We start from the raw sequence: 144,179 nt of genomic DNA, 5'->3' as shown, positions 1-144,179 counted from the left end.
GGCGTGTGGTCAACAGCAATATTTTCGCTGGAGCAGCGCTCAATATGGTCGACCAAAGGAAGAGCGAAAGACTTCGCTTCCACTGGGCCAGAACAACTACTCATTGAGCTATCACGAAAAAAAAAATCACATACAAATCTTGTAATTGAACATCTATTAGCGGGGACAGCGGTTTGACTAAGAAGTGTTGCGCTTGCTACACAGTATGAGACACGCAGGGACACAGCCCACCGGACCATCGAATGCTGCACGCGGCTGCCCGATGCGCACCCGTCTCACAGACTACACGACACTGCAAAAAGCTACAGCACAATGTACAGTTGCGCGATTTGTTTGCGAAATGAAGGTGTTCGACCTCGAAACCCTAGAAAAATCAATGGCAATCCACAGAGAAATAATGTAAATAGTTTGCTGTGAAAGCTTTTCTACGTACAAGTTTCGTTTTGTTTACGAGGGGGTGGTTGTGTCATGACGCACAAGATGGTCACGTGGTAGCAGAGCATCGTGACGCGTTGGCACTCTCTTTGGCTCTCTCGGTCCTCTCCTATGCAGCCGCTCATTGCGCTGCTAGCCGTATGGAGAAAAAGAGAAAAAGAAATGCACTTGCTGAAAAGCAGAGAGGTCGGCTTGAGCTTGTCAGTGCACTCAACCTGCACCACTTTTTAAGCTGCGCGTCCCCTCAGACGAATTCTAATGATTTGCGGGGGTTACGTTGGCGCTACTGTTTCCTGAGTGTAACGAGAAGAAAATGTCTCTTTCAGCTCTTGACATGATCATCAACCTGGTCACAATGTATGAAGACCACTACCCGGAAATGCTCAAAAAGGCTTACGTCATAAATGGTAAGCTGTTTCACTGACCCTTACGTATTCCATTCAGGGAACTGTTCGGGGATGTTAGAATTCCAGCCCGTTCATTTGCGGGTTTTGAGATGCAACAGTTGGTCTCAGAATGTAAGACCCCGTGGCAACTTCACAGAAATACTGCAAGATGTTCCCCCACGAGGATGTTCTCTTTCCCAACGTTTAATGAGTCGGTCCTGTCAATGCTGCTGTGTTCGTAATATGCTCTAGCTTGTTTCTTCGTTGTATGCTCTCCGCCGAGAGCATCGTCTTTTTTTGGGACACTAAATGGAAACACTAAAGCCGTTGTCAAATAAAGTATTCACTAAAAACTCAATTTCTGTTAATTTGTCGCAAGGAGGTCGGTAAAAGAAAATATGTTCAAAGTTTCTGTATTATTAATGTTACAATGAAATCCCAGCGCCCTGTACATCACTATTACGTCACATCTTTCAACCTATTGTCTCGTATTCGGGCCGCGCGGGCGCGGCAAATTCTTCTCGAAAGTTGCTAAGCTTTTATTGATTGGCTCCTGTAAAACATATTGTATCCCACCTTTATCGATAAACAATGAACTAGACCCGAGTAAACGCCGTCAAAATCTGTGACGTCGCGGTGGGCTGGTGCGGGAACGTCATGGCGGCGTTGACGCGCGTCTTTCGTGTTTGCGTCTCTGTCGGCTCGCTCAACGTCCTCCCACAGTAACGCCCGTATTCCCTGACGGTCCTCCACTCAACCGAGTCGGGCACAGTGCCGCCCCTTGACTGAAATAGACACTACGCTTCTCATGAATTGCCGGGAACCACCGAAGAATATCACTGACAAATTCTGCCAAAGAGGGGCGCTGCCGCTTAGTTCCTCGAGTCGAGGTGGAGAGCTGAACGCAGGAGCATTCTAAAATAGAGGGTTAAGCCTAGCCATCTTGCTATCTACAATGCGTCATTTTCTAATACAGCCCAGCTTTATTTTCTCTTTCGGGTCTAGTTTGGTTTCCTTTATATTATCAATTTGGAAAACCGTGTTTTTTCTCTCTCTCTAAATTTCAATAGCAATGGCTTCGCAACCACTTCATCGCAATCGCATCACCAGTTGGCACATGTTTAAACAACAGATGGTTAAATTCTGAACGAAATGAACCGAGAGCTAACGATGAGCAAGAGACGAACTAACGAATGCCACATCTCTAACCGCCTCCTACGTTATGTCTGTTTCAGCGCCCAAGATCTATCCTATCATATACAACATGGTGAAGCCATTCCTGAGCGAAGAGACAGCGAAGAAGATACACGTGTTCGGCAAAGGTAAAGCGAACCCACTGAGAGTTCAGCTGTGCACACAACAAAACATTTGCTGCCCTTAGAGTACTGGCGTGTGACTATGTCTGATGTCTTACAGCTTCAGCTCAGGAGCCCCTACTAAATACATACGAACTGAGAAGTCATTTTTCTCAGCATGCACTGCGCCGATTTTGATGAAGATTTAGGTGAAGCTTTATATAATGATGATTTGTAATTTAAGAGTACATAAAATCTAGCAGCCGTATAAGGGGAATATTCAATTTATTTAATCAATATGCTTAAACATTCTTGAGACCATCAAAATGAAAAAAATACTAAAGTATGAAGTTTACAACTTTGCGTAAGTCAGCCAGAAAAAAAAACGATACTACAATTTTTTAAAGATGCCCTCAACCACACTTCTTTGAAGCCTCAAGAACACCTCGCAATGAGTCTGGTAGCTGCCAGGAATATATTGCCGAAATAATTTAAAAAAAGAAGAAAGATCTAGTACGAGCGTAGGTATACTACGAGCGCGGTATTTACCTTTCCCACTCTCCCTCAACGTCTTCCGTTCCGAAGGAATGGTGCAGTGCCGGCGGCGGTAGGGTGCCGATTCACCACTTACGGCGTTACGGCAAGGGGAGGGGGAGGCGCTGTGTTGACGGCATACGCAGCGCACGCAGCTATACGCCTGTCTACGCACAACTGTATGTGCGCGGCAAGGCTGCACAGTGGGCGATCGTGCGCTCCAGCCATGGGCGTGCGATGCGTGGTGCGCACCGGCTTTGTCCTGCACGGATAATGGGCAGGTCCGAATTCGGCACATTGTAGCGCTCGATACGAAGTTCAATGCGATGCTCAATACGAAGCACGTCTTAGCCAGGAGTGGCCGGGACTAAGCGCGCCCTGGCGTGCGTCCCTTGTAGCGGATGACCGCTATTCGTGGCCAGGCGCGGCAGGCATAGTGTGTGCGTGTGCCTGTGTGTGTGTGTGGGGAGGGGGGTGAAGCGGGGGCTTAAGCTTGACGTAGATTGAGACAAACTGAGTGTTCCCGACTGAGTCGAAATTAGCGTGAGCAGACGATCGTCGGCTCATCCTTCTCGATTGATGTGATGCGAAGGGTGAGGAGAAGGCTTCTGTGGAAACAAGGGTGTTTGAAAAAAGGCGACTTCGCGCTCCGCTTTGCGAGCCCGATGCTACCGCGCACGAGTGCAAGATTTGGCTGAGATGTTCAAAGCAGCGTATACGCAATCTGCGGAACGTGTGTGTCGTTTTTCTTCGCCAAGCTCAAGGTGTCGTTCACGATAACTTTAAACTTCACCTAATGATATACAGGGTGTCCCAACTATCATGCACCAAGATTTTAAAATGTAATAATGCCACGTAGGTGGACACAACCAAGGCAACGTTGTTTGCCGTCGCGTGGAGATACTCAATTTATTTATGGTTTTGCATCCTGTCTGATTGCATAATTGCTCTTACTTAATTAATAAACTGCTCAAATATTATAATTAGATGAAAAGTGTCAATGAGGAAATTGTAGAGTGACATGAGAAACTCCCGATACAGCTTTCTGTTTCTCAATAATTGCTATATGTGTTTCCGAGCTTGAAAGAAGCCCGCGAATAGACACAAAGTGCCTCGAGCGGCCAGTCGCGTGGCAATTCTGGCAACAGATTCTTCAACCAGGTCCACAACATAACATATAGTACTGTTTTAACACTGTCTAGCCATTTCTATATTTTCACACAAATGAAGTGTTCTATTTCATGTTGGCGGAGAGGCTACACGACATCGAGCTCTAGCTAGGCTTTTTGTTAGAGAACGCAGTTGAAAAATGTGTACTGTTTTGACCACCTGTGCGCACCGAAATGTCTAACGCGTGAGTTTAATAGCAGTGGCGGTCAAAAGCTTGTTTCATGCAATTTTGGTGTCGTTTGTGGCAGCTATAATCATCTTGACTCGTCCCAAAAAGTATCTCAAGAAGGAAGTTTTATTTGTCTGCATCAACAATTTGGTCTCATATACCTTATATAAAGAAGAGCGCAAACCACGTAGCACAAACAAAGCGTCCTCAAGGATGCGAAGATGTTTATTGTGCGTGTTGTGTTCTTTAACGGAGGAAAATTACGTCGGTTGCCAATCGAATCGTGCAAGAATGTTCGCTGGATATTTTAAATTCCAATAAGATTTGACTGCTAAGAATAGACTGACGAAACGCTGTTCTTAGGGGTGTAAACCTGCAAAACTATGCCATCGAAGGCACGGCTTGCACTTTTGAATTATAAACAGCTGTGCCTACGTAATTAAACCAGCAGAAAACGACGTTGCGAAAAGAAAAGAAAAAGGCTGGGAAGATTACGCAGATCCAACGCACACGTTGGAATCTATTTGAAGCGAAACTTAGGTGGAGCGGTTATTTACTTACTGTACAACTAACAGCGATGCCTACAGTGTACGTCTGCTTTCATCCTATGCAGTGTGCAACCCGATGCAATGTTTATGCTTATCCACCACGAAGGTCACAACTTCCGAGTCGTACAATACGTACGTTTATGGTTTACCCGGCCACAAGCTATGCTGAAATGTAAACGCCCAAATCAGGCAGGTGCATAGTGTGGGACGTCGACTCAGCGATGTCACTAGGACGAAGGCGATGGTGAGACGCTTGTCAAGGGAAAGTTGGTGATGACGGGTGCAGTATTTACAGTGAAGTACGAGGCGCAGCTAGCTGCATTTAAGTATTCTGTACCCCTTGTGACAAATTCGTCGCACGCCTATTCTAGAGGATTAGCCAAGGACGGGCGCAGGACCAGTGCACCACGCGTACTGAATGGCTAAATCAAGGAAAATGGGGTAACTCGAGGAATCCGTCGAATTTAAATAGCTATTCCATTAAGAGGTCACTGTGCTTTACAGATATCTGTCTACATGAGGGGCACTGCAAGCTCACGTTTTATGTACGCATATTCTTTTTATTATGCAAAACACAAGTGAAGTAATCGGCGCAACTTTGTCCGTTAGCATACAGGAATTATAAAAGCGATTCTGCTGGTACTTGACGTCAGGTGTGTGTAACCTACGCATAACAATCCAACAAACAATTACACACCGAGATACCGAGAGGACCAAGAAGCACATAGCAGTCACACCAAACCCGGGTGGGTATAGGCAAAAAAAGCGTCGCTTCAATATCGAAGGACCACGGAATTACGTAGCAGAAACTTTTTGTGACTCATAACTTGTAGTTTACGTTGTCTTAATAGCTTTGTAATATTTTAGCGCGATAGCATTAGATGTGGACTACACACACGCTTTCTAGGTATCCGGGTGTGCGACAAAAAATGTGAGCCGATCCTGAAGGCAAGCGCAGTCTAACACAGCGTTTCAGAGCACTGACTGTCACGAGGGAAGAATGTAATAGACTGGCCCTCGACGCAGAAGCTAAAGGTTTCAAGGAGCCACTTTGGCACAAGAGAAGCGTGCGCGTGAGCATGGCTTAGGGCCTAGAGCAGCTGGGCTGCTCTGCTGGCAAACAGAGATTCGATTCCGTCCACCAGTCACGCATTTCTTTGTAGCATTAGAGGCACACTCGACCCAATTTGTAAGTTAAGGAATCCGGCACTGTTGCGCATGTGCGAGAGCGTCACAGTGTTCACGAAACCCGCGAGCTTGCAAGACGCGTTTCGATTGGGCGAAATGAGAGAGAGAGAGAAAAAAAAAAGAAAACGCCCGTGTGTTAGGTGCACGTCAAAGAACCCCAGGTGGTCAAAATTATTGTGGAGTCCCCCACTACGGCGTGCCTCATGAACACATCGTGGTTCTAGCACGTAAAATACCAGAATATAGACAGCCGTCTTCTGCGCGCAGGCACGCGCCTATACGAGAACGAAGTTGTTGAACACACAGTTACGACGACAGCGAAACGCACGGCCGTATGTAACAACAGCCTTACAGTTTTACAGCGACAGAGACGCATACGCGATAAAGGGCACAAGCAAACATCGGGCTGCTATATTCGTCGCCCTTAGCTGGTGTACCTGCGCATCTATAAAGATTGCAAGGCAGAGAAAACGGATAAATGAAATGTACGTACTGTCTCTGTAGCTTTAGCTAATGTTTTCCGTCGACTACCCACTCCGTGCTCACCGTCGTGGCCGAAGTAGTAGCCATGCATGCGGCTACAGTGGCCTTGGTAAACGAGCGAGCAAACTTCGTTCAGAAGGGCTAAATGGCGGCGCCCCCGGATAAGGTGTTCAAACAGTCTATATCGAAAATGTTATTCCCTTCCTTCTTCAGAAAGCGAAATCGCATGAGATGTGAACTCGTAACGTTCCTGGAAGCGAAGCGTCAGTTTCAATACCACACGCTTTCTATACCACTCAACCTGGAAAATGTTGCCGGGAATGAGGGACGCTTAGTAGAGCTCTATTTTTGTGGCATTTACGTGCAATAGCAGATAAACAAATGCACATAGTGGAATTTCCTACGTGGCATATTGCTTTTAACCAAAGCTACGTAATTGCATGGGAGAACACTCACAATGCGAAATTCTACCAGATGCTGCAGTTGCTTAACCGAATTATATTAGGAAAGAAAGTGTGCACATTGTCAATGGGCGCTACAGTCAAAAAATCTCGTTCTCATAAGGTTGCTCTGAACAACCACAGTCACTCCACGGTGGTATTCTGTAAGAGTGCACCTAGTGGACTTACTATCCGTTTCAACCACCGCTTATTGGCTCGGGCCGCTCCTCTTCAACTCGCTCGCACACAACTCCATCGAATCAGTACATCAACAGCGTCCGAAATGGACAATCCGCTAGGTTGAATCTTACAGAATACCCCACCACGACTGGGAGCTGTATCTTTGAAGGCGATAGCTTCCTTTGGAACATTTCATATTAGCAGAGTTGAAAAGCACATATCCTGGCCCTTGAATATTGTGCCTGGTGGCACACATCGGGAAGATGAAGGAAATCAACCCACTACATACAATGGCATACAATAAGCAATAATAATAATAATAATAATAATAATAATAATAATAATAATAATAATAATAATAATAATAATAATTTAGAGGACGCTTAAGCTTCGCCTTTAAGAGTGGAACGCGGTAGCATTCAAAGACCCCTGACTAATTTTCATGCTTCCTGACAACTGCAGCGTATGTAACCGTAACGTTTACCAGAACGACAGAAAGCTGAGCTAGTTGGTAAGGATTCATTCTGCAAAAAAGAGTTGAGGCGTGCAGACAGGACATAAGAGTAGAGAAGTACACAACACGAACGCCGCCACGTTTACGAGGAAACGCTGGCGGCGAGCGCTATGCACGAAGGTAAGCTTTCTCCTAGAAACGCGGCCTCTCGCGTGGGTCGATCTCCTGTTATTACAGAGAAAGCTTTACTAAGCGCGTCGAGCCGAGTTTCGCCGTCGCCAGCAATTTGGCCTTCATTTGACCGCAGCTGCGCCGTAGCCTTGACGTGACTCGCCGCGCGAAGCTCCCCCGCTGCCACCGCCGGCTTGGCGCATGCGCTCTCTGCGGCTGGGTCGCCGCCTGACCACGTGACTCGCCGCGCGCCTGGCGAAGAGGAGCGCCGCGCTCGCCTAGCCTGTGCGAGCTTGGCCATGGATGAGAGCGAGGCTCATAGCGCATGGCTTTGAGCCGTCGTCGCCAAGCGGCGTCTGACCACACCCACGGATATCGCCCGGGGTGCTGCTTCACAGGAGAGACGTATCACCGGCGTCTCACAGGTGTCTCATCGTCGAGATCAATGTAGTGACCGCGTTCGCGCCCTGTCCGTTTGTGCTTCGACGATGTGGGAGGCTGCTTTGGCCAGCTCGGAGCCGGATGTCCAGGTACGGCTAACGATCTGGGCAGCGGAAGTCGCCGCCAGGCATGATCTGGTGGCCACGACCGGCGGCCTGAATGCCACCCACGGAACGGCGGCATCATAATTTTCTTTTCTTTTTTTGGCCTTCACTAAATAAAGTTTGTACCACCACCTGCGCATGTTCGGGGCGTCTCTTTGCATGTCTAGCACTTGCGCTTTACCTGTGGCACCTGTGGTACCTGTGGCGTCGCACCGTCGAATGGTGCGTGTCTACCCAAGCCTAATCGCAGTCATGTCTAGCCACCGACCTAGGCACAGCCGTCAAACATGGCTTAACGATGATTGCATACCTAAGTATAATAATTACAGCTAAATGAAAGGGTAACTAAGTGAAACCACGGGCGCTATAACGTAAAGTTATGCAAAACATTTCTATTCAAATTCTGCAATCAGCCCTTCACAATTGGTCGAAAAAATTTAGGGCCAGCCCCCAGTTCACCTGTCTGTCACGCGATGTCACGAAAACCGCGGAAACGCCTCTTCTGATATGATATCTGCACACTGATTACGCATGGTTAGGCCAAGAAAAGAAGCATTATTATTTCTGATTAGATGCTTTTTTTTTTGCCATTAGCCATCTGCTACTGGTCAAACGTTTTCGGGCTGCGCCCACTTCACCTGTCTGTCACCTGACGTCCTATAGTGACCTCCTACAAACGAAGAGAGCTTTTGATTGGGCTACTAAGACAATGCTGCGGCTCACCGTCAGGTGCATGCGTCGGTAGTTGCGTAAGTTTGACGTTAGATGATTGGAATAAAACAAGCTTGGAATAGTTTTACGCTATAGTGCCCCAAGACTTAACCAGGCTAAACCAAGCTTTCGCTTTACATATGGTTAGCTTAGATATATATATGCCGCAGCCAGTTTTTTTTTTTCGCACTTTTAACATTTCAGTCTGAGAAGAGCTAACATAAAATATATGCGCTGTGTGCTTTTTTTTCTCATTACATTTGATTGTGGGCTGCCGCTCTCAAAATTCCGAGGAATAACTTTGTCAAGAATGAAGGCCAAGGTATAAGCAACTTCGGTGGTATAAGAGTGGTTCGGTATGCGTGGTTCGGAATTTGGTTCAAAATTCTTTTTGCCGGAGCGATGTCCAACTCTGTACGCCAGACGCCATCGGCGACTTTTCTGCGACACGGGGCCCTTAACGGTTAAAAAATAAGCGCAACCGCCTACCTTCCCACTTATTGTAGTGAACATTTGCACACGCTATTCAATGTTGCAGCACACTTCCAACCAGAAGTGTTTCAAGGTGCATGCGACGCATTGTAAACATCATTACTTTGATCAGTAGCTTTTCTGCCGATGTACTACCTTGGCGTACACGATTGTGCACACAGCGCCTGAAAGGGTTGTAGCGACAAGCTTTCTCCCGCTCTCTCACCCGTATTCGTGGTCGGTGGTTGGTGATCGTACTTTTCACCGCCGATGCAACGGTGCCAATGCAAAAGGCAGGTGATCTCGCGCAACCGAGCTGCGGGGCGTGTCCATCGCCGAACGCCAACGGTAAATATATCAAATTTAAATAACGTTTGGTGCGAACGTATAGTTCTCACAAACTGATTAGTTGTGCATATGGCACTGTGCTGGCATATCAGCCCCTTTGCTGGTACTTGCACTCAATGCGCATATACCCTTCGTATACATATCCGCAAATGCATTTGTCGCGATACAGGCCGACATAGCAGTCGACAGCAGCTGCAGTAACGAAAAACACGGGGACGTAGGCAAAGAAAGCTTCGCTATACAAAGAAGCGAACATCAACCCGTTCGCTATCGGCGAGCTGCTGCATTCGATCCCCTATCTCGGGGACGACCACCCAAAGTCACAAGATGCCGAGAGCAGCTTGAGTTTGCGAACAAGCGAACCACTAAAGCGACGTTGCGGTATATAGCGGATGGAACACAGTTAGTGAACGTACCACTATTTCGAAGCGAAGCTCCTCGGTATAACTGAATATCCCTGGATAAGCGTGTGAGCAACTGTGACGCGAGAGGGATACAATACGTAAATGCATTTGGATATGCGTCGTACTGCTCTGCGCCAAACGCCTCGCCTCACCATTTTTCCTTCGACAGTCATATCTTGCACCGCCTTCTTCCTCGTCCCGTGACTAAGTAGACGTCTCACACGGCGCATCCGCCTGACCTTGGTGTTTGCGTTTCGGCATAACTTGTGAGCAGTGTAATGCATAAGCATGAGCACTGTATGAAATTATAGTTGAGACTGTATGCTTTGTAAACGTTGCGTGAGATTACATGCTCCATAGAATGAAAATAAACACAATTGTACGCACAGCCGCTAGCTTTATCTATCTGAATTTTCCGCTTCACATAGATTATATGACGCGCATTGAATGCGCTTATTTTCTCGTTTCTGTCTTTTTTTTTTCTTTACGAGAACGAGCGCGCAGTGGGCCTCACCGCTATTTCAGAGGAGCCGTTCGTTGTCGGATGAACCATTTATTGAGCACCCGTCTGTTCTGATCTCGCGCCAAGGTTTACTTCCATTGGCACGTTCCGCTTACTACACGCGGCAGCATACGAAAGCGGGTCAGTGTGGACGCGCCCGCGCAACTGAGTTTCGTAAATCCTTGTACAAGCGCGTTTAACACCGCTACGATAGGCACTCAGTAACTAGCGGATGGCGACTGCCGATAAGCCAAAGCGCACCGGTCTTGACCTAGTCTTCCTATCGCACTCGCGCGGTCAGTTACGTTACGCTGGGAGATCGGCTTTTTCAGGGACAACTTCGAAACGACAGGTCGGAGAGGCATCGCTTGCATAGGGCGTGCGTCTCGCTAACGCTCGTTCACGCGAGACTGCATAATTATGAGGCCTTACTTTTCCAAACTCTGTTTACGTTCAGGGACAAATGGATTCACGCGCGATAACCGACCGGTGCCCGCGTGCGGTTGCACTTTCCCACAACGAGTTTCGGAATGGGAAAACTGCGGAGAGGCTCAAATACTTCTCGGCCTATAGGCATGCAGCCTGGAGCTTGGAACTTCACTGCTACAAGCGCGACACTCCAATGCACTGTGCGCCCATCCTTTGTATGGTGCACGATTACGTTATGAAATCAGCGTAGTCTTTTCACGATCATTGTAAGCCCACTTTTGAAATATTGCTTTGAAGTAGGGATATTCTTTTTTTTTTTTTTGCTATTTGAGCATTCCACAAAAGTCACGAGGACGTCGACTGGCGCCACGTAAAGTAACAGCTCACCGGTTGGTGTTTCCACACGACACTACTGTTTATGCAATAGAGGTTGTGACACAGAAGAGCTCATTTCGTACTTTAACGAAATGCTTCTCAAAGTTTCAGCCATCCAGCGTGTAGGTCGACAAGGAGTGGCATTGTGCAGGTTTAGGTTCGTTTCAATTAAAAAGGCACCAAACCGGGTGCGGAAAACTTCTCTTGTTGGAGTCATAAATGAAAACATCCTCTGTATTTAAGGTTTATAGTTTGTTTAGTATTTACGGTTTGTTTTAAGGTTTAAGGTTTGCGCATTATGTGGTTTAGATGTTAATGAGTGTTTGCAATCAGCGCACGACTGAACTGATGTTGCGCAATTATAACTTGGTCAGCTTAAGTACAAGGTATGCATGGCTCAGCGCCATCCTTCGTTTTTTATGCTTATTTAACGGGGATCGACGTGCAAAACGCCGCGTCATGCAAAGCATGTTGCCGCAATTGCCTCGCACTGCATTTAGCTCACTCTGTGAATAAACGAGCATCTAATGAATACCGTGTCTTTGGAACTCGTTCCCATTCACCCTGTGATTATACTGCGCAAGTACTGTCTTTAGGAACAACTGTGCTCAGACATATACTCCAAGACCATCTGTGCACATGTCAAAAGCCACCTCGTAATCTTGATGTCGAAAAGAATGTTGCTCTAGGTTTTTCGTGTTCAGCGTCATCTGTTTAGTCTTCTAAGAAAGCAACTGAAAAGTTCGCTTGGGTTCTTCGTTGTTGATGTCACTCTCCTTCCGCCGCCTTCTGCACGCAGACAAGTGGAAAGAGGCCCTTCTTCAGGACATCGCTCCCGAAGAGCTCCCTGCGCACTGGGGCGGCACCATGACGGGACCAGATGGGGACCCGAGGTGTACGCACATCGTAAGTGTTGCAGTAGGTTGAACGCGTGTAGCCAGTTTATGACGTTGCAATCCACAGAACGACGTGGCATGGAATGACTGTGAAGCCATCCGCTTGCTCCGTTGGCGTCTCGTGGCAGTTAGCTGTCAAAAAAAGCAAAGGAAAACCAAGGAACTGACCCTTACGCAAGGGAGAGAGGAAGAGAGAAACTTTAGTTGGATTATGGTGGGTTACCTTGAAAAAAAAATTATTAGCACTACATGTGCCCTTACATGTGTATCTGGATATACCTGGTTGTTATAAATACCTGGCTATCCTTCCCTTAGGACGGAGAGCGTAGTTTAGGGCGCCATTGGCCCGCGCCCCTCTAGGGCCGCATTGGATCAGACAATGCCCCATTGTAGTTCGAGTCTATACTAGCTTGCCCGGAGACGACCACATTTATTTTTTTTTTTTTTTTGCTAACTGCCTACTTGGGCAAAACCAGTGGATTCTTATGGGAACATGCTGAATGAGCTTGAAAGTCGACAGTTCCATCGTCGGCACTGTAGAAAACTTCTTAAACGTTATCGCTGTCTGTGAAACTCCGTCGAGCAAAGAAACTTCAGAATCGTCGCTGCAGGGAAAAAGCGGCTAAACATTTCACTTGAAAATTTTGTGCACGTACGCGGAATGCCATCTATGCGCTAAAGAAGAAATAAAATTTTTTTTTTCCACTTTCGGATGCGCTTATTTCAGATCGTTAATATGTAAGTCGTCTCTCGCTGCAGGCTGGCTCGTGGTGGCGCCATATAGCTGCGATTCACTGTGGCGCCCGGTGCCGTGGTAGAATGGATGCACGAAGGGCTTGGAAAGTTTCTCCTGAGGAATCGGAGACGCGTTTATGGCGGGATAACTGTTAGTGCCACCTTTCGTACATATCCCCTATGATTCACCACTGCCACAAAGTTGGCATTTCATTTTGCGAGACTAGATCGCTTTTTGACTCATTCGTAGAGCATCGCCTGAATGGATCCACTTTTCCTTGTATTTCCCGGCAATTGTCAGCATTGGCTTGGCAAATAATATTGATTAAGGTAACCTGTCAATCATTCGATTCAATTTGTTCTACAGTGTCGTTCATTTATTTGAACTTGTTTTGCTTCGTTTCCTGTACTAGCTAACTCCCTATATGCGATTACGTAAACGCTCCCATAGTGTCTTCGGTTCGGAAGATATTAGCAAATAATTAATTAAATAGTATACACTTCGTGTCTACAACAAGGAGCGCACCGTGGCCTCTTTGCCTCGAACCTTGCTTCACTAAGTTTGATTTTCGGCTGTAATAGTGTCGCCGATACAGTGATACGACACCTGGAAGTCGGTGCCTGTTTCATCTCTAATTGACCTTCTGTCCTCTGTAGTGCTGATTCGGTGTGACCCAAGCTACTGCTTTTATGGCGTCCAAATTAATAAAAAACCTCCATACGACGTCCCTCGGAACCCACGATGAAGTTTAAGCAGGTTAACCTCGGCAATAAAATTATTTATTCTTGTATTATCACTTTAAACTTGTCTCGCACGACTAACGTGGCACTACCGGATAACGTTAAATGACTAATAAATATGCCACTGTATTGTATAGGTTATCGACGAACTCTTCATCCGCATCCTCCGACCGGTGTCTCTGCAAGTGCAACCGAAGAGTGCTTACGTAATTCCTCCGCGACTCGCACACGCCCTCAACGCAGGTGGGAGCGGGTGGCCCGGTGCCATGCTCCTGCTACACGGCGCCTTCGAGGCGCCTCTCCTCGGACCAGAACCTGAAGATGTGCGTGATCGAGAAGAAGTCCGCCGTGCCCCTCACGGTGGAGGTGACCGAGGCCGGCTCCATCCTGCGCTGGGAGTTCCAGACCGAGAACTACGACATCGGCTTCGGCGTCTTCTTCGTGCCCCACTCGAACGGCACCGTGAACGGCGCGGGCGGTGACGGTGGCGACATGCAGGAGCTGGTCGCCATGCAGCGAGTCAACTGCCACCTGGTGCCCGAGGACGGGATGCTCGTCTGCAGCGCGCCCGGAAAATGTGAGCACTCGAGCAGCACTACTATAGAGCGGCCGAAGAAGCATTCGCGCGCTCGGTATATGACGAATAAAATTGTACGCTGTCCTTGAAAGGCTTTAGATAGCGCGCGGGCTATGTCGTTGCATTCCAGTCGTTGCGCATGTGGGCCGACAGGGGGAGAAAATTTTTATTTATCGGAAGGCAGAGGCACATTTCTTTAGTCTAGATACTTTGTTTGATGGGGTGTTCAGACCAATTACAGATATAATACCGAATTATATATATGAACGAGAAGAAATGGGGTTAACCGAGGGGCCCGATTTTTTATTGATCATATTGTCACGTGGTCGTGACAATATGATCGCTGGGGCTGCACGCTGGGGCTGCCACTGGGGTGGACTTGGTGGCGATCTTCCTAGTCGTCTCAGGCAAAAGTCCGTGCTCCGGGGGCAGTCCTCGCAGCCTGCGGCTACCTCGCTGGTTCTTGGCGACGTTGGTGTCTTCCGCGTGAGGGCTTGGGTCACGGCTTTGTGGGGGCGTCCGGTACATGAACGCGAAGCACCTCCACCAGATGTCACGTGGTCGTGACGTCAAAGAACACAGTAGCAATACTGTGAACGACAAAACTAAGTTTTATTGGGCGAACCTGTGCCCACAAAACAGGCTACACTTATAGCACAACAATATGGGCGAACACGCTCGGCGATCGTCGAAAATCTGATCAGCGGGTCATGCGCGTCGGCTTTTATAGAGCAGTCGTCGAATATTCCAGACTAATCGTTCGGACACGCGTGCCTTCCACAAATTTCCACACCATTCGCGTCAGGCGATGAAATCAGATAACATAAGGTTCGGCGACACAGACAGCGGATAGAAGCATCGATAACTTTCCAGAAACTTCGGATACATGCAGGCGCGTCCCACGCTGTGCGATTACATTTGTTAGGCGGCGAAAATTGGCCGCCCGATAAAGATAAGTACACGTGTCAATATCATAAGAAGCCAACAAACACTGACACCAAGGACAACATATATATATATATATATATATAAGGGGAAATTACTTGTGCTTAATAAATGAAATAAAGAAGTGATAAATATAGTGGAAATTAAAGTAGATGAAAAACAACTTGCCGCAGGTGGGAACCCAACCCACAACCTTCGCATTTCGCGTGCGATGCTCTACCAATTGAGCTACCGCGGCGCTGTTTTCTAATCCACTTTCTTGGGTATTTGTGTCTCCTAGTAGAACCCTGGGAGTGTTAGCCAGCGCCACCACTCACAGACCTTGGCGGCGGACGTGGCACGTCCTTTTTGCCGCAGGTGTCACGAGAACGGGATCTTTTTGGGTGAAGGCAACTGGTCAGTAAACCCACATATGCTACCTGAAGGCGTCAATGTAGCCGGATTCGAGACCCTCGTTATGTAATGAACGAGAAGATATATAGATAGATAGATATAGATAGATACGAGAATATATATATATATATTCCTTTTCCCCAAAGTTTTGTTTAGGTGACGGGCAGAAACAAAGGTCACGCACAATCGTTTGAAGCAAAGTGTCCAATGCTAAATCTTATTACAGTGAAAAAGAAATACGATATTGCGGTTTGCGCCGAATATCGCAGCTTCTTTTCTAAAGCTATGCTTTCCTGCGCGAAAGCTTTATCAAGGTTTCTTCGCCTGCCATTCGTTGAAAATAGGGTTGTCTATTTTCAACGGCGTCTTTTTCCATCTCTTATGAACCATTAACGCGCATTATTATGAACCAGTAACGCGCATTATAGCAGCAATACGTAAGTCATCGCCACTAGAATAATGAGCCTCTCCACAATCTTCCAGGTCAATCTCTTCAACGCTCTCTCTCCTCAACGAAAGTGGTGCCTTTTACAGGGAAGCTGTACACGGCTAGCCGATTCGTCCGTCTGTCACCTGTACGCCGAAAACTCCTCGGGCGCAACCTCATGCCCATGTGCGAACAAAAGAAAGAAAGAGAGACGCGCGATTGGCTGCGCCAATAGTGACTTCGTTGCTCTTCGTCGCAGCCGAGCGCGCACACAGCACTTTCTCTCCGGCTACGAAATGGGTAGGCCACACGTAACATGTACTCCTGAGCAGCAGGCAGCTTTCGATCAGCAACACCGCGAGCAGAACCAGGAACGAGCGCGTCTATACCGTGCCGATGCTGCAGTCCGGGCTCAAGAACAGGCTCGTGCAGCCGAGCGCAAGAAGCAACTGTGTACCGATGATTCGGCAGCCTATCAAGCCGTCGTTTAATGAACAGTCGGGCTTAACCCAGTGATCAACACTGGGGCCGCACGTTTCAGCTTCGCTAGTTAACCATCTGCATGAAGTGTTTGGGTGGGGATTTTCGTTCCTGACCTTCTAACGTACCCCTACCACGCATAGGTAGTAAAAGTGGCAAGCTGACTGGAAAGTCCTTCCGCCTCCGTTAAGCTGTCTTCATCCTCACAGGGATTACTTCTTGCCCAGACACAAAGGAATTCAAGAAATATAGACAACGCGAACGCAGAAGACCAGCGATTGATGCCACGGCATCGCAAATGCCTGATAGATTTGATTTTCATGACTGTAGCATCCCCGCATCGCGTGGTGGTTACATTGCTCCTGTTTCATGGTCTAAGGGGTAGTTTAGTTGCCAGTGCAGCCGAATTTCCAAAAAGAAGCTTCCCGTTTGACCGAAGCTTGTTAGGATTGTGGTGTTAATTTGGTGCTCTCGTTCCTTTTATTCAGGATTTCCGCATAAGCAAGTTTCGTTTATGTGGAGTGCACTATTTGGAATGTGATCAACCACAGATAAACACGAAGGTATTTCGGGTTATTAGCGAATGTGTGATAAGAAGTCTACAAACTCTCTATTATTAATTTGTAGATGATGTATATATTTCGCATAGTTGATTTATGGAGAGTATAGATAATGTAACAAGTGGTGTTTATCACGACCCCTCTCGGTACGCCGCATGGTGGAGCGAGCGACCATGCGGCTCATTCCTTGCTTCATTCATTCATTCATTCATTCATTTATTCATTTATTCTTCCTTTCTTTCTTTCTCTCTTTCTTTCTTTCTCTCTTTCTTTCCATCTGTCCCTCCATACAAGGAAGCCTTCACAAGGCTCCCCAACTTTGCCCAGTGGGCGCGGGAGGCAACGGAATGGGGGTCAGTTCTGGTATGGCCTCCAAGCAACCGAGACCGAAATGCAGAAGCCTAGGCATTTACTGCAACGTGCACATCGAAGAAGACATGAAGTTAATGGTTTTCGCTGCCTTTTTGGGTCGACCCGCTCTTGAATGCGTTTGCTATCAGGATGCTTTTCGCTATATCTTTTATATGGAAACGAACGTGGTGAAACCGTAAGAGCGCCGCCAAACTAACCGGCACGAAGTCTTGATACCGCTATAGCTCTGGTGAACTGGTCGCTCAATGTCTCCCGTTCTTGCCTTCGCAGATGTGCTGAAGTTCGACAACAGCTTCAGCTGGTACCGGAGCAAGAAGCTTCTCTACCACTACCAGGTGCTCCCGCCAACGCCAGCGTAATCGACGGCGGCCCCGACGGCTATCTGCCAACGGCGTCACACGTTTCTCCTTTCGTTTTGTTCTTTCTCTTATTCGTGGTTTTTTGTGCTTTCGTCAGCTGACACCGGAAACCGATGTTCCGTAACTCCATCCAGCAGTAATAATAAGGCAACAGGAGGCGAAGAAGGCAGGCTGTGAATATGAGCTTTAAGAATTTGTATAAGTTCTAGGTACGTATATAGGACGCTTGCAGTCGTCGTCTTACAGCACGATAATAAATAAAAAGTAGCGTCTAAAGCTACGGAGCTTCTAGAGAGCACGGGTACACGAAATTTTGACCTGTGTAGTTAGCGTTTCGCGCATACAACGACGTAACTCAGAGGAAGTTCATTAGGAAGAGGAGAGTGTAAGCTATAACAGGGTCTTTCCGGTTAGATGTAGAAGTTCAGTTTACTGTCTAGCGTTTGCTTGCATCAACACGTTCCTTAGCGTCAAATTTCACATGCGTCGGAAACGCGTTTCAAGCCTAATTTTGTAAGCAGTTTGCCCTTTCCCGTCACACAGCACACATCTACAAATGCAACAACTGCAATGACCCTGGCGAGTGGTGAAACAGCTCGAGATACCCTTATCACTGCTGCAGTACAGCTGGAGTTATCTTCCAAACATTCTGGCGTTACAGTTCTTGAGAGCTCTTCATACGCAGGAGCCGCAGATACGCTATATTTTCACATTTGGAATTACATTTCATTTTGATTGATGGTGCGCCGAATAACCCACTTCAATTGTTTTGGCAGAAGGTGAACGCTTCTCTTTTTTTCTTTTGCGTGTCGACCAACGGCGAATCTCGGGGGTCGATTTGGAGCAATTTGGCATTGCTCTGCTGGACAAATGATATGCTCGTTTGGTCGTTTAGTCGAACGACCTGTTGTTTTGACGTTTTGCTGATAGATACCAAATAGCGTTCTTCCGATCCAGCAGAATGCGATGTTGGGCTGGTTGGTTTATACTGGAAATGTTGGTTCTGGAGCAGCAAAGCAAAGTGGAAAGGCGAAGGTACCGAATGATGTTCCTTCTGTCCCTTCTTTCCACTTGGTTTTGCTGCGCCAGAATTCACGTTTCGCCCAACCTGCCGACAAAACTTCCGATACTGAGCCTTTATTTACACAAACAAGCGCTGATCATCATGTGCGAAGCAAAAAGAAAAAAAAATGCTCTGAGTCGACCCGCTGGATGTACCGCAACGTTTCAACTGTGTTATGACTTCCCACATTTAGAATTCTCTTGGCGTGACATATGCGTTCTGAACAACGTTTCTCCCTAGATGCAAACCCTGAGTGGTCGTACTGTTGCAACTTCCTAGTGCGTGAGTAACATTCCAAGTTGATAAAACCCATGCGCGAACAGTCCGATAATCCATTCCGACGAGCTTTTTTCGAGTCGTGACCCATAGATGTCATAATGCTGTTGTGTTATCGTTGCTGTTCATTGTACACGTACGCCTACTACTTCTTTGGAAAAGTTCACCCTTCTTGAACGACTTCCACTTGTTTGCCGAGAGCAAAAAATCGTGTGACTTCATGTTGAAACCAGCATAAGTTGCGTGACAGCCCGACAACCTGCCTAGTGTTATAGAATGGTTTTGCAGTGAGCCGCGAAAGCTCACTGAGTCCATATATAGAGAGAAAGAAGCGTTGCATGAATCACGGTCTCTAAGTAGTCACTGCTGCGCACCAGGGGGCGAGTTTGGGCTTCCTGAGTTCGGTGGCCGCATCATCGGTTGGGAAGTGAGAACGGAAACTCGCGTGTTTTTCTTTTTTTTTTTCAGTTTCCGAGGAGCTTAGGGAAAAAAACGACACAGGGGACTGAAATTAATTCGTTGTTCTCCATTAAGTCGAGACTCATAGGCAGTCTGTTGAGTTCAATTCTATGCTGTGCTAGCCCAGCCGCTTGTAAGTGCGTTCCTTTCCACAAACGTATTACGGAGACCAACAATAATTTAGAGGTCCAGAAACGGAAAGGAAGAAAAAAGGAAATTTCCCACGCATATCAATAAAGAGGCGAATACTGCAGATGCTACCAGTTCAAACATTCGCGCAGCGGAGGATTCAGTGCAAGCAGGCCTGAATGAAGAAGAAGAAACCTCCGATAGCCTTTCAAGATAAAAAAAAAAACACTCGTGAAGTGGCCATGTTATTACGCATAACAACCGTCGTTAACACTAATTGTAGAGACCGGATCGGGCCATCAAATACTATCAGGTGCTCATAGGATGTTTCGGTTCTATAGTGTGGGCTGTTGGAGGGCGCTTGATGCATTAAATGTGTGACAGATTAGGACAAAAGGATCTGTTGATGTAAGCCTAACGAGACGATCACGCTGTAGTCTAGGTGGTTCTGACAAAAAACGTCAGCGAACCTCCCAAGTGCTTGGTATGCGTCAGGAGCCTGCGGTGAGTTAATGGGCAGACGGGCATACAAGCATCACGCCAGCGCACGTTTTGTCGAAGTCAAGTTCTTGTTTACTGGCAGGAGAAAGGCTACAATTCCAGTAACGTGGAAAGTTTAGAGAGATTAAAATCAATATTAAGCCTAAATAGTTAGACCTAGTGAACATATCACGTCGACGCCGCCATTGCTCTTCATACGCAGTGGTTGACGTTTCGTTTTGAGGTCGTTCACATTCATTTACGTTTCGTCAGATTCTGCCGCTACAACATTCGCTTCGACACAATTGCATCGAAGCACAGCTTTTAACAACAGAGGTTGAGCATATCGCTGGAGTTCTTATGTTTAAATGTATAGCAGGCTGACGGAGTGGAAATTTGTAGGGTCATGTAGATTGACTCGTCTGCTGTATGACCACCGGTCAACGAAAAGCTGTCTCATATGGTGCCTTCGAAACCACTTCTTCATTTCGTTACGGAACAAGAAGACGTTCCTCGTCATGATTCATAGATCAATCGGTAGATAAATAAATACATAAATGAAGAAGCAATTCCCCTCTTTACTAAAGGGATGACGTTTTCACTTCATGCAAGGTACCAAACACCCAAATTTACATGTTCTCAACAAAATTGTACCATATATTACTTCGGTCAGTAGCCAGAAACGACTTCTAATATTTAGCTGACTTCGGTTTTCTCAATCTGTATATTATTTAAGCGTATGACGACGTCATTCTGGCAGTATAACTTGAAGCAAGCATAAAAACAGAGAAGAATCGGGGAGAGGGAGCATTAGACGTGTCCATTTAATGTGTAGTTGTTCAGCTCAGAGACAAAACAAAATCCGATAATATTCAAGGCTTATGAGTCGTGAATGCCAATGAAGTGATGTCCAATTGAACGCCGCTGAGCGATCCTTCGAGTTATGAACTTGCTCCCTGGCAGGCGAGCGCGTTGAGGCGCTTATCACGTTTTCATTTGGCCTTAGCGAGGCGCAGTTGGAACGCAGGCGGGAGCTCGCGCCGCCGAGGAGCGCGCGGATAACACAGGCTTCCGAGAGGGAGAGCGAGGGTGACGTGGCGTCGCGGCGGTGCCCTCTCCCCTCGCGAAACACCTGGCGTGCTAGTGCCGCAGAAGGCGTTCTCTTCCATCCGCTCGGCTCCGTCGAGGCCCGAGCCAGCAAGCGCGAGCCAGCGTCACGAGACGCGCTCGCGATGTGGCGTCGCAGCCAATGGTCTTTTCCGTTCGATCGGCCATTTGACGCTTTCGCATCAATGAAGGATAGCCACGTCAACCGAGGCAAAGCACAGATGGCTTAAACGACACAGGCAAAACTGCGGTGCTCTACCAAGGTCCTTACCTGTAGATCGACTCACCGCGCGCAAGTCGCGCTCTACCGTCATACGAGGCACGGTCCCGTGGGCGATACGGCAACGATGTGAAGCTTCTGTGTGTTTCAACGTGGTGAGATAGCATCTCGTGCGTCCTGACATTCTTTTCGTTTCTTTCTATCCTCGCAGAATTGAAGGTCGCCCTTCGGGCTCGCGCTGAATGCGATCAGGACGTAATTGCCCGAAAGCGATAGCCACTTGTTGATGCAGTCAACCGCTCGCGCCGACAAGAGCGTGTGGCCTTTTCACGCTTAATGCCTGACAGTGAATACTCAAACTACTCGTGCTTGTGTGTGCATGAGTTCGTGTAGCCATGCACGAATGCATGCGTGCGCAGTGTATCGAGTGTGCAGCAGAATGTTCGCTACAAGAAGTAGCCAGTTTGTGAATGCGAACAGCTCGACCACCTTGGCTTTCTGTCATTGAGTCGTCCGACTTCTTTCTGCAACCTTCGGATTTGTTCAAACGTCCCGGTTTCAAAACCTTCGTGTATTCTTCGCTGAAGCAACGTTAAGCGCGATCATTCTATAACGTGTGCTATTTTCTTTTCGAAGTCTTGCTTATTTCTTTTAGAAGTCATCTAGGCACCTCGCCGGAAAACTCACTGAAGTTGTCTTTAATATGTGTACATATTTTTTTTTCAATTAATAAACATCTTTGCCCCCTCTCTCTCTCTCTTCGAAATCTTATAGCAGAGTATGCTCCTTTGTCAGTTTCGCAAGGATTGTCGCAGTGGTGGCAGAGGTGCGAAGAATTTCCCAATCACCCACCACTTTATAGTCTTTATCTCGCCCTAACTGTAATGTCGATCTCTAACTTTCCACGTTCTCTCCTTTCCTTTCTTTTTATTTTTTAATGACTCTGTACATTCCTTAAACTCGGCGTATGGAGTTAACATAAGATGACCATTTCTTTGTTCAGTTGAACGCGCATGTTTTAAGAATTCGAACATTTAGTTTATCTTGAAAGATCGCCTTTCATTCCACGCATTTCTACTGCCTACTTTTGTGGTGAGCTAATGCAGTAGCTTTCTGCAGCTTTCACTACACCGCAACCTTGAAACTGTAGCTGGTGTACTTCGAGAAAAAGTATGCATCTGTCTAAAAATTATCAGGATGGTTGAACGTGGATCTATACCTCATACATTATCGTGTATTTGGTTTTCGTCTCTGGCATTACAATGATATTTGGTGTCACAGTTTTTTCTGAACGTTCTGAATGTACAACGCCGCGCGTAGCGACAACATTTATTGTGTTTGAGTATGTTTGTCAATGTAATCCAATGCCAAGATTATCATCTAACACTATAGAAGTACTGCATAAGCACTGAACTTAACCTCATGACCACACTGAACGAGAACCCCGCATACCGGTCTCATCAACCTACATCTGAAGAAGGCAAAAGAACTTCAGCTATAGTAAACTGAAAATGTTGTGAGTCCCCTGAGTAAAAGACGTTATTTGTGTGTATGTCCCAACATTGGAATCAGTTCTAAGCCCGCAGTAATATATCATGCACGACATGAATTAACAAAATGCTACTTTGCGAATTTGCCCATTCATGAAATATTATCTATTATCTTGTTCGTTGATTTTCATGCTTTTGCATGAAAATCAACGTACCGAGCTCTTGTTAACAATACGCCAAGGCATTTTCCCAATGTGGGCGTGTCGTAATAATTGGGAAGGCAGCTTTCCCGCTTTGGATGAGAGTGACGTTTCGTGGTTGGACTTTTTTCAAGATCACGAATGTGTTGCCAGCCTTGTCGTAAACGTTCGAAGGCCGCTTCACCTGACCGCTGTCGTTTCAATGCTGTGCTGGAGGACTTGCGATTAGCACTGCCGTTACACTGACGGTGTGAAAATGTAGAAAGGATAGTTCTTGCTTTCTTGTCTATGGTAGCACCACATGTTTAACTGAAACCCAAGTACACGGTCCGTCAACAGTTTCGGTCAGTTTTGGAGCGGCTTTTAAGGTTTTGACGGCAATCTGTCTGGGCACTATGCGTTAGCGTGGGCTCACCGACGTCTGATAACCAGGCATCTTTCCTTAACTCCCACTCCTTCCTTTTGCCTCTTAGTACTGTGCTCCCTGTACATTTCCTGCTTGGTGTTCCTCTTTGAACTATTTGCTTTGAAATGTTATGTAAATGTTTCGTCTGGTGTTTGAGAGCTGCGAGATGTTTGCTCACAGTTCTTGACGCTGTTTTCTTCGATGTGTAAGATATGGTAATGTGCAGTTCAATGATGTCACGTCTATTTCTTCGTGACATTGACTCCAGTGATGCTTTGACTACGTCGGTTCCTGTAATGTGATATAACCGCTTATGCATGTAGAAGTAGCCCCAACGGAAAGAATTGCGGTGGGCGTGTTTAGTCGAGAGGGCGTTGGCAAGGAACCGGCATTGTGCTAATGTTAATGCTAAAGATCTGCAGCCTAGTGGGTACATTTCTGCACTGAGCCTTAAAACCGGCTGCCGGTTTGAAGGAATGGACGCGACACTTAGTGCTATGGGCGAGGTAGACGGTAATGTAACGTCTTCTATACTGGTTCACCTTGAATTAGAATTGAAGCAAAGTGAAAGCAAAAGTAATCTGTACAAATGACGTCATTCAAGACTAGCTAATCGACGGCAAACGTGTCTAAAGCTAGGGTCAACGTAAGCTTCCCCACACGCCAAAGGCTGCTACCTAACTAATAAAGCAAGCAGGAAAATGTCCACATATGCTTCTTTTTACTATCCAAGTCATTTGCTGGGTTTAATTGACGAGCTCGAGAAAGCAAGTCGAGAAAGTCCCGCTTGTGAAACAATACCTCAAGTTTGCACATCCTAATAAATGAGAAGGCAGAGATGACTCGTCAGTTGTCCGACGCCGGAAGAGTGCCTCGTCCCTCAAGAGAGCTTGAGTTTGCACTTGGCAGACTCCCTATGTGTGCGACGAACCAAAAACGTGCGCGGATTTCCTTCTGGGCGCACTGGTGACTGTGCTGGGCGCACTCTCGGCTTTTCACGTCACGAATTCGACGGGATCCCGCGAGCAAGTTTTGAAGCCTTGTTATAGAATGGCTGACATGTGATACATACCTGCGGTGATCAACCTCGCGCTGTATAGTTGCAATACTCCGGGGTTCTTGGTTTACGAAGGAAACAGAAAGAGGTGCAAGCGTATACGCATAGATTTTTTTTGTCACTCTAGCATAGTAGATGCATCGCCGAATGGCCAGGCCTGTGCGCTCGACGTCGTCTCGTTATGACGTCGAAAAGCTTTGTAGTGTGAGCGTCGGGGGAATGCTTGTGCGTCATCCCTGTCGACACCGGTACAGATGTACGACGAACGCACTGCTGTATTTTTGAGTCGTTGTGCGAACACTGTGCTTATGAAAATAAAATGAGTGTGTTGGTAAGACCGGCGTAGGTGTTGTCCCTTTATTTGCCCACCTTCGCTGGATTTACAGCTGAATCTCTGGTTGACCTATAGATAGCTCATCGGTGAACAGCTGACACCGGATAAGTTATAGCACATTAACAGAAACACGAGGTATAGAGACGCATAGACAACAGTCAAATACACATACGAACATGGAAACCCACACAGGCACGTATGTACACAGACGCAAACATATTCACATGTTCAACACAGAAACAAGCGTGCTCAGGTGTACGTAAAAAGGAGCGCCGGTGCGCATGTGTTCCACTTTGTGTCTTTGTTCTTTCAAAAAAAAAAAGAACAATTGTACAATGATTCCCCGCCAGCAAACACGTTGGCAGAATGAAGATATATTTCGAGTAATACCAAAGCTTTGCAGACCTATGTAAACAAAGCCTCCAAGGGCCACTAAATACAGCAGGTCAATCTAAATGGGCCAGTGATACAGGGCATAAACTTGACTATCCCTGTGACAGTCGTTCAAGATGTGAAATCCTATGCACTACTCTAATGCGTTTAGTATAAACGTGCTGAGGTATTTTTACAACGGCGTTTAATACTTTTCCCCCTCTCCCACATTGATGTATCTGCTTTATTACCTGCTGTCGCTCACTTACCTTTCAAAACACCAGAATTGTTAATGGTATGAATTGTTGTTAAATCCGATTTTCATGAGAGCACCTTGTTTTTTTTTTATATTCTACAGCGTCCTGAAACTATATTTGTGAGCTCAGGATCTTTTCGACGAACCTATTAAGACAACAAAAATCGCATATTTTTTTGTCAGGCAACATGGTTACGCATTAACACTTTACAGGCTAAATAAAACCGGCGCTGATAAGCAAATTACGAAAAAAATTATTATATTTATTTTTTTACTTATTTATTCTGACAACAATTATATTGACACTCCAAGTTGACGTCGCGCGGCGAGGCGCGGCGTCCACGCAAGACAATTAATAATATATTAATTAATTAGTAATTAACTATCTAGTTAACTTACTACTTAATTAATTGTTGCGCTCGTTTATTTACCATGCGCTGCGGACTTTCCGATACAAGCAGCTATTCAGGAGGCACACTCTCTTTAGAATGTTTGAAACAATAAAACAATTGGAGGACGATGAACGTTGTAGAAGACTTTTGGCACTATTGGAAATCGAAAATTCACGTTTCATTTTTTTCTTCCTCTTTCTGAAGAAACTTCTATGGTTTCCCCTGCACTTGTCTTACACTTAGATGACTGGCAACTGTCCATTGCCCCCGTGGCTTAACCTTCAACCACCAGCCACCGCCGACGGCGCGTGACGTCACCCTACTAACCTTTTAAAACTAACCCGCCGAGGATGAAGAGGCGGCCATTGACAAAGATAGGTCCACCTATCAAAACATTGGCCAGCCTTTCTGAGGTACTTTATGCCTGTTTTTTGTAACTTTCATTCCACATTGGTGGCTGTCTATGCGTCAAGGTTATTCTATTAACATAAACAACCATGTTTATTCGTGTGAAACTCTCGTTTAAATGCAGGCATCCGTGTAGACAGGCATCCGCGTACACAGGCATCTGCGTACCCAAACTTCGGGAAAGGCCGACCGGTGCTTAGACAATCATGACCGTCCTTCGAATTCTAAGTGACTGGCGTTCATCACTCTTTGGAAACAACTACTAGTGACGTTAGTAGAAGATCCCGATCACGCGAGCAGCAGCCTTTCTTCTTTTCTTTTTTCTTTACCTCTACTCGCAATCGCCATTTTCTTTCCGTAGCGACCACGCAGCTCCATTTATCCCCTCTCATTGACTTACTAATTGTATTCGCGATTGCACCATGAGGTTGACGCAGGTGCACGAGGTCTTGCAATGAATGAACGAAGGCTTTACCTCGACGAAGCCAGACAAACATCAGCGAGCGAAGCAGCCCTCAGTCGTGCTTGTACAGACGTGAGACGTGCTCGGATGCGGACGCACGTGCGTAGATCTCCTCGAGCACCGAAAGACTGGAAGGTCGCCACGATTTCATCGAAATTAGGCAACTGGACTAAGCAAACCGAACGATTCCTCTCGACCGCTGCGCCTAGAAGTCCGCCTAATTCTTTGGTAGCTTGCGCTGTTGCCCAAGAATTATGCAGTGACACCAAGTAGCCAGGACGATGGCTTTTTCCAGATATCTTCAGTTACCCCTGTCTTGGGCTAGCTGATTCCAACTTGCGACTGCGAATTTCCTAATTTCACCACACCACCTAGTTTTCCGCCGTCCTCGACTGCGCTTCCCTTCTCTTGGCACCCGTTCTGTAACTCTAATGGTCCACCCGTCATCTACCCTACTCATTGCATGACCTGCCCAGTCCCATTTTCCTTTCCTGATGTCAACAAGAATGTCGGCTTTCGTAGTTTGCTCCCTGGTTCACACCGCTCTCTTCCAGCTTCCTAACGATACGTCTAACGTTTTTCTTTCCATCGCTCTTTGCACTGTCCTTAACTTGTTCTCCAGCTTCTTTGTTAATCTCCAAGTTTCTGCGGCATATTTTAACACCGGTACAATGTAATGATTGCGTGCTTTCTTTTCGACGACAGTGGCAAGCTTCCATTCAATACTTCGTTTAACAGTATGCAATCCAACCAATTTTTATTTTTCGGTAAGTTTCCGTCTCATGATCAGGATAGCCTATGAGTATTCGACCTAGATAAAAGTACTTCTGCACAGACTCTAAAAGCTGACGGGCGATAATGAATTTTTTGTTCCCTTGCCAGTCTACTGAACAATATTTTTGTAGTCTGCATATTAATATTCAACCCTACTTTTACGCTTTGTCCTCAGTCATTTGCTGCATTTATTCCCCAGTTTTGCTGAACAGGACAACGTCGTCTGGAAACCCAAGGCTGTTGAGATATTCGCCGTGTATGCTCCCTCCTAAGCTTGCAAAATACTTATTTTAAGCATGCAGCGCATAGCATTGGAGATAGTGTGTCTCCTTGCCTCACCCCTTTCCTTATAGGTAATTTTCCACTTCTCTTGGAGAGCGCGAAGGTAGCTGTGAGATCTTTGTAGATATTTCCCAAGATATTCACGTATGCTACCAATAGTTACAATGCGCCCAAGGTGAATAAGGGCCGTTTCAAAGCAAACAGTTCCGCAGAATATTTGGTGCTGTACAAGAAGTTGGACTTTGCCACCTCCCCATTAGGTACTGGTTAGGAACAGATTATGTCGCATAATATTATAGGCACATACTCGAACTCGGAATCAGAGCTGTGGGCTAAAGCTGAAAAAAAAGGAAAACAGAAACGTACTTGCAACAACTGCGAGGAAGGAACATGCAGTACAGTCTAGCCCAATTATAGCTAAGACCATCTTCCAGCGGGATCAGATCACTGTGATCTGATCCCGCTGATCTAATAGGGGTGTGGGCATCCTCGGTGCACACAAAGAAAGATCGCATAGAGAGATAGCTATGTATCCATGTAAACGTCCGACCACTGAGACCTACCTCTTCCAGAGCACCAAGGATGGCTTCATGTGTAACGTTGACGTACGCCCCTTTGACGTCGAGTAACAAAGAAGCGCAGAGACGTCTACACCGTTTTTCGTGCTGAACGTAGGTGGCCAGGTCGACGACGTTATCGATCCATGAGCGGCCACGTCGGAAGCCTGCCATGGAATCTGGGTAGACGTTGTGGCATTCCAAGTACCACTCCAGGCGTCCCAGGATCATCTTCTCCATGATTTTGCCCACACAAATCGCACATACAATCCGGCGATATGATGAAAGATCCAGCGGAGGCTTGCCAGGCTTGAGTAGCGGAACTACGCGACTAGTCTACCAGCTCGGAGGAAGTGTGCCGGTTAGCCAGGATTCATTATACATTTCAAGCAGAACATTCCTCGCCCGCTCACCCAGATGACACAGAGCTCTGTAAGATATTGCGTCAGGTCCTGATTCCTGAATACGCATGTCTGCACAAAGCTAGCGCTACATTGAGTTCATGGATGGAAAGTGGTAGATCCATGCGGGGGTTACGGGGTAGCGGGAAGCGGATGGAGTGTGGTAAGTTGTCGGAAGCTGTGAGTTGCCCGGATAATTTGGCACAGAAGTCTTCGGCGACATCACCCTTATGAAAATGGATTTAGAGTTCCTTTAGAACTCCTAATGAGTTCCTATGGAGTCAAAAGGGACTCTATAGGAACTCGCGATCTATAGAGTCGTCTGCATAGAATCTCTATAAGAAGTCTATAGAAACCTTTCTATAGAAACAAGTCATTTCACACACAATAGATGTGCAATAGAGGGTGTATTGACGTCCTATGTACTGAATTCTATAAAGTAATTTTTATAGAATGTCTTTAAAACTTCTAACGCGACCTGTCTATAGAATGGCTCTCCATTCGTTCTCTTTAAATGTTCTATAGAGAGTGTATTGATATCATATGTACTAAATTCTATAAAATAATGTCTATAGAAAGTTTTTAACACTTCTAATGCGGCTTTTCTATAGACTGACTCTCCATTCCCGCTCTATAAGCAGTCTATAGAGGGTTTATTGTCATCATATGTACAATATTCTATAAAATAATGTCTATAGAAAGTTTTTAACACTTCTAATGCGGCTTGTCTATAGACCGACTCTCCATTCACCCTCCATAAATGTTCTATAGAGGTCGTATTGACATTTTATGTACCAAATTCTATAGAAAAATTTTTATTGAACGTTTTCACAAACGTTCTATAGAGGTCGTATTAACATCTTATGTGCCAAATTCTACAGAAAGAAATGTTTATAGAACCTTTTCAGAACTTCTAATGCGGCCTGTCTATAGAATGGCTCTACATCCACCATAATAATTCTATAGAGGTCGTGTTGACATCTTATGCACCAAATTCTATAGAAAAATTTATAGAACGTTTTCGGAACTTCTAATGCGGCCTGTCTCTAGACTGGCTCTCCATTCCCGTTCTAAAGATGTGCCATCATATGGCATATGTACTGAGTTCTATAAAGGAACGTTTATAGGACATTAAAGAAGCTAAAGTGCGGCCTGTCTAAGAACGGCTCTATATTTTCACTCTATAAACAGTACCCAGTATCCAGTGCATCGCCGGATTATGGGTCCAGTGCCGCGCGCGATATCTGGTCGCTGTTGGCAGATGGTCAGAGCCTTGAATGGATACCGCTCTACGGGTGGTGTCCTAAGCCCTCGCATCATCATCCATAAGCGCGACAGGGGCGTATGAGGGTATAGCGATTCACAGAAAGCAGTCTAGTGTTGTGACTCCAGTTTATCTAACCGGCACTCGATCTTCTTTTGTAGGCGTCTAGCAGCCCGTAGATCGTCCATTGGCTTCGTGCGTCGGTATCTGCGCTCTGCACGTCGCCGGATTGCTCGAAGTCGCCTTAATTCTATACCAAATTCAGCGAATTTCGGAGAGTACATTAGAGTACTCTATTGTCTTCCACTGTGTTCTTCTTTGTGTCTTCCAAATTATCTTGTAAATCACCCTAACAGAGATCTTCCATAACAGACTGGAATTTGTGCCAGTAGATTATTTGGATTGTACCATTTGAGTTGAAAGAGGAAAGTCCTCTGATCTTAACATACAAGTGAATATGGCACTCCCGTGCGTTTCGATGTCTGTAAACGATTCAGTACTCTTGACGAGACTTCGTGAGACGAAGGCCAAGTCAAGACAGCGCCTGTATGTGGAGCTGCGTAGAAATGTAGGACTGCCGTCATTTAAAACCCAGTGTTCGCTGTCGGAGGTAAAAGGTGGCAAATCTCCGCCTTTCGCATTGATTTTCGTACCTCCCCAGAGTTTATGGTGAGCGTTGAAGTCCCCGATAAGAATCCATGGACCAGAAAATGTTGACAGGATGTCTCATAATCTCTTGCAATCAAATTTATTTGATGGCGATAGGTAGGCACCCACAACAGTAACGGTAAATCTTTTCTTCCGTACTGTTGAGCATATACGTATTGGTTATCGTCATGAGGTGGTAAAGGGTGAGGAATGTAAGCGAGGTCTTAGCGAATAAACACCATAACATTGTGCTTTCACCAATAGTTGGTGACATAAATGATTGATAACCAGATAGCCTCACTGAGTTCGATAATTTCGGCTCGCAGATGATGGTGATGGGAGACTTGGCGTGCACGAATCGTCGGAAATCGCCGATGCGCTATGGGAGTCTCCAGGCACTCCACTGGAAAATTGCTGCTTTTCGGACCTCCTCGCGAAAAGACAGTTGCTGGTGAGCCATGGTTTGCTCAAGGGCTGCCAGCACCGGACTTAGTGTATCCAGTACTGGCAGTGGACTTCTGGCTGACGTCGTGGTTGACGTTGTTCAGCAACACGCCAGCGGCACTCATTAAGGATCGCAGCAGCGATACCACATGCTGATCTGCACGTCCTTCCTCATCCGATGTAGCAGCTTCATCTACTGGAAGCGGGACCTGCTGTTGCTCTTCTATAGGTCGTCTACTTCGAAGTGATGGCCATTCATTTGAAAAGAGGCGTTTCGGAGTTCTCTGGCGTCCAGCGTCAGTGTTCGCTGCGCTTGGAACTGCAGATGACGTCGTTACTTGAATAGGTAACGCATTTTTCGAAGCAGTCGCACTGCTACTTGAGGACTGTCTGGAATGCGAAACTGTCCTGCGTTGTAGCTGCGCTTATTGAGTGTCGGTTCGGAGAAACCCAAAGCACTGTCAAGCTCTGCCGGACTACTTGGCGCAGTAACACGTGTGCAGAAGTTCCGCCCCTGTAGCTTACCCTTGAATGTGTCAACAGGTTGTCCGCGAGTGTAGTTAAAGAATGAAGATTCGCATGACAGGACACGACTCCACTTGAACAAGGAACCACCGGTACAATCGTAAGATTCATTCATTGGGCTCTTTATGACAGCAGCTGTTGCAGATGGCTCTGGATGAATTTCGGGCCCCTCGAAATGTTGCCACCGCTGCAGGAGGTTGAACCCGCGACCTCAGCAGCAGAACGCCGCAGCCACTGAGCCGCCGCGACAATTTCTACCATAAGATGCGAGCATCTCTGTATTCGCCTAATAATTAAAATAACGAACATATCCTGATACGAATAACTTATCTTACGAGTAAAAAGGATTATATTTTAAATATCCCTGTCAAACGTTGCAGAGAACACATGAATAACACTCACTATGCCGTATTGGAAGTCTAAATAATATAACATGCTGTTAGAGCATGAGATTCGTTTTGCTCATTCGGATTTGAGACCAACAAAGCGTCCGTACAGATACTAGTGGACATCGCTGCACACTGATACAGTATGTAGTGTTAAATTAATCAATTTCGTCTATGACCAGTCACAGTCTCCCTCGCGTAGCTTTCAGCGGTGAACGAGCGCGCGACGCCGGATAAAAATCCTGCGCGCACTTGCCAGGCGCCGAACAAGAGCAAATGCGTGTTAGCTGAACGATAGCGCAACACTAGTCCATGAGCAGGATTGCTCGAAAAGGCGGACATTGCTAGCACGAGATATCTAAATGCGTAACCGACGAATAATTAAAGAAAAGCATCCCATATTAAGGGTTTAACTAATTTCTTTACTATACACACTGTAATTTACGATTTGTAACAGGTGAGCTCGCAAGCCTTATCCACTCAGAACGAACTCTCGGGATGGCGCCAGTTTCGAGATAATGATTCCCAAAACGTACGTAGAAATGAATCGGTGTTGGAGTTATTTTTGTGGTTGGGTGCATAAAGCAGAGAGTTGCTAAAGAAGAGTGAGGGAAACGACGGTGCATTTTGAACGCACGCTTTGAGGTGCATATATATCGAAACCGGTGTCACTTTCAGAGTTTGTTCCAAGTGGATGCACTTGGCGAGCTCCGAGGCTACGATTTGTGAGCTTTAATATGTGCCGTAAAAAAAATAGCTAGAAAGCAAATTAAGAAGACTTTGTTAATGAGTTATGCATTTGATACATTGTGCTAGTAGTATCCGACTTTTCGAGCAATTCACATAAAGATTGGGATTGTGCCCTGTGCCACACAAAACGCTATAAAGTTCTGTTTGGTCGATAATTTTTGTACTAGTTCGTACACTTGCGCTGCAACTGAAGTTCTCAAACATGCGACCAAAATAGAATGAATTTTGTAGTTTCATACCATAACTGAGTCATATTTCTGCCATCCCTTATACTCATTTTCAGTCTTATAACTACTTTGCCCTCTTTTATTTATTTTTTTTTTGCCGTATGTTCTTTCAGATGATTTTTTAGTTGATGCGATATTTCTCACCGCCTAGGCTTTGATGGCTTTTTATAAACTGTAAAATAAATAGATCAATTGCATTAAATTTGCATTGATCACTTAGGCATCATTCGATACTTAGCGGTGATTTATTATTCACATTCGTTATGTACGCTTGAGAATTATTCCGTAATATTTATCGAATTCGGCGCGCTTGATCGAATTTCAAGCGTAGGAGAGCCTGGCTTGCTGACATATGTTGCGCATCTGCTTTTAGTGCGCTTATTCTTGCTGCTGTCGCTACGACACACTTAGCGTAGCCGATCTGTGAGTAACATTCAATGGCACCTGAGTAGACCGGGCAGACGGCGTAGACGTGAATCCCAGCCCCTCTTTGCATTATCAGCCTACCGCTGACGCAGGCGAGGCGTTTCAGTAGCGAATTTGTTCCGGACGAGCGTAGAAAGAAAAGAAGGTCAATAAAAGACAAGTGAGCCTAGGATCAAGGTAAGTTTATCTCCACCGGCGAAGTTCGTCCCTCGAAGCTCACGGCCGGTTTGCGCAATGCGGGCGGCGAGTAAGAGCAAGCGCAATCTGGCCTTCCGCATCGGCGACCGCGGGAGAGCCCTGTTCCGTCAAGGACAGCGGAAGCAGCGCGGCGCGTCTGGCCACTGTGGGTGAAACAAAAACGGGAACCCGTCCCAAGCCTGCAAGTATTCTGCACCGCCGCTTCGCCTGACGAGCAGACGACCGGCGGAACAAAGCAGACCGAGGCAGTGCCGTCGTATCGTTCTGCGCCTGGCATACAACACTATACTTCCCGGCTCTCGAGAACAACGCGAGTTCAGTGGTGGTTTGCCTTTGAATGCAAGCAAGCCCTTGCCGCTGCTTTGAAACGAGCGGCGGTGTGATCGTTGGTGCGTTGGTGTTTCGGTACAGTTAGCGATCTGTTCGCGCTGCGTGGCTAGCCGGGTGCCTTTGGAGTACGGACGCACAGAACAGACGTTTGACGGAGGTACCTCTTTACGCGGTGGGGGAAAAGAAAAGGAAAATGAGCGGCCACCTCGGAGACCTGAGCCCAACACAAGAGGCAGCACTCCGAAGCGTAAGTTATTATAATTCAGTTCTTCTTGGATCGTCGCGTGCAAGAGGCTGGTCGGAAGGAACAATTTTCCCACCAGTTTCGCTTAGGAAAGTGCGCTTTCTCTGCTCGAACAGTGATGTGATTCTTGCCCATAATCCACGTAAGCGTTTCCTTCAGACAGGGTCGAGAAGTGGTTGTAACCGAAATTAGTCTTTAAAGTCTCCCTTTGGCGTTCTCAAAATTATTCCGGAGTCTCCCAGCACAGCGTGCCTCATAATCAGATGTTGGTTTCTGCACGTAAACCTCCAGAATGTAATATTTGAGGTGTCCCTTTTCTCGAGAAAGGTAGGGTGTGAGGGGAGGCGCTCGCGCGTACGTTGACTGCGTGTTTGTGTATGTGTGCAGGAGAAGAGGTGTGGATATGCATTTGCTGATCACCACAAAAAAATGGCGCCGCCTCCTTCCCCCGCGCCCCTAATCTCTCTGACTTTAAGCCCTGTTCATGCCTCGCAAAACGGAAATTTGCTTTGACCGCCTTTTAAAAGATTTCCTTGGGCACAGCAAACTAATTACTTGAGTTTATTTGCAGAAGCTTGCAAACTCTACTGACAACGAGTGTTTGCTTTCAGGAATACTTGACCAATAGAATTATTTTGTGCACTTACAATAGTGTTTTTATCGCTCAGTGCACATGAACCTTTATTGGCTAACGCGGGTTCACATGGGATTCTTCTTATTAGCTTTACTTTGTGTCTTGTTTGCATTTAGGATTTCTTTTTTCTTCGTTTGTTGCCTTACTAGGTTCTCGTGTCTCTGGTATTCCCTAACGTGTTACAGGGCGGGATGCGCAGCCTCAACTTCTTAACTGTATCTCGGAATAGCTGTAATATTGCCTACCTTCTTGATTGTTCTACCTTTGTTAAGCGACAAGCAACGAGTGACTGGTCATCCTCCGGCAACGACAACACGCAACGCGAGATTGACTATTGTTGTACAGCGGTGTAACGCGAGCGTTGACTGCATCTCTCGTGGCCCGTTCCAGGGCACTTTAAATTTCGGCGCGCACTCTGCAAAGTGTCTACGCCATACGTATAGGCGTCGAAGAGTACTCGACCCTTTCCGTCCCGATTCGCCGCTTCAGCTTAAACCGCACTGACCATTCTTGCCGCGAGTTAAGCTAGCATTTCAAATGCAATGAAACGATATTACGCTAACAAAATGCTCTTGGCAGTCGGCGTTATTCCGGTGGCGTCATCGGCGTTACATCTGCTTCAGCCGCTCGTTGCCGCTTCGAGGGAGCGCGCCGCAGTAATTAGAAGCAAATGTATGCGGCACTCACGCGGTGGTTGGAAATGTTCCCGTTTGGTCAGAGACGCGGAAGATCGAAAACGGCCTCGTCTTCAGTCAGGAGACGAGGTCCCTTCTGCTCGAGTCACACACATTCACTCGTGCTCGAGTTCAGTTGTGACCTCACATTATACTGCACCTGAACGTGTCGCGCGGTTTTCTTACCGGCAGAAAATTGCTCTTTTTTTCAATCGGCATTTGCAATGCGAATATACTGGCCACGGTTGTTGGCAAGGCCCCAGTTACTCCTAAGCCGCGCTGGCCGGATTGATTTCAAAGTCATGAAAGCGGAACGGCGTCGATAGGCTTTGACGTAGTGGAGGTAACAGAGGCTCGAGGAACAGATTAGGCAGATTCCAAGGCAAGGACGTGAGCGCAGTTACTCTGAAAATGAACAGAGCGAATTTTGGGGGGCTGAGCGATTACAGCTTGCGCGCATAGTGGAGAGTGCGACAAGTAAGTTCGCACGTCTTCAGACAGGCCCAGGAATGTTTCTTTTTTTTTTCGTTTTAGCTTTAGTCGATCGTATCAAGGCAAAAATAGCGTGAGAAGCAGAAGGTAGAGAAGATACGCGCGTGCTCGTAATATCGACCGTGACATAAAAGAAAAAGTTCGTGACAAGCAATTATTTTGTTCTAATCGATTTTCTCGTATTACCTCACGGTTCGCATTGAAGGACATATTCTGAAATGAATGAATTGGCGACAGCTGCATCAGTCTTTCCTTAGAAGTACTATTTCAGATGGTGAGGTGTGTCGAAACGGCGTTAGACACTTACAGCCGCTTCACAGCGATAGTCGGTATAGGTTCGCTCTCTTAATAGTTTCAGTGTCCGTCTGTGTCCATTGCCGAAATCCAAGAATGCTCTTACATATTATAAAAAGTAAGGGAGCCACGAGGTTTCTAACTCCAGGCTCTAAGACTGTCACTCGAAGATTCTACCGATCAGCCAGTCCACCCACGCTACAGCATAGACACTTGCGCCTAAACAATACTGTCCGACCTCTTGAGCGTTCTGTAACGTGAATGGCTTTACGCCGCCCTCTGCCGCTTATCTATGAACAGGCGCCGAGATGAAGCGATGAAGTAATTTGAGCTAAGCCAGTGATAACAAGCGAAATGTACTATAGGAAAGAACCCAGAGAGTCCGATAGCGCACTGACGTAAAGTTGTCTTCTCGGAAGAAGATTTCTCGCTCGCATCTGCAAACGTTTATTTCAATCGATACCACCGGAAACTCTGGAATGGAGAACCAGCGCCGGCCGGGAGGCGCTATACGGCCAGTTTGACTGGGAAACTAAAATACGTTTCCGCCGTCCGGTCGAGGATGGCCGCTAAAATGGCGCGATATCTCGAACGACAACGGGCACGCGCCCGTGTCAACTCTTGGTTTAGCCCGACGCGTTCCAGTCACGCGCTGAATATGTGGTAGTAGTGGGCGCCGTGAGGATCGAGTGCGTTCATATGCATTCTAAAATTCTAGCACGCCGTTTCCCAGTCGTGTCAGGAGCTGGACGCACGCACGCACTCCGAGATGGGCGGCGAAATTGGTCGCGCGAAATCGCCGCACGTGCTACTGAAAATTTCTTCCTCCGCTCGCTATAGGCTGTGAGGTTATGGCGCTGCTGCTGGCGGGCGAAGTTTCAGCGCTGGTTTTCAATACGTGCTCACTGCTTGCTCATAACATTGGAGCGTTGTGAGCGAATCGAAACTGCAACTTTTTTTTTTTTTTTTTTGCTTTCAAGTGCAGCGAAGCTGGAATAAAGCTCTATTTGAGCACGCGGCGCTTTCCTGCCGCGTCAGCCAATCACGGCCACTCGCGTTTGTAACGGCTGTCCGGTGGGAGCGGATTGCATAAAAAAAGAGAAAGAATAAAGAAAGAATGTTGTCTACCGTGCATTGGTTCTGTGTTAAAGAACCTTTTCGTGGCCAGATTTACTTCAGAGCCCTCCTGTGCAACGCGTCTCGTGTAAGAAGATCGTGGTTCTGGCGTGTGTAAAACCCTAGTATGGTAATTAATCTCCATCGTTCGCGCGTTATGCAACTGTGAACGAAACAGCGTACGTATAGTGTTATTGACAAGCGGTAAAAGAGCATATCGATCAAAATGTCAACTAACATCACCTCTACAAGGCACCGAGCTGTAGGAAAAAGGCATAAAAGAATACTGTCGCCGTCACATGAGACGACAAAGAACAAAAAAAAAAAAGAAGGAAAAGCGGCTTTAAGGAAAATGGAGACCAAGGTAATACAAGACGCAAAGCTGAATCAATAGAAGTCGCACGGTCAAAAGAAAAAAAAAGAAAGAACCATATAATTTGCCGCAGAAGGTGCCGGCCTTAATCAGCAATACGTGAAATTTGATTTCGAGAGCCTTTTCCGGTGATTCATTCCTACAAGAAGCGAATAGCGTAATTCGTCAGTCCGGGTGTTCCTCGAACGCGTGATCTTGCCGAGGACAAGAAACAAGAAGCAAAGCCTCACGGAACGACTTTTTTTTTTTTTCGTTTCGTTCGCCTCGCTCGGTTAGGAAATAAGCCGCGGCAGGACCTGGTGAACAGGCTCCACCTCAAAGCGACGTCGCGGGCCAGAGCTTGACGTCTCTCCCTTTTACCATCTATGATCGAATTCGTGATAACGCTTCTCTTCGAGCGCCGACCGAAGCTCCGTTATCAATACGCGCCCGCAGTTCTTCACCGGAGTGTGATACCAAGGTGAATAAATGTGTACGAGCTTGGCGGACTTGTCAATGCTGCGTATTCCTGTGGCATCGCGAAGGAGGACATCAGCCGCGGACTGTCTTGTTTAACGACTTGTTTGTCGAGTCCGCCGGCAAACTTTCGCGAGATCCCGAGTACATTGAAAACGGTGAAATCGTTCTGCTGAACGCCCGGTGTACCGAATTTGACGAAGTATGTTGTGCTTAAAAGAAAACGGTGAAAATCTACCGAATTTACGCAGCAGATTTTTTTTTTTATATACCATGGGTTTGCCTTCACAAGTGTTCTTGAACATCGCAAACACTTAGAACATAAAACTGAAATGTCAAGTTTATAACTGTAACTCGGCAAAGAAAGAAAGAAACAGTTCTGTAAACTAGACCTACGGAGGTGGTTAAACCGGACCACGGTGGCCGCATTTCGATGCGGGCGAAATACGAAAACAACTGTGTGTACTTAGATTTAGGCGCACGTTAAAGAACCCCAGATGGTCCAAATTTCCGGAGTCCCCCACTACGGCGTGCCTCGTAATCAAATAGTGGTTCTGGCACGTAAAACCCCATAATTTAACAAATTTGATTTAAGGCCGTTGTGAAGTTTCCGGCTAATTTGTTAGCTAGGCTTTTGCGAAACCCTCGCCAACGGTGTAACAGTCTTATACGTAAGGTGTGAACTGGTATCGTATAACATTTGTACGCTCCAGATGCTTCAACAGAAGCAGTTTTCGATAGTCCATTGCTGCTTTCTAGAACTGAGTTCTGAATTGTTGAACTTTGCGAAACAGTTGTTTCTACTTATTTTTAAAAATTTTTTATTGTTACCAATCTCCATCAATTTTTGTGCAAAAGAAAAAAAAGGGGGGTTACCGCCTTAAATGACAATTCTGCTTCCTGCAGTCTGTAGAAATGAATTTTTTTTTCTCCTAAATGCAAAAAAATTCATTCTAATCTCTTCGTCGCTTGTCTGATGATAGTATTTCTATGTTTCATAGGAACCTACCTGAACAGGAAGATAACAGTAGACCCAAAGCTAAAGGTTCCTCTTAACGCCGTATGTCTTATCCTACGCGTTCGCGAGACGACGAAAAAAAAATTATAAAAGATGGACTTTCGTGTATAGCTAATCGGGAAAATTCGGAAGCAATGACTCATGGCTAAATATAGTTTCTGGTTGCGAATAATAAGCTGTCGACCATTGGTGACGCACGCCCGTGTATAGGCTTTCAATCTGTAATATCTCAACTGATGATCTGCTCGTCTCGCTCTTCGCGTGCCTTTGGCCTTGAGCAGGATGTCTGGGCACACATTTTCCCGAAGAAGCATGTTTCCAGGTATCACTGGGCATCGGCTACTTATATAACTGTTTATGAAAACACGCATACACTTGACAGGAAAGGGAAAGCGTGAGGAGCAGGCTGGTACAAAATTGGAAGCAAGCACGTTAGACACGCTGAGTCAGTACTGCTGACGAACCCGTGAGCGCTTTTCGGTAGAAGCCTTTCTTTCGCTCACAGAGAATGTCAGTGCATGACTGTCTCAGCATTTGTCCGAAAGACGAACTGCGTGCCAGATGAGACTGCTTCAGCAAAGCGTTTCGCCGCGCTCTTCTGTACACAGTACGCATTTTAACTAGCATACCGTAGACTGCTGTGGCGTAGCCACGAAGGGCATTTTTTTTTCTCCGGAAGGGGGAGGGGGCTGAGCAGGCGGCATCGTGACACAGCGGAATTTCGGTGGTGGCCACCTACCCGTTGGGCCCCCTCCCTGGCTAGACCCCTGGTAGCAGTATGCTATGTTTCGGAGGGCTGCGTTCAGTCTCCTCGCAAACTATTTCTCTCTTACAAGGGCGTTCACATAGTTGTCGTTGTGGCTGTTGTTTAATTGGTAATGAATGGAACAGTGTGCTAAACGAGAGCAGCGTATCCCAAGACACAGATATATAACAAAAAATTGAGGCTGCCCGTTATGCCATTTAACAAGCCCACACATACCGCAAACAGGAAAATGTCTTAATAACGCTAGTCGTTGGGCTAGTTGGTGTGTGCTCCTTACAACGAAAACGGCGCAAAACACACCAAGAAAGAGGCGGGCGAAAGGGCGTCCTCTCGCCTGTCTATGTTCGTCGTTGTAAGACGAAAATGCCTGCTAAATATACGAGAAAAAGAAACGTAAATGTAAGCACGACAATAAATAAGCGTAAGCAGAGCGCGTGAATAATTAAAAACTGTAGTAAAGGAGGAGGCGTTGGAAGAACTGGGAACTGCTGTGAGTGCGCCTCGACGTCGAAGCGCCCGTGCGGTGAAGTGCCCCGATTTCAACGATCTTGTCGCTTTCGCGTTTTCCGTGTGATTGCGGCTCCGTCGAAAGACAGGCGCAGGGTCTCGCTAACCCGAGCGATCGCTCTCGCGGGAGTACTTTCACTGCTGTGTGACTTTGCGTTTGGCGCGACGGATCTCACGAGTGATGGGCATCCTGCCAATTCACTCCAGAAGAATACGCGATGTCAGGATAACGCGGAGGAAAAAAAAAATGTTTTCTTTTTCTCTCTTGTCCGATCCACTTATCCAGCTTAGTGAGTCGATGCGCTATAAAAAGTGATATAGAAGCGATTTCCGCGAAATGGATAAATCTAAAATATCGCCCAGAAGTGGTAAGGCATAAGAGCAGACACTTCGCGATGTTGTTTGGAGTGTCTCACAGGGAAGGATAAAAGTGACGCGAGCGATGAGAGAAAAAGAAGACGAAAAGAAAAACCCAGTACTGCGCCCGCAAGGAGAGAGAGAGAGAGAGAAACACGAGGCGGGAAAGGCAACAAGGTTAACCGGAAGAGATTCCGATTCGCTACCCTGCACTGGGGGTAGGGTAAGGGGAAACTAAAAATGGAAAGAATAGCGGGAAGGTAAAGCAAAGGCACGAAAAAAAATAGACAAATCTGCATACGCACGGTAAATGTGTACAATGTAGCATAGATATGAAAGGGAAGCCAATCTATGGCAATTTTCACTCGTCGCTGAATTCGCTTCGTCCAAGGAGCCTATGCTTTCAAAGAGGCACTGCAGGTTCAGTGAATTTGCTGCATGTCCTACGGCATGTGGGTAAATCACGGAAGTGCTTGAAACGTCGCTCTGCTAACGCGGCCGCTAATGTTGCTGGACGCGTTCTCAGACGAGAGCGCCACGAGTTATTAAACACAAGGGCAGCGAATTCAGAAATCTTGCGCAATATTCGAGGGAGACAGTTTCCTTTTTATTTTCATTATTTTGTCTTTCTTCCTGTCTGACTGTTCTTTTTTTTTATTTGCATAACCGTTCATTATTTCACTGTGCCACTTACGCGTTCTTGTTGGATGGCTACTGCTTCGCGTGAGTTCTCAAGTGATCAAGGGCAAAAGAAATAAAAAAAAGTGACCCTAATTTTCTTCTAGGCGGGGCTTATTTGCTGTTCGGAACAAAGAAATTGCATGAAAGTGCGTATAATACGTATTCTCTCTTGATGAAGGGGCGTAGTGCATGCAGGCAGAAAGGGGCCCGGTGCCGGCTGCAGCAATCCGGTGAATGCGTAACAACTGTGTGTCCGCAATTCACCGCGAACAACTGTCACTCTTAGCTTTTCTTTTTCTTTTCTTTTTATCTCTAACTGTACTCTCACGCGGCGCTCAGTAGGGGACCACTGGATAGGTAGGGCGATGAATTGAGGGGACCAAAGCGAGGTAAAAACGTTCGCATGTACCACACAGCCGCAAACGATACAACAGTAACACTTGTTGCTTGGCTACTCGGTTCATAATGCATAGGAAGAAGACAATGCGCATAACAGACAAGGACAAAAGGGCACACTGCTGTCTGTTTTCTCGTAAATGCGACAGCGAGCTACTGCTCGTTGCATCGATAAAGGAAGCGCTTGTCTCGGTTGATCAATCGTGTTCGACCGCCGCCCGCGTTCCATATAGAAGCCGTGTGCTTACTACGTATACTTTGCTTAAATGTCGCTGAGTTTGATTGAATACGGCAGGGGGACATGCTATCAGTGAAGTTGAAACTCTGACATCTGGCATTTTCCGTAGGGCAGGTGCATGGGAAAAAAATGCGTTGTGTAGAAGAGACACCCAGAATTGTTAGAGCAAACACATGCTGTGGGTAAACGCGGACTGCATGAAAGTTTACCATATCGAAGGTTGTTGCTTATTAAGTGAGGCAAGTATGGGAAAACATGTCATCGAAGGGCCGGCTATCCAACAGGCCTAGAAAGGAACCCCGCGGACTAAGAAATGTGAAGACAAAAGTAAACAAGCGAAAAACATGGGCGGAAACAAAAATATATCGGCAATATAAAATGCCGTATTAAATCGAGCGCAGCCTGTCGTGATTCACTCCATGAAGGATCATAGAGCATGATGTATCGGCAACACGGGGACAGTTCAGGGAGAGTGCACGTTGCCAGAACGTCTGTGCAAGCGGCGCACGAAGAACAAGACATGGAATAACCTTGCTTTCGGGGCACAGTGAAGGGCATCAATAACCGATGAATGTTAGCAAGTGAGAGCACTTTCCTATGAAAACAGTGAAACTTGAAAAAAAGGAAGTGCGAATGTATAAACTGCAGTTGTATAAAATGTGATTGCGACTGATACAGAAACTCGACCTTCAGTTTTTTTTTTATTTATGACGTTATGTCGAAGCGATTGTCGTGAGCGTCATGAGTCTTCTAGGCGACGTCAACGTACGCTCAGACCGGTAGCGGAAAGCGAATTTCACAGAACGGACGCGCCTTACGAGGGCTGCAGGCTTAAGAGACCGTTTATAGTGTCCCTGTGCATCCTCCCTCACGCACTCGGTGCTCACTCTCTCCCTTTTTTCCTCTTTCTATTGCCCTTTCCCCTACCCCCAGTGTAGGGTAGCAAACCGGGTGCTCGTCTGGTTGACCTCCCTGCCTTTCCTGTCCTTGCTCTCTCTCTCTCTCTCTCTCTCTCTCTCTGTCGGCGCAACTAGTAGAAACGATGTTCTTGAAGTCAAACGTGGACATATATATATATATATATATATATATATATATATATATATATATATATATATATATATATATATATATATATATATGTATATTTGAAATACTGCCACCTGTGTTGACGAATACGCTACATGTCAATACTACAAACTGCGACGAACGTAAAACATATGACGTAAGCAACGGCCGCTGCACATTCCACAAGCGAAGACATGTACTTAAAAAAATTACGGTGTTTTAAGTGGCCATATCCACGATCCAATCTCGAGGCATGCCGTACAGTGGAGGAAGAGGAGGAAAAAACGTTTATTTTTGAAATGGTATCCCGGGGCAAGCGCCGGTTCTACTATGGATGGGAGGTCTCCTCATTCCAGGAACCTCCTGGCCTTCGCTGCCTCCTTTGCCCTGGCGACGAGGCGTCGTTGTTGTTCCACGTCCTCGGAGACGATCTTGGCCTCCCACATTTCGACGAGGTCATCGCTTTCTTGTCTGGCGTTACAGTCTTTCGCTGAGGACGATGCGTCTGTGTCCAGATGTCTATTGAAGGACACCAAAATAATTTCGGTCACCTGTTCTTCTAACCCGCCGTGGTTGCTCAGTGGCTATGGTGTTGGGCTGCTGAGCACGAGATCGCGGATCGAATTTCGGCCACGGCAGCCGCATTTCGATGGGGACGAAATGCAAAAACACCCGTGTACTTAGATTTAGCTGCGCGTTAAAGAACCCCAGGTGGTCGAAATTTCCGGAGTCCTCCACTACGGCGTGCCTCATAATCAGAAAGTGGTTTTGGCACGCAAAACCCCATAATTTAATTTCAATTAACCTGTTGTTTTGAAACGTGCCCCTGCATCAAAGTACACGAGCTTTTTGAATGCGGTCGCCGCCGCCGGGATCGAATATACGACCTTCATCTCAGTATAGCGCAACACCACATATGGCCACTGCGCTTCTGCGGTGGGTAGAAGTGGTGGAAAGAGAAGGCCCTGTTTAGCCCATGTGCCTCTCCGTAACGTTTTTCTCGAAGAAAACTCGAATTGAAATGAATTCCTTGACTAACAGTCGGGGCTGCTTTCACCTATATTTTTCTCTTTTTCTGCCGTATTAGATCAATTTTTTACTGCCTTCTTACACAAACGAACAGAAAAAAAAAAGAAAAGATATATATGTCTGCCGTATTTCAAAAGCGCCGTCACAGATGCACACGTGCATGCAGTGTAGGATTCCTCAAGGCGTGCCTCGAGAAGCGTGCGTTTGGTTATTTCTAAGGAGCCTGGGTTTCTCCATTTCCCAAGGCAGGAGCTTTGCACGCTTATCGCCCGTTCTCAGATGTCCACGCGAAATGAGCCTCTGCACGCATGGCGAAAGAGCCAAGTCTATAGGCTGGAGTTTCCTGTTTCGCCAGTGCAGGGGCGCTGCGCGTAAGGAAATTCGATGCGCGGAGCAACGAAACGGAGAGCGCAGAGAAGCTCACAAAGATAAAACGGTAACAGATAAAATAACGCCGAACACGAATGCCATAGGAAAAAAGCACGATGTACGAGCGTACCCTGGACACGTGTGCCGTTTGTCATCACGTGACCGCTTTACGCGGGTTGCGCTTTCGCTGCCGGTTTGTGCCATAACTTGCACGAAAGCGACCCGCCGCGGTTGCTCAGTGGCTATGGTGCTGGGCTGCTTAGCACGAGGTCGCGGGATCGAATCCCGGCCACGGCGGCCGCATTTCGTTGGGGGCGAAATGCGAAAACACCCGTGTGCTTAGATTTAGGTGCACGTTAAAGAACCCCAGGTGGTCAAAATTTCCGGAGTCCTCCACTACGGCGTGCCTCATAATCCGAAAGTGGTTTTGGCACGTAAAACCCCAAATATTATTATTATTATTGCACGAAAGCGTGCTGTTCGCACATTTCGTGTGTAGCTACGAATAAACTAACAAACTTGCTTCAGTTAAATTCATGGTCGGAAGCGGGGTAAGAAAAGAACCGCTGTTTGTTCCGAGGAAATTCGAGCACCGTGAAACAATCGCTTTTGTCGTTGTAGACTGCTTGGTGTCCAAGAGGTTCGTTGAAGAGCGGCACACATCCAGTATCGCGTACTCAGTGACCCAAGTTGGTCCTATGGTTGGTTTCGAGCCCAGTTCCCTCTGCACGGCAGCCCGATACTCAGCACGTTAGACCCATGTTGGCGTGAAAGGGGTTAGGCAGGAACAAGCAGGCTAACATAGATGCCCGAAATTGGGTGAAGTTCCCAAAGAACACTCATCGCACTAAAACCCTTATGCGCCGTAACTCCCATTTCCCACAATCCAACATGTAATACGAGAACATACGGGCTTTCATATACGATCCTAAAAGTTTCGTATGGGATGGGCAGTGACCACAGAATCATAGAGATCGTTGTCCAAAACGGAGTAAACATCAAACGGGAGAGAAAAATCCTAAAATCTATCAACTGGCAGTCCTTCCGAACCAATGGAGCGGATTGTGGGGCGATCACCGACATAGTTGAATGGACCAATGGCATCAAGCGGGCGTGCAAAGAGGCTGAGGAGGAAGTAGAATTAGATGAGGAACAAAACTGGGTTGATAGCCACATGAGACAGCTGTGGCAGAAAAAAAACGAAGCAGAAACCGAGCTAGCCCAAAAAAGGGGCAACCGTAACCTGAGAAGAAGAATAGCAGCTCTCAACAAGGAAATTGAGAGCCATGCCCAAACCCTAAATAGACAACACTGGAACGACATCTGCGATAGACTAGACGGTCAATTAAGCTCCGTCACCACCTGGAAACTATTGAGACACCTCTTAGACCCAGACAACACCAAAGCTGAGACCAGGAGACAAATGCAACGACTAACCCACAATTTCCAGGGGTCGGAGGAGGATATGATAAACCAGATTAAAGACAGGTACATAGGAGAAACAAACACCGAAACATTGCCCGACTACAGTGGCGAAAACAACGAAGAGCTGGACCAACCAATCACCTTAAGAGAGGTCCAAGCTGCCTTAAACAGGCTCAGCGGAAAAACCGCGGCTGGCCCAGATGGGGTCACCAATAAGATGCTTCGAAACCTCGATGACCACTCCCTCCAGCAACTGACAGCATTCTTTCAAAAGTGTTGGGAACGGGGGGAGATACCCGGGGAGTGGAAGACAGCAAATCTAGTCCTCATCCCCAAATCAGGAAAGGAACTCAAACTTGAGAACCTTAGGCCAATCTCGTTAACCTCCTGTGTAGCCAAGCTCATGGAACACGTCATACAGACTAGGCTCAACGATTACTTGGAAAGTAAGGAACTCTACCCAGACAGCATGATTGGTTTCAGACAACAACTGTCCACAACTGACGTCATGCTACAACTCAAAGAACAAGTATTGGAACGGAAGACTAGCGACTCGAGAGTCATAGTCGGACTGGACGTCAGCAAAGCATTTGACAACGTCAAACACAGAGCGATCCTGTCGCACCTCAGTCACCTAAATGTTGGAAGCAAGCTATACAACTATATCAAAAGCTTCCTCACGGACCGAACGGTGAACATAGAAATCGGGGGCACAATAAGAAAAAACATTAAGCTAGGCAACAAGGGAACACCGCAGGGATCAGTGCTCTCCCCTACCCTGTTCAATATTGCAATGATCGGGCTGCCAGAACGACTCAGAAAGATAGAAGGCCTCTGCCACACACTCTATGCTGACGACCTCACCCTTTGGGTCGACAGAGGGGGGAGCGATGGCCAAATAGAAGGCACCCTACAAAGGGCAATATGGGAAACGGAATGCTATCTGAGACCCATAGGGCTAAAATGCTCGCCGGAAAAATCGGAGATGCTCATCATGGGCAAGCAGCAGGTCAATATCCAGCTCCTGGTCAACAACACCCCGGTACCAAGGGTGGACAAGATCAGGATACTGGGTATGTGGATACAACAAAATGGGAGAAACACCGAAACAATTAACCGACTAGACGCCACGACCACCCAAACATGCAGGCTTCTCAGGAGGATAGCAAACAAAAACGCGGGGATGAAAGAGGCAAACCTACTTAGGCTCGTCCATTCTTTCATCATTAGCAGAATCACCTACGCTATCCCGTACTTAAAAACAACTAAAGCAGAGAGAGACAAGGTAGACATTCTCATCAGGAAAGGTGTCAAAACAGCACTTGGTTTACCAGCATGCACATCAACCGAGATGATTCTGAACCTAGGAGTGTCGAACACCCTAGAGGAAATGTGCGAGGCGAAACTCACGGCACAATATATCAGACTAACTGGCAGCAAAACGGGCCGATCCATCCTCAGAAGCCTGGGCTATCAAAACCCAGAATCACGTGATAGGATAACCGTCATCCCCAAAGAAATTGCTAACAAGTTAAGAATAACCCCTATCCCAAGAAACATGCACCCCATACACAACAAGGAACGCAGGAGAAGCAGGGTCCAAAGACTCCAAGGCTCCCTCCTCCAAGCACAAGGGGTAGTGTACACCGATGCGGCAGAATACCCAGAAGGGCATTATGCTGCAGTAGTAGTGAGCGACAAAGGCGAGCTAGTCTCTAGCTGTAGCGTACGACACTCTTCACCAGATGAGGCAGAGATGGCGGCGATTGCCCTGGCAATCACACACCCATCAACTAGAATAGTCATCACCGATTCTAAAACTGCAATCAAAGCCTATGACAAAGGTAAGGTTTCCAAAGAGGCCGGCAAAATTCTGCAAGCAGGCAAGGAGAACGTACCTAACGACCTAATTAGGATAATATGGGCACCCGCTCATAGTGGACTCACAGGGAACGAGATCGCCAATGAGGTCGCCCGAGGACTCACACACCGGGCCCCAGCGCAGGCAGATTACTTCCTGTCCAAAAAGCGAGAGTTAACCACATACAGAGAAATTCTAGAACACTACAGAATGGGGAGGAGAACTCTGCCTCCCCCCCATAGATCTCTCACAAAGCAGGAAGAGGTAATATGGCGAAAACTGCAGACAGGTACCTTCCCAAACCCGTATATTCTGCACAAATGGCATCCTGAGGTGCACTCTCCAAAATGTAAAAACTGTGAAGGCACAGCAACGCTAAATCACATGCTTTGGGCTTGCCCAGCACTAAACGGCCTACATGGAAACAGAGAGTCATGGGAATCCTCCCTCCATAGCCAGGAAGAGCAAGCCCAAAAACAGGCCATCCGTCAAGCCCAGGCCGCCGCCGGAAGCCAACTGATTCCGGCCGACGTCTAGGGGGGAGGTAGACGGTGATAGGGAGAGCTGCGTCTCACCCGATCACCCATACTCTCTGACGGGTGTAAATAAAGTGCTATCTCTCTCTCTCTCTCTCTCGTATGGGATTATTGGAGATGGGGCTTCTGGGCTTTTTTTTTTCGGTCGGTTTCGCAGGGATAAATAGAGAAGTTAGTAAATTGCATAACTTCTGGGGGTTTTCTATGAAAAAATCATTGCGTATGTTTCAAAACTATCAGTCGCTCATATATTGGTAATTTTGATTTTACTAATATGCTAAGTGTTGCGCTTTTCTCCTTCCCTGCCTGGTGTCAACGTGCTCCTAGCTACCGCTACTATCTGCCCCCCTTCCGTTCTCCGACTTATTTTTCCCTCCTCCCGTGTTTTTTCTTTATTTTCTTTTTTTTACTTACCTCCTTGCCCTACATACATCGGACTCCGCCTTCCTTTTGCCTTGCATCGTTGCCAATAAGGCAGCTGTAAATCTACCAAAGCCCGAGAAGAAAGTCGATCACTGTCGCAACTGTCCCTTTCTCGTTGATGTATCTGAGAACGACCGGGCACCCTGTCTGCTGTCTTCGCTCTCAGCGCCGAACTGCCATTTTCATGTAAACCCTGATGATCGGTCCAAGGGTCGAAACTATTGAAATTAAATACTTGTTCTCTTTACATTGTAGCATCGCTCAGGCTCTTTACATTTGAAACGTAGCCTGAAAAACTTCTCCTTATGTATATATATATATATATATATATATATATATATATATATATATATAGAGAGAGAGAGACAGACAGAGAGAGAGAGAGAACGAACATATATAAAAAGAATAGTCTCATGCCAAGCCTTTCGCTCGGCTAACCTCTTTTGTTATCATTAAGCTTTCTGTCACAATAGCACGCGCAAATCTTCGGACCTACTGGTTGGCATCTATGGCGTTTCGATACGTTCATAGAACACGCAAGTTCCCTGCACGATGGGTACGCTGCGCGGAACGAAAAACTTCAACATACAATTCGGTCACCTGCTCCACGTATATAACATAAAAAGAGAGAATACCGAAAGAAACTACGTTGGCGCTAACTATCCGAACTGTCGCCGTTGTATTTAAGCGTTTAATCTATGGAACTTACGAGCGCATTAAGGCCTTGAGATCTTTAAACAGAACTGCGAATTGTGCAGACTGACATCCTTCGAGCGTATGTTGTTCCATTCCGTTTACCGCCTGCTCGACTGCGTCCATGTCTGTTGCAGAAAGCCACTCCGGGACAAAGAGCAAAACCTGTTCGTTTCATGCTTGGCGTCACGAAGGGTGTAGAAAACTTAGAAGCGATGCTTTCCGCACGGTGTCTCGTCGCATGGCGGTGATTTGCTTCGCGGATTCGGGCGGACGCCAGCCCCCCCGCTCACGCGAAGCTTAGTTCTCCTGCAACCGTCGTTGTCGCGAGACGGGAAAAACAGTTTTGCGGTCCTCCTCGCGTAGCTCCTAATACCCCGCGGTCAACGAAGGTGTCGAGAAAATGTCAAGGTCAGGATTGAGTGAGGATGAGACGAGAAAAGCACGCCTTTTCCTGTTGTCTCCTCGTCTCAGGCGAAAGCATTAGTATACTTTGGAAGCAAAAGTCAGAGGGCTACGGCATCACGACAACACTCCCTTTTCTCTTTCTTTCTTTCTTTCTTCCTTTCTTTCTTTCTTTCTTTTGTTAAAGTATGCTATGAAATAGTGGTTCCTTTTTTGAGATGTCAGACACTCTTCTGCTTTAATGGTTGACAATGAGAAAGGAAGTACTCAGCGAAGAATAAATGACGAGCGGCATTCAAAAAGTGTTTAAGGAGGAACTCGCGCAGACACTTCGCGAACGCGTACGTTCACAAAAGAAGCCGTGAAGCAGTTACTGCGTCATAACGCAAGTTCAGGTCAGCAACTGTGAGTAAAAAAACTAAAGAAAATGAAAGACGTGGTTAGCAAAAGTCGAACATCTTCACAAATGACATTTCAGTGAACGCGTGGATAGATAACTGTTTGTGAGGGTGCTGTACAGCTATCTTTGAAGTGACGCACTAATTCCTTGTAGTACGGACTGAACTTGAACTCGACTGTTGTTTGGGCCTCCTATCGTCCATGTTGTTACGTGGGGGACGCTTGTGTCATCGAGGTTAAAGGCTGCGAATCGTGTACGGCGCTTGTGTAGTGGGGCGGACGGGTATTAGATACCGAATGAACTCTCCATCGCGACATCGTCATCTTTAGTGCCGTTTTGTTTATCTATTATTGCGGTAGCAATTATATGCACACTCGAAGGGAATTTTCGCCGTCGGCGTCACCATGAGGTTCCGTATATATATATATATATATATATATATATATATATGTGTGTGTGTGTGTGTGTGTGTGTGTGTGTGTGTGTGTGTGTGTGTGTATACGTAGTATACGTATGTTATTTGCATGCCATGCTATATGGCATGGGGCTTATGAGGGTTATACTGCCACACCTATCTATTACTAAAGTCGCTCATACCAAGTCTTACATTATTGACAAAATTATTCCTCAGAATTTCGAGAATGGCAGCCGATAAGCAAATGCCATGAAACGAAGCACCGACAACGCATGCCTTTTATCTTCGATCTTCTCACAATTAAACATTAAAGGTGCCAAATATTAGCAGAGCTCCAACCTTAAATGGTGAAATGGCGGACAGTAAAGTTTAATGGCGCGCCTAGCTCGCTTTTTTTACTTAGCTTACATCAATTCATAAAGCCACTACATGCTGCGCGTCTTGCGCATCGTGCGTTATTGGAACATGTTGCTATTGCATACATTGCTTCCCCCTTGTGGCAAAACTGTGATAGTATTGATTAATATAAAACATAAAAAATGGAGTATCTGAGGTACTATCGACCTCAACCCTTCTACAGCAACCGATCTGTAACAGAACAGAAATAAAAATAAGATGTAACCTGTACGTACTGCTTGACTCGACAAACAATAGCGCTTACACGCTACTCGTCGCACTACCACCACATGAGAAATGAACATGAAGAAAAATATTTCTAGAATCATGGGCTCTCCGTATAGCTACGAATGGGGCAGACGTAAATGTGCATGCTTGATCCGCTATGTGTTCCCCATTTGTATGTGAAAGCTGTTTAAGAACGGAGAAATTGCTAGTAGGTCTGAAAAACTCGTAGAAATTAAGTACGAGATGGAAAAAAGAACTTTCATAAGGAGAGTCAATACTTCACGCCTCTAAATGTTTCACGTCAGCAAAAAGTCGCCCGGTAACATTTTCTACTGGCGTCGATGTTCACGGTGAGTGCTGATTTCTCAACGCATGCGCACGGAATTTGCTCGCGCAAGGGTTTGACCGCGCATTCGCATAATGCGATGGAGCGTTCCGCAACCGCAATGAGTAGCCCCGAAGGGCCGGCCCTTAGCGACAAAGTGCGTGGTAACGTGTCGAGTATCGCGATATGTCAAAACAGCCGATCGTCCGCGACGGTCGCAACAACGAAAGAAAGATAAAGATGAAGATTTCGTTGGCGTTCTGCCTCTCGAAAGTGCACACTTGTTACCCTGTACGCATGACAAGTTTATTATTAGCCGCGCTTGTCTCGGGCCGCCCACAGGGCGAAGCACGAGTCTGCGTCGCATGGCGCCACGCACGGGAGGAAAGTCGCGAGTATTGACGAAAGGCTAGCTTAAGCGCAAGGACGGCGAAGAAAATACTTCTCTCAAAAAAAGGAGTCGAGCCCACTTATGATTTTTTTTGGGGGGGGGGGGGGGGGTGCGTATTACGGTCCTCGCTGCTCGCCGAATGCATGCGTAAGGGGTGGAACGTATCTAATGGTCTTCGGAAGCTGGCACGCGCCGAGAGAATCCGGCAACACTTTCTGACGCAAGAATATTTCCGTGCCCCCCAAGGCCACACGTGCTGCTATACGTAATCACTTCCCCTCGTTTTCTTTGTTCTTTCTTTTTTAAGGAAAACCTTTCTTTGCGAACCTAGCCGAATAGGCCAACCAATCACTATGGCGCGCGCGCCACTGGGTTTCTTGCAGCACTACCAGGTGGCGCTCGCTTCCGCATCAAGCGGAACGTCAAGCGGAAAGTCAGAGAGGCTGAAATAATCCCATGTGTGGCAGCAATTGAAAGGAAACCTGCCATGAGTAACTACTTAAGAGGGAAAACAAAACGAAATCAGGAAAGAAAACAACTTACGATAACTCAAAGGGAAGCTCATTACTTTTCGAAGGGAGATCTGGATGCCTTAGAACACGCACTTATAAAGCGAAATATAAGAAGGAAGAAGAAGCGTGTGCTTGCTACGGTAAAGCTAGCGAAACGATGGAGCATGTTTTATTATAATGTGAATACGTCTGCCAAGCGGTCGATTTAGGCACCACTGGCCTGCTTGAAGCCCTCGGGTTCAGCGAGAGCAGGGGAAAAGTAAACGTGTCCACAATTGATATTAGTAAGAGGCGATTGGAAGATTGGTCGAAGAAAAGTAGGCAAACGACAAAAAACGGAGACGTGCAAAAGCAAAGTTCACAATAGGGGGCCAGAAAATTTGGTTGTGGGAGTTAAACGTGTTTCTTTTTTTCTTTAACCTAGGTAGGACATTAGGCAGTGTAACAGCACGAGCTTGTTGGCGCAATCCACCGCCCCGTTCGAAAGGGGACGCTCTTAACATCCATCCATCCATCCGTGGCAGTGGCAGCGCCGGCCGTGTGGGGAGAGGAGGAACAAATGAGCCAGAAATCTCACATTCGCGAATCTTTCGTCGCACGGTAATGAAATAGTAAACGCTTTTTGCAGATATAACGGGTTCGAATTGCACTGCGTACGTATGCGCATGCTGCCTCTATAACAACGCTGCGTTCAAGGCGTCCGTCGTACTCACTAGTAGTCAGCAGCTCCGCTTAACGAAAGCCTCGGTATAATTTGTGTGTGTGCGCATGTGCGTGCGTATGTGTGCGTGCGGGTGTGCACTCGTGTTCCGACTCTTTATGCACTCACACAAAGCTTCGCTGTATGTAGATTCCAACTTGTTGGATCTGCAGCATTTTTTCTCTCTATTTCTCAATCATTGCTATATTCCGCAAAAGCATACGCAAGCCTCTCTCTCTCTCTCTTAAATAAGTGCTGTATTCCGCAAACACTGTGGATAGGTTTCCAGAGCCAACGTCTCAAAGGTTTGTTAAGCAACTGACTTTATCGCTGGCGCACGTTTAACTTGCCGAGGAAGATGTCAAGAATAAAATAATATATTAACCGTAGTGGAATTCTCAAGTGCCGACCGAAGCGGCGATAGTTGGCCGGACGACGGCGACGTTCGAGTCGACCACCGACTACTACGATAAGAGAGACGGCGACGGACGTCGAAGGGCGATCGCGCAGGACTCGGCTCTAGTTACCCTCCCGACACTTTCGACTTCTCTCCCTGTCATCCGGTATTGTACGAATAAATTGAGTCTAGCTGTTTAACGTAGCACAATGTTGATACACGTTTACAACATGCTCATTTAGCCTAAACTACAGCTTTAATAACTTCAATATGTCCACTTGGATCAGTTTCAATAGGATGTTTTCGCATCGGCGAAAGTGTTGACGCAGCGTCTGTGGATCTGTAAACTGAAGCAGCAACATATGCTATTACCCACGTTGGTGTAACGGATCCTACCAACTGTTGCAGAATCACTTACTTGAATATTGTGTTGCCGGCATGAAGCCCAGTGTTGCATCCCGTTTATGTTTTCGATACGTAGTACTGATGGTCGTGCCAGCATTTGGCGACCTTGTCTTGATCGAGCTCCTAAAGGGCCCCTCACAGGTCTTGCCATTTCGAACTGGCAAGCGCAGTACTTGCAATGCACGCTAACGATCGTGCCTGCGAAATATCACACCGCTACGCGCCGCGGAAGAAGCTGCAATTGCAAACCGAACGCACCGCGCACTTCTCCTCGCGGGCGCCGAGCTCCAAGGCCGAAGAGTCAACGCACATCGCGCAAATGCGCCTACGTACGTGGCAGTGTTGCGTGACGTCACTCACAGTGACACGTGACTTCAGGAATTATTCGAGGCAACATCAGTTATTGGTTTGATCTGTTGATAGGTACAGGTTGAATTTCAGAGCAAGAATAAAACATTCAGGTCGAATGTTTGCGTGTTCTTTGTTTTATTTCGTACTGTATAGCAAGAGAAACGTCATTTCCGTTTCGTCTGCTTGTTCCGGTGTCGTGCAGTCGCGCGCGCAGAGAGCGACATTGTCATTCTCTACCGTGTTCGAGTGCGCGATCATGCCCTATGAACCGCTTGTGTCTGCCTCGGTGCTCGTGTGGCACTGACTTGTGCCACTAGTCAGGTGTTGTGCACAGCGCGCAACGTCGTGCGCAGCGCGAAACGACACAAACGCTACAGCTCGACCGTGGGATCGACAGTGGAAGGGCGCCGCACAGCGAAAAAAAGAAAGCGAGAAAAGAAAAAGAAATAGAAGGCGGAGCCCGGGTCGTGGTGTCATATGATCCTCTAGCTTTGGCATGGGAGAAGGCAGGGAAGGAACTTCACTTGCTGAGGCTCATCATCATCATCAGCCTAGTTTCGCCCACTGCAGGGCAAAGGCCTCTCCCATACTTCTCCAACTACCCCGGTCATGGACTAATTGTGGCCATGTTGTCCCTGCAAACATCTTAATTTCATCCGCCCACCTAACTTTCTGCCGCCCCCTGCTACGCTTCCCTTCCCTTGGAATCCAGTCCGTAACCCTTAATGACCATCGGTTATCTTCCCTCCTCATTACATGTCCTGCCCATGCCCATTTCTTTTTCTTGATTTCAACTAAGATGTCGTTTACCCGCGTTTGTTGCCTCACCCAATCTGCTCTTTTCTTATCCCTTAACGTTACACCCATCATTCTTCTTTCCATAGCTCGTTGCGTCGTCCTCAATTTCAGCAGAACCCTTTTCGTAAGCCTCCAGGTTTCTGCCCCATATGTGAGTACTGGTAACACACAGCTGTTATACACTTTCCTTTTGAGGGATAGTGGCAACCTGCTGTTCATGATTTGAGAATGCCTGCCAAACGCACCCCAGCCCATTCTTATTCTTCTGGTTATTTCAGTCTCATGATCCGGATCCGTGGTCACTACCTGCCCTAAGTAGATGTATTCCCTTACCACTTCCAGTGCCTCGCTACCTATCGTAAGCTGCTGTTCTCTTCCGAGACTGTTAAACAATACTTTAGTTTTCTGCAAATTAATTTTCAGACCCACCCTTCTGCTTTGCCTCTCCAGGTCAGTGAGCATGCATTGCAATTGGTCTCCTGAGTTACTAAGCAAGGCAATATCATCAGCGAATCGCAAGTTGCTAAGGTATTCTCCATCAACTTTTATCCCCAATTCTTCCCACTCCAGGCCTCTGAATACATCCTGTAAACATGCTGTGAATAGCATTGGAGATATCGTATCTCCCTGTCTGACGCCTTTCTTTATAGGGATTTTGTTGCTTTCTTTGTGGAGGACTACGGTGGCTGTGGAGCCGCTATAGATATCTTCCAGTATTTTTACATATGGCTCATCTACACCCTGATTCCGTAATTCCTCCATGACTGCTGAGGTTTCGACTGAATCAAACGCTTTCTCGTAATCAATGAAAGCTATATATAAGGGTTGGTTATATTCTGCACATTTCTCTATCACTTGATTGACAGTGTGAATATGGTCTATTGTTGAGTAGCCTTTACGGAATCCTGCCTGGTCCTTTGGTTGACAGAAGTCTAAGGTGTTCCTGATTCTATTTGCGATTACCTTAGTAAATACTTTGTAGGCAACGGACCGTAAGCTGATCGGTCTATAATTTTTCAAGTCTTTGGCGTCCCCTTTCTTATAGATTAGGATTATGTTAGCGTTCTTCCAAGGTTCCGGTACGCTCGAGGTTATGAGGCATTGCGTATACAGGGTGGCCAGTTTCTCTAGAACAATCTGACCACCATCCTTCAACAAATCTGCTGTTACCTGATCCTCCCCAGCTGCCTTCCCCCTTTGCATAGCTCCTAAGGCTTTCTTTACTTCTTCAGGCGTTCCTTGGGGGATTTGAAATTTCTTTAGACTATTCTCTCTTCCATTATCGTCGTGGGTGCCGCTGGTACTGTATAAATCTCTATAGAACTCCTCAGCCACTTGAACTATCTCATCCATATTGGTAACGATATTGCCGGCTTTGTCTCTTAACGCACACGTCTGATTCTTGCCTATTCCTAGTTTCTTCTTCACTGTTTTTAGGCTTCCTCCGTTCCTGAGAGCCTGTTCAATTCTATCCATATTATAGTTTCTGATGTCCGCTGTCTTACGCTTGTTGATTAACTTAGAAAGTTCTGCCAGTTCTATTCTAGCTGTAGGGTTAGAGGCTTTCATACATTGGCGTTTCTTGATCAGATCTTTCGTCTCCTGCGATAGCTTACTGGTTTCCTGTATAACGGCGTTACCACCGACTTCTATTGCGCACTCCTTAATGATGCCCATGAGATTGTCGTGCATTGCTGCAACACTAAGGTCCTCTTCCTGAGTTAAAGCCGAGTACCTGTTCGGTAGCTTGATCCGGAATTCCTCTAGTTTCCCTCTTACCGCTAACTCATTGATTGGCTTCTTGTGTACCGGTTTCTTCCGTTCTCTCCTCAAGTCTAGGCTAATTCGAGTTCTTACCATTCTATGGTCACTGCAGCGTACCTTGCCGAGCACGTCTACATTTTGTATGATGCCAGGGTTCGCGCAGAGTATGAAGTCGATTTCATTTCTAGTCTCACCATTCGGGCTCCTCCACGTCCACTTTCGACTAACCCGCTTGCGGAAAAAGGTGTTCATTATCCGCATATTATTCTGTTCGGCAAACTCTACTAATAATTCTCCTCTGCTATTCCTAGAGCCTATGCCATATTCCCCCACTGACTTGTCTCCAGCCTGCTTCTTTCCTACCCTGGCATTGAAGTCGCCCATCAGTATAGTGTATTTTGTTTTGACTTTACCCATCGCCAATTCCACGTCTTCATAAAAGCTTTCGACTTCCTGGTCATCATGACTGCATGTAGGGGCATAGACTTGTACCACCTTCAATTTGTACCTCTTATTAAGCTTCACAACAAGACCTGCCACCCTCTCGTTAATGCTATAGAATTCCTGTATGTTACCAGCTATTTCCTTATTAATCAGGAATCCGACTCCTAGTTCTCGTCTCTCTGCTAAGCCCCGGTAACACAGTACATGCCCGCTTTTTAGCACTGTATATGCTTCTTTTGTCCTCCTAACCTCACTGAGCCCTATTATATCCCATTTACTACCCTCTAATTCCTCCAATAACACTGCTAGACTCACCTCGCTAGATAGCGTTCTAACGTTAAACGTTGCCAGGTTCAGATTCCAATGGCGGCCTGGAAAGAGTGTCTTTGTTGGCGGTGAAGCTCGCCTCCTGAAATCGTGGGTTCGTCGCACAGAAATATCTCTGGTATTAACGAACCAACCAAAAAAAGAATTCTTGCGGTAGAACGCTCCCTATAGAGGGCATGTGACAGCTTCTAGCGTATAACCAAACTTTGCTATCAGGCCTGGTGAGGGGCAATTTATTGGTTACATTCACGTTGGCCTCGTGCTTCAAAACGGCGTAAAAAAGATTACATCTGTCATTATATATTTTTTTAAGCTAGTGTAATTTAACCCAGAAAATCGACGCGAAAACAAAGGGGTGCTAGCTTAATCTGTAAAGCACCGCAGGCGTAATACGCAGGTTCTGGGTTCGGCTGCCACCGGCCACTAGTTGTCTTTCGACCGCTTTCGTTTCCATTTCCCGCAGTATTTATGCTCCGTTTTTGCCAAATATATATTTCTGCACCGATTTGAAGGCACGTCGAGTTAGCCACAAAATTTTACCCCAACACTAAACCTGAGGGAAAAAAAAAAGTTGAATATGCGCGCAGCCTCACTACGCAGCCTACTATTCGCATTTTCAGCCTCTACCAATATATGTGAACAAAATTGTGATATTTTCTTTTACGGAATATTGTTACATGCTGCTTGGAAATTAAACGTTTTCTCAGATCCCGCACTCCGTAAACTTTTGCAAAGTTGGCAACGCCCAGACCGAACATTATGTTTTCACGGATTTTATCCTATGTCCTGTGAGCTAACCAGCGAGCCTTCTTGCTACGGGCGATGCCTAGGTCAGTCGACAGCGTTTTTCAAAAATTGCGAAGCGCTTTAGACAGTTTCATAACAGTGCGTCTCAATTCGTAACAATGATAGTTCTCCATTAGAAAAGGTAGAGGTAAAATGTGTCCTTTTCCCTCAAAAAAAAAAAATTAAATAAATAGTAAGCGCACTCTCGGGTGAAATCCATCAGTGGATGTTAAAGTTCTTTCCATTCGCTAGTGTTTCGCTAATCGGGGGCAAATGAAATGCTGGAGAATGCTCTCACGGTACGTGCAAGCACTTCGCGCACAGATGTTGGTGACACTATATAGCTGCGCCTGTGATAAGCCGTCACTCAGGCCACCGTCAGAGACACGCTGGCGATATCGCACTGCAACGCTCTCCACGCACACGACTGTCGAGTTGCCGCATTGACGCGCAGATAGGGAGCGCTATTTAAAGCGTTGCATCGGTCTAGAGCTCTCGAGTGTCTCAAAAGACCTCACGGATATGAGCGGACCGTCGTTGAAGAATCAATAAAAGCAGCAAGTTATATATTGAAAAACCTCCTGCGCCTAAACTTAGCCCTAGAGAGAAGTTGTGAATTTCAGCAGCTATGTTCCGTGGGCACCCGCAGTTCTACAAGGTAGGCCGAGTTGGAACGTAACGAGGAAATGGCGATAGATTTATTAGTTACTAGTTCGCAGAAGTGCGGTTAATTATTTATGTAGTTTTTCTTAACGTCCGGTTAGTCACTCGAGAAGCCGCAGCGAGCGTCTCTCGAAAAAATTTTGGCGACCAGCGTTTCTTCCTTTTTCTTCCTTTTCTTCTTTTTTTTTTGCTGCGCACCTAATACTAAGTAAACAAATGTTTACTAAGTAAAGAAGTAAACAAATGGGGCCTCCGCGTTTCGGGGATCGAAGTCGGACGCTCTCAGACGCCAGCGAGGCAAGAAGGTATGTCGTAACTGCAATCTCTGATTTTCTCTCGATATCATTCTACCGGACGAATCACGATACGGCTATGGTTGTCGCTCTTACGGCTTGGACATTTGGTAAAAACGAAGATAATCAACATTGGTCACCATTTGAAGGAGGACGAATTCAAGCACTGAAGAATGATCACACGTATATTTCTCCTGGTCAAGCCTGCCTGGGAAATAAATGGTGCCTTTACCGTAGGAAATGCTGTAAAATACTATAAACTTAAAAAAATATATATTGTTAGTGCAAAGTGTGGGGTCACGAAGGACAGATGAAATGGCATTTTCGTTTTCTTGACAACGCGCATTTAATTTCGTTGTCTCGAAAAAACGAGCCAAAATGGCACCGAAATTCACGGTAGCTAATGTATATATACAAAATGGGCACGGCCATCTTTCCTGCTCCATTTCACTTGACCGACAGATGAAAAAATTATATTAGTGCCAAGAGGTATATATGTATATATATATATATATATATATATCATTTTTTTTTACTGGTTTCATCTACTGCCCTAAAAACGCCATACTTTCATTGTGGCAGGAGCAATCTACCTATTCTAAAGGTGTTTATTTGGCAGAGCTCGGGAGCAGCGCAACGTCGACGGGCAGGGCAGTCACAGCTTCCAAGCACGAGAGCCGTTGCTGAGCAGGAGCGCTGGACCCACTAGCGTTTAGAGCCAGTAGCGCTGAACCCACTAGCGTCTCTCTTCGCTACAATCACCCCCCGGGAGCGATAAGGGAGCCGTCCGGCGACCTAACAGCTCGTCACGATGAGCGGGTCGTAGTAAGGCTTTAAACGGTCGACATGGACAATGTCTCGTCCACGGCGGCGCATGTCTTCAGATGGCTCAACTGGTTCGATGACATAGTTTACAGGAGATGCGCGTTCGAGAACACGATAAGGGCCTTCATACTTAGGGACCAGTTTTGATGAGAGGCCAGGGGCAGTTAAAGGGACTGAGAGTCACACGAGCGCTCCCGGATCGAAGGTGACCGTGGCAGTGGTGTCACCGCGAGTGCTCCTCCGGCGCTCTTGATCATCGGAAGTAAAGGCCCGTGCGAGGTCGCGGCACGCTTCTGCATGTCGGACCGTGTCAGAAATACGGACGTACTCGGATGCATCCGGCCGGTACGGAAGAATGGTGTCGATGGTGTGCGAAGGGTGTCGACCATACAGCAAGAAATAGGGGGAAAATCCAGTGGTGCTCTGCGTAGCGGTATTATACGCGTAGGTGACGAATGGCAGAATGGCGTCCCAGTTCGTGTGGTCGGAGGCAATGTACATTGAAAGCATGTCGCCGAGCGTACGGTTGAAGCTTTCTGTGAGGCCATTCGTTGGAGGGTGGTACGCCGTAGTCGTACGATGAACAACGTGGCACTCTTTGAGAATCGCTTCAACTACCTCCGACAGGAAGACGCGTCCGCGATCGCTGAGCAATTCTTGGGGTGGACCATGCCGCAGGATGAATCGGCGAAGCAGGAATGATGCAACATCGCGCGCTGTAGCTGCTGGGAGAGCGGCGGTTTCAGCGTATCGGGTAAGGTGATCTACTGCCACAATGGCCCAGCGGTTACCAGCCGACGTCAGGGGAAGTGGTCCATACAAATCGATGCCAACGCGCCCGAACGGTTGGGTAGGGCAGGGTAGAGGCTGCAGGCCAGCTGGCGAGAGGTGGGGTGGAGATTTTCGGCGCTGGCAGTCGGGGCATGAACGAACAAACTTTTGAATGTAGTTGTACATTCCTCGCCAGTAGTAGCGTCGTCGGAGGCGCTGGTAGGTTTTGAAAAGTCCCGAATGCGCACACTGTGGATCAGAGTGGAACGATGCGCAGATTTCAGAACGCAGGGTTCGAGGTACAACTAATAACCACTGGCGGCCGTCAGAGGTGTAATTGCGTCGATGAAGCAGGTCGTCGCGAATGGCGAAATGCCGAGCTTGACGGCGCAGTGCACGAGTGGGTGGCTGCGATGACGGATCAGCAAGGCAGTCTATGATGGAGGCAATCCAGGGGTCCTTGCGCTGCTCAGAAGCGATGGTCCCAATGTCGACGGAAGAAACGTCAAGCTGGGATATTGCGCAGCAGGCATTGTCGTCTGGCAAGGGAGAACGTGAGAGGGCGTCAGCATCAGCATGCTGGCGTCCGTTGCGGTACAGTACGCGGATATCGTAATCCTGTAAGCGAAGCGCCCAGCGTGCGAGACGGCCTGAGGGATCCTTCAATGACGACAGCCAGCATAGTGCATGGTGGTCCGTGACGACATCAAATTGGCGACCATACAAATAGGGCCGGAACTTGGTAAGCGCCCAGATGATCGCCAGACATTCTTTTTCCGGGACGGTGTAATTGGTCTCGGCTTTAGTAAGCATACGGCTGGCATATGCCACAACATATTCAGGAAACCCTTCTGTGCGCTGTGCTAAGACAGCGCCGAGGCCAACACCGCTGGCATCTGTGTGTACCTCAATAGGTGCCGTTGGATCATAGTGGCGCAAAATGGGAGGAGACGTCAGCAAACGACGGAGCTTAGTGAACGCCTCGTCGCACTCGGACGACCACGAATGGAGAGGTCCGTTGCTGCCAAGGAGCTTCGTCAGGGGTGATATGACGGCGGCGAAATTGCGAATGAAGCGCCTGAAGTAGGAACACAAACCTACAAAACTGCGCAGTTCTTTGACGGACGTCGGTTTAGGAAATTCAGCTACGGCACGAAGTTTGGCTGGATCGGGGAGGATTCCATCCTTCGAGACGACATAACCTAGTATCATGAGCTGCCGCGCTGCAAATCGGCACTTCTTTAGGTTCAGTTGAAGGCCAGCGTTCGCTAAGCAAGTCAAAACATGCCGTAGGCGTTGAAGGTGCGTGGTGAAGTCAGAGGCAAAAACAACAACGTCGTCGAGATAACATAAGCACGTGTGCCACTTCAAACCGCGGAGGACTGTGTCCATCATGCGTTCAAAAGTTGCTGGCGCATTACAAAGTCCAAACGGCATGACGTTAAATTCGTATAAGCCGTCGGGTGTGACAAAGGCTGTCTTCGGCCTATCGACGTCAGCCATGGGTACTTGCCAATAGCCGGAGCGTAAATCTAGAGATGAAAAGAATTCTGCTCCTTGTAGGCTATCGATGGCGTCATCAATTCGCGGCAGCGGGTATACATCTTTGCGAGTGATCTTGTTCAGGCGGCGATAGTCTACACAGAACCGTACCGAGCCGTCTTTTTTCGTAACAAGGACGACAGGGGATGCCCATGGACTGTTCGAGGGTCGGATCACTTCGCGGCGAAGCATATCGTCCACTTGCTCATTAATCACACGACGTTCCGGGGCCGAGACGCGATATGGTCGTTGCCGCAATGGCGGTTGGGAGCCAGTGTCAATATGGTGCGTGACAGCAGACGCCCGGCCCAAGGAAGGTTGCTCGACATCAAAAGAAGAACGAAATTCTTCGAAGATGCGCAGAAGCTGCGAACGCTGAGGTGGGGTGAGGCCATCGGCAATAGATGAATCGAACACACCTGTGGGCAAAGGGTCGGACGTCGCGAGAGAACCGAGCGTGTTGTAACAGGCGCAGGACGTGTCTTCGGGAACATCCGTAATTTGTACGGCGTCGATCACTTCCACGTGGCCAAGACATTTGCCTTGAAGCAGCATCACAGGGTATGAGAAGGGGTTATAGACAAAAATAGCTGTGGAGCCCTGTTTGACGTTCACAGTCGCAAAAGGCAGCAGCAGACGTTTTCGAGTGTAAAAGCGGCCTGATGGAGAAAGTAGTACGATGGCGTCAGAGAGGCTGCTGCAATGCATTGATACAATCACTGACGAGTTGGGAGGAACGTTGGTGTCGTGTCTGACGAGTAGTTTGTTTGCAAAAGAAGCATTATCGGCAAGCGTCATATCTGAGATCGGCGACAGTTCTAGTTCGGCCCGTGCGCAATGAATGACGGCATCGTGGCGGGCGAGAAAGTCCCACCCCAGGATAACTTCGTGGGAGCACGAGGAAATCACAATAAATTCGACGGCGTATACAACGTCCTCGATGAGAACACGAGCGGTGCACGCCGCAATCGGGTGAATACGCTGTGCACCTGCTGTGCGGAGGGCGAATCCAGCAATGGGCGTCGTAACCTTTCGAAGGAAGCGACAAAGCTTTGCGTCCATAACTGATACAGCGGCTCCGGTATCCACGAGGGCATATGTGCGCACACCGTCAACTAACACGTCTATCACATTGGTCGGGCTACGTTGAGGACTTCCGCGTTTCGACGGCGTCGCAGCCCGTGCCTCATGGACTGCGACAATTAGTTTTCCTCATCCCGAGCTTCGGGACGAGGCCGCATCGGTGATGGGGAGCGTCGGCGTGGAGAAGTTGAGCGGCGGATGTTGGCGGACCGGCGGAATGGTGGTGACGCAGCCCGAGGTTCGTCGTCGTAATAAGGGCGCGGAGAACCCGCCATAGAACGTGGCCCATAAGGTGTAGCGCTAGGTGACTGCACGCGACTACAGTAGCGTGCGACGTGGCCTGCATAGCCGCACGCAAAACATATTGGTCGATTGTCCGCTGTACGCCACCGAGTCGTTGCGGCAGGTCCCATCCATGTGGAAGGACGCGTTGGACGTGGCGCCTGGTGAAGTGATTGCATAGCAGGCTGTTGTCGGGGCATAGCGAGGACTTCGGCGTACGTGAGAGGTCCCCGTTGAGGGAGTTGTTGAGGCTGGGTGACGACTTCCGCGTAGCTGAGTGGCACAGCCGTCGGGATCTGTTGGGACCTGGCCATGACTTCGGCGTAGCTGTGAGGCGCAGCCGCAGGAACACGCTGGTGGTGCTCAGGCAAAACCTCGTGCAGTTCTTGCGCTATGACGCGGCGAAGCGGAGGCGCAAAACTTGGCGTATGCGCGTGTACCGACTGCGGCTGTGCAAAATCCATCACCGAGAGTTGCCGGGCAACTTCCTCGCGGACGAACGCCTTCATTTCTGCGAGCAAGGCTGCCTGGGTGGACATGGCAGCCAAACCAGCGAGGTGTTCGTCACGCGGTAGAGATCGACGGGTCAGCGACCGCTGCCTGCGGAGTTCTTCATAGCTCTGGCACAGTGTGACAATTTCAGCCACAGAGCGTGGACTTTTGGCCAGCAACATGTTAAAGGCGTCGTCTTCTATGCCCTTCAGTATGTTTCGGATTCGATCAGACTCCGCCATGGTCGAATGGACTTTCCTGCATAGATCCAGGACATCTTCGATATAACTGGTGAATGTTTCGCCTGGCTGTTGAGCTCGTTCTCGCAAACGTTGCTCGGCACGCAGCTTGCGAACAGCAGGGCGACCAAATACATCGGCGAGGGAAGTCTTAAATTCCGACCATGTCTGGAACTCTGCTTGATGGTTGTTATACCACAGGCTGGCCACTCCAGCGAGGTAGAACAGAACATGGCTCAATTTGGCTGCTTCATCCCACTTGTTATGGTCGCCTACCCTGTCGTACGCCGTGAGCCATTCTTCCACGTCAGTGTCGTCCGCTCCAGTATAGATAGGAGGGTCGCGATAACGAGGCACCCCGGGACACGCAATGGGTGCAGGAGGAGGCGTTTGCTGGGAGGCGTCTTGGGGCATGGTAGATGGTAGGGTACGGGACCGGAGTTCCAGGATGATCGTCTGAGGTTACCCCGCACACTCCACCAATTCTAAAGGTGTTTATTTGGCAGAGCTCGGGAGCAGCGCAACGTCGACGGGCAGGGCAGTCACAGCTTCCAAGCACGAGAGCCGTTGCTGAGCAGGAGCGCTCGACCCACTAGCGTTTAGAGCCAGTAGCGCTGAACCCACTAGCGTCGCTTCTACAATCTCTTCGCTACACTATACTGAAGTGAAGCGCAGCCTTTTCGAGCATATTCAATTATCACTTCGCAATCCGTCTGATACTTCACGAGCAACACAAAGCGGCTGAATCTTTATCGACCGCTTTCCATTCCCGTCCCGCCACCTAGTATTAGTGAAAGTGACCAAACCGCTATAGTAGAGGCCACGCCAGTGAGGTCCCCGCTTAGCCGACCGCCAGAACGAGGATCGCTGTATCTCTTAACACGTGCCGAGGATGGCGACTGAGGGTCACGCGTTGTTGCTGTTTGCTGGAAAAAAGAAAAAAAGAAAATTTGCGTAGCCCGTGTGCGCGGCACGCATGGCTGCTTACGAAGCGAATGGCTACCGGAGCATCAGCTGGTTTCTCGCCGGCGCGAGCGGTAATATAGCGGACCTCGGAGAATGTGCGTAACGCATTTGTCTTTCGGTGCGTTCCCTTGAACACGATTAAGGTGACCGTGGTTATCCTTAACTGCATTTGTGCACGCTTGCTCGAACAAAAGGGCGACAGCCTTGCCGGCAGGCAGGCGGAGGCTACCTTAAACTGAGAGAGAGAGAGAGAGAGAGAGAGAGAGAGAGAGAGAGAGAGAGAGAGAGAGAGCAAGGAGAGGAAAGGCAGGGAAGTGAACAGGACGAGTGTCCGGTTTGCTACCCAAACTGGACCCAAACCGGACGTTCGTCTGGTTGATAACCCAACTGACAAACAAATAGCAGGCGACAGGTCATGAGACTGCGGTGCAGGTGTTCAACAGCATCGCGTTAGTAACCTTTTCCACATCTTTTCGTTTCTTTCTTTTTTTGTTCATTTTTCTTTCTTGCACTCGTAAAACGATGTGTACTTTGGTGAGTTAACTGTGATAACCAGCGACAAGGTACGTGCCATCAACGTTCACCAAACTGTCCAAGGTAACCCGATTTAATTACGGTAACTCTCTAGCCCTTACACAAACGGTTGTGACCTTTCGGCGTACTTTCTCTAGGCTATGTGCCACTCCTGTCACCTTCCTGCTCAACGCGACTTCCCATGTACATCTGGTCTGTAGGCTTTCTGCATACGGCCAGTAGCCTTAATGTAGGATTTATCCTGCAGACTTCTTGAGGCACGAGTATACAGACGTTCTGCATACCTTTTGATGTTGGCACGTAGATAAGACTATATCCTGCAGTGATTCTGAGGACTGTGTACGCAGGAATTTCGTGTACATTGTCGCCCCGTAATAACAGCAACCGCAGCCGCACACGTGTACTTTCATACAGCCTGAAGATTGTCTGCATCTTTTCTGCAGCGCAGGTAGCATATTGTTCGTAGAATTTCTGTAGCAAGAAGAAAAAGAATGTTTGTAAGTGTGTAACGTTAAACCTCTCCGCGGGAACCGCAACCGCGGCTAACAAGGATTCAAACTTCCTCCCTCAGTAATTTTCCGGCAGCTGTTGTGTGATGCCGGGCGCCAGCAAAGTCATGCGTGCGGGTATTCTCTCCTGCTTGAAATTGGCCTTCGAGCAACAAGAACGCCACTAGAAAACCTCGCTTGAAGAATTCAGTTTTCGTGACGTGCTATATTGAAATTATTACAGGTTGTTTTGACAGTCAGTAGTGCGCAAAATTAGTTGCTGAGTGCATCTGTCCACGTAACTGACGTACGTTCGTCCAAAAGACGAATCAACTACCAACTATTTTTGTGGCTTCGTTCGAGAATTCAAGAAATGCTCGTCACTAAGAATACTGCTAGCACATGATGAGGGTTGTTAATTTCAGCATTTTCTAAATAGCAGGTTAACATCTGCATCATCTGACCATCGCGTAACCACGTCTGTTCTAATCATGCAGATCAGTCTCAAAGCATATATATATATATATATATATATATATATATATATATATATATATATATATATTGTTAACTGTACCGGTTTCTCTCTCTTTCATATCACTACCATGGCCAGCTTGCCGCAACAACCATTTGGCGTAGGGGTGATTCTTCAAGCACTTTCTTTTTACGTTTTTATTTTACCGGAAACCCCATATAGAGAGAGTGAGACAGAGAGAGAGAAAAGAAATGACGAAAGGCTGGAAGTTTCAGTTCAAGTTCGTTACCCTGCGCGTTGGAAAGGAGTGAAAGTGACTCGTGTCAATGTTTACGTTAGAATAAGCGATGGAGAACAGAAGTAAAGAATCTCGTATTGCTGGTAACGATGGTGCTGACGTAAGGGCCGATTGGATATGTACTGATGCAGCTAGATTCCCACGACTAATTCAGTATCATTTTTTATTGTATTAGATCATATGGGAACTTAAGTGGCAAAGCCCAATTCCTTACGGGTAGGTTTTCACACGGGTCTCTCTAAGACGTTTGGGTCGCTATTTTAATAAAGAATGCTCGCTAATGTTACGTCACCAGGGGGCCCCCTTTTCTTGCCTGCTTCAGCCGGAGGACATTTCGGGTTGTGCAGACGGCAGTTTCAGAACGCTGAACTAGCCCTCATCAACAACTCCGCACCGCGAACATGCACTTTCTCAACCTACCGAAGATTTCGCTGACCAGAGCTTCGGCAACGCGCAACATGACCATTGTAAGTTCCACGCCACAAGCTTTAACCCTCTCAAGGTCCAGAAGGTTCCGCAGACTAGTGCTTGGCTGACGTTGAACTTTATTTACCCGTGTCAACTCGGCGCCACTGTGATACTTTGCGCACGAGCACGTGTGTACCACCATTGCAGGCTACAAGGAGTGCTTCAAGGGCTGCCTTTCCTTCTCGCGTATCGTTCTTTTTTTCCCCGATGCTATACACGGCACTGCGTGGTATCCGGGCAATGACATCCCCGGAATACAAATGACTCTCGACAGAAAAAAATAATTACGTTTTCCCGATTCCCGCAGCGAATGAACGCACTTTCCTTACCGCTGAAAAGAAAGCAAGCTTCGTGGTCACGCTTCATGGCCACGAAAGAGAGAAAGAAACAAAAAATAATTAACAACATTTATTACGGCAAGCATATGCGCGCTCAGAAGCTTCGGGATTTTCCAAATCTTTGTTCGTGGTATTTGCAATACAACAGAACGCCGGTTACGAAATACCCCGCACGAATGATACCACCTAATACGGACATGCACTGGTTTAAAATCGGAACGCTCGCGTCTCATACTGCAAGCCGGTCTCCGCTACAGTGTGACAACCAGCTATGACCGCTGGATACATGACAACAGGTTCCACAAAACACTACTTCAATTCATACACAACACAGGCCTCACAGCACACATATAATACACATATACGCACCAAGAATTATGCCTTAAGGGCAAGTCTTTATCGCAATAATAAAAAGAAAAAGGAACCGTGATAGAGAGTCATATGGTAGACCGTGCTCTCGTCTACTCTTTCTGAGCGCAGGTTCACTTGTGGCGCGTGCTCTTTTCGTAAATAGCCGGAGCAGCGCATTCTATACGAAACGGAAGGCCGGTCGTGTTCGCGCAGCTTTCTGGCCGACTGAGATGATTGAACTAGTGCGATTATAGGGACACCGAGCACGCGCCTTCTTGTCCTCGCATAAAATTTTGTTATCGCTACATTTCGGACCCTCCCGCACCCGGGCTGCGCTAAAGATAAGAAGCACGTGCACTGCTTTACACTCAATCTTCCTTTCAAGGCGCTCGAGACGCATTTGCTTACACAGTCGAACACGGGTCTTCCTTTGCCCCACATGTCTAGTATACGAAAACCCGAAATTAAATGGAAAGGGAAGAATTGTCATCCGCTCTTGTGCAGCCCGACGCTATATATATATATATATATATATATATATATATATATATATATATATATTATATATTCAACTTTTTTTTCAACTGCAAAGCTTTCTTTCCAAGAAACCCGTATGGGTTGCCACTGTATATATATATATATATATATGTATATATATACAGAGGCAACCCATACGGGTTTCTTGGAAAGAAAGCTTTGCAGTTGAAAAAAAAGGAAGTTCATCCTTGTCTGGGAATCGCGCCCGGGACAAACACCGTTCCAGGGTTCACATGATCACTCTATCATCTCAGCTAACCAGTAGGCCATCATGTCGCAGAGCGAGGTTGAATTAATGATGCATGAACACCGAATACAGTATGTGAAGCCAGTTCTCCGGAAGCCCACAAGGCGGATAGATTCACGAAACGGAGGAATTGTCACCGATCTTTGTGTGTGTGTGTGTGTGTGTGTGTGTGTGTGTGTGTGTGTGTGTGTGTGTGTGTGTGTGTGTGTGTGTGTGTGTGTGTGTGTGTGTGTGTGTGTGCGTGCGTGCGTGCGTGCGTGCGTGCGTGCGTGCGTGCGCGTGCGTGCGTGCGTGCGTGCGCGTGCGCGCGCGCGCACGTAGATACATAGGGGAATTAGCTGAGCAGCAATGCCTTCCTTGAGTGCCGTACTTGTCGAGTTTAATTTCTTGGTCTGTATTTATGCATCCACAGTTGTAACAAAGAAAAAAAGAACGTTTCTATCCAGTAAACAATAAAAAACAGCAACTAACTAAAAGATAAAGACGGACTTGGAGTTGGGCGTTTAAAAGTTCTTGCACCTAATTTGTTTTTCGTGCAGAAATGCGCTTGTTGCCAATACGTGTCCCACTTCCGATCGGGCCATAGCGGGGTGCGAAACTGCACTAAATAACGGCGCGGAGCAACAAGGGTGCAGTCAACGGGAATCCAAAGCCATTGCCGCGACCCCAATGGCCGAACATTAAGCGTGCCGAGAGGATTGCGAAATCGGGTCAAGTGAGCAGGGGTCTTCACCGGCATCCGATGATAGACGCCCTGGGGCACTTCGTGTACTGAAAAGAGCTTATTGTACTTAATGGAGCTCACTGTGCAGTGAAAGACGCCCTGGGGTACACAAAGGCCCACAGGGGCCTCTGACTGGCTCAGATCGTCGCCATTGCGAAATTCGACAACATTGCGCAATTTGACAATGTACATAGAAGTACTCCTGGTCGGCTGACCAACCGACCAACCCAGTGCTAGCTATATATGTCAGCCATTCATTCTTCAGCTCTGATGCACCTCTGCATCGCACTTCCTTTGTTCGTGTACCTTTCCCTCACTTTAAACGCTTTAAATCTCCTCTCTTTTTGCTCGTGCCATGCGTAGCAATAGCCAGCTGCAACTGGACTCACGACAATTCAAGCGGTCACGGCTCGGGATAACACGCATTCGTTCTGCGGTTCTCTCTGCCAGTGTATTGTAACGACTGCGTTTGTCGTGCTGTGCTACTTGCTTCTTTGGACGCATAGTGGTTTCCTTGCCGCGGTGTCTGATACGTGTTAGTGGCACCTGAATTCAGTGCTGCGTCAACGAACAGTGCTCTGGAAAACGCGCTTTCCCTAGGTGTCCTATGCTGTGAGTCAGTTTGCGGAAGTAACATTGACGCGTTTTCTTTCTTTCTTTTTATAGTCACTATGAGGGTAGGATTACTTCCCATTTGTACCTCTACTCCGAAACTCTGAAAATCTACGAGCACTTCATCATCAGCCTATTTCTTTATATCCAATGCAAGAAGACCTCTCCCAATGATCACTCCAGTGTTGCGCTAGCTTATTATTACTTATTCCTGCAATGTTGCCAATTTCCTTCCAGCACCTAATTATCGGCAGTCCTCGACTGCGCCTTCAATTCCTTTTGCACGCATTCTGCAACTATAATAGACCACAGGTTATCTGCCCCGGTTATCTACGCATTACATGGCCTAGAATGGTGGCTCCACCCGCTTGCTCTCTAATCCACACCGGTGTCTTTCTGTCTCTTAACGTTATGCGCAACATTTTTCATTCCATCCCTCCCGTTCCGCTGTCCTTAATTTCTTCTCAGGCTTCTTTTACACACAATGGTACGGCCCCATATGATAGTATAGGTAGAATGCAATGATTGTAGACTCTCTTCAAGTATAGCGGTGAGCTGCCGACATTTATCGTTATTTGGAGTGCTCATTATGATCGACATTACCAAATCATGACGAGCGCTTCAAATAGTGCAAAATATCACCTAAACTTCTTGCGTTGTCTGCCAGAGCTCCTTTCAGCACTGCGCTGGGGTCTTAGAAGCCATCCTGCGAGAAGGAACATGCATTGTACCACCGAATAAACCCGCTGCTTGCGAGGCGGGCACAGAGGTCAAGGACGCGAGACGAAAGGGGCCACTGTTACGCTGTGTTCCAGGCGTCGGAGCGCCGAGACCAGCCACCCGAATTGGCGTGCGGAGATCCTTGCTACAGTGACCGATAACGCGAAGCAAACGGATCGATAAATGTGCCTTCTTTTCGTACAGGCTTCGGATGTCTTCCCGGCGGCCTATTTGTTTCCGTCCTTTGACACACAAAAGCCCAACATTAGTCCCAGGTTTTCTTCATACATTTCTCTATATTTTGCTTTTGCACTTTACCCACCGTGGTTGCTCAGTGGCTATGGTGTTGGGCTGCTGAGCACGAGGTCGCGGTATCGAATCCCGGCCACGGCGGCCGCATTTCGACGGGAGCAAAAATTCGAAAATACCCGTGTACGTAGATTTAGGTGCACGTTAAAGAACCACAGGGGATCAAAATTTCCGGAATCCTCCACTACGGCGTGCCTCATAAACAGAAAGTGGTTTTAGCATGTAAAACCCCATAATTTAATTTGCATTTGCACTTCATCTTAGAACTCCGCGGAGAGATACTAAGTGGTCGTTATCGACAAAAGCTGGATAGGCCAGATTATTTTTTCTGGCAGGTTGATTTCCACACTCGATACAAAGGAATGCAAAATTTTTGGAGCAATTGATAATTACTAACCACTAGCTTGTCGCCGACGTCTTATTGAGACTTCTATAAAATATTTCCCAGAACTACTTTTCACTGTTTCGAATGAATGCAGTTACCGTAATGGTTTTCCGTGCTCGCTTTGAAGATCACTTATGCGGAATGCTGAAATTCTTTGGGGATTTTTGTAGGTGTTCATGGCTGAAAAGAAACTAAGAGCCTTATCAATTTGCACCAGGGAAAGCGTCAACAGCGAGAAATTTATTATTGTATCGTGCTTCGTTGTCTTTGCAGAGAGACTTGCTCGTGTCAAGTGAACGTTCACATAAAAAAGTCGAGCAAGGCTTCACGCCATGATTTCACTCGTAAATTGGCGCCCGAATCCGGTACATGGGCACTTGAAACAGATCAGAGATCGAGAATGGCTAGGCCGCTGTAAACCTTATAAACGAGAAATAAAATTAACACTTGCAGTTACTCAAGCAATCCAGCAAGAAAGAAAGGACGAACCCATTAAACCCAGTTAAACGGGAACCAGAAAAGAACAGAGTTGAGCAGGCTCAAGGCATGTACACTGTCAGTATCTTAAGCAAGGCATTGAAATTCCTCGCTGCACACGTGCAATGCACTCGTTGATCTCTGGATCAAGTCACAACATATTCTAGCTATCTCATTCGGCTCAGCACCGTTCCTATCCCTCTGAACTATTGTCACAAAAGTGGAGGTTGTATCGTTACAATTGTAAAAGATTGTCCCGAGAAGGCTTTCACTCGGTGAGTCGTTTCCCATACATTCACTGATGGCACTGCGGCCACTCGATGACTCGAAAGTTTCTTTGGAACCAACCAACCGTAATTTACCAGCGCCGTAAAGCGGTCCCACGACTATACCTAGGTAGCACTGGTGGCATAAGACCCGGTTGTATGGCTCATAGCATCTCTGGTTTCTTGGAGTATTCACCACCAGCTCATCGCGCGATACCTGCAGCTCCCAACGGTTCTTCTCGATGACCACTGAGCGGCCGCTACTAAACATTCCATACGCCAGTCGCTACGAGAGAAGAACACCCAATGGGTTACGTATCAGGCTTTCTAATCGTCCCGTCCCGCGATGACGTGAGACGAGTATGACCGGGGCATCACTTATAGAAATTTCCCTGAGCGTCAGACGACAAGCCTGCCGAAGAAATTAAGCGCACGACTGACCTCCAACGCGAGGACGCTATTCGGCTCTACGTTGCGCACTGCGTAACCTCCGCATGAGCCGTCGTCTCTACGTCGGTGACTCAGGGTTACACCGTCTAGCTGCCAAGTCCCTGCCCCCCGAACAACCCCGCACGTGCCGCGTGCGACGGCAATCCAGCGGGAGAACCGGTTTTCTCCCGGCAGCGAATTGAACATACATGCACTCGGCCGAAGAAGTTCCGTACAGTATGGCCGGGCACGGTTCCAGGTTCTCGCGTTAACTTTTTTTTCATACTCGGTGGACGCTTGGACGCGGCGCGATTTGACGGAAGAACTCGACGCCAGTCTCGAGTCTCACGGACTCCAACGCTGCGGCGTCCGCGCTGCTTTCGACTGAGGCAGCATCATAAAAACAATAGTAACCTGAGCGGTTCTTTGAATGGCGATCACGTGCTGACGTTGGTAGAAGTGGGCAACTCGCATATCCGTTGCGCTGCACAGAAATATCGTTTGAGGGACGGAGTGAAAGCCCTCATGAAGGACGTTGTAAGAATGGACGCGCGCATAGAAAATAAAGGAAGAAAAAAAAACTATGGAGGAGGCAGCGCTGTTTTGTTGCTCCTCGTCCTCGTGTCAAAGACCTTCGATATAGAAGATGTAGATAAAAAAAAAAAGACGTACGCCTTTAATCCGACTTCACAACTATGCAAGCGGAGTTTCCTAGTCTATAAAGGGGTAACAACATGTTGGATGCCACGCGCCTTCGAGATCGCCGATCGTCTTTTCGAATTCTGCTCATTGATGTTGCAGTGAACGGTAATCTACGCGATTGCTCGTTCTTCTTGAAAACGCGCGCAAAAGAAGTTCGCTAGTAACGTAACAGACGGCGCTGTTCACTCCAACTTCTCTTCCATTCAAAGGCTTACACCTGCGGGATTGGCGCTGCCTCGGCGCAGTGATGTGGCGAGCTCTTGGAGAAACTGAAACAATGTCTGTGTCTAATTTGAAGAACCAAACGACTTTTTTTTTTTTTGCAATACCAAATTTCTGCCGTGTTTTGGGACACACGTCTGTTGTCCCGGGTATAGTACTTGTGCCGTTAAGGCAGGAATATTTGTAGTGCAGTCTGACAGCCCATAAGAGCAGCAAAGTTCGTTTCGTTGTAGCGAGAGAATTTTGTGCATTACATCCTGATGTATTGCATAGTTCATTGTTTTTTCTTGCATAGCTGCACAGGATGTTCAAAATTAAGCTTTGTGGCTTTCTTAAAAATGGGCACTGGGAGGCAAGCGAAGACCACCTGTGCAAATAAGTTATGTGGCCAGGGGTACACAAAGTGAGATGATAATTATTACTGTCTGCAGCCCGATTAACTAAAATTGAATAGTTAACTTTTTTGTTGACGGCAGTAATTGGGTATGTTTGTACTGAAAAGTTAGAGGCAGTCGTGTTTCTACACAGTATCAGTTGGAAGAATTCTTCTAGCGTGTCTGTGCTTCGAGACATCAGACTCCAAATTTTAATTGTGGTTCGCATGATTACTCATGTAAGAGACTGAGGATCGGCGCGAAGCTCCTCCTTGATGTGATGCGGCTGTTGCGTGCTGCGTTTAGTCTGACAACAGGGCGGAGGCATAGGCAAAGATAATAACTGTTGGGGAAGATGAATACTGTCAAGCATGTCATGAAATCAATAAATGTGCCTGAAGCGTTCACCTACGCCCGCCTACAACGCATGTTTATCTGACACCAGCCATTTCATCCGCTATTCACTACGTTACGCATTCGCGAAGTTTGTTCCTTCCGTTACCGTTTTCGTGATCCAAGCGTGCGCACTAGTCATTACGGGCACTGTGATGTGGCGTTAAGTGTGTTTTGTGAAGCAAGAAACAAATACAACTTACTAAGGCACTTCATTTCATTTTTGGCATCCTTGTTCCTTACAGTTCAGGGAGGCGGTTGGAGATGTACTAAAGCCCGATCATGACGACCGCTACCTCCTTCGATGGCTCAGAGGTGGGTGACTATAGGACAAAACACTTCAATATCTTTCTTTTAAGTAAAGCTTCGTTTCCCGCTTGAAGTTGAAGTCTATTGTCACGTCACAAATATACATAACTGTTTTAGTCACAAGTGTCACAGGAGGAGGTCCCAAAGAGAAAACTGATGGAGGACTTCCTATCGGTGCGATAAGAAATCCTCCTGACAGTGCGAGTGTTATCTTGCTTGGTCGACAACTTGTGCCATTGCGAATGTGAAGCTGGGTTACGAATGTGAAGCTGGGTTTCTGGCGATTTGTAACGTAAAGAAAATGTGCGTATTAATGTGCGCCTCTGTCGTATTGAAACGATGCTGCACCTGTATCAAAATATTTGCGCCATTATGTTGCAATTCCGTGATACCGTTACGTTTGAATGAACTTTGCGTAATGTTTACGTCACTTAGAGCCAGGGCTTCCGCACTGGCGTCACGTGTTAGCGCTTGCGTTAGCGCTAGCGCTTGCGCAAACATCAAAGAAAGATTCGCTTAACACCAATTACCATTTATCGAGGGATTTGCCTATCTTCTATTGTTTTGCGAGTTTCTTCTTAGCTTCGAAATGGCTTTTTTTACACAGCACACATAGTCTCGCACGTTCGCCGCTTGCAGAACCGGAAAGTTCCTCACGGTTTACATTACTGACTCGCTGAGAATAAGTACGTGTAGAGAAAGCTACTCGCGGTATAGTACTAGCCCAGCGTTACCGGCCAGACGATCAAGCTGTCCTAATTTTTTCCGATGTCGTAAATTACAACGTCTGAGTACTCAACAATATACAGAAAGTTCGAAACAGAACGTACCAGCTCGGATGCGCGGAACAATCTGAGATGTTTTCAAACGTTGGTGCATGATCAAATAGAAATGACTTATCTGCAATTATTTTCAGTTGATGTAAATGCTTATGGTGTATGACTAATTTTTGTCTAGAGCTGTACGTGCCAGATAACTTTCGCTGTTTCCATCAGGCTGCGTTCCGAACTGCGTTGTACGTTCTACTGTGGCACTGACGGACGACCTAGTTGTCTTGCGATTGAACAACCTTGCAATGGGGCAATGAATCACAATTCTCCTGTCACTTTATTACGACGTATACAGTGACATAATCTCACTTATAATGACGTCCTGCCACTTTCTTACGACTGTTATCATTCGAACTGTGTTCAACGCGTCTCCATAAGCCGCTGTGCAGCCCCGTTTGTAATTATCACCTCACTGTCACATCGAACACGTTAAAAAGGAGAAGGCATTGCAGTCGGTACAGAACATGAAACATTTGATTTGGAAATTTGAGCAAAGACATGTGATCGAGCCACGCTAGAGGCGCTCCGACCTACAGCGCCACTAACACTCGAGCGTTTCCACTGAGCGAACAGGGCTATTTATGGCTCCTGGAACGCTCCTCTCAAAAAAAGGCTCGTCCCAATGTCAACATTGCCGTGGCCAGCCGCGCAAGCCTTTAAGTTTAAGATAAGCGTAGAGACCTCAAGAGCAGTTTAGAGGAGATTTAGAGCACTGGAAAGGCGCACGAGACATCGGCGAAATGCAAGATTTTATACTACTTTTATTGCTGTTGTTCCCTTCCTCTTACGGTCTTAATTGCAGGGCACAAATGGCTCTGTGGGTAACATTGGCAAACGAGTTAACGAAAGTCTACCGTGCAAATAACGAAAGTCTCTTCCATTTTCACGGCGACACCGGCACATAACGATCCTCGTAACGTTTCTATTCCGCCTAGCCACAGGTTTCTCAGGCGATGACGGAGCTTTACCAGAAGCGCTAAATGCCGCTGAGGATTAACGCCTTACTGAGATAATGTACCAGTGCGCTAAATCCAATTTGATCGTGTAGATCCTTCGGGTGGACGATTATTTGACAGAAATTTGTTGCTGAGGAAACTACAAGTTCGCCGTTATGCTCCAACATGCGTGTCCTCTACAAGCTAGGCATTCCTGTAAGTTAAATACATATCGAATAGTACACTGTCACAACTAGTTGGAGTCGGATATCGCATGGAATGACTATTTCGATCAAAGTCTTTCTTTATTAGCTATAATGCTGCAACTGCCTTACGGGGCACCCTCAATGGTTCTCGCTGCAGTGAGCATGACCAGCGATGGGGTGAAAGAATATGAAACACCAAAACAAAAAAAAAACTTACAAAGGAGGACAAGAAAGTGCAAGGTGTGACAGCTGTGTTATATAGTGCACCAGTGCGACTGTCTGGGTGCAAGTGACACTCTGCGAAATGGTGGGACTTCTATCGCGCGTAATGACCTTCTATCAACCTAATGAACTAGGTTTCACTTCTATATGACGCTTTTATATGACATATCAGAAATAAGAGATTTAAGCATTTGGGTCCTTAGCTACTTTATCGGTTGCAAGTCGATATTAAAGTAATGAAAGAAAAAATTAGACAACTTAAATAGACTACAGTAAAAACAAAAAGCCAAATAGACAAAAAACATTGCTATGGGGCTAACGACACGCATACGTGCAATCAAATATGCAATGGTTCGGCGGGAGTTTATATGAAATAATATATGCTCCCTACGCACTATGGCAGATTCAACTTTACGTTAGATGTACGTTTGCTTGTATATATATTTTTTTCTGTTGAAGTACAATGTTTTGCACTTATGGAACTTCACTTTTCCTTTCCTTCTCGCAGCCCGGGACTTCAACCTCAACAAAGCCGAACAGATGCTGCGAGCGGTGAGTTTACAATCGTTCACTGAAAGAAAAAAAAAGTTGGCTGAAAACTCTCGTCTATTGTGATTATCTCGACTACACAATACACACACAAATGTTCAGTTCCTCGAGCCACAGGAAACATAGGCGCCCTGATAATGTCGACATACATGAATGAGAATGGCTGCCATGTAAAACGGACATTTTGGTCTAAGTTTGTCAACAAAACTGCAGCTCATTTGGTCCTGGGTAGTTTCTGAAACTTCTGTTGCGTCATTCTCGTTTTGCAATTTTGTAGTTCCATTTTCGTGTCGTAGGGTAGCCAGTGTTGTAATCGCACCGCTGGTACGAGTTGTTGGGAACTCGGCGCTGACGCCCGTTGTTGCACCTGGGTCGCAAGCCCCAAGGGTAGCGTTGGCCTGGCGGCCTGGGGCACAACTGGAAGCATCCGAAGGTCCCGGCAAAGCATGAGTCGACGGGTAACAACAAAACAACTTGTTTATTCTAACATCGCAAAGAGTTGGCGGTCAGGTCGACCGAAGAGAGAGACGGGAGAGCACGTTTACTCAACAGAAGAAATCGGAGCCTTCTTTGGTGTCCGGGGGCAGCTGCTTTTATACTCTCGCAGTTGAGGGCAAGAAGGAACCCCTCTATAGACGAGCACGTGACTGTGCCGCTCGGGCACAATGGGATAAGGTGGCGCAGCGTCGTGTCGGCGCCACTCGGGCACAATGGGAAGAGAAGGTGGAGCAGCCGTCGTGTCGGCGCCTGTCAGACCCCCTCGCTTCACAGTTGTTGGGAGCTCCTCTCCCCGGCTGCCGCGCTTCGACAAGCGTGGGCACCAATATGCACATACACTCACACACGCACATGAAGACACGTGGCATTGGAACATGCCTGGACGCGCTTGGCAGGTAGGCGTAGCGGCGGCGCCGAACGGGCCAAAATGTCTGCCGCTTTGAACGAAGCCCCCGCGTCCGTTGCATCCGCGCCGGCTAATACCGCACGTCGTAGGCGAAACGTAACAGACCGCCCCGCCGGGGGAAGGAGATCCCGATGGTCAGGGGACTGCATCCGCTGTCCGGAGGGATGTCGCTCGATGATGCTCGTAACCGAAGTCGGGCGTCCCTCGACGTTTCTTGAGCGCAGCGCACAGAGAAGGCCTCGTTCTCTCGTTCAGGTTCGCACGGGACACTGCAAAGTGACTTCGGGAGAGTTCACATTTTTGTTCTCGTTCCCGGCAAGCGTTAGAACTACGCTGAAACTCAACCGCTTAGTCAGCAAGCACGGCACAACCCTCACTAAGCCCTGCCAGGCTCTTTCCCCTTTTATACCACTGCCTAGTTCCTTACAGTAGTCTAGCAGCACTCAGAACGCGTCCACAAATTGGAAAATTGCACTAGAAAGCACATCATCACTTTGAAACACTAAACAAAAGCAATATGTTAAAAATCCTGCCTCAGGAAGAAAAACATCAGTAACAAACAATTTTGAGGCTGATTCCTACGTTAGGGGCTTCGACTTAAGCCATCGGCGTTACCGTTGAGACTCCCCTTTTTGTAACGCACCTCAAAGGAATATTGTTGCAAAGCGAGGCTCCAGCGCAGGAGGCGGCCATTTTTGGGAGAGATGGTCTGCAGCCATTGGAGAGGGCAGTGATCCGTCTCAATGATAAACCTCGAGCCGGCTAGATAGCATGACAATTTCTGAACGGCCCACACGAGACACGCACACTCTTTCTCGGTGGCGCTATACGCTTGCTCACGACTGGTCAGCTTACGACTAGCATACAGGACGGGGTGTTCTACTTCTCCATTTTCCCGTTGGCACAGTACAACGCCCATGCCTCGCTCACTAGCATCGCACTGAACAACGAACCCTTTTGTATAGTCTGGCGATCGTAGCACAGGCTGGCTTGTTAGGGCATTCTTTAGGGCGCTAAAAGCTCTTTCCTTTGTCTCGTCCCATACGACTGTTTGCGGCTCTGTTTTTCTTAGAGCATCCGTCAGGGGAGCCGCGATATCAGAGTACCTGGGGATGTACCTCTGATAGTAGCCGGCGACACCTAAGAACGACCGAATATCGGTCTTCGTGCGCGGTTGCGGGAAGTCTCGCACAGCGGCCACTTTTATTTCAGAGGGGCGGCGACGACCCTGACCAATCACGTGACCGAGGTAGACAACCTCGGCCTGTGCTAACTGGCACTTGGGAGCCTTGATTGTCAAGCCCGCTTCGCGCAGGCGGGTTAGCACAGCCCGCAAGCGTGCCATATGCTCAGACCAGGATGCGGAGAATATCGCTACGTCGTCTAGATACGGTAAAGCGAATTCTTGCTGCCCCGCAACACTTTATCCATGAGGCTGGAAAAGCAGTATGGCGCGTTCTTCAAACCAAAACTCAACACTTTCGGACGGAATGTTCCCATTGGTGAAATGAACGCCGCAAACCTACTAGCCTCTTCCGTAAGTGGAACCTGCCAATAACCCCTGACAAGATCTAGGGTGGAAATAAACTGAGCGCTACTAACTTTCTCAAGGCGCTCCTCGATGTTAGGGATCGGATAAATTTGATCCTTAGTGATGGAATTAAGCCTGCGGTAGTCGACGCAAGGACGAGGTTCCTTGCCCGGTACCTCAACTAAAATCAAAGGGGAGGTATAATCACTCTCACCTGCCTCAATAACACCGAGCTGTAGCATTTTCTTTACCTCAGCCTCCATAATATCGCTCTGGCGGGGTGACACCCGATACGCCTTGGATCGTACTGGCTCTGGGGAGGTAAGTTCTATATCATGAGTAAGTACAGAAGTCCTACCAGGCCTCTCAGAGAACAGACCTTGAAACTCTTGTAAGAGCTGGTGTAGTTCGGTTTTCTGCTCAGGCGACAGCGATGCTTTACTGATTAAGTCACTAATGACTTGATCGGTGTCTTCCCTGTTCGTCACTGAGCCTAGTCCCGGAAGCTCGACCGGAAGCTCTTCAGGAACGTTTACCATCATGCACACTACTGCTTCCCTTTGTCTATAAGGTTTGAGCAGATTAAAGTGGTAAACTTGCTGTGCTTTGCGCTTTCCTGGCAGACTCACCACGTAGTTAACGTCCGACAGTTTTTGAACAATTCGTGCTGGGCCCTCCCACTGCACGTCTAGTTTGTTGTTTAGCGATGTGCGCAATATCATGACCTCATCGCCCACCTCAAAACGACGGGCCCTGGCGGTCCGATCATAATAAACCTTGGCCCTCTGCTGGGCCTTTGCCATTGCTTCACCTGACAACTCCTGTGCCCTTCTTAAGCGTTCGAGGAGCTTAAGCACGTACTCCACCACGACTGGGTCGTCGCCCCTGCCTTCCCACGATTCTCGAAGCATGCGAAGCGGAGATCGCAGCGAGCGACCGTACACCAGCTCAGCTGGCGAAAACCCCGTAGCCGCATGCGGCGCGGTCCGTAATGCAAACATCACCCCCGGCAGACACAGCTCCCAGTCAGTTTGATGTTCAAAACACAAGGTTCTCAACACGCGCTTCATGACGGAGTGGAGCTTCTCAACGGAATTCGACTGTGGGTGGTACACTGAGCTGTGTAACAGCTTTACCCCACACCTTTCGAGAAAAGTTGTCGTCAAAGCGCTAGTAAACACTGTGCCCTGATCTGATTGGATTTCCGCAGGAAAACCAACTCGCGCAAATATGGACAGTAGTGCATTGACTATCTCAACTGAGCTGAGTTCTTTAAGCGGCACTGCTTCAGGGAACTTTGTGGCTGGGCAGATCACAGTCAAAATGTGTCTGTACCCCGTGGCTGTTACCGGTAGAGGTCCCACTGTATCAATAACGAGCCGTCTAAAAGGCTCCGTAATGATAGGTACCAATCTCAACGGCGCCCTTGATTTGTCCCCTGGTTTGCCCACCCGCTGACAGGTGTCACATGTCCTCACGAAATGGTCTGCGTCCCGAAAACACCCTGGCCAATAGTACTCTTGCAAGAGACGGTCCTTAGTTTTCTTAACTCCTAGGTGTCCGGACCACGAACCCCCATGCGACAAGCGCAACAGATCCTGACGATAGCATTGAGGAACGATCAGCTGATCGAACTCCACTCCCCTGCGGTCTAGATACTTCCGGTACAGGACTCCACCTCTTTCCACAAAACGCGCATTTTTCCTGGCGATACCTTCCTTGACAATGCAGCGTATGTTTTCTAGGCTGCCATCCTTTTTTTGCTCGGCTATCAAAGCCGACCGGCTGACTTTTAGCAACCTATTAAGTCCATCTGACGTAGGCGCGATGAGCAAATCTGCAGATAGCTCTTCTAACTTTCCCGCATCGGGAATTTCCTCTCCAGTATCTGGTGCCTTTAACGTTACATACTCAAGTTTATTCAGTTCGGGCGTGCTCTGAATATCAGCTTGCTGCGCCTCTGACCCTTTCTCATTGTTCGATAACGTCGGCCCCGCAACTACCGCCTTTGCAGCGAGCTCCCGAACCTTCGATCTGGTTAAGGCCTGAACGCTAGCCTCACCAAACAAAAGCCCCTTCTCGCGCAGGAGGTGATCGGACCTGTTCGAAAATAGGTACGGGTACTGGGGGGGCAGCATAGATGACACTGCGGCCTCCGTCTCAAGCGCTCCGAATGGTCCTTCAATAAGCACTTTTGCTACGGGCAGACACACACTATGAGCTTCCACGGCTTGCTTGATCCATGCGCACTCGCCCGTGAACATATGGGGTTCTACGTAAGACGGGTGAACTACATGCATTGTAGCTGCGGAATCGCGAAGCACTCGGCACTCTTACCCGTTCACGAGGAGGTCTCGCATGTAAGGCTCGAGAAGCTTCATGTTCTCGTCAGTGCTGCATATTGACAAAAACAGAACTTTTGGTGTTGTTTCCGGACACTGCGCCGAAAAGTGACCCGGCTTCTGGCACGTATAACAAACGCGCGCTTGCCTCGTCTCGAACCGCTTTCTGCGTTCGGCTTCGGCTGCCGCCGTCTCCTTAGGTTCGGTCGCACTGCTTTCACTCGCATCCGCACTACGTGTGTTCCCCTTTGCTCTCATGGGTGTGAACTTCGGCCTCTCAAACTTCGAGCCAAATTCACCCTTTTGACCGTCCTTAGCTCCGCGAGCCCGACGCGTCACAAACTCCTCGGCTAGCTCAGCGGCTTTAGCCACCGTACAAACGTCTGGCCTATCCAAGACCCAGTACCGCACGTTCTCCGGTAACCGACTATAAAACTGTTCTAGCCCGAAACACTGCAGAACTTTCTCGTGGTCACCAAACGCTTTCTCTTCTTTGAGCCACTCCTGCATGTTTGACATAAGCCTGTAGGCAAACTCTGTATATGACTCACTTTTGCCTTTCTCATTTTCCCGAAACTTCCGACGGAACGCCTCCGCTGACAGCCTGTACTTCTTTAGCAGACTCGATTTCACTTTGTCGAAATCCTCTGCCTCCTCTCTATCCAAGCGAGCGACTACGTCGGCCGCCTCGCCGGGTAGCAAAGTGAGCAAGCGCTGTGGCCACGTTTCCCGAGAGAACCCCTGCTTCTCGCACGTTCGCTCAAAGTTAACCAGGAACAAACCAATGTCCTCTCCAAGCTTAAACGGCCGCATCAGGTCAGTCATTTTGAACAATACGCGTTCTCCTGCACCGTGTGCCTGACTTCCATTACGAGCGCGTTCCATCTCTACCTCAAGACGCTTCATTTCCAAAGCGTGTTGACGGTCACGCTCTTGTTGCTCTCGCTCTTTCTGTTCTTTAAGTTCGCGCTCTTCTTTTTCTTTTTGCTCTTTAAGTTCGCGCTCCTGTCTTTTTGCAGTCTCCCTCTCTTCAATGGTCTCAAGGCATTCCGACAGCTCGTCATCCTCAGCCTCTAACTCAAGAATAGCCTTTAGCAGTTCTGGTTTTCTGAGTTTGTCTGAGACATCCAGACCCAACTCTCTTGCAAGCTCCAACAATTTCAGTTTGCGCAACGACTTCAAATCCATGGCTGCTCTGAATGCTGCTTTCTCTACTGTCTATTATTGTCTTGCCGCAAACTAACCCGGCAGCAACGACAACCACAATTACCAGCTCTGTTTCTGACACTAACAAAAGCCTGGCAAAGCTCAGAAGAAGAAAGTCCCGCACTCACCAAACCTCGCAGCCAAGAATTCAGCGCAGTCGTTCCGCTGCAGGCAACCAGTCATCACACAGGGCTCGTTGCACTGCTCTCGGATCGTCGATGAGCTGCTCAGCATACAGTCAACCGCATATCTTCGCTGCTGGCCTCCGTTGTCGCGATCCCACCGCTGCCACCAGTTGTAATCGCACCGCTGGTACGAGTTGTTGGGAACTCGGCGCTGACGCCCGTTGTTGCACCTGGGTCGCAAGCCCCAAGGGTAGCGTTGGCCTGGCGGCCTGGGGCACAACTGGAAGCATCGGAAGGTCCCGGCAAAGCATGAGTCGACGGGTAACAACAAAACAACTTGTTTATTCTAACATCGCAAAGAGTTGGCGGTCAGGTCGACCGAAGAGAGAGACGGGAGAGCACGTTTACTCAACAGAAGAAATCGGAGCCTTCTTTGGTGTCCGGGGGCAGCTGCTTTTATACTCTCGCAGTTGAGGGCAAGAAGGAACCCCTCTATAGACGAGCACGTGACTGTGCCGCTCGGGCACAATGGGATAAGGTGGCGCAGCGTCGTGTCGGCGCCACTCGGGCACAATGGGAAGAGAAGGTGGAGCAGCCGTCGTGTCGGCGCCTGTCAGACCCCCTCGCTTCACAGTTGTTGGGAGCTCCTCTCCCCGGCTGCCGCGCTTCGACAAGCGTGGGCACCAATATGCACATACACTCACACACGCACATGAAGACACGTGGCATTGGAACATGCCTGGACGCGCTTGGCAGGGAGGCGTAGCGGCGGCGCCGAACGGGCCAAAATGTCTGCCGCTTTGAACGAAGCCCCCGCGTCCGTTGCATCCGCGCCGGCTAATACCGCACGTCGTAGGCGAAACGTAACACCAGGCAGATGCTTTTTTCTTTTTCTTGTTGGTCTCCCTGCACAGCCTTACTATTTTTTCCTTCCTTTCTTTTCCTTTCTCTTTCTTTCTCTTTTTTTCTCTTTCCATTTCTGTCTATTTCAACCTGTATTATGAAATATACTGTCCAGTTCTCACGGAACATTCCTCGCCTATTACGCGTACCAGATAACTGCCGTAGTTTACCGCGATCACATTTCATAAATATCCGCTTGCCGTGCGACAACTCCAAATATCAACATCTCTCTTTACGCCTTTTGCAGCACGTCGAATGGAGGAAGCAGTTTGGCACCGATGACGTCAGGAAATGGCCAGAGTCACCAGAGGTGGGAAACACGACTTTTCTACAGAAACCTTAATCTTTTTATTTATTGTGTGTTTTGTAGCTGCCGTATCTCTTTGCAGATGTCTCTAGAGCCTTCGCACTGTGATATCGTAGAATATCGACTGTCGATAGCCAACTATTCTCGGAGACTACTTCCACCCTACCGCACTTTATTTTAATCAACTCCTATCGTGTTCCAGTAGCTTTAGCTCATCTCAGACAAAATGCGCATTCCTGTCAATATAAATCTACGTCCTTCAGGGGAAAAGGACAAAACAAAGCTTCACTTAAATACGAAAGAGAAATACGCCCTGCCAATACTGGAGACTTCGCGTCCTGTAGCAAGCACTTAAGGTTGACACTTCCAACCGTACTGAGAAAGCGTAGACCGCTGCAATGCGAGAAGGAAATCCCCCGAGTCATACGGAAGCATCGCCCGTTCATTTTACTCGGCAAATGCTCTTCTGACCTTCCTAAGTGCAACAGCACGTTAACGACACGTTGTAAGCAGCTTTTCAGCGTCAACCCTTCCGTGGTCGAGGTTGCAGTTCAGTTCACCTTGGGTTGTGCTTCATACTTAGATCTTCTCGGGCGTATTCGTAGTGGTAGCATGGCAAGAGGTGTAGCGGTACATTTGCGCTTCTTAAAAGACATGACCTTGATACGATTGCATGATAGTAAATGAATTAACCTAGCACATAAGCCTAACACCGGACAATAAGTACAGCTAAAAGCCTAACACATAAGTACTGGCAACACCTTAGGTGCTGTACTTGCATGAGAGGGTCCAACGTGCTTACATTGAATTTCATTCTGGCGTTATGCTGCGTGGAAAGCCAAGCGGGAAAAAAGAACGAGTATTAAGATTTCGGAAAAACGCGGAGAGAGCAGTGAAATAAGCGCTTACGGAAGAAACGGAAAGTTGAGCATTGATGTGAAGTGGCTCTGCATATTTGTGACAAGATAGAAACGAGGAAGCAGGATCGCACACGCAGGATGACGCGTAAACTAAGGTCTGTCTTTTTTTCCCGCACTGGGTGCGCCAAATACATGGATACATGTCGACGAAAAGTAGCACACAAGCTCCTTTACGAACAGTACTGCTTCGTGGTTTTGTCTAGACTATAAGATATCACCTGGGCAGGACATATGGTCATCTATCGCATCCCTGCCGTCGACGTCCCTACCCTCTGCTATTTAGTTAAGTGAAATATTTTGCAAGAAAAAAAGGGTGGGGGGAGGAAGCTGACTGACGACAAGAGAAATTCTTGATGGTTTTGTATAGAGCCGCATATATTGATGCGCGCATCTGCTTTCTATAAAAAAAGCTTTAAGATGAAAAGGTGCGCTTCTATTTGGGTACACAAATTCCGACATCCAACTTCCTGACAACAAACTGCGCAACACGGGGTGATTGTGCGAAGACTTCTGGAATGGGATATGCGCGTGGCGCTTACCCCGAGTCCCCACGGGAACAAATGAACATTCATCGGACCAGCAGTATTTCTGTGCATTTCCTGTTCCTTTCGTATATGCGTCTTGTTCGCTCTTCTTTTTTTTTTTCTGTCAAGTGTGCACATATTTTCACTATACGTATCGCTTCTTAGCTTGCCTGTCTCGAGCTTCTAGGAGGACAACTCCGACTTCTATTCAGTACATACAATCTCAATACATCTCCCTCTCTCTCTCTCCGTTAATATCTGCGTTGGTGACGCGGTGGTGCACAGGTGTTGCGCAAGTACTACCCTGGTGGCTTCGTGGGCCACGACCACGAGGGTCGACCAGTGTCCATCATCACGCTCGGCTCCTGCGACCTCAAAGGTAAGAATGGCCGCACTTTGTGATCTCAATTCATTTCAGGAAGGCCGTGGTGCTGCTTTCGCTTCCTGCAGCAAAGCACCGTTTTCTGGAAGCAACTGGACAGTCCAAGATCTGCAGTTGAATGAATTGCATCTAGCTCGGGTTTCAAACGCCGACTTTCCCATTCAAATGGACGTGAGACATGGAAATGCTCTCAAGGGCAAATTCTACGCCAATCTAGTCTTCTTTTCTTCTTTCTTCTTTTTTTTGCATTCTAGAAGCTTCATCCAGTCCAAGTAAATGTTCCTCGCAAATTGTTGATTTCAGGCTCCAAAAATTGATCAGCATGCATGCATATATATAAAAAATTTCAGGGCACTCAAACAGCATGTGGACAACTTCGCAACAAATTCATCAAGAGCAGATGTTGTATTCTTGTAGCTAGCTCATGATAGACACAATTGAAATAGGTAAAATCAACATCTTGTATTGCAGCTTGCATGCTTTTGTACCTTTGCTTAAGAAGGTTAGAACAGTTTTTCAAAAGTCAAGTTCATGAAATAGCCCCTGAGGGCAAAGTCATGTGTAAGCCATCTTTCTCTGCACTAGAAACCTATATCGAAATCACACGAGCATCACTCGTCAGTCTCACTTTTTTATTTGACATGTTCTTTTGAGTACGACTGTTCGCTACAATAAGTCCGATTAGTCGCTTAGATATGTACTTCTTTAACCGCTTTCATAGCTCACCCTGGCACATTATTTCCCATCTAACCTGATCGGCCTACACTTTTCTACCGCAGTGATCAAGGAAGGCTGTCTAGAAAAATGATGATTGAGACGCCAAGGCAATTTGCAGGTTTACGCACATATCTGTAAACTCCTGTAAGATGCTCCCACGATACCGACCAAGTGAACTTATCTATAGCATTCATGTGTTGAAGTCTGCAGTTGCAACATCGTCTCTGAAATGTTTAGTTTTCCTTTTTTTGCATATTGGCTATTTAAAATTTCATTAGGGATCGCCGCAATGATGCGATCTCCACTGACGAGAATATCATGCTAAAGGATACTGTTTATCTCTAATGTTCGGGATACGTGTTCACACACAAAAAAAAATATTGTTCTTACGCCAGAACTGTACGTAAAAGTAGGCACTAGGCGATTGTGCACATGTTATAAGCGAAGATGATTTGCTACTGGCAAAGAGTTATTACGAAACGAAAGCTTTGGGAATTTGTCCCCAAGTTTCTTCTCGAGAATCAGTCTTCCGCGAAACACTAGGTATATACCGTATCTTACAAGTACCTGGGTCTTATTTTGACGTCATCACTGTTTTGGATAATGCACATCGAAACAATACGTCGCAAAGCTGCGCGCTCACTCGGGTATCTACAAAGGAATCTAAAGAAGGCATCCCCAGAAGTAAAGAAGTTGGCGTACGTGACATTTGACCGTTCGCAACTCGAGCTTGCTTCCGCTGTCTGGCATCCATCTCAAGATTACCTAACCGCATCACTGGAATCCATTCAAAACCAAGCCACCGGCTTCATCACTTCACATCATTCACGGTAAACTAGTGCCACTTCCTTGAAGCAAACAATAGGTCTCCCAACACTGAAGTCACGCCGCATCATATCACGTCTTTGTTTGATGGACTCCTTTTTTTACAATACACGCTCAAGGCACCACATTATTCAGCTACCATTGCGAACTTCCTCTCGCATAAGTCACAGCTCTGCCATAGCACGTTTGCCCGGCCGCTCATCTGCCATGACAACTTCCTTCTTTCCTGATGCAATCGTTTATTGGAATGCGCTCCCTGACGACTTCGTTACCTGTACTGACCTCGAAAAATTTCGTGAATACCTAACAAATCACTTTGAATAACTTTCTGTTCTCAGTGTACATCGTTCATGAACCCATCATAAACCACTCGGAATAGTCTACCCTTGTCAACCCTCCCACGTAGTTTTTTTTCGCAAATGTATTGCCATGTTGCTTCTTTAAATTCATAATTTTTCTTTGATTGTTTAAAGTCATACAGAATCAGCAATGTTTCTTTTTTGGTTGTTTTGTACGTAACCACTCTTACACGTGTTTGTATTGCCCTCCCCCCCCCACCCCCTTGTCTGATGCCATCGGGCCTTCAAGGTGATAGTAAATGAAATGAAATAAATATAAGACACTCAAAAGGATCGTTTTACAAAAAAAACTGTGAAAACATACTGTCCCGCCTGGAGCCCTCCGTACGCCGTCGAGGAAGATTTTTTAGAGCGCAGCTCTTTGGCGTCCGTTCCTGGGTTTCGCGTCGTCGTCGGCGTTGTCGTCGGCCTCGTAACCAGCTCCGCCCCCCTTTCATCCCCCCAGCGCTAGCAGCGACCGACTGATACCGCTGGATGCCGCTGACGCCGCTAGAGTCAAGATAACGTGACTGCATAGAACACCGTCGCCGCCATGCAGAAAGAGGAGGAAAGGGTCCCCCCCCCCTGTTCTTGTGTGGCGGATAGGGTGCTCTTCAGTTGCCGACGCGCCGGTTATTTCACGTAGGCCCCGGCACGTCGACGAATACGTGACCACCTTCCCACGGCTAGACCTGGTTCTTAGCGCTGCGGAAGCGAGGGTATCATATTGTTTGTGTCGGCATCGGCGGCGTTGTCCCTGAAACCAACTCCGCAGCTGGGGTTGACTCACTATCGGCGTCAGCGGCACCAGTCAGTCGCTGCTATCTCTTCCCTCCTCCCTTTATCGTGTTGTCCGCTTGCTGCGCGCGCTTCTGCCCCCATCGTTTGCCGCTGGGTGTACACGCCGCCCCCCTCCCCCCTCTTCCTGCGAGTCTCCGGTTGTCAAAGCGCCGGCTCGAACTTAATTCCTTTCTTCGCTCCTCCTCCAATGCAACCCCTGTGCGGTGGCAATCAGAGAGCCAGATCGGTGGAGGCGGATCTGTATATGTGCACCGCCCGAGCCGAAATTGCCGCTGCCGTTCGCCACTGCGAAATTATCTGCCAGTTCTTTCTGAGCCATGAGCGAGACGACCGATGGAAGTCCTCCGTCTGCTGCTGCTGCTGCTGCTGCTAATCGAGCTGCCAGAGCAGAGGCCCAGCGCCGTCGCCGTCAGAATCCAGAGGTGCGTGCCGCCGAAGCAGAAGCTTACCTAGTGGAGTCTTTGTTAAAGGAATACGTGTGAAAAATAAAAAAAAATTCTGTGATAGCGCATACATGTGTTGCTCGATTTCTTTGCCTCAATCTATCGAAAAGGTGAAACAGCTTATTTGCTGCGCTCAAATTTCGCATTAGGAAGTAACGTAATCGTCGGTATTTTTTTTGTTTACTTAGAACATTGGGGACATATTGTCGAGAAGAGCGACGTCACACCAGCCACTTTTACGCTCGCTAATGCTGGCAGGTTCGCGTCGAGCACAATGCGCGCCATCAGGCACAGACGGCCCCTTTTATTCATATGTCGCGCGCAACGGTTGTGTGAAACCGCAGGTTTGTCAAGAAGGAACAACTGAATTGTGCATAGGCCACGCGATATAATCTAGTCTGTCGCAGCGGAGTGCAATTCCGTTTGTTTTTTTTTTTTAAACAAATAGCTTTCCTTGGCTCTTCCGCCCATTTTCGTGGTGGTCGGCCGGTGGTGGTCCGACATTCACCTACGATGCACGCGCTTTTTTTTTTTTTCTCGCGCTCTCCCCTAACTGAGTTTCGGGGCGTGTTCGTCGCCGAAAGCCAAACTCTCTAAAGTGCACGCGCTGTCACCCGAGAGTTTTGGGAAGTTGCGCCTCTGTTTCCCCACGCGCCGCTCGCGCAGCCATTCCCCCCAAATGCTGTCACGTGGAGCTTTGCAGTTCGACGGAGAAGCCAACTTCAATACCGCGCTGGCCATGCCATCTTAGCTTCGGCGCCGATGACAGTGCCAAGACTCGCAACACTCGCTCGTTCGTCGTATTCGCTGGTGCCACAAAATGAGACTTTGCCTTAATAGTTTGCAGTTTTCTGCATCGTTTGCAGCGTGATCATTTTACGCTTATTTACAATGTTTACTTGTTCTGTTCAGCATGAACGCAGCAAGAAAACACTAATCCCGAAAACCTTGGGGGTGATGGTGACGGCTTTAGGTGATGTTCTTTGGATTGGAAGGATATATATATATATATATATATATATATATATATATATATATATATATATATATATATATATATATATATATATAATATAGCCCTGACCAATATCGACTACAAATTAACAATAATTAATATGGCTACTACTGGCAGGTACGCAGATACCCTTGATGCAGAGACATTTATAGCACATGTTATGCAGTTCAATATCATCGCAGTTTATATAAGAGATAAATTTTCTTTCTGCAATCGGTAACTGTTACCTCAGCGTCGCCATAATAGTAGCGACGGATAATAAAACGTCGACGGTTTTTTCGACACTCGTTATCTCAGCTCCTGCAAGTACGGGGAAGTGGCTTCCCTACACAAGAAGGGGATCGTGACATGGCCGACCTTCGCGCAACTCACCTCCACGTGGAAACGTGTACAGCAACCCTAGAGCGTCTGATGCTCGGATGGAGCATTCGAGAAGAACAGCCCCCTTTTCTCCGGACGCCGCCCTCTTCCCCTGTTGCGGCTGCGGGAGCGGAGGTTGGCAGGCGCCTTCCACACGGGCGCTATCCCTCGTGCAGACAGCACACATGACACATCAGCTTATGTGTAGAGCCACCTATAGTATCAGTGCACATGTGCAGGTTGACGGCTCTGTTCGCTGCGAAATAACGTAATGAAGCGAAAACTTGAAACTCCACACTACAGCAAAGGTAACATTTTAAGCGCACCAGCCCTTTAATGAAGGGAAAAGCTTTTCCGAAGCGTTTGGCCATTCGCTTACATTAACGATCATATTCAGTGGTTTCCGCACACCAGTTTTTTTATATGTATATCTATTCATGTGAGCGAATATTAAAAGATGGGGAATCACGTTCTTCCTTTTCAGGCCTGCTGAACAGCGCAAGTTTAGACGAGGTCATGAGGCACGTTGTGTGGCAGTTCGAGAATGCGGAAGAGGATATCAAGCAGCAGTCCGAAAAGGTGAGCAATGCTGCATACATGCCGAGTAAGAGCTATGATCAAACCTGGGTTTTTATGCGGTAACTCTTGCAAGTGATCGTAGTTCACGGAGAGTTGAACTCTATGTGTAGCTCGCTGCTTTGAAATTTAACGCTGCCAGAAGGAAGTACAAGAAGCCACTGTATATTACTAAAATAAACCGTAAAACGAAAACGACAAGCTTTTGACTTCCCATGTGCGCAGAGTTACCGTGTGTTCCATTTATATAGTTAGCATCTGCAGCAAACAGCCATATTTAGTTCTTTCGCTAATGTAAATAAAGATATGTTATCTCTTCATTTGCACAGCTCAACCATTCGGGCTTGTGGTTCATAAAAGGCAGGCTGTTCGCACCAACCTGCAGTTCCGCGCACGTGCGACTTGAGAAAAGCAGTGTTAAATACCGGCTTCTACCATGTGCAGTATTCACGGAATAAAAACCCACAGTCAGACAGTCGCGACAATCGGGTCTGTGGTTACCCGTCTATTCACTCGCATGCAACCAGAACCAGTAATCCTGCTCTAAAGAACTTGCTTGCCCTCGCAGTACACCACTCATAATGCAATACCCTGCTTCTATGCGCGTCCACGCGTGGCGCTTCATGTACCGATGTACCGACGGCCACACGCTCCAACCGTCGGGTTTCGTTCCCCAAGTACAGCACACATACAACAGCGAGTCGCCCCAGGCATGTTAAACGAACTTAGCCTCGATCCGCAAAAAGGGGTGAACTACGTTTTGGAGCGCAGCTCTTAGGCTTCACGTTCCTGCGGTGAGCGTCCACGTTGTTCGACGGCGTCGGCGTAACCGAGCGAACGAGCGCCGCGAAAAAAAAATTAAATTATTGGGTTTTACGTGCCAAAACCGTGATCTGCCTATGAGGTACGCCGTAGTGGGGGACTCCGGAATAATGTGGACCACCTGGGGCTCTTTAACGTGCAACTAAATCTAAGTAGCCCTCCACACCTCAAGCAGGGTGCCGTGAGGCGGGGGGGAGGCTACGCTCGTCCGCCGCGTCCACTGCTGAGGTCGAAAGCCCCTGCATCTACGCGCCACCGCCGCTTGGTCGACGGAAACGTGTATGGAGGGCTTTACTGAGGCCGGTCCGTGGTACCAGCTTATGCGACGGGGATCACTGCTCCTGCAAGGGGCGATGGCGAGCGGCCAAGAGTAAGGCTCGATGTGGCCGCTCGATCCCTTGGGTGTTGTCGCCGCTGACACTGGTCGCACGACTTCCCCGCGACGAAGGGCCGCTCTCGTCGTTGGTGGAATGAAAGCGTGAGAATAAAAGCGTAGTTCCGCGCAAGAGGGGCTGTGCGGGGGGACGATGGCTACGATGTGGCGCCAGAGAAAGTACGCGTCGTCTCTATGCAAAACAAAGCGCTGCATGAGCGGAGGTCTGTCTGCGGCGGCTGCTGTGAACCGCACCCCCGCGTCCCCCACGCACTGCCTCTCGCGATCTCCCGATTAGCGAGGCAGACGCGCAACACTTCGCAACACTTCGCTCCGTTTGGAACGTGCCGCACGAGACAGGTTGTCCGCGCCAGCCAATATATCGCAAAATGAAAACACGTATAGAGCTGCGCTCAAATTTCACGTTAGGGCGTATCGTAATCGTCGGTGAATTTTTTTATCGTACATCATATACGTGTGCGCGGATCGCAAGAAGGGACATCATTAACAACACCCGCTACGAGACGGACGAGAACTTAAATTTATACGATTGCACCGACGTGCCGCGTCGGTGCTACCAGCACAAAAGACGCTGATCGGTGCCTGCCCAACGGAGTGACAAAGGTGCCACGCATCATCACGCTGTAAATTCGCTTGGTCATCGTGTGTTGAGAGCACTATGGGGTCTTTGTTAGTATATATACCAGGATCTGCTATAACCGCAGAAAATGTTTCATTCTCATCAAAGGACTTTCATTGGTTATCAATCACCGCCCCTTAATTGGCCATGCAATTTTACTAAGCGCTTGGGACCGAGATTTGCGCCTGGTATTAGCCGAGGTCTTGCATGCCGGGCTATTAATGAGACACAGCCGATGGCGCCGTTTCAGGCGACGTCAAAACTCTAGACCTCGGCATCTGAAAAGAACATCGAGTTTTCGAGCACCTTGTAACCGTAGCTGGCAAAACCGTAAAGCACTGTTGTTTCTCATTATGCTAGCATGGGCCGGAAACCTGAACACAAGGAAGCGTACCTAGGATGCGATAAATATCCAGCTCGTTCACTTGCATTTTGATGCTGACTGTACAGGGGCTCAATAGTTTATATGTCTGGCACAGGGCGTGAATGCAGGGCTTCTAAAGTGTGCAGTTCAAATCTCACTGCCCCACAATTTTTGTCCTCTGCTTCGACGTTGCCGAGAGAAAGCTGATGTCACGACACACAATAGTACGGCCATGGAAACAAAAAGAGAATGTTCAAAAGGGTAATCCACGTCATTGATCAAATCGCTAGGCGGCGGACACGCTAGGTATAACTGCATAGCTGCTGCAATTTATTACGGATGCTGATATTCGCGTCGACTTACAACGGTCTTCGCTGCATTCTCACAAATCTCGTCATAGAAAAATGCTGTCTTTCTGGCGACTTTTTGTTGCTTTCATAGACATTTCATTACACTGCAACAGAAGATTGCGCATTATTCCTGTAAGTGACTTGCGGAATTTTCTTTTTGTGTTGTGTTGAGACTTGTTTGCCATCACGATGCTATTTCTACGTCTGAATAACGAATGGAGTTGTGTATTGCGGTGGTCGCCTTCCTGGTATAAAAAAAAAATCTGCAAATTATACACTTATGCTGAGCTGTCTTATCAGGAGCTCTTTTTTTTTTTGCCTGCTTACCATATAAATGTTTCTTGTTCGAAAATTATTCCAATAGCTTCAGGTCTGTGCCCATGCGTGCAAAATAGGTGGGGTCCATATGCACGCCCGGCCAAGGGTTCTTCCGAATAACTGAACCCAATCTCGAAGGCTATTGCTTTTGCTGGCTGAATAAGCGATAGCAGGAGCCGAAAATACGTCATTGCCGCCATGTTTAGGGCGCTAACCAATTGAATCGTTTAAAATATTAAACTCGGGCTGTGGTCTGTGAGCGCTTCAGGAATTAATGATATAGTCGGCTGGATCATTTTTAATATATGTGAATCTATGTTAAGACTTGCTACTTTTACATTAGGCTCTGCATTTCTTAAGAGCCCATTTGAAAATCTAATCATTAACAGGATTTGGTTTTCTAGTGTCATTGAAATTGTTCAGTTCGAATTACAGCTAATAAAAATAAGAAAGCTTGGCTAATTCACTCAATGAGCTGCACCTCGCATAAAGTCTCCACTGTCTGAGATTTTTTTTTTTTTTTACATAAGCTTTTTTGTGCATTAGACATTGAGAACTGATTTTTGGTTGCAAATATTATTGCTAACTAGCAACGCATATGTAGCATCTATAAAGTATACACTATTTTTTTCTCCGTTTAGTGACACTGGATAAGTTGAACAGCTGCTCAGCACACTGCGTTTGCTTATTTGTGATGCTAACCTTATTTTCGGCCTGTCCTGTGTGGACACTTGCAGCTGGGCAAAGCCATCGAGACCATCACGTACATTTTCGACTTTGACGGATTCGCCCTCTCCACACTGGCTTCGAAAGCAGGTGAGCAACATTCACGCTGCAGGTTGGGCAATTCGCGGTAGTCATGTGAGCACTGCAATCTTCACTCACAGGTGCTGCATCGCCAGCTCAAAGAACAATCGTTCAAATTACCTAACAGTACTGTTGCACATTGGGCGGCGTAAGATTAAAGATAGACGCTCACTTCGGGCTTTATACTTTAAGATTGGCCTGCGACGTCATTCCTGGTGTAGTACAGTTTATTGATCTAGCACTAGCTCGTATCAGCTGCTGGTCTGGATAATTAAGTTATTGTCATCAAAGTACTGGCACTAGTCGCAATTGGCCAGTGAACACGAGGGCGCGGGTTCGTTGCCTGACTGGGGTGGTTGCCTTCCGAATAGCGTGGAAAGCATAAACACCCGTTTATCAGGCCTTGTGTGCACCCTGAAGAATTACAGATGATTAAAATAAATCCAGGTACCTCCACCACAGCGTCTCGTAGTTCGTGTGTTGCTTCGGAAAGTTAAATCCAATAAATCAACCAATCAATCAATCACCCAATCGACCGATCAAAATATTGGGCGTCTAATTGATCTAAGCTGCTCCTGAATCGTGACATGCCAGCGTCGAGTGAAGGATGCAGTGCGTTATTATATACATTCGCGTCTTATATGCCTATTTATTTATTCTGAAGACCCAAAAATAAACATCCCATGTTCGTGAATCAATACAAACTCTTTGCTGACTTCGATCGCACGAGATTCCACAGTTGCTCAGCGGGCTTGACCAGACCGTCGATAAGGGCTCTTGCTAGAAGTAGGCCCCGACAGGACTTTTTGTCTCCCAGCTATAGACAAACGAAGTCAAGCAGCACAGCTCATCGAATTCGCCTGTAAGTCACTTTCACTCGGAGCTATGCACATAGTGTCTGCCATGCGGACAACCAGAACGGCGTAAAGCCTCCTAGAGCCTGCGACTATGCAACACGTTCTTTTATTGTTGTTGTTGTTGTTGTTTGACTGTCATGAGTATGTGCCTCAATCGGAAACGCTCGCCTCTACGCTGGCAGGCGTTGGAATGCAAGCATTATCAAAGGGTGCCATTTTGTCCCCATCGTAGCGACCGCTCGGCTGCAGAACCAGCTACGAACATTGTTACGGACCTGTCTGGAAACACCGCATCGGACATGAAACTTAAAGCAAACCCCATTGTTACGTAGTTATTGCATATGCGGTATTTTTTGCTTCCGTCGTAATTGAAGTAGAAGGTAGGGAGGGCGCCAAGGTAATCAGTAGGTAAGCTCTCCCAAGTAACAAAGAACCTATTAAAGAAACGACAAAGAATGAAAGTGTCCAACTCAAGAGATCAGATAGAATTCCCGAATTGTCAAAACTAATCAACAAGGAGAAAATAAATGGCATTCGGTATTATAACCTGAAAAAGACTAAGGAAGTAGTAAAAAATGAATGCAGCCTGAAAACAGTGAGAAGGAAACTAGGCATCCGACAAACCAAGATGTATGCACTAAAAGATAGACAGGGTAATATCACCAGCAATCTCTAAGCTATAGTAAAAGCAACGGAAGAATTCTATACTGACCTGTACAGTACCTAAAGAAGCCACGATACCTCCATTCAAAGTAGTAAAAAACAGGCTACAGAGCCTCCTTCTATATCTAGCGATGAAGTTAGAAAGGCCTTGCAAGACATGAAACGGGGAAAAGCATCAGGAGAATATGGACTCCCAGTCGATTTAATCAAACATGGTGGAGACATAATGCTTGAAAAACTAGCGGCCTGATACGAACTGCCCATCGACTTCAAAGGTCCCAGAGAAATAGAAGAATGCCAACGTTATACTAATGCTCAAAAAGGGAGACAATGAAGAATTGAAAAAGTATTGGCCCATTAGCTTACTTCCAACATTATATAAAATATTCGTCAAGATGATCTCCAATACTATAAGAGCAACACTGGACTTTAGTCAACCAAGGGAACAGGCAGCTTTCCAGAAGGGATACTTTACAATGAATCGCATCCACGTCATCAATCACGTGATTGAGAAATCCGCAGAGACCAATCAGCCTCTCTATACGGCTTTCATGGATTACGAAAAGGCATTTGGTTCAGTCGAAATACCACCAATCATAGAGGCATTACGTAAGCAAAGACTACAGGACGCTTACGTAAATATCTTGGAAAATATCTACAAAGATTCCACAGCTACCATAATTCTCCACAAGAAAAGTAGGAAGATATCTATAAGAAACGGGGTCAGACAAGGAGACGCAATCTCTCCAATGATATTCACTGCATGCTTGGAAGAAGTATTCAAGCTATTAAACTGGGAAGGCTTAGGCGTAAGGGTCAACGGCGAATATATCGGCAACGTTATACCTGTGTCACACGAGCACATTTGGAAGGCCTTCCAGTCGACGGCCTTCGAAACGCCATAACTCTATCGACTCAAAGGAGTTGTCACGCTGCTACACGGCACTTTCGAAAGGCCGTTGAGTGGTTCCGGCGTTTCTCGCCAAATTGTGTGGTGCTGCGGATCTTTATCTTCGTTTTCATGTCGCGAAAGGTTAAACAACGATAAAACCACTTAAAAGCACTATAATTTCTGTTATCTTTGTTTATACATTTAAAAAATTGTTTATACATTGCCATACATATATGTTTAGTTTTTAAGTTGTTGAGTGACAAAACTGCGGCAACGTTTGCGTCGCTGCACGTCACTGTTGTCGAGAGTATGTGCAGTTCGCACATACCAAGTGGCAAAAATACTTTATTGAATAATTAATAACACTCGTATATAGTATTTTTAGAGCATTTTGGTTTGATTTGTAATTTCTAACCGTAAGTACATGCACACTGTGAACGAGAGGGCATGTTCGCGCTGTTTCCGTTTCCGTTGCTCAAAGGCCATCGAGATTTCGATAGAGTTGTGAGGTGTTCCGTTGACTCGATAGACTATTGACTTGGCGGTCTTCGAAACCGCCCGTGTAGCAGCTCGAACTTGACCTTTGAGTCAACTGACTATCGGTTGGAAGGCCTTCCAAACGCACGTGTGGCACGGGTATTAGATGACGTTGTCCTGTTCAGCATCACAGGGGACGAGTTTCAACGAATGATTGAGGACCTTAACAGAGAGAGTGTAAGAGTGGGGTTGAAGATTAATATCCAGAAAACAAAGATTATGATCAATAGCCCGGTAAGGGAACGATATCGCCAGTCAGCCTCTGGATTATGCGAAGGAGTACGTTTGCCTAGGACAATTGCTCACAAGGGACGCTGATCATGAGAAGGAAATTTACAGAAGAATAAAAAGGGGTTGGGCGTATTCGGCACTCATTGTCAGATCTTGACTGGAAGCTTACCATTATCATTAAAAAGAAAGGTGTGCAATCAATGCATTCTGCCGGTGCTCACATATGGGGCAGGAACTTGGAGACTGACAAAAAAACTCGAAAGCAAGTCATGGGCCGCGCAAAGAGCGATAGAACAAAGAATGTTAGGCATAGCGTTAAGAGACAGGAAGAGAGTGGTGTGGATCAGAGAGCAAACACGGATAGCCGATATTCAAATTGACATTAAGATTTTAAAAATGAAGCTGAGCAGGTCACGTAATGCGTAAGTTAGATAACCGGTGGGCCATTAGGGTTACAGAATGGGTACCAAGAGAAGAGAAGCGCAGTCGAGGACGGCAGAAGACTAGGCGGTGTGATGAAATTAAGAAATTCGCAGGCGCTAGCTGGAATCGGTTGGCGCAGGGCAGGAGTAATTGGAGATCGCAGGGAGACGCCTTCGTCCTGCAGTGGACACAAAATAGGCTGCTGCTGATGATGATGAATCATCATTCATCATTTCTTTCTTTGGTCCCCTTTGTTCATTTCGCTGTGCAACATAGCGGAGTAGAACACACTAGCTGAAGCCGACCTCTCTGCCTTTCGGATAGCAAATGATGCTCTGACGAATGCTGGCATCGAAGAGCAGATGGGTGGGTTAAGGTGCGGCTCGGCGCTCGTTTCTCAATATGTCTACAAATGACAGCAGGTAACTGGTAATTCTTACACTAGTCCTCTTCACATGAAGCAGAAGTACGTACTCGATGTAATGACCGTCGGAATGCCGGTCATTAATAACTTTATCCTCAACTGCTCCTGCACGCCTCCTCACATAGCCGTCGTCCTTGAGCACCCACTATCGACGTCTCTTGTGTCAGCCTGGCTTTGTTCCAAAGGTTGGCAATGCTTGCAGATCGCATGTTCCCGCTCCGGGCACTTTAGCGGTCAGCTGCTCATCGATGTAGGCGATTGCTATGATGGAATAGAAAAAAAGTAGTTTGCGGCAAAAACGAATAAAGTAAATGAAATGTCTCTCTGCACTATAGTACAACAGGTGTAAGCTAATGAAAGATAAATAAGCTATACTAATGCCAATGGCACATTATCAGAAAGAGAAAAAAAAAACGCGTCTAATCTGCAACCTGGGTCCTCCCAGTAAAGGCGAAGGGTAGGGTGGCTGTCAGATCGGTGGTTAGCTTCACCATGGGGTAACTAATTTTCTTTGATTTGTAACGCGCTCATTGTTTCTGTTTTTTGTCGTTCACCGTTTTTCGCTGGATTATTGTTGTCATACGGTGCCAGGCGTGCCTACCGTATGCGAAGTTTCTTCTAAGTTTTTTTTTTTTTATTTGGGGTTTTACGTGCCAAAACCACTTTCTGATTATGAGGCACGCCGTAGTGGAGGACTCCGGAAATTTTGACCACCTGGGGTTCTTTAACGTGCACCTAAATCTAAGCACACGGGTGTTTTCGCATTTCGCCCCCATCGAAATGCGGCCGCCGTTGCCGGGATTCGATCCCGCGACCTCGTGCTCAGCAGCCCAACACCATAGCCACTGAGCAACCACGGCGGGTTTCTTCTAAGTTGCCGCCCATGCTATATAGCGAACGGGTTTTCTCTGATAAGAGTGCAGGAGCGAACCGTAAAACAAGTGTAAATATAGACCTTTTCATCGGGCGAGGAGGTTAGGGAGCGCGGAGAGCCTTTCCTCCTTTCTGGCTTAGGCGATCCGGCGCGGCGCTGCTTGAAAGTATTGCTGTCGCGTGCTGCGGAACGATTTCGAGATGTTTTAGATGGTACTTTGTGAAATTTATGCCATGTCCGTTCATATAAGGTCGTCAGGGAAGCCTTTCGGTGCATAGGTAACTACAGTAGGCGGAAATATCTCTTGGGGGCGCAAAAATGTGACGCGCATTATCAGCCGCGGTGTACGCACATTATCAGTCGCGGTGTGTGTATGTGTTGTGAACTATTTTGCTTATATCGGTATTAATTCAACAAAGAAAACCGGTGTCTCTGTATTAGCAGCACGAAATGGTAAATCTGCTCAATATCTGATCGCCTGGCGTAGGGAGTAAAACATAAAGCATAAGAGCGCATGCTCGTGCACGGCCAACCTAGGGCAACCACGAAACATCTAAGCGGCAGGCGCTATCAAATATTTATGATACACGGGCATCGTTCTCGCGCATTTCAAGTCTAGTAGGCTTCAAATTACCATATGTCTACGCTAGCCTTCCCGCATGAGGCCGATGGCGCTGCTCAACACAGCGATCACTGCGGTTGGTGAACCAGCACGATACATATGTGAGAAGTGCGCTTCGTCATTGCCTTTTTGGCCTGTATACAGTCATAATATATGAGAGAGATCGCATAAAAAGAATGCGATGCCTATTTTTGAGGACACAATTTTCGTAATACGTGTAAGTGCGTCGTAGAGAACTCAACGAACACAACCGAAAAAAAAAATTCGGTTATGATCCTCTTTCTCGAAAAAGCAAGAGAAAACGGGCTAACGCCGCAATACGACCTCGCATGTCACGCCGCACAACGTTATAAATATATAACCGCTAATGCAGTATGCTTGGACCATGCGGTATATAAAACAAAGATATCTGTAATCCAGCACCTACCACTACTTAGGACTCTCGCGCAGTCCGTAAAGAGTCCCTTTGCTGGACAAGCTTAATTCAGACTGTAAGGTATGCTACTATTGCTTGCCAAAACTATCTTATTCAGGGGCGGAAACCTCATTCTTTGAACCAAGTAGTCACGCAATGTAACGTGCAGCGAACAGTTTGAACGCTTGTCAAAGTATAACATCACAGCTCCTGTCGTAGCAGAATGGTACCCACGCTGTTACGATCGCCGCGTATGTTTCATGGCTCCTAAACCGCAGCTGATAAATAGAGGATAATACTGCAGTAAGGTCACATTAGTGATTGGAACATTCAGAAATACACAATTGATCTCCGAGGCTGATTGTAGGCTCAAATATGCGCGCACACATCGCGCTGCGTGTTCCGTCCACCTAAACGCCAGCAGAAATTCCGGCCATGACGCATTAAACCACTTCAGCACGTCTCGCAGAACCGTTCACCACGTTGAAGACGCATGTCATACTAAACAGACCGCATGACCGCGAAAACAAACGCCACAACCTACCGCCGAGCGTATACGTGCCAGCAAAAGACCGCTTTCACCCAAGCCAGTATGGCGCTGCTCATAGGCGGCGCCACTGCGTTCACAATATGGCGGCGCCTACGAAAAAACGGTCTATAGGACTAACGATTTTGCTCGCCGCAATCTTTGTGATTTAGTGTTGCTCCTCTCTCTCTCTCTGGGCACAAGCTCGACCAATAAAGAGTTACTCGTCAATATCCTCTGTAGTGCTTGCTTCTTAACCGCCACCGCAACGTGACAATGCGTTAAAGGCATACCTTTGCGCAAACCAGAAGCAAATAACAAACAAGCAAACAAAAGAACAACGTGCGTTTACACCAGTCTGGCAGAACCCAAGCTATTTCACACCATACGTTTTATTCACTGTTATCAATTATTATTATTATTATTATTATTATTAGTAGTAGTAGTAGTAGTAGTAGTAGTAGTAGTAGTAGTAGTAGTAGTAGTAGTAGTATTCAGGGGCCCTGTGAGGACCATTACATTACACGTTTATAAGCCTGTCTGCACAAAGCTGGGGATGCATTTCACGATTGTCCATTGGTCCTTAACGACAGGGCAATCATGGTGGGATTCAAGAGTACACTGGAAAGGAATGATATCACTGTGATATAAAGGATAACCTTTTCTGATATTTTGAAATTTCAGCAACGTAAAATGTATCCATGACTTTGCGCCCTTGCGTGGACATAACGAAGAGGTGGCTGTGTGGTTAGCTAGAGATAAAATGCACTCCAACATTGAAGAAGAAAGGAAAAGGCCTTACTTGCGCCTTGCAAAGGCTCGGCTAAAATTCTAATTTCGGAATACCCATCGAAGAACTTCTATGGTTTTATTCACTTTCCGCTGAAGAAGTTGGTATTTCATGTTTGCGAGTACCCGCTAGTTACCTATTGATGAGGTATGCCACTCGTAATATGACTTGCGTCTTGCATAAAGGCAGCGATTGGTCTGACGGCCTGCACGGACAAGTTAACGTATTTCTCTATATACAGCTCGCCTTGATCTAAGCAAGGACGCCTTAGTTTTACACTGCCTGAAGGGGCCGTTTTCCTTTTTTTTTTTTTTCTCGTTCTCATCGTAGAACAGGCTGTGCTTGTGAGAGTAATGTGGTCTCAGGTGTTCTAGGGCTACGTGAAAATAAGAGCCGTTTTCGAATATAACCAGCCAACCTTTACGCGTTCTTCGAACCACAGAACATTGAGTGACAGCATATTTAAATGTACTTTGAGCGACAGAACATTAAAATCAACTTTCGCTACCTTGACCGTAAAAACTGCAGCGGAATTTACGTTTATTTGTACGTACTGTCAATCCCTGTTTGCGATATTCCGGGAGGGCTAATGCAAAATGGAGAATCCTTTTAATAATAACTTAAGGCTGGATAAATATATGATAGACATAATATTAATGATCGCATGTTTACTACATTAGAAAAACTGTTATTGTAATCTATTGCCAAAAACACTTTTATCCGTCATTCGCCTATACGCCTATCTACTAAGCACAAAAATCAAATACCTTCCACTGGCAGAAGGTATTACGTGTCGCTTTCATCCGCGTCTTTGTTGTCCTGTACATATACAGAATATCTGAAACAACAATCTATAATAGATGTCAATATGCAAATAATTATCAAAATATTCGAACGTGATAGAAAATATTTAATAGTTAAATACGCTTGTGGCAAATGAGTCCAAACCCGCAATTTGGACGAAGGTACCTGAAGCAGCTTCGTGCTTCTCTCGAGTGGATGACAATTTGCCCTTCTGAATAAACGCGCTTAGTTCACACGCCTGGTGCGACAACTAGGTGCTGGTCTTCAGCAATAAGCTAGCCCAATCGCCTCGCGTCGTGTAATACAGGAAGCGAGTATAGGCTGAAGCGTTGCGCGTAGTTGGCTTAGTTAGGTGCGGACCGAGGCGGCACAAGCGCGCTGACGTGAGAAATAACGCGTGCCGGAAAAAAATTTAAACCACCCACTCGATTATGCTCAGCACGGAGCGGAGAACCATTTCGCCGCCCTTGATTGCGTATGCAGTCGAGGCGCGGTGCGCAGGAAATTCGAGCTACTCAATCTGCTATTGAGAAAGACACCTGTAAGCTGCTCGGCCGTAGTTTGATTGCGCCAGTATTTCGATTCCCTCTCTTTTCGTTCTCCTTTCCTTGCTATATCTTTCTTTTCTCGTATTTTTTTATCGAAGTGACGCTGGAATAGCGAGCACTAGCAGCAAAGCAGGAAAACGCCGCTACGGACAAACACGTCTTTTCTTTTTCTTCTTTTTTTTATTTTGGGGGATGACAAACGCCTCGTCTTTCGTACAGTTACAAAACTAGACGTTTGAAATCGCGCGAGTCTCGTCTCGCCTTCGGCGACTACGTCATTCAATATCGCCAAGGCCGTGCGGTCGAGCTGCGGAACACAAGGTCGCGGGTTCGTTCGCCGACCGTGGTTGTCACACACACTTCGACAATGTCAATACCGAAGCGTCAGTGTACTTAGATCTCAAGCTTAATCTGCAGGCGTTCGCTATAGGAACCTCATTGTCAAGCTGTGTAGGTGCTAAATAGTAGCAGTTAATCTTACTAAGGTGGTGTTATACAAAGAATTGGACAGTCTAAAGTTCAAACAACAGATGGCGTTGTAGAACATGTGCGTTAGATAGCTTAAGAAACGTATTTTAAAAAGGTTTCCTGTTTCCCGAGGCCCAGTACCTGAGAATCAGGGGAGGGAGTGTGTAGATTTTACATAGGCCTGTGTAAATTGCCATTTTTACAATTACTGTAAAGCAATAAAGCTTTGGATACCCACCTCAACACTTGTAGTCTTGGTTTTCAACAGCTTCGCTGGACATCCGCTTTCGTAGGGCCGGAATGGCGAGTCATTTTTTTTTCTCTCTCTCTTTTTTTTTTCTTTTTGGCGTCCGTGTTCTGAAAGCTTCTGCGGACCGGTTTAAGGTGCGCTGTGGTGTGGTACCGTGAACAGAATGTGCTGAACACTTACCAGACGTAAGACATGCGAAAAACGCACTCGATTTCATCAGGTCGTGTTCGAAGACTCGATTCGCAACACAGTATGCATTGTAGGCTGTGTATGCGTACAGCAGACATTGTATGCATACACAGCGTACAATGTCTTTAGGCCAAGTCGCCAACCGCTGTGTTTTCACGGAAGTGCGTGCTCAAATCGCGTATCGTTTGGTTTTCTCTCTCGATTTAGCTTAATAGTTCATTGGTGTCAACATTCCAAGGCTACACTTAGCCGGTGACTGACCCTGTTGCGATGGCATAGACCAGCACCGAAACTTAGTGTGCCTGCGCTGGTTTTGGCACCGAACTATCGAACTTGCTCACTGAGCTAGACATTCATGGCATTGAGTCATAACAGTGGCTCCTTAAGACCGTGTAATCAATTGTTTAAAGGAATGTAACATGTTCAACATCGAATGAGACGGTGAGGACAGAGGATGTGTTCTCAGATTCGTCAGCTCTAAACATAAGAAAAGTAAGGTCGTGCTATTAATAAATGACATTTTGTGTCCTGTTATTTCATTCTCTACTCTCCTGTTGTCAACATAAGCATAATCAAATCGCCGAACACAATATACAACCCACAAGAATATCTTGGCTGGTAGTTGGTGAATATTTGTTAGCACAGTTGTCTGCGAGATAAGAAGAAACACAACCACTTAAAGGCACATTGCGTTCGTCCTGTCAATGCTTTCTTTGCGATTGTTTTCTTTTCCTGGCAGACAATTTATTCATTTTATTATATTTGTACATTCTGCAGCCCCGTAGAAAGGCTATTGCAGGAGTAGGTTAATACAGTAGTGAACAAAAAATAACGTGAAATCAATAATGACCCTTACAACCTTTGCAACTGTGTTTGTAAGACAATCAGAGAAGTGGAAAATCGTTTTCTTCGATTCTAAAATTCTAAAGGATGTTGAAACGTAGTCTTACGCAACTGTCCGTGAGTTAATGCCTACCAAATGCATCCCGAGCTATTTTTCTTTATTCGTCAAATTTCTCTTGTGGCCTGGGGCCCCACGACTAAAACAGCACATATGCTAGTTCGCTTCCTCCAGAAGCTGGCTGTCAAATGCAACCTCTTTCTTCTTAGCTATATCCTGAATATTGCATTGGCTTCCGTTTTCCTTTGTGAAGTCTGCCGTTACGTTTTCGCCTGTTGAGCTGGTCAATTATTTCTTACACGTTATTTTCCGAGTTGCCTAACAGCGCGATGACATTTGCATATGCCGAGTTCCTTGGCTTTGTCAGTCCAAATAACCGATACATCCCACCTAAGTGTGTAGAACCATTATGACAGATTCCGTCGGACAGTTTGTGTTCCCTTGTAGAATTCACCTTCTCGCTTGTTTTCTTCCCCCTGCACTAATGAGTGATTGTGGTTTGTGGGCGGCTTCGCGTCATCTCCATCATCATCATAATCAACCCATTCATGTCCATAGCAGTTTCTGGGTGTGATACTCATTCAAGTACCCAGCTATTTCCAGTTATCCTTTCTATGCGTCAGCCGACTTCGTGCTACGCCTGCAGATTTCCTAATATGATAACCCTACTGAATAATTTCTCACATTCGATCGCCTTTGTCTCCCTTTGGCACCCTTTGCAGTAATGTAAAAAAAAAACTGCCGATTACCAGTTGAATGCTCTAAATGACAAGGCCCATCTCCGTCTTTCTTATAATCTCAACCAGTGTGTCAGAAATCCCCCATTTGCTTCTAATCTGCACTACCGTCGTCCTGTTACGTGGCAAGTGTTACGCTTATCAATTCCCTTTTTGTTGCTTGTTTCAAAGTTCTTACGAGTAGCGTCCCTTTAGGGTTCCCATATGCCATTCTGTGCCACTAGCCCGGGAGAAAGTCCTGGCAGTTCGCTTTCATTTATTCAGTGCCGCTTCTGGTCTCACGTTTCTCTTTTTCTTTCTTTTGTTCTTTTTCAGTGATCGACTACCTTACAAATCTCATGTGCATCTTCGAGGACAACTATCCAGAGAGGCTTCACAAGGCGTTCGCCGTCAACGGTACGCTTGCGACGGTATGAGACGGTACAGTTGGTACCGGGCAACCATACGCCTGCCGTGAATAGTGGCTAAGATAGGGCTCTTTTATGCTAACGGCACAGAACAAAGAATGCCTTGCCGGACTTGATGGTTCAGGCTTTGAATATTTGAAGCGTACACGCCGGCTTTGTTTCACCACATGCATTTTTAGTCTGGTACGGAAGAGAGAGAGAGAGCGCGAGATAAGAGATGAGAAAGGCCGGGAAGTTAACCGGAAGATAGATATCCAGTTTGCTACCCTGCAGTGGGGAAGGGGTAAGGGGAGACAGAAGATCCTAAATGGTGCATACAGATGGAGTGGGAGAGGGCAAAGTAAAAAAATTAGAAACACACACACACAAAGGAACGTAGGAGTGTCACCGTCGTTCAAGCAGGCTGCGTGACCCGCGGAAACCTCAGTAGCGCCTTCACCGCCTTATGGTGTGAAGGTAGCATGAGCCGGCACTCCAAAATTGTCTGCTCAGAAAGCGGCTGGTCATTGAGGCGTGCCAAAGCCGTCATGAGCGACTGCCTCTGGGAGCTGTACCGAGGGCAATGACAGATGATATTTTAGTAATGGTTTTAGGCGCAAAAATTAAGACATGGACAATAGAACAAAAGACACGGACAGGTGCACTTCGCCCCTGTCCGTGTCTCTTATCCTGTTGCCCGTGGCTTTCTTTTTTTTTTTGCGCCTAAAACCATATCTGAAAACCATATACCAACTAGCCCGCCAGCAGAGGTACTAAACAGGATATGTTCGATTGTTTCCTCGCTGCCGCAACTATCACAGGTAGCACTGTCAGTCATTCCTATGCGGCAGGCAAATGCATTCGTGAAAGACACTCCTAGCCATAGTCGGCAGAGAACAGTTGTCTCGATTCGGGATAGTCCAGATCGAATGCGTAGTCGGAGGGATGGGTCCACGCGGTGCAGTGGAGTATGTCGAAAAGCTGGCGTGTTCGGCATGGATCGTGCGGCATCACGCGATAGTACGCGAAGCATTGCTGCTGCGTCAGTTCTTGATAGGGGGATGGGTTCCTTGGCCGCATCTTCGTGAGCTTTCCTAGCAGCTTCATCGGTGTTTTCGTTACCCTTGATGCCCCAGTGGCCTGGGAGCCACTGAAGAGTGATTTCATGTCCGTTCGCTGCTAGCTGGTGATATAACTGCCTTGTTTTTAGCACAAGTTGGTCTTGTGGCCCACGACGTAGAGCAAATAGCACACAATTCAGAGCTGCCTTCGAGTCCGTGAATATGCTCCATCTTCGAGGTAGGTCTTGATGGATCATGCGAAGTGCGCTGCGAAGTGCAGCAAGCTCCGCAGTAGTCGACATCGTCCGGTGAGATGTTTTAAAGTGAATGGGCATGGCTTTTTGGTCAAAGATCACATCTCCTGTAGATCCGTCCACAGTTGTCGAGCCGTCAGTTTAAATCTGGAGATGGTCCTTGTATGTCTCGTGCAGAATGAGTAGAGATAGCTGATTGAGAGCTGGCGACGAAAGTCCTGCTTTCGTTCGCATTCCCGGTACTGAGAATCGAACTTGTGGGCTAGCCAAACACCAAGAAGGTGCAAGGAGCCTCTCGGCAGGCGTATAATGTCTAAGGAGGCAGCGACGCTACGCCGATGTCTTCTGACAAAAAGAGGCACTGGGCCGTTCTTTCAGTATCGCGGCGAGGTGGTGCAAAGGGGCGCGGCAACGTGCCTGATGTGGCCTCTGAGCGCTTCCAATGTGATATGAGTTGCGACTGGGTAATCTTGAGCTAACGTAATTGTCTCCGCTGTTGATGTGGAACTCGGCAATCCCAAGACAAACCCTGAGTGTGCACGCCTGTGCACACTCAGGGTCTTGGTGGCCGGTACACTCGGCCACCAAGACCAACCGATTCAAGAGCATCAAGTGTAGCGCTATGAGCAACATTGACATAACCTCCTTTGACGTCAAGAAACATGGCGACAGATAACCGTTTACATGTCTTTTGATGTTGGACGTAAGGGACCAGATTGATGACATCATCAATGGAGCAGGCGAGATGCCGAAAAGCGGCCATAGCGCATGGAGAAACTTCGAAGCCTTCCAGGTACCATTCCAATCTGGCAAGGATCATGCGTTCGATCGAATGACCTACGCAACTAGCCGGCGCGATGGGCCGGTATGATGTGAGCTCTAGTGGTGACTTGCCAGGTTTAAGGAGTGGTACCAGACGGCTTGTCTTCCATTCTTGAGGAACGTTTCCATCCCGCCAGGATTCATTGAATATATCCAGCAACGAATTTCGTGCCCGGTCACCCAGATGGCACAAGGTGCGGTACGATATGCCATTAGTTCAGGCGGCGACGACCGAATACGCAATGCAAGAACCGCATCGAGCTCCTCGGTGGTGAAAGGCAGGTCCATGTGTGAATCCCGTGAATGCGGCTTGATGCTACCCGCACCAAGAGAGCCTGTGTACATTCATTCACCTGCAATCTTCCTGCAGAAATCTTCCGCTACGTCGATGTCCTCTCGGCATTGAAAAAGCGCCAGGGCTTTGAATGGCACGCGTTGTTCAGGAAGTACGCTTAGGCCTCGCACGGTTCTCTATATGCGAGAGAGAAGTTTTCGGGGGTCTAAGAATTCACAAAATATTGCCCACCGTGCAGACTCCAGTTTGTCCCTTCGGCGCTGGATCTCCTGCGTGGGTCTGGCTTTTCTTAGATCATGGATTGACTTCGTGCGTCGGTATCTGCGATCCGCACGCCGGCGAATCACACAGAGTCGCTCCAACTCCACGTCAGATTCTGAGAACATTGGTCCATATGTCAGCGTGCACATCGCATTCTGCGTTGCTTCGTGAAAGCTTGCTGAAGGCCAGACCGGAAGCCTTTGCGACAAGCTTCTTCCATGCTGCTTTTGAATGCAGACCAATCAATTTGCCGGATTCTGTTTGGTGAATGACAGCTGGCCAACCCTTTGATCTTAAAGTAAGTGGGCATATGATCACTCCCACGCATCTCAATGTCTAAAAACCACTTCACACGAGTAGCGATGTGACGTGACACGAGCGCCAAGTCTAAGCAGCTGCTGTACGATGAGCCTCGTAGAAAGGTAGGGCTCCCATCATCAAGCAGGGACAGTCCATGATCAGATACAAATGAAGCCAGCCGCTAGCCCGTTGCGTTAATTTTCGAGCTTCCCCAAATAGAGTGATGGGCGTTAAGATCTCCTGTGATAGTCCATAGACCAGGGGTTGCTGTCAAAATGTCTTCTAGTGTCTTGCTATCAAACCGGGTTGATGGCGATAAGTAGATACCTACTAGTGTGAAGGTTAGCTTTTTCTTCTTAACAGTCAGGCAAACATACTGTTTTTTATCATGAGGCGGCACATCCTGAACGACGTAAGTAATATCCCAACGAATAAACACGACGCCCTTGCTGCTTTCGCTGTAGGTTTAGGACATGATTGATTCGTAGCCGGATGGCCAGATTGGGTTTAGTAATTTCGGTTCACAGATTACGATGATTGCCAAGCGGTTTGAGAATACATAAAGACAAAAATCAAGCATACAACATCTAATACCTCTGGCATTCCACTGGATAATCTGTGCTTCCCTGACCTCTTTGGGGAACGATTGATGATTCTTAGCCATGGTTCTACTCGAGGGCTGTGAGGACTGGGCTCAGTACGTCCAGCACTCTCAGGCCACTTCGAGCGGTTGGAGTTGCGATACTTGTCAGTTACTCTTCGATGACATTCACAAGGGACCGCAGCATCAGTATGATATGTCGGTCAACCCTTGATACTTCATCAACCGAAGTATGCGTAGAAGTAGACATCAGGCGGGGGAGTTTCCTTGGCAGGTTGTATGCGCGGAAAAGCAGGCCAGTTATCCGCGGCGTACCGTTCCTTTTCGTGTTTGCAGGCGTACTTGCGCTCGAAGGTGATAAGTTGGGTCGAGTTTGCGTATTAACCCGTCCTGTACGCTTGAGTCGACGATTTCGCCGACGTATTACTGTTTGAGAAGATTCTCTGTAGGATGAGCCGTCTCTAACCATCTGTTTGAGAATGACAATTTCTATCTTAATTTGCGGACATTTTTTGTGTGAGGCATCATGGGAACCATCACAGTTACCGCGCTTTAGATTTCTTGAGCGGCAAGCGTCCGCAGTGTCCGACTCAGCGCAGCGTGGACAAACCGTGCTCTTTGTACAGACGCCCTTGACATTGCCAATCTTCATGCAGTTACGGCACTGAAGTGGCTTGGGGACAAATGGCCGAACCGCATGCCGGAAGTGTCCAACCTTGAAATTCGAAGGGATGGAATCGCCCTTGAATATCAACTTTATGCACCAAGGCGAAGTACATGCATGATAACTTTTTCGGCCGCTGGCTCGATAAGAATGAGCAAATCCGAGTTCGTTATAGCCGAATCAGTGCCGTAGATGACGCCTACCATGCCGGCTCAGTCCAATGGTACAGTCGCTCGAACTTTGATGCCGTCCAAATCTGTTATTTTTCGAAACCTGTCCAACGCGCTTCCATTTGTTACGTCCACAGGGAGGATATTCTTACGCGTGTTTAATCGGACACCCCTTATTTCATTCGGCGTGATCCCATCGAGAAACACGGAAAAGGCTTGCCTGTTAAAGAGTTCGAAGGCTGATGGAGGAGTTCCCCAGGTACGAAGAGGATGGTGTGCGACCAACGTTCACTGTTTGCCTTCATAGTTAATATCCTCGCTGGTGAAGACACCTTCAGTGTCCTTCTTTTGGCCTTCCTGTTTATCAGACTCAGAGCTGTCATCTGTCGAATCGTCGCATCTGACCGAGTACAGTTTAATGTCCTCGCTGGTGCTGGACTAAGTACCTAGTTTCCTCGCCGAGCTCACCATGGTTGACTTCTGGCCTGGCGGCACCGCAGTTGACCGCCTCCATGGCCACAAGGCGGTGAGCCTCGCTGATCGACTCGCTAGTGCTGGACAAGGTGCGTTGATTCCGCGGGGTGCTTGTCATAGCAGACGTCAGGCTGGGCAGGCCTGTGGAAGGCTCCGCATCCGTCGCCACGAGGCTGCTGGGAGCAGCGTCCCCGAAAAACGTGGAAATTTCGACGAATATGCAAGGCACAGGGAAAGACGCGTTCTACCAAAGAGGCACTCCGTCGTCGTCAAATGCAGCCTATAGCCGCGTTTACGTGAATGCGACGGTAGCGCACTACATTTCGAAGCGCATTTGGAAAAGGCGATGCTATTCTGTTTACATGTAGCGTGTTAACTCTCGCAAAAACTTAGTGACACATGTGTGAGTCGATTCGCGCCCGTAGATCTACCCTCGCCTAGCGCATTAATACGATGCATCTTCCTAGCGCATTACCGCTGTTTTTATGAATGCGATGCGATGTGATGCGCCACTGTCGCATTCATGCAAACAGGGCTTATGAGCCTAAGGAATGCTTGGCTCATTGCGACGAGGTTGCAGAGTCGAGGGAGCAGTCACATGCGAATCCTTGAAATGCCTGATCGATTGTCTACAGTTCGTACAAAAGAAAGAAAAAGTGAAATGCCGACCAACGCGATGTGGTTGCAGTGGCCAAGAGACCTTTAGGCTTCCTAGCAGAAACCTTGTTAAAAGCCTTGTTAATCGATGAACAAGACGCAACGTTTTTGCAACCCCTTTAACCACACCACTTCGGTCAGCGGAGTGCCTTTCCTTTCCTGAATATAAAACTTGGTTTATCACACGATATCTGTGGTTAACATTGATTAGGTATTTTACCTCGTTGCCCTCTCCTGTCCGCAACGTTCCAAATGTTTTTTCACCAAGTACCGGGTGAGAATATAGTTCCTTCTCTTTGCCTACAGCTCCCAGGTACTTCCCAATCTTTTGGAAGATCATTCGGCCATTCCTGAGTGATCAGACGGCGCGAAAGCTGGTCCTCTTCGGTAAAGGTGAGAATGTTTTAATATGCCACTAATTGGATCGAAATATATAGAAGAAAGACTCATGTCCTTTATTGGGAAGACAACGAAAGAAACGAAGAAAAAAAGACATTGCCGATATAAGTTGTACTTTCATTCGTGTACCTTCGTTCTGAATCAAGGCATCACAACTTAACGCGCCGATCCGTGAAGCGTTTGTGTTGCCTTCTCATAAGCAAGCGCGGAGGGTTTTCACGTCTTCCTTCATTTCCGGGGCCTCACGACCTTGCAGTTGATTGTCTGCCTTCGTGCAGCCTTTCTCGTTGTTCTTGGGTCCACGCTTTGAACGCCTACCTTTCCGTACCATCATTCTGTACCACCTGCTCGCGGCCGCCATTATCCTTCCGCAGTCGGTCCAAACGAGACAGGTGCTCAAAGAAAGATGGAGGCTTCAAGTGTTCATCAGCGGCCGAACAAGAAAAGTAGCTGGAGCCGAGCTGTGTACAACGGGGCTTGCCTTCGCCAGGACAGCAGCGGCCTTGACTAAAGGAAGTTCCCTTGTACATCCAAATCATATCGGACAGTTTCCCAGGCACAGACGCGGAACTACTAGAGAAACTGAAAGAACGATACATAGGACCACCACTAAACACAGACGCCCCAAACGAGACGCGACCATACCTTGGAAAGGCGAATTCCAAATTAGAGTAACCTTTCACATATGCAGAAGTCTTTGAGGCAGCTCAAGCAGCCGCCAAAAACTCGGCTCCTGGCCCTGATGCCATCACGAACGCGATGCTTCGGAACCTGGACGCTAGAGTCCTGACTGGAATCACAGAACTGTTCAATGGCGAGAGCTGGCTCAAAGGCCAATTGCCCCCGGAATGGAAACACGCTAAAATTATCATGATCCTCAAACCTAAAAAGACCCCCTCAATAGGCGCTCTGAGGCCCATTTCTCTCACGTCCTGCCTGGGTAAACTGTACGAACTAGTAGTACAAGTAAGACTGCAGCGGTACCTTAAAGAAATAAGATGGTTTCCAAACACCATGATAGGGTTCCGTACGGGGCTGTCCTGCCAAGGAGCATTCTTACTGATCAGAGAAGAAGTTATAGCTAACATCACCCGTGGAGAGGAAAGACTAGTGCTCGCACTAGATCTCAAGGGAGCATTTGATAACGTTTCGCACAAAACAATATTGGAGGAACTCGAATTGACGGGATGCGGAGAACGAACGTACAACTACGTGCGGGCTTTTCTCGCCAACCGCACCGCCACAATAGGAATCGGTCAGATCGCTTCCCAAAAGTTCAATATGCCCAGTAGAGGAACACCCCAAGGGGCAATAATCTCACCTTTGCTGTTCAATATAGCGATGTGTCGCCTGACGCGACAGCTGGACCAAATCTCCGATTTGGGTTACACACTGTACGCCGACGAAATAACGCTGTGGGCAGCAACGGGCTCTCTGGGACACAAATAACAGGTACTACAACAAGCAGCCGAGGAAGTAGACAAATTCTTGAGGAGCAGTGGCCTCAAATGTGCCCCCGAAAAATCGCAGATCATTCGGGTACACTCGAAGGGCCACATATCCAACAGACCTGTCAACATGGTTGCGGAAGGACACACGGTCCAAGAAGTTAAGGCGATGCGGATCGTGGGCTTCTGGCTCCAAAGTAGCGGGAACGCATCCCACACAATCAAAACATTGAAAACTACCGCAAATAACATTGCCCAAATGATCCGTCGCGTGACTTATAGGAAAGTGGGCATGCAAGAACACGACACGCTGAGGCTCGTCCAAGCACTGGTGATAAGCCGAGTCACGTACGGCCTGCCCTACCACTTCCTTAGCCGCGAGGAGGAAAGGCAGGTCGACATCATAATAAGATCAGCATAAGAAGCGGCCCTCGGACTACCCAAGGGGACGTCCACAGATTGCCTGCTAACCTTAGGAGTACACAACGCATTGAAATAACTAAAACAAGCCACACTAATCTCCCAAAGGGTACGCTTGAGCTACACTCACGCAGGACGGGCCCTACTGAGAAGGGCACGTATTTCCCCACACCCACAATTTATCAGCGGATACGTATTTCGAATAACAGTGGCCCCCATACCCAAAAACATGCACCCTGAATACAATAAAGCAAGGCGAAAAGCACGCGCACAACATATTAGAACAATGTATGAAAATAATCCCACGTCCAACACAATATACACGGACGCAGCAGCGTATTCGAACGTACACTCGAACGCCAGTGATGCCCAAAAGAACATCAGGAGGTACGCAGTGGCAATCGTCAGCACGAAAGCACAGCAACAATTTACGGCATCCGTCAAGGCAGGTACTCCGGCGGCTGCCGAAACTTTCGCAGTGGCAATGGCCCTCGCTCACGCGGAGCGCACGCAAAAGAGCGTCACCATAATAACAGACTCACAAGAAGCATGTCGCCTTTTTCTCAGGGGCCACGTGACCAAAACATGTCACTCAATAATACCGACGAAATTCGCCCATCATGACCGGATCCTATGGTGTCCAGGTCATACAGGCCTGGAGGAGAACGAACTGGCCAGTTCGCTAGCCCGAGGTATTATTAACCGGGCCGACTCGACTGGGACGGTCCCAGGTAGCGACTGTAATGACCCCAATCCAACGAATGCCCGGGAGATTCTCGCTCATCAGTGTGCAACCAGAAAAAAATACCCTCCCCCTCACCCACAACTTAATGGAGAGGAAGCCGCCAGCTGGCGCAAAATTCAGACTGGGTTATTCCCCCACCTTAAATTACAGTATGCCATGTTCCCCACTCGCTACAGGCCCGACTGCCCGTGACGCGGAGGCATACCAACACTACAACACATTACTTAGGATTGTGAATCACACCCGTTTGATAACACACGCCACACAATGGAGCAATGCGAGGCACAACTAACCAGCTCAGACCTGGCGGGACAACAGTCCTTCATAAGACAGGTCAAGCGGGCGGCCGAGGCCAGCGGGGCCTTGGACTAAAGGGTCTCCGACCACTGCACGTAAATCGTTTCTCAATAAAAGTTTTTCTCTCTCTCTCTCCCGTGTACAAACATTGGCTCCAGCTGCGTATATTGTTCGATCGCTGGGGATGAATTCGCAGCTGGTGTTTCTATAAAAGATTACTCGCACTGCACGGGCTTTGAGTGCTATCTATCTATCTATCTATCTATCTATCTATCTATCTATCTATCTATCTATCTATCTATCTATCTATCTATCTATCTATCTATCTATCTATCTATCTATCTGTCAATCTATCTAATGTGCTGTATTTTTTATTTTTCATTTGTATTGTGGTGTTCTGTTGGAGTGTCACATAAGATGTGGAGGCGAAAGCTTAGAGGAGGAGGAGGAGAAACATTTATTAAAAAGAAAGGACAAGCAGGTGTCTTTCTGCTTGTGCGGGAGGCGCCCTTAGTCCAGGGCTCCAGCGGCTCTTGCTGTCTCCCGGGCCCGCCGCACCAGTTGCTGCTGGTTACGAGGGTCCGAACTAGTCAGCACGGCCTCCCACTGCTCGGGTGTGGGGTTGGGTATTTGCGGGGCCGCCTTCACGTTGGGGCACGCCCATGTGGTGTGATATAGGGAGGCGTAATCATTACAAAGGGGACATTTGTATGAATATAGTGTAGGGTGTATTGCGTGTAGTCTGCTTAGATGGGGGTATGTGTTGGTTTGTAGTTGTCGCCATATTACGGCGTCTTCACGTGAGAGGGTCTTGTGTGGAGGCGGGTATTGTCGTCTGTTCAATCTGTGGTGTTGTAGAATGGCGTTGTATTGTAAAGGTACGGGCTCCATGGAGGCGGCCGTATCCCTCTCTTGTGGCGCCCGGGAGGCATGAGCTCGGGCTACAGCGTGCGCACGCTGATTTCCACGGAGGGACTCGTGTCCTGGAGTCCACACTATTTCAACGTCCGGCAATTGGGAGGCTTGTTTGAGGAGTCGGTGGGCTATTGAAGATATTCTGCCTCTCGCGTAGCTACGGCAAGCTGCCTGGGAGTCAGTAATGATTGTGACGTACTCGTTGGTCTGACTAGAGGTGATGGCCAAGGCGATGGCTGTCTCCTCCGCTACGAGGGCGCTGGCAGTGCGGACCGTCATCGAGACCACCTCTTGTAGGTTACAGTCGACAACGCTGGCCGTCATGGCTGCCTTTTGGGGGTACTGCGCGGCATCTGTGTATAGTGTGGTGGGGAGACTGCCATATTTTGTCTGTAGAGTTTTTGCGCGAGCTTGGCGACGATCGGCATGATGTTCCGGGTGCATGCTTCTGGGAATAGGGGCTACCTTGATGTGTTCCCGGAAGTTGGGGGCCAGATGAATTGCTTGTTCGTGGCCTTTGCCGTGTGTGGGGTAGCCTAGGCGCGCTAGGACTGTCCTTCCTGTTGGTGTGAGGGCTAGTCGTTCTCGTTGGCTTGTGAGGTGGGCGTCTATAATTTCTCTTATAGTATTATGGACTCCTAGGGCTTCAAGCTTGAGTGTCGCTGTTCCTGGTGGTAGGCCGAGCGCTTGCTTGTAGGCTTTCCGAAGAAGTACGTCTAATTGATCAAGTTCCTTGGGAGTGAGGGGCAAGTACGGGGCAGCGTAGGCAATGCGGCTGATTATCAGGGCCCGGACGAGCTGTATTATGTCGTCTTCTTTCAGTCCGTATTGTCTGGTGGTGATACGGCTGGCCATTCGCATGATTTGGAAGGTGGTCTGCTTGAGACGTTGGATGGTGTATGCGCCTCCGCCGTCCTGTTGTATGTGGAGTCCTAGAATGCGGACGCGGTTTACTGTGGGTATTTCTTTGTCGTCGAGGGTGAGTGTGATTTGGGGTAGTTCAGTGAGTTTTCCTCGTGATTTCTGTCGAACGATTAATAGTTCTGACTTCTCGGGGGAGCACCGGAGACCACTTGTTTTTGCATATTGCTGGACGGCGTCGGTCGCTTGTTGAAGGGCGTCTTGTTTCTCTCCTTCGGAACCAGTGGTGGTCCAGATAGTGATGTCATCGGCGTATATTGCATGCCTGATTCCTGGTATTGCGTTGAGTTTCTCAGGTAATTTCATCATAGCAATATTGAAAAGGGTGGGTGATAGAACGGCACCTTGCGGGGTTCCTTTGTTGCGAGTAGGTAACGTCGGGGTTCTGAGTGAGCCAATGCCTATTGTGGCCATGCGGTTGCTTAGAAAGGCGCGTATATAATTGTAAGTATTACGACCACAGTTCGTGAGGCTTAGGTTTGTAAGGATGGTATGGTGAGCCACATTGTCAAAAGCGCCTTTGAGATCGAGTGCTAAAATCGCTCCGGTGTTGTGCGGTGAGATGTGTTCAAGGACTTGTTCCTTCAGCTGAAGAAGGATGTCGTGGGTAGAAAGGTGGGGCCGGAACCCGAACATTGTGTCGGGAAAGAGGTCGCTGGATTCTAGGTAAGGTTGAAGCCGGTTCAGAATGACATGTTCCAGAAGCTTGCCTAGGCATGAGGTCAGTGAGATTGGTCTCATATTTTCTAAGCTGGAGAGTTTGCCTGGCTTCGGAATGAGTATGATGTCCGCGTGCTTCCATTCTGCTGGTAGCGTACCCGCTTCCCAGTGATGATTAAAGAGGTCAGTAAGAGATTGAATGGTGCCATCATCCAGATTGCGCAGGAGCTTGTTATTTATTTTGTCCTTGCCTGGGGTGGTGTTTCGTGTGAGTGCATGGAGTGCTTGTTGCACCTCAGTGATGGTGATCGGCTTGTCGAGGTCGTAATTGTCGCTCCCGCTGTAGGTTGGAGGTTGTCCTTGTGCGGGTTCGAAATCGCCTATGTACCGCGCCCGCAACTCCTCCAGGATTTCGTCATCAGAACCCGGATGGTTGTGCAGGATACGTTGAATTGTTTGCTGGCTAATTGCCTTGCTTTGTGTGGGGTCAAGAAGATGGCGTAGCAGCGACCATGTTTTGGCCGTGCTAAGATTACCCTGCAACTTGTTGCATAGTTGTCGCCAGTTGTGACGGGTGAGCTCCTCAGCATAACATTCCGCGGTTGCCGTGAGTTTCGCTATACGTAGTTTCAATTTACGATTATGTTTTTGGCGCTTCCATCTCCTAACAAGGCCTCGACGTGCTTCCCAGAGATGAAGAAGGTGCGGGTCTACAGCCGGTATGTCTGTGGTGAGTGTGATCTGTTTTGAATGTCTGGCTACGTCTTGTTGGAGCTCTCGTACCCACTGCTCGAGATCCGTAATACTGGTTGAGGAGTCATCCGCTCGCTCTTTGCGAAAAGCTGTCCAATCTGTGAGTGTTGTCTTTTTTATCGGGTGTCGTGCATGCGTAACGTTCAATGTGGTGGCAAGTATGCAGTGGTCACTGCCCAGAGTTTCCTCCGTGTTGTGCCAGGAAGCTTGCTGTATCCCTTTAGTGAGGGTGAGGTCAGGGCATGTATCTCGGGAGACGCTGTTTCCTAGACGTGTGGGGTATGCGGGGTCTGTGAGGATGGTGAGACGGTGCTGCTGTATTGTGTACTGGAGTGCAGTGCCTTTTGATGTGGCTGTCGTGTAGCCCCATGCCTGGTGAGCCGCGTTGAAGTCGCCTACAATCAGCAGACTATTATTTTTGGCTATGCCAATCGCTTTAGTCATCAAGTAGTCGAACTTGGCCTGCTTCTGCTTGGGTGGGCTGTATATATTCAGTATGAAAAGGCTCTTTCGGCCTCGTTGGAGCGGCAGGATCTCAATTAGGTTATGATCGACATCACTGCCGTCTATAGTGTGTTGTGTGGTTGTGAGCGTTTTAGCTGTAAGTGTGGCCACGCGGCTGTCAGGCGTGGTGGTATGTGTGTTGTAGCCAGTTTGAGTTGGGTGTGTGCCTGTTTCCTGTAGTGCGATTACGCTTGGTCTCATTTTGGCGTTACTTATGTACTGTCTCAGTGACCCTTGCTTGCGTTTGTAGCTGCGACAATTCCATTGCCAGATTATGAGTGGGTTTTCGTTCCTGTGCTTGGTTTTGCTATTCGTCCTGGCTGACGGGTGGATCGGCAGGGTGTCCCTGCTCTACTGCCTGTTGTACTAGTGTTCTAACTTTCTTGCGTCGCTGATCTTTTCCGAGCCGTGTTTCTTCAATAACACTTGCCAGTTGCTGGATGCTTTGTTGCATTGCTAGGAGCTGCCGTTGCAGTACATCAACTTTCTCCTCGACTTGTGCGATTTCTGTCGGTTTTGCTGATTCCGCGAGAATCATCGGTTCAGAACGTTCCGAAGATGATGGCATTGAGGGTGCGGTCATTAGTGTGGAATGCTGAGTGGCAGTACGAGTGGCGTATAGTTCTGCAATCTGCGTGCGAAGTTTGTTGTTTTCTTCATGAAGGCGTTTGTTTTCTTCTCTGATGGCCTTTAGCTCAGCTAGAATTTGCAGTTGAACGTCAGTATTGTTTATGGGTGAAGAATTGTGTAGGGTGGGTGCTGTGTGTAGACGCGATGACAGGGTGTTGTCTTGGTGGGTTGTGTGAGAGGGGAAAAGCCGTGCTGACCAGCTCACCGCTTGTGATCCCGGTACAGCAGTTCCGTTGAGGTTCCGGGTCCCTCCTTGTTGGTTCCGCGAGCAGGAGCGAGACCTGGAGCGGGAACGCCTCCGTTGCTGGTCTGTACGTGACTGAGACTTCGACCTTGAGTAGTCCCGGCGGCTGGTCCTTCGGGATGCTGAAGATGCCTTCTTCAGTCGATCAGGGCACTCCTTGGAAGCCGTAGGATGAGGCCCCTGGCATAAGGCGCACCGGGGGTGACAGGGGTGGTCCTGAGTTGGGTTTCGTGTACCACACTGGGGGCATACGTTTGCTTCTGGAGTTGGGCATACATCGGTCCGGTGGCCGACTTGGTGGCAGATGCGGCAGAAATGCGTGGTTGGTCGGTATGGTTTGCATCGCACTTCACCGCTGTAGTATCGCACGTAGAAGGGTACAGCCTTGCCAGTGAATGTGATCACTACCGTAGCGGTTTGTCCGAACATACGGGCATGTAAGATTTCTCGGCCAGGTGCATAGAGTCCGTTAAGGAGGACTTCTGTGGGAGTTCCTGCGGGAATGCCGTGAATGACCCCTTTGACGGAGCTGTCGGGTGCCGCCACGTATGCCGTGACTGCGAATTCTCGACCGCCCAGGTGAATTGTAGTGATGCGACGGATGCTCATAGCTAGCTCTTCGTTTGGTGTGCTAGCAATAGCGATGTTTTGTACTGGGTCAATTCTTACAGTAAGGGTCCGTACGTGCTCCGTAGTGGGGTGCTGACATGCCAGCTTGATGCCTTCAGCAACCTGTGGCGTGGTCCAGGTGGCAAGGTTTCGCCTCCACTTAGCTTACCCTAACCTGGACCAGCTGCTCTATATGCTTGTTGCCGCGTTGCTTGTGCGTGTCGTGTGCATGCGTAATGTGTACTAAATCTATACGAGTCGGTCATTTCATGCCTCACCAACGTCATTTGGAATAGTATGCTAGTCGTATGGCTAGGCAAACAGTTCAAGCACCCTTTAAGAAATCTATTTCTCTTACTGGAAACATCGCATTTGCCTCAGCCATTCTTTATGGACCCTACTTGTCAATTTTCCACTCTCACCACTCCATCGGATTCTGCGCCACCATCGCTATAGTTCCGTCCGCCCACTTAGTTTAACTAATAGACCACCGCTCACCTAGCTTTACGCATTTTATGATCTGCTGATAATTCCACTTCTTCGCCCATTTATCAGCTAGTACATGAACTGTCGGCGTTTGGACCCCAGTTCATGGCGCTCTGTCTCATTTCTCTATCTTTCCATCTCCAAAAAGTGCTGTTGTAGCGTGATCGCGTAGTCAGAACCTTTGTGATGAGTGATGCGGGAGTCTCGACTTTGTGCAGCGACGCAAAATGCACCTGGGCTGTATGACGGTCCACTGTTATTTAATACCGTTCAAAACAAGCAATCCCTGAAAGGGATTTAACGACAAGCAAAATACTTGGTATTTCGTCATGCCTCGCTAACGATAGATGTGCCTTGACAGCCGTATGATATTTCCTAGTGAGCAGCGAGCTAACTGGTTTGATTTGTGGATTCTTGTGAACTCTGTTTACATTGCGCGTTCGCTTTCACGACTATTTTAACAATAACATTCGCGAACCTCTGTTACTTAGCGCGGTTGCACATAGCTAGCTTCTTTTCCACATCTCTGTCTAGATATCTATATAAACTTTTTATAGGCTTAGTACCTTTGTGTTTTGGGGCTATGTGTGTGCGTCTTATATAAGGAAAGTGGGACTCTCAATTGCCTAACTGCACCTTGGGATAATTGGCTCTAATTTGCAGTTATCAAACAGCAAACGATTGAAAGTGCCCGTCTATACTTTTGTTCGTGAACACGCTGTTCACGCAGTGTTCTGCAGCCACTCTTTCCTGTTTCGAATTATAGACGAGCAAGTCTGGAAGAAAGCCCTGCTCGATGACATCGACGCCGACCAGCTGCCGCGACACTGGGGAGGCACGCAGACAGATCCCGACGGAAACCCCCGATGCCCTTCAGTGGTGAGTATACGGTGTTGTTGGCACGGCACTGGATTTAGATAACACCCTGTTATAACTATTCAGTAGGAGTCGCAGACTAGGTTGATCAGCCGTAGTGATGCCTTGCATTCCCATGATGCAGCTCCAAGCGCCATGCTTCACTGCAGAGAAAAGTACTCGTTAGGTTATGAGGTTTCTGCAACCTATCTTGCCAATGTGCAAGGAAACTGCGCGTAGTGAAACCAGTGCTTATGGGAAGTATGACCTGCCATCATAAACGACCAATTGTCCAGCATCTATTAGGTGCATACAAAGATATTTCGATGAAAGTTCTCAACCAGCATTTATGGCCACAACCTCCCACAGTTGTGGCTTGAGTCGCCATCGCCGATGAGTAAATAAACGTGCATAAAGGAACAAACCTCATGTATTGAGTTAAATGGCTTGATCCTATGACAGTCCAGGCTCTAGACATCCAATTCTTTATTTTCATTTAAATCAACTATTGATTGCGAGTTTACTTTCTACAGTGATTACAATGGCAGCATATTAATTTTGTCTTGTTCTATTCTTTTTTCTTTGCTGTCCATTTTGGCACTGTGCTCCACCCGCGTCGTCGTCAAGACAATGCAAGTGCGAAACATTATCCGAAAATATTTTCTTATTCATACAGCTTCCCACCAGCGTGTGCTTGCTACAATGAACGTTAACCAAATATTTTATTTACGGCCTGTTACATGTGGTGACTGACCACCTTTCGTGCACTGTTCCGTGCACTGTTTCAGCGTTTCCAATAATTGTAGCAGGTGCCAATGTCATCACACGAACACGCGCGCACACGGCCTCTGAAGCACGCGGGCCCTCCTTCCTCTGCACAGGTTATAGACGGCGGCGTGGTTCCGGCCCGCTACTACCGGAACGCGAATGGGAATTCGCCGTCCGAGCTGCAGGACTGCTCGGACCAGATCCCCGCGGAAGTGGCGCGGGCGAACACGGCGGTGAGCCGCCAAGCGACGCTGGAGGTGCCCGTGCGGGTAGAAGAGGCCGGCATGCTGCTTGCCTGGGAGATAGTCTGCGACGACCTGCTGTTTGGAATCTCCTACAAGGGAACCGGTGCGTTGCCCGCCGAGAACAACAGCGCCGAAATCATTCTCAAGCCAGCCCGCATCAAGGCTGTGGCCAAGGTGCCCGAGACCGGATCGGTGACGTGCTCCAAGGCGGGCCTGTGTATGTATGGAGTGCGCGCTTGGCGGGTGCTGGGAAATCTACCTCGTACCATTGTTTAGCGTACGTTGCTGTTGCAGCCGCGAAGCTGCTTATTCAAAGCAAGGAGACTGCACATATTCACCGCTCATTCTACTGGTTTTGGCACCATTAGTAACACGTTTTACCCATGGTAACTTGCGCGCACTGTCCTGGACAGACAGGGACAAGGACTCGCGCTGTTTGTTTATCTCGTTTTTGTCTCGGCCCAGCGCTTTACGCTAAGTTGCCCTGATGAGAATTAAAGACAAAAGAGACCTTTGCAAGTAGGCCTTGTAAAGCGTGTTACTGGTAGTACAGCCGGAAAGGGAACAAGTTGGTGTGTATACCCAATAAACATCATTGTTTATGCTGTTGTTGAATGCTTTGGAAAAATAAATACAGGGTATGTTGGCAGAAGATGCGTCGTTCGGTTGATTTCAAAATTTGTCACTACTGCTGAAATTTTACGTTTTAATGTTGTGAAACGTTTTTCGACAAATATCTTAGCCCGCGGCTTTGAACTCAGAGCTCCAAGAAAGAAAGGAATCACGCAAGAACTCATCTGATAGTTGTGTAAAGATTGTGCCACTTGCTCATCTCCACGCAGCACGGTGTCATTATTAATGTTATGGAACTTCATCCGACCAGTATGAACCCTTATGAACCCTCATTATTCGTCCGCTTATGGTGTTCGAAGTGAAAATGATAAGTTAGGTTTAATTAAGATAGAGTTCATTACGGCACTCGAACCCACGACCATTGGTGTCAAGGTTTAAATTATTAGCCACAGTTAACTAAGGTAGAGTCATTTAGAGTACTCAAGCACTATACCTTTGGTGGGAGTCGAACTCACTACCTTTGGGTTAATTAAGGTGAGTTACGGTTACTGTAGCGAATACGTTGCAAAACCACCACTACATTTGCTGAGGGGCGCGTCCAATGCTTTACTGATGGTTCCGAATTCTTGTTTTGAGCTTGTTCTTTGTTGAAACGTATGCTATTCTGCGTGTTGTATAGGCAATTTTAACCAGTGTACGCACTGTTCGCTTCACTTTGCTGAGCGCCTTACGTGGGTATGAGGCATTATACTTTTTTGCTTGCTTGCGGGGGTATGATCCGTTCGTTGTCTTACGTGGCGGAGAAATTTCTCGTTTGGTAGGCATAGACATACTTACGCATTTAAAACAGTGACATCCGCCTGCGCCATGCCAGAAAAATTCGCAACGTGATTTTAGGCTTCTCATGTGTGCTGAAGGGTTCGGTGGTACGTGCTGTGGTGATAGTGCCAGACCGTGTGTGCTTTCTGCTGTGGTATCTGAACGACGTCTCCTGTGGCCGAGTTAAATCGATGCTTAGATTCTTAGAGCAGTAGGAGTGTTCGCTATCTTGTAGGCGCTCGTCGTCTAACGTTCTTGCGTTACGACCCCGCTTACTTATATTCACCGTGCTTTCGTGGCGCAGACGCACCGACAGCGCTGCTGCGTTAACACTCCGCTCTTCTCTTTTCTTTATGCCTCCTTGCAGACGTACTCCACTTTGACAACAGCTTCAGCACGTTCACCTCCAAGAAGGTGTCCTACTCGGTGCGACTCCTGGAGGCGTCTGCGATGCGTTCCGAGTCCTAAACCTGTGCGCGCCCTACCCACCGGTGATGCTGATGCATTGAACTTTCCCACGGGGCTCCACGTTCAAAGCTGAACGTCCATCGTTGTTATTGTTTTTCGTTTTTAATGTATCACGCACACAACGTAAGGCCCTTCCTAGTATACCCTGGTGGAGCGGGCATTTGTGTGCACGTATCCCTCAGACAGACACGAGGTTGGACATGATGGGGGGATAGTTGCCGGGAGTGTGACGTTAGTTAAAACCTTAGCGACACGTGAGAAGTAGGACAAAAGCGCTACAGTCAGCTGCGTCTGTTCCGCGGGTAACGCTAACCATGCACACGCACGGCGTATACCGTGGTTCCCCGCTCGGCAGATTGAGCTGCTAATTTAGTTGCTGCGGGGGCAACTGACCTTATAATAACAATTCCATTGTGTTTTTCCCTCTCGACGCGCTTGTATGATTTGCGGAGAGTGTTGTTGCATGCAAATGCACATATGGCCTCATTATGACGTGTTCGCATGTGCACCGCCACTATGAAATGCAAACGGCTGGTTTTCCTGCACATTGTTTATTCAGCCACAAAACAACACCATTCTGCAGCGAGCGTTATGTTGCGTTCCAGCGGTGCACTCAGAAGCCTATGTGCTCCCTTGTTCGGTCTCCTGGCATTAGCACGAATGTTCTCCTAGAACGATGGTGCGCTTGTGTTATGTCGTTTCAACTCTGAGTGCAACCTCCACTATGACGTCGCATATAATTGTTGTAGCACCACTGCTGTGTATCGTACGGTAAAGAACACCACTCTTATATAAGAAAAAAAGTACCACCGTTACGAAGTTTTTCGTTCGTAAGAACAATTTGTTATTGGCCTGGCGTTCTTTTTGTTAACGCGTCCAACATCACGACTGTATGCGAGTTATTCCTAAGAAATGCTCTAGCCTAAGAACGTTTTGTGAATACGGACCATGATCTCATATATCATGCATGTTTTGAGCATTGTTACCGTGAACGCGGTTCATGCAAAGTTATCTGTGGCTTCGGTTAACGAATGGTTGAAACTTAAAACCACCAAAGGGCTGAATGCTGCTTCTCGTGCAAACTTCCCTGTTGTATACTCTTGGCAGGTTGACCGTACCTACGTAGTAACTTTTGTTTTGCTAACTGCGATTGATGTTAACAGCACGGTGAACGAATTAGTACAATTGTTGTCATTTTTATTCCTCAAAACGAAAGTCGGCGTCAGCGCTATGGCTGTTCAATGACTGAGAACGCCTTTGTGCGGCAACGCGAAGCAGAGACTGTGATGAAAACGTTCTTCCAAGGCAGCTACGAATTGCGGCCACCACTTTCGGCTCCGGCATAAAGGAGCAAGACCAAGCTGGCGAAGCGGAAAGTGCCCCCCTTGACGCCTTTACCTGAACTTGTTCCTCAAGGTTGGACCACTGATGATTGTGAATAAAAGCGTTCGCAGAACGCACGTTATTTTTCTCGTTGTGTCGGCATCTTTCATTCCTCGACCTCGCTTGTCCGGGCCGACAAAGATGCACGTCACTCTCAAGGGTGATGGATGTGTTGCGCACTGCAACTTCAACGACCGTGCTCCAAAATACCTATATTTGCGCCGAGTACCTTCTTTCGATCAGTCAACTTTGTCAATAGTGGCTCCAATGTAATCGGTGGCCCACTTTCCGAGCGACTGAAGAAATAAACGAGAAGAAGAGATAGGTGAGATCGTACATGTATTTAGGGGAGTGGACCGCGACACGTGCGTAGATGTTTGGGTGGGGCGTTACTGGGACATCAATAGATAAAGTGTAAGAAGCGCGCACATATATGCATGAACTGTGATGCGAAAAACACGGCTTGTTTATGTTTTCTTGTGGGTGCTCACATCCTGGTGCTCAAGGTACCCTTCGAGGCTGTCCATCAGTTACGGCTGGAGGCTTGGTCCGAATAATGCGTCATTTCGAATGAAAAATACTGCTCTTCCGCTTGTCTCTTATACCCTACTGAGACACCTCGTACATTAGATTGCGCATTGACTTCACTCCTACCAAATATTAAATAGGAAGGGAATATGTTATTCCCGGATACGATGTCTAAGGCATACGGAACTGTATGGAAGTGGTTTAGTTTATTTGATTTATTCATTCATATTGCCCACTGCGCGTAAGTGGCATCACACAGGGGGGGGGGGGGGGGGGGGGAGTACATACGTATAACGAAATGGAAGCAAGACACAAGGATGTTTGAGCATGACATATAGGTAAGAGGGTCCTATTAGTTGTCAATGCAAAACAATTAAGTGAGCGTACACATTCAAAGTGACGCAGCGAAGCTGGCATTATCACTAATATGCATAACGGCTCATGGTAGACAATTCGAGCAACGGATCGTTTGGGGGAAGAATGAATTACATTCTTTCCGACAGCTTTTGAGAAAATTGACGCTCATTTCGTATAGGCCGTTGTGGCGGAGCAAACTGCGAGAATCAACCAGGAAGTTCGTTTCGAATTTCGCAAAATGACGTGGAAATCCACAACATAAAGCGTCGACACGAGGACCCAGTCCACGACGTTGCAACTACGTCTCTTCGTTTATGCAAAGTATTTTTCACCACCTCTTCCATAAGGGTATGGTTGCTACTGTCATGCACGTGGAGATATTGTTTTTGGCGTCTAATGGCGACATATAAACGAATTTGTTTTGCGTGTTCCTATTATACCCGCCAGTAATATAGATTCGGAAAGCGATGGAAATCGATTAGGTCCCTAAGCTGCTTTCGGATATCGGGAGGATATATTTTGTGTTTCTTATGTATTCTTCTGCGAAATGTAAGAACACGCTTTGACAGAGAAGCGTAACATAATGACGTCCCCGTCGTTACAGAAATATACTTGGTCCCGTTCGAGCCTGCGCCACTAGAGGTCGCCTATGAATTCCGTATTAGGATGCACCGGCCCCCATCTGCTGAAAGCAATAGCTGTCCTTTTTTTTCTTTTTTTTTCCGCAGATGGGAAAAGCCTTTTTCTTTCTTGCTTTGTAGGTGTTTTTCTTTAAGCACGTGAATTTGCCAAATCATACCCAAAGCGCACAACGAGGTACTTTTCAACGTGCATACAATACAATGCAGCACCTGGGATCTCAATTTATATAAATATGCATGCACATATCCATCGCGCATGCTGGAATTTCTGTGAAGCCAAGCTTCAGTGAATGAGATAAATAAATGCTTTACAACTAACGACTATGCGTACAATTCTCTTTACTTTCGTGCTGTGCAAATTGTATTCTCATGAAATGTTTATTTATCCACCACAAAGGCCATAACATTAATGTTGCGCAAATTTTATGTCACTATACTGCATAGTTCATAAGCTATTCCGAAATGCCTACTCCAAATTATTTGGATGCACGCTCTGAGACGTCTACGCAGTGAGGTGACGAGGATAGAGGAGGAGGAGGATGAAAAGGAAGGACGGAAAGGTAGGGAGGTCAACCGGACGCTCGTCCGGTTTCCTACCGTACACAGGGGAAGGAGTTTAAGGCAAGAAAAGAAAGGAGATGGAGGGAAGAACGTACTATCGGTGTGAGTACATGCGGATATCCATAACTTTACGCCTATAATCTCAAGAGGATGAACTGCGGTGTATGGTGCTCGTCAAGCGAATGTTGTTGATGACAGGCGTATGCACAGGAATGTACGGCGTTTAGGGAAGCAACATTTAGGGATTCTGCACCTATTGCGTCATAGTTGGACGTGCCCGTTCTGGAGAATTAGCTGAGAACGGGCACACACGCAGCGATGTGCAGAGTGACTAAATCTAAGAAAGTAAATTAAAACAAAGAAACCGTTACATACAATTCACAATTCTGTTAAAATATCGGCGTGCTTTAGAGACGACTGTGGGCAGTAGAAAACTTGCTGTTGATGTTGTTACGCAGAACAGAGGTGGACATGCTTCTTCAGCACGCAAACATTACATCAGGAACTTGCCGGTACTTTCACGTATTCTTCCCATATATACTCACCAATATATCCAGGCGAGATAGCTACCAAACAAACAGCCAGGCAGTCGCGCGAAACATGGGAAAGTAGACAATGAAGCTTAACTTTAAAGACAAATTATCACAAAAGCTGTGACGAAGCTCATAAAATGCAAGCATTCAGTGTAATCATCTTTCTGAAATCACCGACCCTTACGAATTCTAGCTGCTTTATTGAAATACAGTGAAAGTGAAGCGCTAAATGAGCCCAACTAGGCTACCGCATGGTAACCTAGTTGCAAAATCTGTTTGTAGCGTACGCAAGGATCATTGATCGTTGTACATCTGAAGAAATATTAAAATTTGTAAACACAAGTAACTATTTTGCAAAGGACAAACTAAACTGCCATTCTTCAACTTCTTATTACTGATAATATATTATTAGCAGAAGGAAATGTGTTTCTCAGGCACGCTTCTAACTACGGCCTTTTCCAACTAGGCCTGCTGTGGTTAGGGTATGAAACGCGTAGGTGGATCTACTGTGTAGCAGCATTTTGCCGCTGTTCCATGCATCCGCCCCGACATCGCTGCAATACACCGATTAAGAAACCGGACTACAAACAATTCAAATGGCCAGTCACGTCGCTAAGCGTCCCTTTACTCTGTGGCACTAGAACTAACCAGTACACAGACATCTCCTGAGCTTCAACAATCTGGACTTGTAAAGAAACAGAACCGCGAGTAGAAGAAAACAGTTGTTCTCATACGGCATAGCAGAGTTCGTGTCTTGGTAGCCCTTAACCCATCGCCGTCATTTCACCGGCAGTTCCATTGCAGCCACGGACTCTAACAATTGATACCGAGGCCTTGCGCCCGCTATAGGTAGGTTCCGTGGCTTCCAGCTTGGCGCTCTTTGGTGATATTCGGCCCTTGCGCCATAAAACAACAAAATTCAGCATCATCATCCGTGGCTTACAGCTAAACTACAATCGAACATAACGCTAGCGTTGGTTTCACAGGTGATGAAAATTCACACTATCGCAATCATGGAAAAAGTACAAGTTGTATTAACCCTGTGGTCAGCCAAAGTATTTATACAGCATCCACCATGTGCTGTAATGCAAATGCCCGACAGCCTGGCCCGGAAAGGGTCACAAGTCAAGCCATGCATTTCACGCCACAGCCCTGGACGCCATTCCACCACTGTGGAGGGAAATTTCACTGACACTTATACGCGTCATTGTTTTCTTTGCAAAGCTGAAATCCACCAGCTAGCAGTCTATAATGTTCTTGCTTGCCTATTTCTGTGTCTGTACCCAAGTAGTTATACGGGGAGTCAATGTTTCGTGAAAATAGATATCGGAATGAACTTTTACATACCGATATGCGAAATCTATATGCGGAATGAACTTTCCTTGGGACAAGTCGATGGGAACGCTTTTTAGGGGTTATATGAATAACAAAGTGTCCGCTTCACTGTTGACTGTGGCTCATGCATCATCGGTCAAGTTTTCATTGTATTGAAAATTGCAACACGAAGTAGAAGCATGATGACCCACTTACTGAGCTAGCGACGCTAACATTGCGAAACAACGGGAAGATTGACTTTGTCCAAAATAGCAAGATGACGCCCGCGGGATCGGCGCACGGCGCACTCTTTTCACGACAGCATCGGCTATCGAGTATGTCAACGCATGCACGATATTTGCGCTTCAACATTTAACTCGTCGTGCCTGGCGAAAGCAGTTGACTAATGTATCCGTAGCGAGCATGCTATGTTTCCTCTGTCCCAACTGTCCCAGCTGTCGGGGGCTCTTGACCTAATGCCGGCTTCGTTAGCCAAAAAGATAACGCTCGTGCTGGCTCGCTTTTGCAACGCTCGTCCCCAGTTACCGCTCTGTCGACGCCATTTCGTCATGCTGTCAAGTCACGCGCACATACGCATGAAGCTGCTCCCTCTGTTTGTTGCCATCCTCATCCGACTTACTTCATTTTTTTTTTCCCATTGTCGCCACAGTGCCGAGTGCAGCTGTTTAGGGCACGGGCTTGCACACGTAAGCCTATCGTCCCTCTGTAAACGGACGCCAGCCTGGCCTCGACCACGCTGCTATCAAGTGGCGTTGACCCCGTGCGTACTGAATGTCGCGCTGCTCTTTTGAACACGTGGTCTTCTCTGGAGACTTCCGACCGATTAGGGGTTTGTGGGACCTGGGCATCTGGACGCCTTTCGTCGTGCCAAATTAGACGATTCGAGACCTTCTATTTTCATGTAGATCAACGAAAATAGCGTCAAAATCAAGCTTCGGACAAAAAATCCTTCCCCAAGTTAGCATATAGAGCTATGTATGTACGGAGCGGTAATAATGCACAGTTAGCGTGAAAAGGCCGAAATGAAACACAGGTGCGCTCATTAAAAATTGCTGGCACCTGAAACCGGAAGTATAACGAAAAAATATGGGCCGATCCTGGCGATAGCGAAGTCCAGAAATCTGGGCCGATCCCGCAGCTGGTCCACTCCAAACAACAAACTACACGGTACACTAAGATGGTACCCCCAGAATGACCTTGTCTTTCTTCAATGTCAGGCTGTGTTGACTCGTCTTTTCTGTACGCAGAGTCACGGTTTCTTTCTGGTCAAATACCTCAGCGCAGGTAAAAAACAAGAAACTCATCAATTCAGAACTGCATGGTTAGTGAAAACTCGTCCATGCGCCTATACGAAGCGTTTAACTGCCTGTAAACTAAACATAATAAATATAATATTTTGTACGTATAGTCTCGAAACTAGCAGCTCTGATTTTATGGTCCACGCTCACGTTCCACGGAAACTCGGTAAAATGCGCTACGTGCTCAAGACTGGTTTGGTTACATTTGAACGCTGACGCTGCGAAAATTCAGGGCTTGGCAGTATCTTTGATACATGTATGTTATATACTATTGTAAGATATTCTGTGAGCATCGTGTATCTGTATCGTTAAACCTTCGTCAGGACTTGTAGCAGCATCTGTATTTTCGATACATCGTACGAAGTATTGTGGTCTTAATATACGAGATACAGTGGCAAAATCTACAAGGACACTCAGAGTGCACTAACAGCACTTAAGGTCATGTTTCGAATAATCAAAGATGATTCAGAAAATTGAATGCTGCACTATCAGCAATAATGAATAAAGATTTAATATAATCATTCCTTAAGTATTGTCATTGGGTTGAAAATTCCGACTACGTAATGGAAGTCAAGGCGGTGTCAATTAAAATAATTTGGCTAGGAACTTTGTAGTTTAACCAGTTTACGAAATCACTCTGGGCACGGTTCACAGAATGCACTGCTGCTCCAACTAACACCTTTATAAACATCATTTTGCACATCGAATATACATATCCGGATCAACACGCATCGCTGCAGATGTTGAAATACTTTGATTGCTGTTTATGAGAGCATATTTAGTAACCGCTAAATACCAACAGAGGCGAATAAAATTCGAAGCCGCCAAAGAAAGCACTAAGAAGGATGGCATTGTTTTATTGGACTTATTTAGTTCACCGGGGTCGCCCGGCCACCCCTGTCGTACGCCTCTCTCCACGCAGGAATTTCTGTTAAACTGATGTGACCTAAAGGTCCCTGTTTTTCACATTATTCCACGGTAGCTGCACAAACTTTGGTCAGCAGTTTCCCATTAGGAATCGCCTAAATCAGAAAAGTCAGAACAATATAGCTGCTGTCACAATTAGGGAGCATCGTTGGAAGGTGTGCAAGAGAACGCGGAGTCTGCTTTCACTGTTATGTCTGCGGGCTAACTCTACGACTCCTTTCGTGGTTTACTATTTGCCACCATAGGTTCACTTACGTTTCTCCTACCACCTTTAAAACGTAAAACATTCGACAGAGAAACTACATATTTATTAACCCCTTCGCGGAAACTTTGACATTATAACAGAAGAGGCTCAATAGTTTCTGCGCCATTTCCTGACAATACGGGCCAGTATTCCACCATTGGCAAATTGGCTTCTATAGCGCCGCGTCCAGAGATTACCATGCCTTTACGTGGATTATGTGACTAGGGCTCAGCCATTTTGAGTTATCATAAAGCTTCTCTATTTTGATTTCATCATTTTTCAACGCACTTTGAACGTTGGTGTAAATGAATTATGCCGTTGTCATGACGATTTTGACGATGATGATTATGCATGCATCGGATTTAAAACTGGATGGTGACTTGCGCATAACTGCCAACTTTCGCGAAACGTGATCTTTACGAATTGGGGCCCGTTTTACAATTGTACGAAGGTTGCGTCAAGGTTTAGGAAGAAGTAACTTGGTTTGCGAAACTGTTTCGCTCGTCGGTTCCCGCGCCTTCCTTTGCAATTCTTCTGATGATGATAGGGCGCTGGTGAGACAGTTCGTATATACGAACACGTTTATACAAACAAGTTCCTGAATCGCCAATTGAGAAATAGCTTTCCGGGAGGAAATCGATATCGACAGCAGTCACTGAGAAGTCACTATGACCTAGAAACACGTTGTTGCTTGTCAGTATTCGCTTTGCCAAGTTTCCTGCTGCTCGGTGCGCTGCATGCGTCTAAAGATAACTCGTCGTTACTCAAGCTTGTATCCCTGAAAAGAGCGTGTTCTCCCATGGCAAGAAATAAATAAAAAAATGCGTGATATTTGCCTCTTTCCTCCTCCTTCACCTTGGCCCGCGGAATTTTACGAATCGGTATGTTCAGTGGTTGGCAGGTATGCAAGCGTTACCAAGCTCCTTCTTTGGACTTCCTGGTGTGCCTAAGTCTTTATACCCTTACCCCCGTATTCAGAAATGCATCTTAATTAGAAGTCCACGCTTGACTTGATTTAAATGACGCCTGTCCTGAACGCACCCAAGGAGATGCAATGAGCGTCTTGGGCGCGTTCACACCAAGCGTCATCTATATGAAGTCAAGCATGGGCTTCAAGTTAAAAGGCATTTCTGAATACAGGGCTTAGACCCTGGTATAAACTAACCGGCGTTTACTCGCGCCTTGAACCAAAAAGTACATAGCGCGATGTATTGTTCATAAACATTTTTTAAGCTCATAGAACAATTGTAACCTATTAGGTTCATTACATGCAGATTACGCACTGAAGCTTAGTGTTAGACAATTACAAATTTATGCTAACAAACGCGCTGCAACATGAGGCACTGACCCGGGCTACGAATGGACTGCAGAGCAGTGCATCGTGCCGATCATAAAGATAGCGTGAAGAAAATGCTGGTTACGCCACACATCTACGCTCATTTGCTACAAGTCGTGCTGGCACCGTATATCGTTGCTGAATTGCGACGTAGGAAAAACTTTGCCCGTGTTAGTAGAAGAAATTTGAAAGGGGTGTAATGTATGCTGGCTAGATATAACCTGGAAAAATACACCTGCATACTTGTAGCTGCCTCTACAGTGGAACTATGTAATCAGGAATAGACTAATGTATCGAAGTATTTAAATATACATATGGCAAGTATCGTATCGGACGCAATTATTCCGCCTGAATTTTGTATCTGTATCGCAAATACTTATCGCCTCAGCATCTTGTATATGTATCATGATATATTTGCAAACTATATTTGCCCCGCTCTGCGAGAACTGAAGGAACGAATTGCCTAATTAAGAATTTGTCTAAAGACACGAAGTCGTGAGTGTTGCTTAGTTAAACTGACAACCGGGCTTGTTCGCTGTGGTTTATTATTAATACGGTAGCTCAAGACATGCAACACGAGGACAAGCCAAGCAAGCGGCCATCATGTTTCCTTCCTTGTACTCGTCCTGTCTTGCGCTACCGTGCTCATTATGTTGTGGAGTTGTTGAGTCACGTGTCCAAAAACTGCTGACCGCCATTGAGTCTTTCAGGTTCAGTGGGAAATAGTGACGCCTTCGATCTTTCAACGTTTGTTCTCGAACATGGCTTCATTGCTGTCGAGCTGCGTAATTAACAGTGATAAATTATATTTACTTTGGCGCCGGTTCGGTACGTGCTATCAGTGCAGAGGCTTGCAAAGCCACATGACCACTGGCAAAACTAAGTTGTTGATGATTAACAGCGCATAATTTTCAATTATCAATACTACTACTGATGTCGTTCTTGCGACACACGGGTGCCTCCCAGACCGCGGATAGAGATCACAGAAAATATCCATATTTGCATGTTCAGTTGCCGCCTATACAAGACATCACAATTAGAGCATTTCGAAAAGGCCGCTTTGTGCAACCAACTACGAAAATGCTTCTTTTCAACCGATCCTGCAGTGCCCTTCATTTTGGAAGCGCAGCATTGAGTGGGCGTAGCGTTACGTAGGAAGTTTACGAAACCTTATCGCTCCACAGGTAATGGCCCTTTGGTACGCTTTAAGTCGTGAGGCATTGCGTATAAAGGGCCACAAGCTTTTCAAGCATAATATCTCCTCCATCTTTGATTAAATTGACTTTTATTCCATCTTCTCCTGCCGCTTTTCCCTGCGACATGTCTTGCAAGTCCCTTCTAACTTCATCGCTAGTTATGGGTAGCACGGCTGCTCTGAGTACTGTACAGGTCAGTGCAGAATGATTCTGCTGATTTTACTATACCATCGATTTTGCTAATGTCATTACCCTGCTTATCTTTCACTGCATAGATCTTGCCTTGTCCTGTGCCAAGTTTTGTTCTCACGGATTTCATGTTGCTGCCATTTCTTACTGCTTCCTCAATATTTCCGATGTTATAATTTCGTATATCACTTACTTTCCTCGTGTTTATCAGCCTTGACAGACTGCGAATTCTTTCTGATTTAGATAGAATTTAGTTAGACACTTTCATGCTTTGTAATTTGTTTATTAGGTCCTCTGTTACTTGGGAGAGCTTACCTACAGGTTTCCTTTGTGCCTTACCTCCCACTTCAGTTGCTGCTTTTGAAATCAGCCGAGTTGCGGTTTCATTCATTACTTCTATTTCATCTTCATTTTCCTGTTCTAAAGCTTGATAGTTATTTGTGAGCACCACCCTGTATTCGTTTGCTTTTATCCTTACTGCGTCTAGGTTGGCCTGTTTATCGTGAATAAGTTTGGTATTTCTCTCTTCAAATTAAGAGCAATCCTAGAGCTCACTAACCTATGATCACTGCCCGTTACCCTTCTTAGCACTTCTACATCTTTCAATATGGTGGTATCGGCAGAGAGTATGAAATCTATTTCATTTCTTGTTTCTCCATTAGAGCTTTTCCAGGTAGACTTTCTGTTACTGTGCTTCCTGAAGAAGGTATACATTATTGTGAGACTACTCCTTTCCGCGGATTCTACCTACATCTATCCTCTACTATTCCTGGGTTTGATGATGTAGTTGCCAATTGCGTGTTCCCCAGCTTACTTTTTGCCAACTTCTGCGTTGAAGTCGCGCATCACTACAGTATGGTGAATTTGCAAATTTCTCATTGCTAATTTAACATCTTCATAAAGCTGTTCTATTTCTTCGTCATCATGACTGCAGGTTGGAGCATAGGCTTCTACATTTAATCTATATCTCTTATTTAGCTTCAGTACAACGACTGCTACCCTATCATTAATGCTGTAGAATTCGATATTGCCAGCTATGTCCTTATTAATTAGAAATACTATCCCGTATTTTCTCTCATCTAGAACACGTCTGTGGCAGAGGACGAGGCCGTTAGCACTGTATATGACTCAGCAGTTTTTCTAACCTCAGTAAGGCCACTAATATCCCAGGCAATGTTTGATAATTCAGCCGAGAGCCTTGCTAAACTAGTCTCACTCAAGAGTATTCACATGTTAAACATTGCCAGGTTTAGTTTTATGAGAACTGGAAGAATGCCAACACTATACTAATCCATATGAAGGGAGACGTTAAAGAATTGAATTATAGGCCCACTAGCTTGCTTTCAGTATTGTATAAAATATTCACCAAGATAATTTCCAATAGAATCAGGGCAACACTGGACTTCAATCAACCAAGAGAACAGGCTCGCTCCAGGAAGAGATATTCCACAACCTATCACGTCCATGACATCAATCAAATAATTGAGAAATCTGCAGAGTACAATCAACCTCTCTTTATGTGGCTTTCATAGATTATGAAATGTCATTAGAATCAGTAGATATATCAGCACTCATTGAGGTATTGCCTAATCAAGTAGTGCAGGAAGCATACGTAAAATATTGGGAAATATCTACAAGGAACCCACAGCTACCTTAATTTTCCACAAGAAAGGCGGAAAAATATCTATCGGGAAAGTAGTCAGGCAAGGAGACACAGTCTCTCCGATGATATACAAGCTGTATGATATTACAATGATATTCAATATGTATTCAAAGCTATAAGACTGGGAAGGCTTAGGAGGAATGATGATGATGATGATGATGATGATGATGATGATGATGATGATGATGATGATGATGATGTAAGGCTCACTGGACTTACCACAAGACGCGAACGAAAAGAAGGCATGCGAAAATAAATACGCACAATTTGACCCTGCGTATAGCATTCGACGCTTGTCTCGTCTACAAATTTCCTCGAAATATGCGCAATTTCGCGAGTGTCTCGTGTTCTCGAGGCTGTTGTGCCGCTGAACGACACAGACAATGCTGTGTGCCAGTCTTGCGGGATGGCGAGAGAACGCTTGCCACCGTGGAAACCCAACTACCACCACCAGCACGCGCTCCAATGCAAGCGCGCACGCGGTCGTTCCTGCGGACTGGAGCCCCTCCGTGACATTTTCAAGCTCGGAAGCTTGGGCCCTGTACTGCAAACGACCCTCTAGATTCAAATTTGCCAGCCAGGGGAGCAATCGGGGCTGGTGTCGCGGGTGGAAGCCTGGATTTGCCTCGTATATGTCTATACATGGCGAAATGATTCCCAACCCAACGGCTGCTTAGATATAAACGCATCAGGTAATTAGCCTTTTGCTTTGATACTGAAGTGTACGTGCACACATTCACTTTTAATAAACTTCAGTTCGCTTGAAACTTCTCTTTCCATCGTAGCTATAATTAGGCAAGAAAATTTTTGGGACGTTATGGCATGAAGCGGCGCTAATAAATCGTCGAGGTACTGCTTTTTTTTTTTTCACAGTGCACCCTACACTGTAAAAATAATGTTACGGTCAGGCAACTGGCAGACTTCGTCTTCCTCTAATCCAATTCAACTTCTTCGTTCCCTTCACCGTAACAATATATAAAGCCTTAATGGTGTTTTCTTGTCGCACTGGTAACACCCTTACCATTAGGGCCTTGCACAGATTTATACAGACCGACACCTGAGCTCTAGCTAGACGTGCGATGACTAAAGACGTAGTTGAAAACTATCTAATCATTCTGACAGCCTTGGGCGCACAAGAACATCGGACAAGAGAATTTCACAGAGAGACATATGAAACATTCCTGTCGCGTATTTCTGCGCGCTCAAGGCTGTCAGAATCATTGCATAGTTTTCAACTACGTATTTTGTCATCGCACGTCTAGTCAGAGCCCCCTTGTCAACCTCTATAGACTTTTGTAAGGCCCTAACGGTAAGGGTGTTACCAGTGCGACAACAAAACACCCTTAAGGGTGTAAACATTTTTACAGCGTAGTTTTCCCACCGAGGTAAATAGATTAATTAAGGAGAATTAAGCCACAATCGATGCAGAGGTCCCATGCATGTCAGTATGAGCCCTTTGCTTTAAGTGTGACATAGAGAAATGTGCGTTTGTTTGTTAAACTCATCATTAAGGTAGGCAGTGAGCATCACGTGGTTTACGTATATGAACATGTTAGATGCTATAAACTTCAGTTCCTATAGTTGCGCTTCCGTATGTTTCTTCACAGTGCGTGCATTACTCGCAGTCCATGTCCTTAGTAACGCATTCGTGCGCAGCGTGAAGAAGCGTACGAAGCATTGTAAACGCCTTTAAGACGCAGGCGCCATGGCGTACTTAAGAGTAACATTCCCGTTTTACGAAATCGTTTATTCGGCTTTTATGATACCATTCACAAGTGAAGATATTGCGGATATACCAAAGCAGAGAGAAATGGCTTCGTTTTCTACGACGGAAACTGTACTAGAATCATAGTGCAGTCAGATTTCGAATGAAAGTTTGCCTTGCAATTAACACTGCAGTATCCTGATGTGTTCCATGACTAGATTTTATTCCTCAAGGGAGCGCTACCGATGTCATGTAATAGTCTACTAGCCCCATGCATTCCCGCACGCGTTTTCCGCCGCCGACGACAATATATATATACTTCCCTGTGCTTGCTCTATTCGACATCATTTCGCATAATTTAAATTATATCATTAATGACGCGTTTGATTCTAATACGCTCCTTATGCCGTGAAAAGAATGGTAAGCTCCGCACACGAAACTTCCCTTTTGATTTCTTACGGGCAGCGTGACCTTCACTGAAAGCGAATCATTTTCCAGCATAAAAAAATGCATGCAGAACGATCGCTGGTCCACATCGTCCTTTTGTTCATTCTTTTTTTTATTTCTTTTTATTTTTTGAAGAGCAGGCTTGGCCAACACATCCCTCATCAATCCCTCATCAGTCCGCGCTTTTACGGGCTCATTGCGCTACCTATGCAAACGCACGTGCCTAAAGGACCATCGCGAGGATCACCTCGGACGATCGAGAGCCAACACATTCGCGAAAAAGAACACACCGTCCATGCTTTTCGCAAGCGAGAACTTTTTTTTCCCGGAACATAAAGCGTGGCGTTGTTTGCACAAGAAGTCTGATCCAACGGAATCTGTACGGCGCGAGAGATGAAGCGGGTCGCTCCGAGCGGGTGGCCCACGCACACGCGTACGCAGCTGCCTATATGTACGTGCCTGCGCCCATGTCCAGCGAACGGATCGTTGTTAAGCAATCAACAGCCGTGCAGTGTGCTCCTTTCTACTTTTTTCTTTTAATTGGGCACAAGCAATGGCGCATCGAATCATTGTGCATACCGTTGTTTTATGAAAGATGAACTTGAAATTTCAGAATGAGAGCTTTGGACAATGAGAGTTTAAAAATAAAGCTACCGTGCAGTTATATGGATGGAGAAACGGTTCAAGCCGACTTCGTCAACGTTATAATAGTAATTACGCACAAGTGTCACGCACGCGCCCGCTACAGTCGCTTTCTCCTTGCCGTTCTTTTACAAAATAAGCGATAGGTTCGTTTGAGAAGGCACATTATGGTTAAATAGGGCGTCTGCTTTGCGTGACTATAGGAGTAAAAAAAACTACGATATACCGTGTTACCCTGCCTGCGACTGGTATACAATCAAATTTGCAAGCAGGGCTAAAACTGACCAAGAGGGCGTGATTTTATCTATCTTGATATCTCTCTGTAGTATACATAATTATATATACCCGCTTTCTCGCTCCTCCGTATGTACCACCACCGTTACCTTCTTCCTCACATCCAGGCCCACGGCAAAACGAATCCGTTTCCCAGTTTTCCCCAGTTATTCCTGCCATACTGTATATGTGCTCATATGCTATGCCAGCTTATCTCATCACTTTAGCTAACGGATTACCCTGCCGCCCTCGGCAGCGTTTCCCTGCCGTCGGCTCTCACTGTGTTGCTCTAATAGACCACCGGTTATCTACTTGGTTACTTGACCTAAACTGCATGTTCGCCCTAATCCTAGTATCATGTTCGTTTAAGCAGATGTTGCCGTTTGTAGTTAGCTCTGGCTACTGCTCGTCTTCTACATGCTAATTATCCTTGAAAGTGTTGCCGCTATATGCACTGAGTCTAAAAAAAGGAGAAAACACATATGAGGCTCCAGTGTGAATTATACACAGAGAAGGTTTTACGCGCGCACAGCTGGAATTGGTGCGTGTTGGCTGTAATACATACAACGACACCTGGCGATTCTTTCAGTAAGTGGACTCAGCTTGCTGTGGCCGCAGAAAGCTTCCTGTGCTATTGGTTCGAATGAATGAACATTTTACTTTGGTAGCACATTCTTTATCTCCCTTTAAGAGCGTTCGAACGAAGGTTTTAACAGGGGCGATAGCGCATTTGAACGAGCCTGGTTACTGTCGGAAAGGCAGCGGGCTTTTTTAACTGAGAAAAGCCGTGGGGAAGAGGACAATAAAGAGAATGTAGTCATGCAAGAGGTGTAAATTCAAAGACACGTACGTTCTATCATAGTGTTCATAGTGTTTCGTACACGACACAAACATGATTGAGCTAGATTAGTGAAGTATAAGAGAGCTTTGAGCCATAGGAGTGCCAATGTGTCATAAAGCAGTGCCTGTCTGCCGATTCAGCTTTCGCGGCAATAAGCTAGTTTCCCTTTTTTGTATTCCTGCTCCATAGATGGCGCCAACGGCTCGGCACGACTTAAGTACGCATGACTGTGTTCGCCAATGACCATCGTGCGCGGGCATGTGCAGGCACGCGATGACATTTAAACATAAAGGGCATTCTTCTTAGAATACCATGTATACTACGTAAGGCTTCTTTTTTCTAATTTACTTATTCATTCATTTTTCTTTTTTTGTAGAGACTGAATTATCGTCGTTAAAATAATGTGAATGGATTACGCATGCAAGTTCTCGAGACGCAAATGAAGCAACGTGGTTTGCTGCGCGTGTTGGATAGGAAAGGCGCTGGTGCTGCACAGTTCTCCTTCTCTGTGTTCGTGTTCATTTGCTGCCCCTCTTCCAGCCACGATGTAAATAATGACCACTGTGCCCTGTATTTCGCGTGTGTGCAATAAACATACGAGTGAATGTGAATAACTTCACCTGTTTGCCGGTATAGGTTTAACACTTCACGGAGGTAAACGAAGAAGGGCCAAACAAGTCCTGATTCGACTAAAGTTAGAATGTGTGGAAGCGACACCGTTTCTGGTGCGGCTAATGCAAATCGCCAAAAGAACATCCAGACGAGAGCATATTTGGGCTGGAATCAAAGCGGCGGACAGTGGTTTGCCGGTGGAAAGGTTCACAGTTTTTCAATAATTATAACCATATGCGCCGACAACGGGGGGGGGGGGGGGGGGAGGGGAGAGAGACTCTGGGGTTTTATGGCGGGCGGCTGTGCCTCCCCCCCCCCTGGAAGGTGCCGAAGCTCAACCCCCCCACACACACACATACACCTAAAGTACCATTACCAGTTTTGCCACCCACATCACTTGAGGTTTCTATTTACTTGCCTCTACATTTTCACCTAACATTTTATTGGGGCTATAGCTTACTGCATCATTGTTGGCGCGGACGTGCACGTCTTCTAATTCATAATTTCGCTTTATTTCTTCAAACCCTGACAATAGGATGGCAAGCGCTGATAGCGTCAGCGGCCGGCTGGCTCATTCCTATTTTCTCACTTCAACATTGTTTTAAATTTCAACTGTAAGCACCATGCACATATACAATATATTTATGTACATACACAGGACAAAGTTTATTACGTTTTTGCAAGATGAGGAGGTAGCCAATTAACAATTATTTCTAAACGTATGGATAGTCTTTGCCTAGAGAAGGAATGTTTCTGTATGTTCACCTCGTTTCAAATTGCTTTGCGTGCTTTTTTGACCCTGAAAAAGAAAAACCTGCAGACTTCAGTGACCCCTTCGGCAGAGTATCTTATGAATGGCGTATGAAATGCATGTGAAAGATGTGTTTCAGTATTGCTTCTCGTTCTAGTAGCCAATTCTAACGACTCATGAAAGAAAGGGAGAAACTCTTCTGATAAGTTACAACATTTATAAAGGATGGAAACATCGTTACTTGCATGCAGAGGTCATAAATCTATACAGAGTGTCCCAATTAACTATGATGCGCCAACATTTAAAAAAGAAGTCCAATTGCATTACTCCACGAAAACCTAGTGCATATTGTTTCCAGTAGAGTGTAGTAGACGCCAGTAATTTTTTCGTTACTGAGATTTATTTACGTAATTGTAAATAATTATCTAACTCGAGAGGCGGTACCCTAATTATAAAAGTTTCGATAAGGTTTTTGTAGGCAGAGCCAAGGGACATTTAACTGTGGTATCTTCAGCAGCGTACTAATGGCGTACTAACTTTTTCCGACTGATAAATAAACCCGCAAAATATGAAAAATACCACGTGGATGCGCCCCCACCTGCATTGTAAAGCGGCGCCCTCGAACAGGCTCCCTCTGAGTTAGCCAGAACAAAATAAAGGAAATAAAGCAAA

General features: G+C 47.1%; 2 protein-coding genes across 2 annotated transcripts in view; both read left to right on the top strand.

Annotated features, from left to right (window-relative positions):
- The window catches only part of LOC142576086 (SEC14-like protein 2), a 104,428-nt gene extending 79,483 nt beyond the window's left edge, over nt 1-24,945 (top strand). The window contains exons 8-12 of the mRNA XM_075686023.1: nt 762-842; nt 2,057-2,143; nt 12,038-12,144; nt 13,854-14,187; nt 17,635-24,945. Of these exons, the coding sequence (XP_075542138.1) occupies nt 762-842; nt 2,057-2,143; nt 12,038-12,144; nt 13,854-14,187; nt 17,635-17,723 (698 nt within the window). The 3' untranslated portion in view covers nt 17,724-24,945. The remainder of the gene's footprint in view (nt 1-761; nt 843-2,056; nt 2,144-12,037; nt 12,145-13,853; nt 14,188-17,634) is intronic.
- An 8,942-nt stretch (nt 24,946-33,887) lies between these two features.
- On the top strand, nt 33,888-127,514 carry LOC142576082 (SEC14-like protein 2). The gene is made up of 12 exons (XM_075686020.1): nt 33,888-34,294; nt 75,492-75,561; nt 78,257-78,300; nt 85,556-85,618; nt 87,345-87,438; nt 92,425-92,519; nt 96,121-96,199; nt 107,657-107,737; nt 113,593-113,679; nt 123,084-123,196; nt 124,054-124,402; nt 125,945-127,514. Exons 1-12 carry the CDS (start codon nt 34,241-34,243, stop codon nt 126,043-126,045), a joined length of 1,230 nt encoding a protein of 409 aa, XP_075542135.1. The 5' UTR covers nt 33,888-34,240; the 3' UTR covers nt 126,046-127,514.
- The last annotated feature ends 16,665 nt before the right edge of the window (nt 127,515-144,179 follow it).

The sequence above is a fragment of the Dermacentor variabilis genome, chromosome 3 (genome assembly GCF_050947875.1).
Source record: "Dermacentor variabilis isolate Ectoservices chromosome 3, ASM5094787v1, whole genome shotgun sequence".
Taxonomy (NCBI): domain Eukaryota; kingdom Metazoa; phylum Arthropoda; class Arachnida; order Ixodida; family Ixodidae; genus Dermacentor; species Dermacentor variabilis.
This window is presented reverse-complemented; position numbering and strand designations above follow the sequence as displayed.

Bases quoted from the DNA above. Each gene is read 5' to 3' on its own strand.
- LOC142576082 (XM_075686020.1), top strand. From the start codon at position 34,241: ATGAGCGGCCACCTCGGAGACCTGAGCCCAACACAAGAGGCAGCACTC. The intron at 85,619-87,344 runs GTGGGAAACACG...GGTGGTGCACAG, and splicing joins AATGGCCAGAGTCACCAGAG to GTGTTGCGCAAGTACTACCC. The intron at 87,439-92,424 runs GTAAGAATGGCC...CTTCCTTTTCAG, and splicing joins CGGCTCCTGCGACCTCAAAG to GCCTGCTGAACAGCGCAAGT.